The sequence below is a fragment of the Acomys minous genome (genome assembly GCF_964271855.1).
Source record: "Acomys minous genome assembly, chromosome: 5".
Classification (NCBI taxonomy): Eukaryota; Metazoa; Chordata; class Mammalia; order Rodentia; family Muridae; genus Acomys; species Acomys minous.
Genome location: NC_140494.1, coordinates 35763166 through 35907344, shown reverse-complemented (window position 1 = coordinate 35907344; position 144179 = coordinate 35763166). Strand labels below are relative to the sequence as shown.

Below are 144179 nucleotides of genomic sequence, written 5' to 3'. Positions count from 1 at the left end.
TGTTTGTTTTTGCCTAAGGGGGTTAGCTATAAGTTATTAAAAGTTTCAGTTAGGGATTTGTTTCTTATATCCTTCTTTCTCTCTTATCTTTCTATCCCATCTAACATTAGGGGAAAAGGAGGAAGGAGAGGGATATAGATTTATAGAATAAAAGGTAGATTATCGAATCTACTAGCCTCAAATATCTTACATTGATATTTTTAAGATTATTCTGATTGATGGAAATTTAAGACTATTTTATTCAACTTTTGCTTTATGTATTGTATGTTGTATGTTGATATAATTTTAAACTGTATATTGTGCGTTAGTAGAAACTTAAGATTAATTTGTTCTTTAATCCTAGCACTTGGGAGGCAGAGGCAGGCGGATTGCTGTGAGTTCAATGCCAGCCTAATCTACAAAGTGAGTCCAGGACAGTCAAGGCTACGCAGAAAGACCTTGTCTCAAAAAAAAAAAAAATCAATTTGTTCAATGTTTACTTAATATATTATTCATTGCAACTCATTTGAAAAGGTGATGTCTTATAAAAGCTAACTGATATAACTTGTTCAGGATGATAGGAGATAAAAGTTGGTTTTTAGTTACCTATAAATCTGACTAGGTACTAAATTACTTAATCACAGAACAGGTTTATTTAGTTTCTTGTATATGTCTTTAAAGGAATAGATTGATAACTGTAAGAATAGACAGAGAGATGGTCTTCAAACACTTCAGAGCTCCACAGAATATGGTTTTTAATGATAAAGGCCTTTTCTGACAGAGAGAGACATCCACTCCTGGCAACACTTCCAGTCTACATCAATGAAGATGAGGGCATCAAGAGACAAGGGTGGCAGAATAGCCACTGTTCTGAAGAACGGCTCTTATCTCTACTGCTGATGACAGACTGACTGTCAGCTATGATCAAGAGTCCAAGACAGCCAAGGCTAACACAGAGAGAGACCCTGTCTTGAAAAAACAAAACAAAACAACAACAACAACAACAACAACAACAACAACAACAGCAAAGAATGATGCAGAGAAACTGACTGCCCAGCTTTGCTGAGAATTGGTGGACCAGTCCATCAGGATTTCTGCTTCACAAGTAAATTTATTGGATGCTTTGGGACGGCAGGGCTGAAAAACCAAATGCCCGGCAGTGGAGAGAATGAGGTGACTGTCCAAAAGGTCAGCTCTCTCTATCCCATCTATGTATGGAAGTTGCTCACTTGCACTTCCTTTACGTTAGGTAGAATTTCCTTCTTGGGTCTCTGATGGGATTGAAGACTAGATAGACACAGTGTTACTATAAGCTTTAGCTTAAGAATTAGAAACACGTTTATAGATTGATAATTGCAATTTCTAATGAAGAGACTTTATAACACTTTAGAAAATAGGAAAGGACTATCTTTGAGAGCATAGTGGAATACTTTCTCCAAGGTAAACAAATACAAAAGGGCTGGGTTATATATTTGACACCTGATGATTCTGTATATATGTATATTTGTGTATATAGTACTTAATTATTTTTTAAAAGGAAAGGGAGATGTGTGGAAGGATGATGGGCTTTGCCTCAGGTGAAAGCAGTCTTGCCAGGCTTTGTCTAGATGAAAGTGGTCTGGGTGGGCTTTGCCTCAGGTGAAGGCTGCCTTAATGGGCTTTGCCCCTTGGAAACACCACAGACTCCCCACTGAGATGGACATTATGATGAATTGAGAGGAGCCATCATGGGTCTGTAATTAAGGAAAAGAACCAGAGACTCCAACTGGGCTATTGTGTTGCTAATTGACCATCTAGGGGAGGAGGGAACCAAAGGAGAGTTGAGAGACAAGGATGTGGTGGTGTGCATTGCTTAGAACCTGGAAAGAATCTGGGTACAGGTCTGGAGACACTAAGGAATTTGAACTGATTCCTGGCAGGTTTATTCTTGCTCTCTTTAACCTCCTTTCTCTCTTGCTTAAAGTAGTCAGATTGTAAGGAAGATACTTTTGATTAATAAATTCATAATAAACTTAATTGTTAAGGACAAGAGCCAACAAGAGGCAATCAACGAAGAAGCTTTGTGTCAGAACAATTGACAGGTTTTCTCACCAACTTCCAGATGACATGAACTTCTGAGCTGGGCTTTGCCAAAGAAAAGCAGTACTAGGCTGATGGAAAATAAAATCTAATGGGTGCAGCAGCATGGTCTGGAGCTACTATGCTAGTTGCTTGCTGCCCCGCGCCCGTCCCCCCCCCCCCATCCTTACTGCTCTACTAGCAAATGCTAACTTATACAAAGTGATGCTGTATAACCTTGCTCCAAATTATCCCTGATTGGCCAATAAAAATGCCTACACCTGGGTTGAAAAGAGAGGTAGCTGGCGCTAAGGGTCATGGCTTGGAAGACAGAGGATCATGGGAGAGAGAGGAATGGGAGATTAGGAAGAAGAAAGCAGAGTTGTTCTGGGGTAACACGAACTAGAAGCACGTGACCAGGAGGAGTGTGCTCTGAGGATCCGCCTAGAGAGAGGATCCACTGGAGAGAAGTAGTCTCAATTGGAACATGTGTAAGTATTTGTGGGATTTTGACTGGGATTAAAAAGGATAATTTAGGGAGTTAGTTTCTGCCCAGTTACAGTGTATAGGCATATTAAGAACCCAACAAGTATCTGTATCTTTTATTCATATAATGGCAGGTTAAATAATAACTGCTATAATAATTCAATGATTTAATAGTAAATATTAACATTCCTCTCAACAAATGGGCACTTCCTGTTCCCAGGTATGGCCAGGAGTGCTCCATGGGGATTAGCTCCCCACCTTCTCACAGCAGCTTTTTGAGGATAGGACAGTGGTCATGCTCACTTTATACAGTAGGTCCATGTTGTTCCTCATCTTTCCCCAACTCTGCTCTCTAAAGGGGTGGCTTCACAGGCTGTGCACTAGATGGAGTCCTCTCCTCTCCTCTGCTCTCCTTCATTCTCTCCCTCCCCTTTTCCTCTCCTCCCATCCCCTCTCTTCCCCTCCCTCCCCTCCACTCTCCTATTTCTCCCTTCCCTGCTCTCTCATCCTTTCTCTCCTCTCTTCCTCTCTCTACCCCCTCTTCCTCCTCATTCCTTTCCTTTCCCCCACTTCCTTCCTTCTCTCTTTATTATCTACTATCTCTCTATTTCCTCTCTGCCATCTATCTATTGATTAGTCTATCCATTATCTATCTGTCTTCTTATCATCTAACTATTCATCTACCTATCTATTATCTCTCTCAAGCATTTATTAGTAGTTATCTACTTATCTGTTATCTGTCTACTTATCACCTATCATTACTTATCTATCATATCTATCTGTCTATCTACCAACTTTATCATCTATCACTGCCATCTTCCTATCTTTTGTCTATTACCTGTGTATTCATTTGTTTATCTAGTGCTGACTCCTCAGAAAAGAAGATCATTTGCCGTCCAGGTAGAACATCCCTTGGGCTCCAGAAAGAGAATATCCACTGGGCAATGCCACAGGAAGTAAAGAAGTGAAGTAACCACCCATGCATTCTCTGTGGACCCTGTTCTTCAGACCTGGCTCATTAGCCTTGTGTTGCAGAGCATGCACCAGACAAGCACACAGCAGTGTTTACTCTGTTCCACAGGGTGAAAGGTCTGAGACATTTACAACCCGGATGGATATTTAGTGCTGATCTATAAATATCACACCACCCAGCACACCCATTTATCACTCATTGGACAATTGCTGAAACTTGTTGCTAGGCTCTTACAGTGCAGAGCCTGAGAAAGTCTACAAGATGTGGGCATCTGTGAAGAGCTCAAACAGATAAGAAGGACTCCCATGAGGGCACTTGCAGAAAAATGAAACTGATGCTAGCTTAGTGCTGAATACAAAAATCATGGGATCATATTGGAGAAACTGTCATGATGGATATGAACTTCATGTGTATTTTTTAAAGGGTAAAGTGTGTAGCATCCTTGAAAATGAGAGCATGAGGACAGATGGGGGATGGACTGTGAGTGTCCTAGGAGGTATGTGTGTGTGTGTTGTGTGTTCTGCACACGTGTGAATAAATACATAACACAAGGACCCATGGACTCAGAGGAGGCATGCTGTCTGGGAGACCTATGGAGATTGGAATGAAGACACATTTGAACAGCTGAGGTCTTTTCCAATAGAAAATTACCCACATGCCACTTGTATATTTTTATAGAGATAGGTATAGCAATGAACAGCTCCAGCCTGAACTTTTTAGGGCCAATTATAGGAAAGCAAAGATGAGAGGATTGGGAAGAGGGCAGGGCTCAGGTGTTTTGGCTGCGGGTAGGGTCTCAATGTCAGGTTCAGCCTTCAGTGTTTCCACATCTACTTTCCCTTGGGAGCCTTCAGAGTCAAATCCACAGCCTCGTTGAGTTCCTTAGATTTTTCCAGGTGGATCTCCACTCTACCTAGTACCGAGCTGCATGCCACCAGGGAGCTTTGCTCCAGGTGTTGCTGAAGAGTGTCGATGAACTTGTCAGGAGCAGAAATCATCACCATGGAGACTTTTGCTTTAGCAAAATGACCCTTCCAAACACCCCTACCTTTCCATGGCTGACTGTGATTTAGGGGTACAGAAAAGAGGCACTAACTAATGGTCTGTGATTTCTAACTGCCTTCTTCATCCTTGTGTAGGGGTTCTCTGATCATCCAGGGCTTTGGTTTACTCCATCCATCTAGACCAGGCACAGGAAATGGGAGAGAGAAATTTGGTGTCCCTCGACTACCGCTGAATTGGTATCTTATATCCTCTCTGTGGGGATTTAAGAAAAGGCTTTCTGCCGGGTGTGGTGGTGCACGCCTTTAATCCCAGCACTCGGGAGGCAGAGGCGGGCGGATCGATGAGAGTTCAAGGCCAGCCTGGTCTACAAAGTGAGTCCAGGACAGCCAAGGCTAACACAGAGAGACCGTGTCTCGAAAAACCAAAAAAAAAAAAAAAAAAAAAAGAAAAGGCTTTCCATGTCTCTATTACTGGGGGCACACCTGTGATATTTAGACTGATTGCCAATTTAGCAGCAGGCTATGGACTCACTTTGAAGACAAACCTGTGAGCATTTCTATGAAGGATTATCTTGATTATGTCAGTGAGATGGGAAGACCCAACCTAGACATGGAGGCCATCTTTCACTGGCCTAAGACCCAGGACCGAGCATGGTCATCTGTCTCTCTCTGCTTCTTGACTACGGATGCCATGTGACCAGGTGCTCAAACTCTTTGCTGCCTTCACTTCACCATCACGACAGACTGTACCCCTAAACTGTGAGCTGAATGAAATAAGCCCTTCCTAACTTAACTCTGTCAGACATTCTGTCACAGTGGGACATATGCCTAATATAACACGGGTTCTTTCTGGACACTGAATTTAACCAGTCATGCTGCTGTGTGCTTGGCTAAATTTTTGAAAAAACTTAGTTGTGGGATTGGGTCTCAAAGGCTGCCATGGGGTGTGTGCTTAGCACTGGTTCCATTATTTTTCCATCCTCATAAGCCTTCAAAGTCTTTGCTGAGCTAAGCAAGCTTATATAAAGAGATGATTCTTTATGTTAAAATAAAAGATGAGTGGAGCATGGTGGTGCACACCTTTAATCCCAGCACTCAGGGAGGCAGAGGCAGGCAGATTGCTATAAGTTCGAGGCCAGCCTGGTTTACAAAATGAGTCCAGGACAGCCAAGGCTACACAGAGAAACCCTGTCTTGAAAAACCAAATAAAATAAAATAAGATGGCCTGTGAACAAACATATTCTCACATAAAGTTGTGTATTAATAATTCCAATGTGTTCTAGGATGCACACATTCAAATACACACACACATACACACATGGTCATGCTCAGTTAAACATGAGTCTGTATATAGTGTGGGACCAAGTTAACATAAATAGCACACACATTTTTAATCATTATAAGAACTGGGAACATAGCTCTGGGATGAGCACTTGTTGACCATCTGCAGGGCCTGGGGTTCAATCACCAATACTGAAGGACAAAAGTTAATTTCAGTTAAGTTGAAACACACATATATAAAGCAAATATATATATATATATATATGTATATATATGTATATATATATTATATGATATGTAAACATTTCTAATACGTGATATTAAAATGAGTTCTTGAAGAGAAATAAAATTGACAATCATGGCATTTGCATGGAATGAATAAAGATCATATTGATTGAGATGAGACAGGGCCAGAAAGATAAACATCACATGTTCTCTCTCTTCACAAGATCCTAGGCTCAAATCTTAGATGTGAATAGATAGCTAGTGATATCTATAAAACCCAGAAAACTGAAGCGAAAGCAGGATAGGGACCTTGGAGACAATAAAAAGTTGAACAGCAGGGTACAAGTAATCAATTGGATCAGGGAAATGGGAAAGAGGAACTCCTTATGAAAGGGATAAGTGTTAATAGTGAAAGAGGGTGGAGGGCAAAATAAAAATAAGAATTCTGAAAAGACACCAGGGCTCATACTATTAACTATTTATCTAAAACCTTATAATACACCTAGTTCTGTATATAAGTATACATATAGAATTTTAATGAGCTTTCTTCATCTATGCTGACTGTGCTCCCTCCAAGAGCCAAAGGCCAACTAACGGACACCCCAACACTAGGCATGAGAAGCCCTCTTCTGAGTTGTTGGGCAGGGCTTTTCAAGAGATTCCCAAGCACACAGGCTATTGCTACCACCCTTGGCTGTGCCCCAGAGAAGAAAGCTAAGTCTCTATTGCTGAAGAAACAGCCCTGGGCTAACTGACCTGAGTGCCTCCTCCATGAGGCAGAGCTTTCATGGTACCAGAAGCTGCCATACAACTTCCAAAGGAAGCTATGATGCCTGTGAACCACAACATTACCAGTACATTAATATTAACTTTAAGTGTGCTCTATTGGCACGTACACCTTGGCAGTAACCTACAACTCTGTAATTGGCTTTTTTTTTTTGAGACAGGGTTTTTATGTGTAGCCTTGGCTGGCCTGGACTCACTTTGTAGACCAGCCTGGCCTCAAACTCACAGCGATCAACATGCCTCTGCCTCCCGAGTGCTGGTATTAAAGGCATGCACCACTATGCCCGGCTCTAAGACCCACTCAGTGAGAGAGAAGCTGTGCCTTGGTACTGGAAGTCTAGTTAGCTACTCAGTGCTAATGCAGTCAGGAATCTTGGAGAAGAATCTACAAACCAGTTTCCTAAACCAGCACGATCCTTAACTATACTCTAAATATTGTCCTTGTCCCCACAGGTAAGTGTAATCCTCAGCCATTACCAAGAAAACTTCTCTTTGCAACAGACAAGACCATTACAGAAAGCCACAACCAATCAAAATGCAGCATTGTGGAGTCCAGTCCCAGTGGACACATATACCAAAATTTCCCATAACTAAAGCTCAAGGAAAACCATTAAATAGGGTACTGAAATATTGAGGGAGCCAGACCTTCATGGAGTTTGCTGTAAGACTCTGTCTCCTAGTAGCATCAGAAAGCTACATCCATAAATTGCCACCACCATGACTACCCAAACGTGAGAGGGGAAAAAAAAAGACAACACCAATGGGCATGCCAAAGTGGGCAGGGAAAAGACCACTAGGCCTCAACCTTACACAAGAAACTGCAGGCAACCGAGGAAAGCTGGCAAGGAGAAGGATAACATTCTCCAGGGAACAGCAAGCTAATCGGCCAGCCGGTGCCAAGCAGGAAGCCCTGAAAACACAATACAAGTAATCTTTTACAGACATGACTTGTTACATTTAGGAATAATGCATATATATTATGTATGCAATAACAATTAAAGAAAAAAAAAGAGGCCACGAATTTGAAAGAAAACCTTCCTGAAGGTTCTGTTTTGAGGATGGAGGGTGTCAAGCCTAAGACAAAGTGAAAGTTAAGTCAGATAGACTATTTCAACTGCTCTGTACTTTCTCTGAGTTCCGTTTCCCTCTATATAAACCCTAACATGTTTCTTGTTTCATAACCATCTGTGATCAAAACACAAATTTATCTGCCTCTGATGCCAAATCAAAGCAATGATTACTGTTCAAACCAGAGGGGAAGTTTCTATGGAAAGTCCTCTTTATTCGCAGGGGCCTGTGATCCTTTTTTTTATATGGTTTGAGAATCTCTGATATTCCCTTTTGCATATTTAGAAGAAACCCCTTGACCACCATCTACCCTTCATTATTTTACTTTTTAAATTACCTGATTGATCAGTGTCCTAGACTTGGTCAGAGTGTGAACAGTCTAGTTGCGCAGTAGCTTCTAGAAAGGGTCTATTGTTCATACTGTTTGAGATCTGTCCACTGATTCCTGAGGGCACTGGGAGAGGAGCACCTACTTAACAGAGAGGGGCAGCTGCAAATAGGATGGTGTAATCCTCTGATAAATGCACAGATTTAATATACCGTGCTTGTATGCATTGTGACTAGTTTCTGAGATGCTACCTGAATGCATTTGAGATATTATTGATGCAGTGTGTGTGCCTATGCATGTGTGTGTGTGTGTGTGTGTGTATGTGTGTGTGTGTGTCTATCTTTTTTCTGTCCCATCAAAAGTAAGTTGGTGGAGGAACAGACAGGTTGGATGGGTGACATTCCCACTGTTGCATGCTAGGAGTTGGCTTTGCATCTTGGACCCTTAAGGCTTGGCAAGAGAAAACCCAGCTGAACCTCTCCAGGAATCAATGGTTGCTAATGAGAAGCTCTGGCCTCTGGGCACGTGTGGGTTGAATGAGTTTTTATTTCACATTTTCTTAATGTCCTGAAGATGTCAGTGACAGTTGTGAGAACCAGAGGCCAGGGGTGGTGGGTTTCAGAGAGGCCTGTGACATTCGTGGGGCAGGACTACAGTGCTGGTTGACACAGTCTGACAGTTGCAGGACTGAGGGAAGAGAACACTGAGCATGTACAGGGTGGGAGATCACCCTGGGAGAATGAGTCTAGAAGAGATCAGGATAGGCCACTCACACAGAGGACTCGGATACCGTGTAAGGAGGGGAGGCTGCAGCAGCAGAGGTGTGTAAGGAGGGGAGGCTGCAGCAGCAGAGGTGTGTAAGGAGAGGAGGCTGCTGCAGCAGAGGTGTGTAAGGAGGGGAGGCTGCAGCAGCAGAGGTGTGTAAGGAGAGGAGGCTGCTGCAGCAGAGGTGTGTAAGGAGGGGAGGCTGCAGCAGCAGAGGTGTGTAAGGAGGTCAGGCCCTGTAGCAGAGGTGTGTAAGGAGGTCAGGCCCTGTAGCAGAGGTGTGTAAGGAGGTCAGGCCCTGTAGCAGAGGTGTGTAAGGAGGTCAGGCCCTGTAGCAGAGGTGTGTAAGGAGGTCAGGCCCTGTAGCAGAGGTGTGTAAGGAGGTCAGGCTCTGTAGCAGAGGTGTGTAAGGAGGTCAGGCTCTGTAGCAGAGGTGTGTAAGGAGGTCAGGCTCTGTAGCAGAGGTGTGTAAGGAGGTCAGGCCCTGTAGCAGGGCCCATTTCCTGAACGGATGAGGAAAACTTAATTTTCTGACTTGTGGAACACATCCTAGAGAGCACAGGCCTGGTAAGCTGAGCAGTGGCTGTGGGGTGATTCCAGGGGAACCCAAAAAAGACAGATGAGTCCTTGTGAATGGTTGCATCTCCCTGCAGCCCAGGGAAATGCAGTGGAGACTGTGTTTAGTGATCCTGAGAAGCACAGCTACTGCATGTCACAATGGGGATGTGACAGTCACGTGACAGGCCACAGGAGGAGCAGCACTGGGAGTGCAAAATGCAAGAGAGGTGACTCTCAGCGAGACAAATGGAGCTTCGAGTGGAGCCTGTACTACCCACAGCTGCTAGGCTGATAACCTTGTGCTGACCGCTCAATTAAATCACACCATGCAATGTCCACCCCAGGACCCCAGGACATCTGCGCTGTGTAAAGAAAGAACACCGCAAAACCGACAAGGTCCCACAAACACACAACCATCCAATTCCTGTCAGCCTTAAGCACTGCTCCTCTCCTGGGTCAGAGGTCAGCCCCTTAGGGAACTGGGAGAGAATGAGATGAACTCTCTGAATTCTTTCTCACTCTCCTTGAACACTGAGGGTCATCTACTGCACAGAAGGAGTAAAGTCTTACAAGAAAGCAAGCATTCCTTATCACGACCTCTTTTTAGACAGCCATTTCTCAGACAAGAACCGAAAATGAAAAAAAAAAAAAAAACCCAAAAAACAAAAACCAAAACCAAAAACAGCACAGATAGCCCAGGCTCCATCAAACTTCACTTTTGCTGCCTAAAGGATGCTATCAAGAAAGCAGGAGGAAAAAAATCCCAGAAAAGAGGAAAATATTCATGCATTCAATACGGGAATCACAGCCACAATATAAAGAACAGTTATCATTCAAGAATGCAAACAGTTCCTCATAGACAATAAAGAAAATAAAACCTCTCCTTAGCATATATACGAGATGGTCAGTCTGCTACTCATTAGAGAAAAGCAAGCCAAAAGCAGGGTATGAGGGCTTTTGCCTTGTTTTATTGCATCTGCTTTGTCATGTTTGGTTGTTGTTTCTTGGAGGCCTGCTCTTCTCTGAAGGGAAATGGAGGCAGAGTGGATCTGGGGGAGAACAGAGAGGAGTAGAAACTGTGGTTGGTATGAAAGAGGAATCTATTTTCATAAATAATAAGAAAAAAACAATATAGGATATGTCTTTGCACATATGCACATATGAAGACAACAGCAGCCAAGAGGACCAGAGTGCTAAGATGAAAAAAAAAAAAAAAAGAAAGAAAGAAAGAAAGAAAAAAAAGAAAAGAAAAAGAAAAAGAGCCTTATATACTGCTGGCCCATATGAGAAACAGTGTAACTGCCTTGAGAGCTGAGTGTGCCTGCCAGAGTTAAACAGAGTGACCACAGGACCCACTGTGCTCCTAGTTACAAACCCCAAAGAAACAAAGACACATGCTCACCCAAACACTCACACACAACTGTTCATAGCAGCGGTGTTCCCAACAGCTAAAGCACCAGGACAACCCGTCTATGAATGAGTGGATAAACAAAGTGTCTGCTCTCATCAGCTGGGACAAGAAAAAGCTCACCCTACTCACTCCACAAGGGGAAGAGGTCATAGACAGTGGCCACATTCTGTAAGAGTCTACTCATGTGAAATGCTAATGTCGGCAAAACAGAAAGACCTGAGGCCAATTAGTGGTTGCCAGAGGCTGAGAATCTGAGTGCTATAGGATGGAGTTTCTTCGTGGGATGACGAAATTGTTCTGGAATTGGGTGATGAGGAGAACCATGGATATACCAAAACAGCTATGGAGGCACTTTACTGTGTTATGTCTTAATTTTAAAGAAATCAGAGAAGGAGAAAGCCTCAGGGCCATTTGTAAATAAGCTGGTGGGAGCTGCATTAAAGAAACACAGCCGTGGATCATCATCAGATAATTTGTTTTTATTTTAATTATTATTTTCTTTTTAGAATTTTGTGTATGATGTCTGTATTTACACTATTTTTACCCTTCCTATCCTATTTAGCTATGAAGCCTGAAAACCCAAGCAATGACCAACATGGCAAGATGTCCTCAAAGGAGCGATAGTGACATTGTGTCTTGTGGGTAGCCAACTGCCACCTAATTGGACTTACGGCTGGCTGAACAGGAAAGAATTAATTCATGCTTGGTACTGTAAAACTGCTATTGTAAACTCCCTGTGGCAGGTGAGATCAAGGATCCCAGGGGAGAACTTACTATGGCTACTGTCCCAAACAGTATGATTTCTAACTTCATCCGAAATAAATATCATTCTATCCTCATCAAAGAAGCTTCTTTTTTGCAGCAAACGGAGGCCACTGCAGAAAAACCACAAAACGAAGAGAAGATCTGACAGTGTAACGTCCAACCCTAACTGGAACATTTCAGTGACTGGATATGACTTTAGTCACACTTCTGCTGGTATCTTGGGTGCCTGTTACTGCAGGACTTACCTGTAGTTTAATGAAGAAACAGTCCAGTGAGGCAGGAGCTCACATGGGGGTGTAGAAGTGGAAGAGGTGGCCCAGGCTCAAGAGAGCTAACCAGCCCCAGCCTTAGCCCCAAGTGGGGGTTACTATTCCTGGTGGCTTGGTCCACATCAACGGTGGTGCACATCGGGAGAATGAGAAGACACCAAGAACTTTGATCCCTGAAGGCAACTGAGTATTCACATGGGAGGGTGTGGCACAGAAACTGTCAAGGAAACGGTTGTACTGTTGAGGCTCCGCAAGAAGCAGGGTTGCACACCTGGCCACAGAGGACCACACACAGAGGCACCACTGTGGCCAGGAGGCAGAAAGGAAGAGGAATAGAGGAGCCCTTGCTTTGTTTGTGTCGGAAAGGCAGGTGGGGTCGGGGTGGGGAGGTGGAAGAGGGGCATGTGGTTGGTTTGGGGACTCTAGGCCTTTCTAGTTGCTGACTGGACAGATACTGGCGTAGTGTTGGGGCTAAAGCAGGTGGCTCGCTCCCAGGGAGCCACTTACTCTCTCTAGGAATTAAACAGTGCTGGGAGAGGCAGACTCTGACATGTAGAAAGCAAGTATGTTTTTTTTTTTAATTTAAGTAATTTATTCAGATTACATTTCAATTGCTATCCCCTCACTTGTATCTTCCTGTTCCCCCTCCCTCCCTCTTTCATCCTATTCCCCTCCCCTATGTCTGTGACAGAAGAGAACCTTGTCCCCCACTATAAGATCACAGCCTATCAGGTCTCTTCCAGGTAGCCTGCTCACTCTTCCTCTGAGAGTCACCAGATCTCCAAGGGGAAATGGTCAAGTAGGGGGCACCAGAGTTCATGTCCTAGTCAGTCCCTGCTCTCCACACAGCTGTGGAGAATGTGCTGTCCATTGGCTAGATCTGGATAGGGGTTCTAGGTTTACTGCACTCTTTGCCCTTGGTTGGTACAGTAGTTTAAGCTGACCTGCCTGCGTCCAGATCTGCCAGCCTTAATGGTCTTCTCGTAGGTTTCTAGGAGCCTCTGGATCCTTCTATTTCCCTATTCTTCCTTACCTCTCACAATTTCTCCCTAACAGATGTCCCCTAGAGATGTTGAACATTCCTTTAGTGCTTGGTTCTATCACATGAACTGGGCATCAAGGGTGGGGTTGGTGTGGCCTGACCCCTTCCTCTGTGAAGACACTAGGAGGCACAGGCTATTAGCCTATCTTCTTTCTTTCCTTCCTTCCTTTTCTACCCTCCTTCCCTCCCTCCCTCCCTAATTTCCTCCTTCCCTCTTCATCCCTTTCCCCTTTCTTCTTTCTGTCTCTATCTGTGTCTCTTTGCCTCTGCCTCTCTCTCTCTCTCTCTCTCTCTCTCTCTCTCTCTCTCTCTCTCTCATTTTTCTGTGAGTGTTTTCCCACAAGTCTGTGTGCCACCTGGCATACAGTGCCTGAGGAAGTCACAAGAGAGCGTTGGATACCTAGAACTGGGGTTACAAATAATTCCTAGCCTTCTCAAGGATGCTGGGAATTAAACTACCATCCTTTAGAAGAACAATCAGTGTTCTTAACTACGGAACTGTCTCTCTATCCCCAACTCATCACTTCTTAATGTTGCTCAGTTTTTGTATAGCCAGTTTTTTCCCAAATAAATACCTCATCACATTCAGGGGGTGAACACATGGGTAGTGCTCAGGAATCAAAGGTCTCTTGTTTCTCTGAGCTTAGTCCTGGGCCATCCATTTCTAGTCTCTTAAGAACCCATGCAGGCTGCAGAGAGAAAGAGGACAAAGCTATAAGGATCCATCTGTGATTGATTTTCCATAAACTTAGAGATAAACCAATTATGAGGAGAAGTCAGGGAAGGTGGTCTGTAGCCTTGTGGGAATGTGCGGGGTCCCATGCCGTGTGAAAGTCAAGTAATTTTGAGATGAGTCATGTTAACAGGAAACAAATGCAAGGAGGACCCCAGCAATGGAGGTAGCTGGAGCAAGGCCTGGTGGGACAGAGCTCAGGGCGTGGGTGGGCAGGCTGGGAAAAATATGCTAATGTTTAGCCTCATCTGTCCCTAACTCCCTTGTTGCTAATTGTAGTCTTCTTGCTATCTCATCCCAGGGAATTCTGCTTGCGTGGGTTGGTACAGGAATTGCTGTTTCAGTTACATAGTTTTGAGATTCAGACCTATCTTCATCTTCCTCCTTCAGTTCTCTTCTGACCTCAGACCCTTCTAGGAGAGAGAAAAATGCCAAACCCTACTGATACAAATTAAAGAGGCCAATTGATAAATGCTTTGTAAATTTTGACTTTGTGAACAGTTTATGTCTTACCATGAAATACAGCAACCAACACCCAAAGGGCCCTGATTCAGGAAGGGCTTAATGGTGTTTTGTTTGTTTGTTTGTTTGTTTTGTGTGTGTTTTGTTTTCTGTTTTGTTTTTGTGATGAAAAGGAAATGTAATGGTGGGTTTGCTTGGGAGTTCTAGACTTGACTCTGCAAGTGACTACAGAAACACCCCTGGAGAAGCCCCAGAGGCATTTAAACTTGTTTCTTCCAGGCCTTGAGTCTGCATCTAAGAAGGAATGTGAAGGTTCCTTAGTGATGTGAATATTCCTGTGGTTACTGAGACCTGGTGACAGACAGCAGAGGTACAAGGCCAGTGTGGTGTAGGCCTTCCCAGCCACCACTGCACCTGGGCAGCTCTGACTTAGGGGTGGGATATGCTGCAGGCTGTCTGTCCTGAGGGTTTGCGTGCTAATGGGGCAGGCTCTCCTTGACTTATAAAAAAGGGGCAAAAATCACAGTGGGTCATTCATGACTCAAAGATTCATTCTCATAAAATCATGTATGTGGCTGACCCTCAAGTCCAAGCTAGGCTCTCATGAAAAAACCCCATTATGAATATTCATAGGTTTTTCAGTGAATGTGTTTTCAATTTTCCTTGAGCTTATATGTAAAAGTTTCACTGCGGTGTCATGTGATAAATCTGTTGCCCTTTTTGAGGGCCTGCCAAGCTGTTCTCCACAGGGGCTGCAGCATTTTGCATTCTTAATACTTGGCACTTAAAGACTATGTAATGAGCTTGTTGTTTTAGCTCTGCTGGCGGGTGTGAAGTGCTGGCTCACTGTGGTTCCCTAGTGGTTACTACATTTACCATCTCTTTATCTTCTTATTGACAACTGCAGATCTCTGGGAAAATGTTTTCGATTGTGTATGTGTGTGTGTGTGTGTGTGTGTGTGTGTGTGTGTGTGTGTGTGTTTTTAAAAAATTGACCTATTTGCATGTTTGTTCTTATCTTAAAAGCTTTTACACATTTCTAGATAGTAGATCTGGTCTTCCTTTTTGGGGGACATTACATTATATAGCTGCTTTTTGAGTTAGGATGTTGGTAGGCCACAGTAAGTACATGAAGTTGGAAACATCATTAAGCTAAGGGCATATTTCATGCATCTAGGCGCACGCACATCGTGGTCGTGTGAGGCTGGATCGTATGTATTCTGAACACTTACTTCAGCCCACGGATAGACCTGGTCCTTTACCATGAAACCTGTATTACGCACGTTATGATAAAGTGCGGCAAGAATCGTGTGATTCACGTAGTGCTTGGCTAGAAAGGAAACCAGAGCTCGTGTGTGGAGATAGATCTGCATCACTGTGAGGCTGAAAACATTTGCTGGGTCACTGTCAAGCAGATTCTTGAGGGACAAACAAACCACAGGGTTTGGCTCACTGTTCTGGGGGGCCTGAGAAGTTTGTGAATATGGACTCAAAGCTGCCAGGCTTGTGTTTACTCAGCCTCGGCACTGCCAGTCCCTAGCTGGTGATGGGTCCGAAGAGAGAAGAGAAGCTCATGGTGGAGAAAAGCTGCTTCCTGGCTTGCCTGGCTCCTCTTCAAGGGCACTCCTCTACTGTCGTGAATCCCTTCCAGGCAGTGAGGCCTACAAATGGTTCCACCATCTTCCAGAAGCGCCACATGCTGGTAATTGGGCTTCTGGGAAAATTCAACGAAAGTGGGGTCCAGAGTCCACTTCCCTCTCTCCCACCCTCCCTCCCTCCCTCCGTCCCTCCCTCCGTCCCTCCCTTCCTCCCTGACTCCCTCTTTCTCCTCTTCCTCCTCCTCATTCTTCATTGACTGAGCTATGTCCTCAGGCCTAAGTCCTGACTTTCTGCAGCTGGAAGAATGCAACTTCACAGAGACTCTGATTCTATAGAGATGCTGATTCAAAAACAATGTCTGAGTTGGTGACTTCTGAGAAAATGACCTTGTCATTCACTATTTAACAAGGGAGCTCCGTCACAAGCACGCAGATGAATCAGGAGTCTGTGCCACTGCCTTGGACCCTGGAAGAAGGGCCTTATGATGAGGGGTATTTACATCCTTCTCTGAGCTTCACAGAGCTCAGTGTTGGCAATGCATTCTGTCAAGGATGTCTTTATATGATGTCCCCTCACCAGTGACAATGATGACATTGAAAGCACACCAAGTTTTGAGTGCTTGCTTTCAACCCATTTGTGGAGACTGAGTCTGTTTGTTTTGCCTTGTTTTATTTTATTTTTTTAAACTAGATCTTTCTATGTAGCCCTGGTTGTGCTGGAATTAGCTATGCAGACCTGGCTGGCCTTGATGAAACTTCCAGAAACAAATGACTGTTCCAAGGATCTTAACCTCTATGTTACCACAAATCTCTAACAATATTTTAAACTTCATAAGCTATGTCCTCTTTTGTTTTTTCATTTAAGCTTACCCAGAGCTGATTGGGGTATTGGATATAGAACATTCATTCAAAGGCAAAAATGAAAGAAATAATAAAAGAATTCTTCCATTAGGTCAGAGGCAAAAGGAGATATACCAAGCTATAGGTGGCTCCAAGAGCAGAAGTGGAACTTTCTGTACACCCAGAGACTGAAGATCAAGGTGTCACCAGAGTTGGCCACAGGCAAGGATTCTCTTTCTGGCTTGTAGATGCAGATGCAACCTCTGTTCGTGTCCTCACATGACCTCTCCTCTGCTTGCAGGAGAGAGACTGAGGGGTACTCTCTCATGAGAACAGTGGTCCTATTGAATGGGGGTTCCACCTTCATGACATCATCAGACATCACCACACTCATTTAAAATCCTATCTCCAAAGGGAGCCAGCCTGGAGCTCAGGGTGCCATTGCGTGGACTTGGGGTACACACATAATTCCATGCATGGCGTGTATTGGGGGAAGAGATCTTAGGCTTCCCAGGGTTTTGGGAGCAAGAGTAACAAGGAGAGAAGTGTGGCAAGGCAGAGTGCGTTCCAGAACTCTCGCAGTCACTTAAAAGTGAGGGAGGAGAGTGAAACTGAGCAAACACTCACAACTTAGGGTAAAGAGGGGGGAGGGGCCTGGGTGCGTCCCAGCTACTGAAGAAACAGAACAGCGTGACCTCATCTGTATCGGTAGATGCGTGCTCCAGGGAGAATAGCTCTGTGAAGGCATAGAGTTTATCATGTAAGAATTGGCAGCTAATGGCACCTTTGGCACAGTTGTACAAGGAAATGAGCCTGAGGAAGTAATCCTTCTGGGTTTTGTAGTGACATATGTGGCATGCATTTCTTGGGCCTGAAAAGAAGGCGGTTGTGACGAGATGTACAAGCACCAGGCTGCCTGCCTATGGAGCAGAGCAGGCTCTCGCTCTCTCTATGCTCCTAGTCACAGAGCATGTGTTGCTGCTGGTGTATCCCTCACTTCAGATAAGTATTTATATCTGCAGACCCGCCACTGATCCTTTGTGGGCCTTAGTGCCCAGCCGAGGAGACAGCTTGGTCCAGCTGTCAAAAGCACAAGATCAGAAGAAAATCTTATGAGCCATCACTGGGAGCCATGGCTAACACTAGGTGGCTGCCCCGAGATGCTTCACTCAATGCACCCAGACCCTGAGGGAGATGAACGGCTTTCAGATCCAGTCAAGAAGCCTGTGTACATGGGCAAGGTTGCTTGAGGGGACAGACAGGAGGATCTTGACCTATGCGTCTCCCCTTTCCCACATAGCTGGGTAGCTCACACCTGACCTCTTGCTGCTCTGCCTGAGTTTGGACATAAGGATTTTAGCAGACATGATGAAAATTATCCCTGAAAAACCTCCTGAATTTCTTCATAGTTTGCTTCTAATTTAAAGCAACACTTTCCAACAAACTACCCGATGAGTGAGGCCCTGATTTCAAGGCTGCTTCATGACATTAAGAGTTGCTCAGAGGTAAAAAGCACTTGTCACTCTTCCAGAGGAACCAAGTTTGATGCCCAGCACCCACATGGCTATCCATAATCATCTCTTAACTCTAGTTCCAAAGGATCTGTGCCCTTTTCTGGTCTACACAAGTTTTGAGTACACATGGTACACAGACACACATGCTAGCAAAATACCTACCATAAAATATTTTTAAAAAGTTAACTCAACGATAGTTAGTAAAATAGAAAGGAAACGTCTTAGAATTTTTGAGATGCCACAGGGGTTGAATTTGTTTTTTTTTTTTTTTTCTTTTACAGACAGTAAAATAAACAGATATAATGCAATACCCTTGCTATACCATAGGTCCCAGGCTGGGCCTTGGCTGACATTGTGGGGGACCTTGTACAGAGGAGGTGTCATCAGTGGCCATTGTACTGCTTTTCAGTCCCTTTCAGTGCTCATGCATTAGACAGCCTGCACTGCCAATGGCCACACGGGCCACACTGCTGGACTCCTTCCCTGCCTCATGGACGTCACACACTGCTTTAGACAGTGGACCATGTGGTCAAGTGGCAGTGTGCCCATGAAGGGCAGAAGCACAGGGGAAGCTGACATGGTCAGTGACTTCTCAGTCTTTCAAGAGAGTGAGAGCCGCAAGAGGGCTGATGGAGCAGTATGTCCTTGCTGGAAGCTGAACAGGCCCATAAGGCCCTGTGCAGTCCACAGATGAAATAGCCAATCTAAAGGTTGTTAATCATGGTGGAAATGATCTCTCTTAATTGCAAGGGGATTCTATTTGATAATGAAATATGTGCTCACCCTCGGGTTAACCTAGGCACAAATACAAAACTCTCTTGCCTGGATATTAGCAAGTAGATCTAACTAAAAAGTTAAGTAAAAAGACCTTAAAGCTTTTGGTTGAAGGTAAGTAAAATCACTTGATAAGAAAATAATTGACTTCAAATATAGCCATATTACTGAAGTATTGTCTTTGTATAGTTGAACAAACACGTAGAGACAAAGTAGGGTTCTGAATTAATAAGCTGTGTCTTCAATCTCTCTTTTCAGTTTTCTCCCCCACATCTAAGTCACCAAGGAAACCTGAGTTTGGGTGTAGGGCAAATGCTTGCTGTCTCCTCTGACTCAGCTTGCCTGAAAGATGCTCCCACTTGGAGGGATGATGCTGGTTTTCTCGCTAGCAGACTACAGGGTTCGCCAGCCTCAGTCTCCTGAAGTAAATGAGAAATGGGTCTGGGGGCCTGACACACGTACAGTAAAGGAAGATGGCAAGAAGCTTGGAAAAAGGGCAACATGCCAGAGTTGAGGTACAAAGAACAGAGCCAAGAAAGACTAGGGGGGAGCCAGGATATGAAGTGTGCTTCCTGTTCTGCTACGGCCAAGGCAAGAGTGGGCTTGCTAGAAACAGACCCAAGGGGGCTTGGTGAGTCCTGTGAGACACAGAGGCATGAGTACCCACAGGATCTGAGACTTGGCTTTGCTGCTTTCCAGACAGGCTCAGAATTACAGAGATAAGCAACAATATGGATTCGGGGGTAGGGATGGGTGAGTTTCGCCACAGGAATTTAAGGGTGGGTAGGAGATTTTCTTTATCTTGAAGTTTCCTACAGCCTTTGGGTACTGGAGTTGTGGGGCTAGGCTGGGAGGAACTGTTTGTAGCAGGGAGCTTTGGCTGGATCTGGAAGGACAGACAGGCTGACAGGGAGGAGGGTGCTGCCTGCCCTGCTTTGTCTGGCTGAGGTTGGCTCCTCGCTTTGTCTCACCGCAGCTTTGTTTTGTCTGACTCCCTCACAGCCTGGAATTCCTGGGGTCTGTGTGTAGCCCAGATGGTTGTGGTTCCTGTTGCTGGGACATTCTGGGGTCACCCCACTGGGTTCCAAAGAGTAGCGGCTGGCGTGATTCCCAAGAGGCCAGTGAGGTCGGACAATGGCTGTTTGTGGTTCTGTCATAGCTTCCGACGGCCATTGACAAAAGAGCAGAGACAATCCCTAAGCCCCTGTGAGAAGGTGCAGTGAAGAGTCCTCTGAAGGAGAGATAAACATGTTTTTGCTTAGATCCTCAGTGAGCCTACAGCCCTCACTCACTACATACACCCTCATCAATCCCCAAGCTTGCTGAGGCTGAAAAGATGTCTCTCTCAGTTCTCTATTTCTCTGGCTTTGGCCATTTTGTCACCCGCTGAGAACAGGGTGGGACACAACACATCAGGATTCATCATAATCGCACGACCACAGCTTCATGGAGCTCAGAACCATACAATGATTCCAGGGCAGTATGAGCAGGCATAGGCAAGTGAGGATAGGCAGATCGAGCACCTCCATGACCCACTCGTACCCAGTGTTCAACATTTCACTTGGGATTGTGGGATGATAAGGGTGGAGAGGCGGGTCCCTGCCATTCCCTGGAATTGGCTTTGTTGTTGTACTTCTATGCTCTGTACTTAGAACCACTTTCTGGCCCGAAGCCGGAGACCACCTCAGAACACACAAGCTAAGAAAGGTTGAGAAATACCTTGTAACTTGGAAGAGCAGCTATCTCTGGACACTGGAGGACGAGTATAGTGAGGTTCAGGCGCAGCGGGCAGGTCCATCCCTTGCCTTTAAGGAGGTCCCTGGATCTCAGGAGACCAGTGTAGGGTAACAGTAGGTTTACCTCTTTTTAGAGTGTCAGCGGCCCTTGAGGATAGGTGATTAGAGCCTTACTGAGAAGGCCTGATGGAGAATGCCTGACACCAGAGCAGTGTGGGGACAGGAACGTCCACCGAGGGGATGGACCAGATAGGATGGAATGAGAATATGTGCTGTGGACGTGAGGGCAGAGGCTGTGCCTGCCACGGCTGTGCCTGCCATGGCTGCTGGACTCCTGCTTTCTAGTAATAACTAGTTTTGGAGCTTAAAGCCCGATGGCCTAGGAGCCACCTGGCTGCCTGTGCACTCAGCTCCTGCCTCCCACCCCCAAAACTGGAATGGCCCCTTGCAAGGAGAGCTGTAGGCTCACAGCTACTTAGCCACAGCATCACCTCTGTGCTCCACACTGGGCAAACAGCAAACACATCCCCAGCTGAACTGGACAGTTGCATCTCCAGTGCTGACTGGAGAGCACATAAAGGCACCAGTCACACCTGGCCCAGCCTGGGTGAGACCCCTTCTGTCCCCTTATAAAGAAGACCAGGATGTTTTACCAGTCCTCACTTTGGTGGACCTGGCTCAGCTCCCCCTACTCAATGTTTACCCTGAGAGCAGAGCCACAGGCAGATGGTGGCTGTTCCATTCACTCCCCAACATGCTCTTGAGTCTATCCTAATTTTCAGCACCAGGTGGGAGGCTGCCCTTCTCTTAACATGGTTGCTCTCTGGAGAGAAGCCAACACCTGTGTGTCTGGTCTTACCCAAGTAGAACCCAACTGTATTTGCTTATGCCAATTAGTGGCTGCATATTATCTCATTGTGGTACTGGGACCACATCTTGGTCATATATGGAGATAATAACAGGTTTGTAGAAGTCTGCTCTCTTGGCAGGGGCTTGGAGGGCTGCCTTAGAGGGTTGGTGAATAAACAGGGCTGTGAGGTTTGGAAAACTAGGCTTTGGAAGTTCCCCCAAATCCTATAGAATCCCATGACTCCTTTTTTTTGGGGGGGGGGGAGGAGGTCTGTGCTTTCAGGAAATACCACATAGTTTTCTTTCTTAATCTGTTTGTAAAATGGTTGTGGAGTCTTCCAATGTGGGTAGATATGAGCTGGCCTGTACTTGAGGCTGTGGTGCAAGCAAAGCAGATGACCCTGGTAAGTGGCCAGTTATGAGGTGCTGGCTTTCCCCACAGTGGATAAGTTGATGACCCCCTGTGGGAAGAGGTCTGCCTCAGCCACAGGAAGAGCAGTGGCTTCCCATGGGCCCCAGTTAAGGCTGGATACCTGTGAAACAGCAGGAGTGCTGTGGTGGCTATTGTGATGGGTTAATTTGGCCAGAGTATGTGATGGTCAAATAAATGCCAGATAATATGTTCTGTAATGAAATTGCATCCTACCTAGATGTGTTTAACATTCGAATTATTAGCCTTTAAAGGAGATCATGTTCCAGCATGTGAGTGGGCCTGAGCTGATCAGACTGAAAAGATAGAGATTATCCCCGAAGAGTTGGCCGATGCGGGGTTCCATTTATAGCGCATCATAAGCCAGGCATGGTGGCACATCCTGATGATCTCAGCACTTGAGGAGTGGAGGCAGGGGTACCAGGAGCTCATGGCCATTCTTGGCTCTGCCGGGCATTAAAGGCCAGCCAGAATGGAAGTCATAGCTGGGTTTTATGGGATTCACACTCAAAATGGCAACTGCAGGTTTCCACTTCAGAACTCAAGGTGCCCGAGCTCTGTAATCAGTGACCAGTCCCTTGAGTGACCTCTCTTCTCTCTAAACCTCCCAGGAGAGCCCCCAAAAGAACCAGTAGGCTGCATAAACGCTCCCACACAGCGCACAACCTCCATCACCTGCCCCTGCCCATCTCTCCTGCAGGTCTGCCCTCTCCTTCTCCACAACACAGGTGGAGAACTTTCTATTAGTTCAGTCGCAGCTTTTCCTTGACACTCTAAAACCCTCTTAGAATCTGCTTTCCTGCTATCTCCTGCCAGCCCTTCACCTCAGTAGTGAACTTGATGAAAAACCACGATGCGGTTCCAAAGCACATCATACAATATAAAATTTATTATAACACTTCAGCAATTATAAATATCCAGGTGCCCACTGGGAAGGCCCTAGGTGGGGAGACCAGACATAAGCACCAATAATGAAAGAGAGGGTATCGGAGTAGGTTGGAGTCTTACCATGGGCCTTTCATTTGAAGGTCGCTGGCATTGATCTCAGCTCAGAAGTAATCAAACTCATGAAGTGTGTTTTTAAAACCACTTAGCACAAAAACCACAGCCTAAGGCTCAACACTTAACAGCACCTCAGCCACTCGACTGACATCTATTCCTGGGGACCTTGACTTCCCAGGGGCACTTGAATTTTTGTGTGGCCTGTACTTCTGATCCCTCATTTAAAACAGAGCAACACTGAGGCACGGGTTGAGATAGGAACTCACTGTAAATAACTGAGGAAGAAAACAGAGTGTCCTAGCTGCTCCTCCAGTCCAAAGGCTGGAAGTACAGGAAGCACCTTAGCAGGGATTTTCCATTCCCAAGTATGTAAAAGTCCTAAGTCAGAGGCCCTCTGCAGGGACCTATTCCAGGAGCCACTGGAGCAGGCGGGAGTTACAACACACCTGCCCCTCAGTGTCCACAACCTTTCATGAAGGCAAAGGGGCCTCTGAGGTAGCAGGGAGGCTGATGTGTTGGGCGGGGCAGGGGGTGGATCGCGCTGAACGTTCTTCCTGATTTAGAAATATAACCAGCATTTGCTAACTTAGCTCTCCCTGTCTTTAAAATTGGATCTGGCCGAATGAAAACATGGGGGAAAGCTGCTCCCTGTGCACTACAGCACTGGCTCTCCCATTTACATGCAGAGGGCCAGCCAGCAGGATCCTGCTTCCCCCACCCACCTGGGGAACAGAACATGTCTTTGTGGGTTCATGTATATGTTTCCATACTCAGAAACACATGGACGCACTCTAGGTCAGAGGACCAGCAGTCCTTCTTCCTTGGCATCTTCCTTGGATGCACCCCAGTGCACACTGCACTGCATCTGGGCTAGCCTCTCTCTGCCACATGGGCATCATCTTCTTGCTGCCAGGACTGGTCCCAGCTCACAGGTTGGTCTTGGAGCAGGTGTTGCAACACTGCTTGCTGTAGAACCTGTGACCACACATGCCGTGCTGAGGGACCAGGTAGCACCAGTGGAAGAGATCTTTGCAGAAAGTGTCTGGAAACAAGCACACTGCACGTTAGCCTGGGACTCCTCTGAGCAGGACTGTACCTGACCAGCTACCTCTGTTGCACAAAGCAATGTGAATTCATTATTGCCAAAGAAGAGCTTCCTTCTAGAACAGTTATGGCTTGATGTGAAGCATCTCCTATAGACAGTTTTGTTTGTATTGTTGGTTCCCAGTTGGTGGTGGCGTTCTGGAAGGTTATGGAACCTTTAGGAGGATGAGTTTCACTATAAAAAGTGTGCCATAAGGGAGGGTCTTGAGGTTTTAGAGCCTGACCCTCACTTTCTTTCCTTTCTCTGCTTTCTGGGTATGAATACAATGTGACCGGCTACATCTCACTCCTGCCACCAACTACCATGCCTATCCCTGCCACCAGGGCCATATTCCCTGGTAACTATAAGCCAAAGGAAGAAAAAAAAACACCCCAACTTCTGAAGGTGTTTCCTATTGGGTATTTGGTCACAGCAAAGAGACTGAGGTGTAAAAGGGATCCGCAGGACAGTTGTTTTCATAAAACCCTTTCTACAAAACTGGTCTTCTTGTGCTAAACACACTGATCTAACTCCTTGTCCACTCTGGAGGTATAAAACATGGACACTGACTGAATGCTAACAGCCTAGTTCTTAGGGTGAGCCCAGTCACTGGCTTTAGACCACTCCCAGACAATGTGGTATAAAGAAGGAAAGGCTATTATAGACACAAGGCCCCAACTCTAGGGTGTTCCAGCCAGCACCCCTGTCTCCCAAGGTCTTCTAAGGAACCTCTCCCAAAGTTTGACATCACCATCTGAGATGCGCAGGCCCAGTTGAGGGGCTCTGGCACCCACCTCTCTTCTCTGCAATTGGGCAGAAATGAGTGTTGCAGGCCGAGGAGGTCTCCGGTTTCTCATGCAGGAAGCAATCCGGGGCTGGCTGTCCCCTCAGCAGGCACTGCACAGTCCTCCTCTGCACACCTCCCCCACAGCTGGCTGTGCACTGCAATGGCAAAGCACAACAGTCACAGGCTGCCAGGATCTCGGCACAGGTCACCTACTGGCATCCACCCTTCTTGAGTCAGGGTGCTCTCAGGTGGGGATGTGATGCTGCAGCCTAAACTATGGGATTCTGAGATTGCCATGTTAGGGCAACAACATACGTGCTACAGGCATTGCTGTACTGAATAAAAACAGGCATCTGTGTCTTGGTCTAGGAGTTCCTCGAATCATAGACAGTGTTAAAGGGGAAATAGAGTCAGATCCTATATCTAGGGAAGTTATCACAGGCGGCTCTTACATAGAAACATCAAGGAAGCTTTCCCCACATTATGTTGGTTTCTGTTTAAGGTGTTTGAGGGCATGAGATTGTAAATTGATCCTGAGACCAATGCCAGGGACTTTTCTCACCTGTGTGGGGCTTTGTCTTGAATCAGGCCTTATCATGCCCATGTGACAAAGCCCTATACATTGTCCTTTTGCTTGCCTTCTACTTCTACTCTTAGGGTAGCCATATTCATGATTAACTGCAGATATGAGCCTGTTTCTAGAATGTTCTTGGATGAGTCACTGGGGGTCTGATGGTCGTAGGAAACTAGTGCATGCAGGAGGATATCAGGCTGCTTTCTTGTGGTCTGAAGGAACACAGGTCTTTAGCGACAACATGGCACCTTCACCAAGCAGCCTGGGGAGCCACATGGGTGTTAAATCCAGACCCTTCAGGGCAGAAGGCTCAAGACTCCTATTGGCAGGGCCAGCAGGCTAGCCAGGAAGCTTTTCAGTTAGGGCATCAGACCTCAGCACTGTAGAGAGAGGTAGCACAGGGAGAACGGAGGGTGAGCTAAGCAGATCACTGCTCACTAGCTGTCCAGGAGCACATGCCACAACAACTGCATAGGAACCACCTGACACCAGCTGTGGGCAAAAATGTCAGGGCAAACAGCTAGACCCACGGAGGAGCTCTAGAGGACCCATGGAGATCGATCCACCCAAGAAAGAAAACAGTGCAAGTCTAGACTGAATTATATAAGCTGTCTTTAAGCAAGGCTGGCAGCTCAAGTATGTTAGGAATGTGAGCAATTAAAGGGACCCCTGGAAGAAGATGAGGTCAGTCCTCAGTTGGGATGTTCTGGTGTGCGGCAGACGAGCTGGACAGTTGCTACAACTTGCGGGAATCCTTCTGTGAGAACTCGGGAAGTGCGTGACTCATGTTCTTCATCCACACTTGCGAGGCAACACATGGAGGGACCAGAGCATCAGGCAGCAGCAGCCAGCTCTCCCTTGCCCATAGCAGGCTGCCAACCAGATGCTGGACTTGTCCCCACTTCCTGCCACTATCAGAGCATTCAGGATGATCTCAGATTCACTGGGACCAGGGACTAGTGTCACATCAAACAAATTGCCTTCCCTTCTCCAGCAAGGAGGGAAGTTGGGCACACAGAGGGCTGGGAATCTCAGCTGAAAGAAATGCTTTTTTTTTTTTTCTCCATTTTTCCCTCTTTGGGTAAAGCATGGCCCTGAAGCCCACAGCTGCAACATTTCCTAGAGTTGTACTCCTTTACTTAAAGATCAGTGTTAGTGAAAGTCACTCACAGTTCAGTTTCAACTCGTAACCGTGGCAACCAGAACAAATAACACTGTAGGCAGATGCATGTCTTATTTCTGAATTGCCACCAGGGTCAGGTGGGTCAGCAGATGTTTCCCACTGTGTGTCATATTTCTGACTTGCTGCAAAAGCTCAATTCAGCCCTTTCTTTGTTCTTTGCTCTGTGCATGTCAGGCACCCCCTTCAACCACCCCCCCCCATCGGCCACTGAGGGCTCTTGGGGCGTGGCCAAACAGGACCAAGCCTGCAATCAAGCCATTTCTATTCACCTGCCTCTCCTCCTTCAAGCTGAACCTTCAAGTAGAGCAGAGGACTCAGGGTGACAGTCAGATGTGCCAAACTTTATAACACATTTCCATAGCATCTTCTACAAGGCTCACCCTTGAAAACTGTGCAACTGAGCTACCAAAATAAAGCCTATAAAAATCTCCTAATGCTTTACACAAGTTTATGATTCTGAGTTGGGCTGCATTCCCAGCTGTCCTCTGCTGGCTGGGGGCCACAGATTGGATGTACTTTGCAGTTTCAAAATCATCCATGTTTGGTTTGATGTGTTTGGCCATTGATTGATTCCTTTAATTAACATGTGAATCATTCATCATTGCCGGTACCAGGCAATGTTCTAGAAACTCAATGCTCAGTGATGAACACAAGTGACTCAGCACTTGGCCTTGAGTACTTGACAAAGCCACTGGTCAGAGTGTGGTCCTCAGTCTGGCAGTGACAGTAACAGGGAGAGGTTGGGCCCTCAGCAGTGCCAACTCTGGCACCTTCACCTCCCAGTCTCTCCACCCCTCCCTGTTTCAGGCTTGGCACCATCCCTGGTGATTCAGAAGCCCTGGTTTAGAGAGTTTGAGAGAGAAGAATTCATGAAAAACTGAAAATATGTTCATGTAAGAAACAGCCTCTCAACTTCCCAATAATAGGCAAAATGAAAAAAGATAACTCTGCTCAAAACTTTGGAAATGTTCTGAATTGATAAAGATTGTAATATACAAAGAGATGAAAAGAAAAATGAAGTTAAAATGTGTATTTTCTTCCTTTAAGAAGGGGAAAATATGGAAAAATTTAAATCAATTATTCAAACATGGTGGCTTCAAACTTAGTTGTGCATTTAGAATTTTTTTTTATCACATCAGGGGCCAGAAAAAGTCAGGGAGGGAGCAGGAGCCACGAGGCTCAGAGTGATGTTTTCTGTGGGCAAGTCAATGGCAGCAACTTCGGGAGAAAGAATGTTCAATTGAGAGTCTGGAGCCTCAAAGCTTTGCTATCTTCCTGCAGTTTCCCAGGACTTAGCCTGTTGCTTGGTCATCTTGACCTCTGCTTGCTCAGTTGACTCTCTGTGCAGCCACCTGCTGTAGACACCTGCCGTAGACACCTGCCACAGACACCTGCCTAAACCTCCTGGGTTGTAGTCTCGGGCTGGATTTGTAGCACCCAGATTAGAATTGCATGAAGAACTCAGACAACAGACCACTGCCCAAGAACTCCTGTAAAGACTTTGCCCAGTTCTGAAGGTCAGATGTGACAAGGAGCCACCACCTTGTCCAGGGTCCATCAGGTGGGGTCGGCCCTCTTGCACTTCTAGGCTGGAGTGATCTTCTCCAGGCTGAGCACATTTCCTTCCTCAAGAAGAAGACCACCACACCAAGTCCATGCTCTCTGGGAGACTGTGGATGTTGTTGCCTCCACTCCTACCCAGAACAGCTAACCCTCTCCATTCCTGCCTCTCAGACTTCAGAATGCTTCTGGGTCAGAAGCTATCTGCACATTGAAGAGACCAGCAGCTCACATACAGAGGTGCTCCATGCTGGATGAATGGCAAAAAAGATCACTCTCCCTTTTCAGTGCTGAACCGGAACAGGCACATTTCAACTAACAGTGCCTGCTATGGGCACTTTCAAATGTGATGGGAGCAAAGCCACCTCTTTGTAACATTGGTCTTTCTGGAGTATGGTAGTTGCTTCTGGGTTCCATTGAACTCATAGGGCTATGGAGACCATGGGCTTCGTGCAGGGCCCAGCCCGGCCTTCAAACACAGAGAGCAATAGATACAGAAGCACATGCCAGCTCCTGGGAACCAAGGTTCCCATCCTGTTATCCACCTTCTCTAGAGCTTCTATTGAGAGGCACCATTAAGTCCTCCCCTGAATTTAGAGGACTCCAAATGTAGAGCTTTCCCAAGGGTCAAGGAGACTCCAGCCCCTTGCTGTATAGAATTAGATTTCATAGACCCCTTACCCACAATAACTTCTAATGTAATTATGGGTAGGCCTGTGAAGTTTTGCAAATTTCAAACATGAACTACCGTGCCTTTAGGAGATGTAAATTGCAGATTGTCCATCAGTGGCTCTAAGCTAGTTTTTTTTCCCCATGCCCTACTTAAGGCATTGGGAGATGAGAGCTGGTGAGTGATTGCGTTGTGTGTACAGGGCAGCATCCAGCCCGAATCATTGCAGGTCTGTCGGTACTCTGTTATGCTCCACATCCTTTCTCTCTGTGTAGTTGTCACAGCATTTCAGTCATAGTTGTCACCTTGGAAGCCAACAGTGTCATCTGTGACACAGATGCTGGCCCCTCGTAGTCAATGGCCTTCCCAAATAATCTGTACTACCCTGATGAATCGGCCCTGCTCTACAAAGCTTTGACACCCTCATCTCTGATATGTGAGGTGAGGAGAGTTTAACAGGTGATCGCACTTAAGCAATTCCCAGCCTCCACAGCATGGGAACCATGTCGTTAGTACACATGACTAAAATGATTTAGGTTAAACGTATACCATGGTGCACCATGAAACAAGAGAATAAACAAAAACCATTCGAGTCTGACCCCAGATAGCAAATCGCCACAATGTCCTTTAACTGGGACAAGAATAACCCACCTGTAGTGGAAGGCCAGCCAGTCATGGACCATCTATTACTACAACCTGAAAAAGTTCCACAGTTTATGGGCAGGGTCAAGGCTGCAAATGCTTATGGCAAACATACACCATGAGTTATTTCTTGCTCCTTAAAGGGTACGGTATTGCATCAACAAATGAATCACAGTGGACATAAACTGTAGCCAGTGGATACAAATGACTCATTAGACAGATTGGGCATTTCAGGGCCACCAAAGCTATTGAAGAGCTACACTGAGTTTTAGGTTTGGATCTTAAGAAAGCATTGATAAACCTTTACACACTCCAAGAAAAGAGACCTGGCCTGGAGAGTTCCTCACTGCTGGGCTGGAGCACCTCGGTTGACCAACTCCACTAGTCACGTGGGTCACATGACCATAAGCCCTGTCTAGTACTTTGACCTGGCACCTATTCCTCCAAACAGTTATTTCCTATCCAGCACAAACTATGAAGACTGACACTTCTATGCTTGTAGTGAGTGGTGACTTTGCCTGGCTCTTAAATCCTTACGTGAAAATAGTTTCTAGCCTTGGAACAAGAAATGTGGTTGCCAGAATGAGGAGTTCCCTGTAGCCACTGGGGAGGATTAAATGTGAAATACCCTGCACAGGGTCAGGTGTCTCAACATTTGGTCTTCAGCAGGTGAGGCTGTTTGTGGATGTTGTGGAAGTTTTAGGAGGTGAGGCCTAGCTAGCGGGAGCGGATCATGGAGGTGGGACTTGAGCTGTGTGCCTCTCTCTGGCTGTTTGAGCAGAGTGGCATAAAAGAATCATCCTGAGCAGATGGGGACCTGAGAGGTGGTTGGAGCGACAAAAGTCACACTCAAGCTTCAATAGCTCTTGGCTCTAAGTTCACCCAACCTGGAAGCACCAAGACTAGGCAGTGAGAGCTCAGGAGGCAGGACATAGATGAATGATGGCCATTCAGAACTCAGGGCCTGAGAAACAGAAGCCCACAGGATGAAACTGCCCAGAAGTCAAGCAGAAACAAGACAAGGAAGGAAGGCAAGCCAAAGACATCACAGCAGGGGTGACGTAATGGGTAAGGAGGTGGCGGATATGTGTGTGTACACAAAACCCCTAGTGTAGTGGTTCTCAACCTTCCTAATGCTGGTGACGCTTTAATACAGTTCTTCATGTTGTGGTGACCCCCAACTATAAAATTATTTTCATAACTGTCATTTTGCTACTGCTATGAATTGTAATGTAAATATTTGTGTTTTCCAATGGTTTTAGGTGTCTTCTGTGTACCGGTCATCCAACTCCCAAAGGGATTGTGACCCACAGATTGTGCACCACTGCTCTGGAGGGACCCTGCAGACCCTTAGCCCAGCCTGCTATTCCAAGGGCTCAGGCACCACCCGAAATCCCCATGTCCTTCTCACAGCCACTCGGCTGGCTGTAAACTAAGCACTGCTGATTTTTATGGAACTCATACTTTTTCCATTCACACCCATCTCTGGGGACCTCTGCCCAGGTTTTACCAACAGTATTACATTTCCTTATGGTTGTCAGCACAAACATTTGCAATGACATACAGGGGGCCTAGTAAGGTTCAGCAACATGTGGAGCCCATCCACAGCATGCCACACCCACCCTCAAGGGGCCACCCACACGCAGGAGAGCAAGGCCTGAGAGGCTCCATGGACTTCAGAGGACACACCCAACAGGGAGCTGCCTCTCCCGTATGAGCCAGCCATGTGCATCAGCATCTCACCTGAGACCAGGGTGAGGCAAACCAGCTGCCTCTCGGGGGACTTGCAACAGCGTACGGAGGGTGCTTGGGACAGGGAAACAGGCCACAGGCACGTTCCAGTTCTAGGGCAGGCTTCGGCAGATGCAAGCACTTCTTGGAGGCCAGCTCTCGGTATTTTCCAGAGATGTACTTCTCAGCACATCTGAGAACTCTCTGCTGAGTCCCTCTCTCGCACGTTGCAGAGCACTGTGAAGAAGTGAGGCAGGGAGGGGGAGAAGATGGACGTTTGAGTGGAATCAGTACCCAAAGTGTCTCCCTTTGAGTTTTAACACTTATACGAATATGGACAGTTCACAGCTTGGGCCTTGGCGTTTGAAAAGGCATCGTAATATCCAACATTAAGAGTATCTGAGGTTGGGCGCTATGGCACAGGGACTCATGGCGCTTGTGAGGCTGAAAGCAGGAGGAGGGCAAAGTTAAGACCCTACCTCAAAACAAACTATAAACAACGGAGCCCAGAAGCATAGCATTATGGGCAATTAATAGGGACAGTGCTGACAGAAACAGCATGAGGGGTGATCCTGAGGACACTTACACTAAGAAATGGTAGTGCTGTCCTGTCACTGATAAATTAGAGAACTCTTATGAACAAGGATACATAGTGAATCACAGCTCCCTATCACCCCCATGCCTCCTCTGCAGCTGTAGTCTGGGTCCCTAGAGTATTCCAGGGTTCAGGAACCTTCTTTAGAAACCTGTGTGGTTCACGGAAAGGAAGCAAGCAGGCTGTGCTAGGAGGGGGGAATAGCCTTTGCTCCCTGTGGGATACATGGCAAGACTGAGTGGTCCTTCTGCCCAGCTCCTACATGGGCAGAGGTGTGTGGGGAAATGTCACACCTTAGGCCCTTCCCTGGGAAGTGTGAGCAGGAACAAACAGCTAGTGGCTTTCTTTCCCTTTGGGCCTGGGGAACAGTGTTTTGTTTTATTTTTTCTTTCTTTTTTTGGGGGGGGGGTTGGGTTCAAGAGAGGGTTTCTCTGTGTAATAGCCCTGACTGTCCTGGACTCAGAACAATACTTTTTTTTTTTTAATACTGTACATAGACAGTACATCCTTGGCTGGTGTGGAAGATTTCTGAGGCCCCTTTGGGCTCACTTAGGCCAAAGCTGGTAAGGAAATTTTTACACTCGAAGCTCAGGCTTCTATGGATAGTCTCCCTGTGAGGTGTCTGAATATTTCCAGTCAGCATGAAGGAGGACTTGTTCTTCATTCCCACTCATGCTGTGGTTGGCTACACTCGAGCAAACTAAGGCGTTTCTACAAACATAAGCTGGCTGCCCATCGAGACCATGTGGAGAAATGGGTTCGGTGCTTTCTGAGTTAGCACATCTTCCTGAGCTGCACAGGGCTTGGTAAGGGCTACTGATCGTCCTCAGTTACTGGCGCCATTGTGAAGACGGATTGGACATTGAGGGAGGTCATCATGAATGCCAGTGAGGCAGGCGATCTGGGAATCAGAGAAGAGACTGGCTCAAGGTGGGGGAAACTGAACTTGGATGCTATGAGAAGATGTAATGATGGTAGAGGAGGCAGAAGCAAGGCAGCTTGGGGGAAGAGAGGTTGACCCCGTTCTGAGGGAATCTGGTGAGCATACCTGGGACCAGGCAGATACCAGCCACTGTAGCTTCTTGTGCTTGTAGCATCTCTTGAGCAGGCAGACTTCATGGGTCCTGGGCTTGGGTTCTGAAGTGCAGGCAGTGTCGTGCAGCAGCCGGGCTCTGGCAGAGGGGTCGGTGCTCTTGCAGGCCACCGTTCTCTTCCTCCATCCCTTCCCACAGGTCCGTGAGCACTGCAAGTGAGCAGAAACTCTCAGCAAAGGTAGGAAAATGGTCAGACTTGGCTGGATGCCCCAGGACTCAGAGTGGGCACTCCACAGTGTGGAGTCCAGCCGCCACCCCATCTCAGCCCGACACCTGGTTACCTCTGCCCAGGGCCCAGTGCTCCAAGCTGGTGGGCAGCTTTGAGAGTTGCAGGCTTGGTGGCCGGGGGGCGAAGGCTGTGGACACAGTCTGGCTGAGATGCGCTCATCACGGTAGTGTGCCCTCCGCGTGCACTGCACAGGCCTGCTCTGAGTGCCCCCACCGCATGTCCGGCTACACGTACTCCAGTTTCCCACAGACCAGCTGGTAGGGGACACAGAAGCCCATAGTGAGGGGAAGGATAGTGTCCTGGTTCAAAGACAATAGATGCATATGTGTGGTGACAGAGGCCCATGGTTTTCCAGTGACACCTTACATAAATGTAGTGTTTTCCAGCCACAGTTTTCATAGAGAGGCCATTTCTGCCCATATTACTGGTACTGGGTATGTCTCTCAACCTTTAAGGCAGATCTGGTTTCTCTGTACTTGCAAATAACCCACCTTAGAACAGACCTCTGATCAGCCTTTAATTTTTTTTTTTTTTACGTAAAAATAGAAAATGTCAATCCTATACCAAATACAAGACCTTTGTGCTTACACACACTCAGCTTCAACAGCCCTCAGTTAACACCTGCCCTTAACTTGTGTAACATTCGGATTCGAACTTCAGATACAGCTATTTCAAGATGACCTTTGTGTGTAAATTTCAGACAGTTATTTCTACATTCAGTCCTGAAAGATTCAAATTCTTTGTGTTAAAAAAAAAAAACACGACCACAATACCACTGTGATATCTAATGCACCGTGGTATTTCACATGTGTCTGTATCTCTCTCTTTCTTATTCCTCAGCAGCTGGATAATTCAGACTTGATTCAATTTCTCCTGCAGTCACTCCGGCCGTGTCATATCCTTGTGATAATGTGAGGAGTGACACACTTCAGCGTCATTTCAGTTTCTTCAGTGTTTTCTTCCAAAGCTACACTGTGGATTCTCTCTCTAGTTTTAGAAGCATAGTTGTTGATAGGTGTGCTGGCTGGAAATGGGAGGTGAGTCCTAGGGCAGCCCAGTGGTGCCCTGCAAGGTGTGTAGAGGGCTTTGCGGCCATGATGCTCAGTCAGGACATGGGGACCATGAGGACACACATTGCAGTGGGTTCTTTTGCCCATTAAGCCATCTCCTTGGTCTAGTTTTGAACTCCTTTGCCAGTCCTAAGGCTAAGGCAGTAAGTCTGAAAGGAGAGGAAGCTGGAAAAGAAAGGACAGCATCTCCCCTGAGCTGCTGATGGCTACACGGAGGTCCACGGTGCCTTCAAACTCAGCTGCATCAGGCTGTGCAGACTCAGTTTCATCTGGAAAAACCTTATGCTGTTTTATTCCCGAGAAGATCCCATTACACTTTAAAGCAAATTGTAAAAGGCCTGTAATGTAAATTTTGAGACACATAAAGAGCAAATACAGAAGGGCTCCAGGAACTGGTCCCACGTCAACTGTGGGAACACTTTACCTCAGGGTATCAGCAAGAGGAGTGCTTTTTATTACATGCTAAACAAGTAAATGGCACATCCCTCTGGCGAGGGACTGTTGTCTGCTGCCGTTGTGTGACTGTGACAGCTCTGCGTTTCAGTCCTCTTGGCTGCACTTTGGCCACCTATGTGCGCTTTCATGCTGCTCTTCTGTTTTCCCGTTTCTTACGTTTGCTCTCAGCCGTGCAGCCTTATAAATGGTAATCGGTGTCCACGCTGGGACTGTGAGAGACATCTTGGCTCCTCACAGGCTTCCCACACCTCCTCCCGTCTTCTCCGTCTTAAGCCGTTCCCACTGCGTTGATCCCTTCTCTGCCCTTCTCCCTGAACTGCAGGTCACTGAGCAAAGCCTATTGAACAGAGATCGTGCAGACTGTGTCTGCAAGTGCCAAGAGTCTGTTTTGCTTCATGGGGAGATCTCAGGAGAAGCGCCTTCACTGCAGCGTAGGGAAGAGTTGCAGTACTCTCTGATTCTCTGCTGCCTGAGCGAGGGTTCCTGAACAGAAGCTGACCAGGGACCACAGCAGCCCCTGCTTTGTCTAACCCACCTGTGTTTACCAGTGGAAATAGCCAGTCAGGGCCCCCAGGTAGGATACAGTGTATTGGTGTATGTGGCTTCCACCAGGAGGGCTCTCTCAAAGGGCTACACCTGTGGACCTCACCTCCACTGTGAGCAGTGGAGAGAGATGCTGTTTTATTTCAGACTGTAAGTTATGTTTCCTAGGATCATTCATTTCACATTGTCTGTACTGGCCAACAGCTACTAAGGTTTGGATCTGGAATGTTCCTTAAAGTTTGGGGTGTTGGAGATTTGGTACCAGCCCTTGGTGCTATTATGATATGCAGGAAATACTAAGAGGTGTTGGGGGGACAGTGACAGGAAATTAGGTCACTGAGGAATGTCCTTTAAAGAGATGCTGGGACTCCATCTGGTCTGGTCTCTCTTCTGCTTCTAGGCTACTGTGAGGTAACTGCTTTCTCACCTTTGCCTTCCTATTATGATGCCATGTTTCCCTACAAACCCGTGCAACACAATAACCAGCTATGGAAACTTCCAGAACCGTGAGCTAAAACTAACCATTCCTCCTTTTTAGTTCATTCATTGTCATTGTTACAGTAACAGCAGCAACTGACACACCAGCTACTAGATGTTTCCCAGGTAAATACCTCCTGTGTTCATCTCTCCCATGCGGCTTCTGCCTGGTCTCTATCAGCTTTGTTAGAGCTTCAAGGTCTGGCACGCTGTCTGTCCTATGTTTTCCAGATTAACCCTCAGTGGGTGCTTTTGGGTGCAATAAGCGTGGGGAATCCAGTCACAATACCCCTGTAGGAAGCTGTGAGGAGAGTCAGGTGCACATACCTAAGCCTCATCTGACAGATGGGAACACAGAGAGCCATAACAGCCTGGAGGCTCTGGCCTTAGCATCTACCACCAGGAGAGTCTTTTCCATACCTGCAGATGTGTCTTTAGCCTGCCTTTCACAGACAGTAGCATTGTCAGCACACTCAGGTTCCTTATGACTAAACCGTCTTCTACACATCTGTAAGTGAGCCCTGAAGAGCTCTGTGATGCCTCCCTCCCAACCAGGGCACGTGCACACTCAGCATGTAGCAGCCACGTGCTGCCAGATGCTTCTGGAGAGAATGAGTGCTAGTAAAGCTCCGAGCCACAGGAGTCCCATCGTCACATATGGAAGTCACGTGAGATCCTTCCCCTTTCGAAAGGAGATGTTTTAAATATAACAGTTCACATAGGGACTTTGAAGAAGCTGCCCTTTCCATAGGGGGAAAATAAGAAAATAATTCAGAGCATAAGTAAGCTATACACAGCCTTGGGTCAGGGGACAGAAGAGAGGAGGAGGAAGAGGAGGCGACATGTGGCTGAGGCCCTGCAGATCTTTCTTATCAGGAGATGGAAACTTAGGATCAGTCTCTGCCAAAGAGCATTCTCCCACAGTCTCTGGATGCCAGCTTCAAAGCAAGTCCCAGCTCTGCAGGAGCCTGTGTTGTAGTCAGAGGTGAGATGTGGAGCCTGGCAGTCATAGGCTTGGTAGACTGTCACAGTCTTCAAGGACTGATCTCTCGAACAATGCACCTAGACTCTCCACGTCCTTCTAACATGCAGCCAGCATGGGAGGTACAGAAATTGGGGTACAGCCCAGGCAGTGCACTGTCTCCTCCCTACTCATTAATGGTGGTTTACAGAGAAGACAAACACACACTGACCAGAAGGAGGTCAGGACCTTCTTTTGCCTCCTGTGATGCATCTGTCTAGGAGTTTGTGCAGTATCTAGCTCTGTATTCTATGTCAGATCAGAAAGTCTTTCTCTGACAACTGCTGGAAAGGGGCAAGTCCTGGAAGCCAGGCCCTCTCCAGCACCTTGAGGATTTCCACTTAGCCTCAAAAACTTGGCCCACTTCTTTTTCCTTTGTAGAGCAGAAGGACAGATTAATAGTGAGGCAGACCAGAGTTGTTTTCATGTCTAGATACGGGATTTCTCTGCTGAAACGGGCAGAGCCAGACAACCAAAGCTTACCCCAAAGGAGTCAAAGTGGCATTAATTTTATAAACTGCAAGGAACCAAAGGCGTGTAAAGGTTTACTTATCAGAAGCCAAAATGTTATTCTGACCAGATTTTCTTCTCTTACTGTCCTATCATTGCCATTATCATACAAGCAATCAGTCAGGACCACAGAGCTTCATTTACACAAGTAAAGACGAGGACTAGAGAATTCTGGGAGGCACACAGACAGCAAGGTGACCTCTGTGTTCTGAAGGGTCTCAGCTTGTCCCAGTTTCCACAGAAGCTGTCCAGCTGAAAGCTTTCTCCCTGCTGGACACTGGGCTGTGGCAGTAGACTTCTCAGGACGCCGCTTAGAAGGACTGAATAGTTCCTGAATGAAGGTGGACTCGTGACCCCTGGGGAATGTACCCTTCATGCAGGGTCCACCAGGCACAGCAAGAGAAAGGTGTGGATTTGAGCCTGGTAGGGCAACAAAAGTGACTCCTGTTTACCAGTGTTGTCTCTGAGAAAGTACAGTCTAAGACGTGAGGTGGCTAGTGACTGAGTGAGATGAGACCGGGGCAGGTTCTGTCCCCACTCGGCACTGAGGCCCACACTTGCCCTTTTTTTTTTTTTTTTCTGTTGGAAATAACTAGAGCTCTCCATGGCCAAATTTCAAAAGCTCCTTTTGGCTTCCCACAGAGGAGAAAGCTACCCCTTGGGTACTTGGGTCTGCAAGGTCCTTTGCTTAGGGTCTCTTCCAGGAACATTGCCACCCATGTGCCTTGGTGGCAGGCTGCAAGCTACCTGGGAAATTAGGGGAAACCATCTCCAACAGTTTATCCCTCCAAGCTTCCCAGATGATTCATTCACCTTAGGAAGTAGGGAATTCTTATGCTCACAGAGGGCAAAGGTATGGATTTTCTTTTCACTCTGTTCTTGGACAAGGCAGGCTGAGGCACTCAGGATACTCCCAGCTGCGGCCTGGCCCCGGTTACCCAGACTGTATTTACCCTCCCCTGCCACCAAAGCACCCAGGCCCTGGCAGGCTCCCACTGTACCCTCTCTCGTCCCTCTCTTCCGTCCTGGAAGTCCCATGTGCCTGCTGCATTCTTCCTGAGCCATCAGCCGTATGGCCTGGGTGGTCTCCACCCTGCCCATGAGCTCACTTTGGATTCACTGGAGGCTGATGTACGCTCACACCGAGCAGAGACAGCCACCCCTTGGGACTCTTCTTGACCTCCTGAGGGAACTCTCTGTCCTTGCCCACCACTGAAGTAACACCTTGGAGATGCCAAGTTTGCCTTTGGATGTCCGCAGCCGTTTGCTGCCACTGGTGTCTTTTGGGTTCCACCCACACCACTGCGTCAGCCTTTAAAACCTGCTTAGGCCAGCTGATCTTGTCACTGGAACTGTGTAATGTAATTAGGTCTGGCGTAGCTTCGTGAAACATGGGCATGAAAAAAAAGAGGCTTGTTACTAAGAAAATGTATCTTGGGGATGACTCAGTAAAGACCTGTTGTTATGTGGGACCGCTGCAAATTAAGTGTGGCTGAGGAAAAAGTAAAATACAGAGAAAATACAAATAATCTGAAGTGATTTTGCATTGAGATAAGTAGGAGGAGTTCATCCTCCTCTCAGAAGCTCAAACTGAAACCCAGGTGCTCTGAGCTTGTGGGTGGGTGGATCCCTATTGGTCAAAAGGGGTTGGAGAATCAGCAAATGACAGACAGTTATGGATCGCGAGAGAAAATAATTTTGGGGCCATCTGGGTATCTTGTAAATTTGGCAGTTTTTAAAATCAGTGGGTACATAGGCCTTATGTTGATGACCCGCAGCTCACCTTGCAAGCCCCCCCACCCCACCACTCTTGCAAGACTCTGCACTGGAGCTGGCTCCTGGCCACCTTCTTCTAAACCACAGCCACCATCCCACTCCCCAGAAAAGCTCCTCTTCCCAGCTGTGGGGATTCACACCATTTAATGGCTTCACTTTGTTTAGCTGAGTGTGTGCTGTTCCCTTGAGAAGCAGAGGGGTTTGTACCACATCACCTATAGCCATAACCCTCCCCATACATGCAGATTTGGTAGCATTCGAGTCAGGGGTTCCTCTGACGAGGCAGTACTTCCCTGCTGCGCATCTTCCTTTTACCACAAACATGAGAGCACAACGGCGTCACCCCCTCCATCACAGGGTTTTTTGACATTCTACCCTGTTGCTTCTTGGATGTTTATACCTAGGTAAATATGCACACAGGATTTCTCCAGGCCTCTGAGTATGTTTCAAGTGTTCTGTATCTATTGACTCTGTGCTGCGGGAGCCTGGAGCACAGCTGCTCAGTCCCTGAGGCTTGGGATCATGCCCAGTGGGGAGACTTCAAGGACTTAAGCCAGCAGGCTCCAGTTAAGGTCCTTCTCAAGTTCCATGTGAGTGTTCTGGTGACAAGGAACCACAAATTGCCTTAAATACAATAAGTTTTCAGAGAGAAAACAAAGAAACAGATCGACCATGCTTTTTCTCAGACTCAGCGCCCAGCCTTCTGACGTACTGTGTGAAGTCAGCCCATGTTCTCCCTGAGTCTCTTCAGTACCAGCCCTCTAGATGAAGGATGCAGAAGGTCATACGTACATCCCCATCACAGCAATAGTCCATGGTACCTTCAGGGAGATTCGCTTGCTAAGAAAAACTGAGCATTTCCTTGCTTTCTATAAAACTGAGAGCTGTCTGTCAGGGCCGGACGGTGGGGTGTGGAGATGAGCACGGGGAAGCAAAGGCAGAGGCGGGGGCAGTAGACCCAGCAATAGTCACTGTGGCTGCTACACAGCGACAGTAGTATTGACTTTTACCATTTCTCAGGATCCCTTTGTCTTATCTTTAAAGCCTTCAAGCAACTGCCAAGTGGGGAGCTGAGCGTGGCATGCTGGCAGATTCTGGGGAAGTTCATTCTGGTCAGCTAGACAGTGTGTGGTCAGAGATCCTTAAGAATATCTGTTCTTAAAAGTCAGAAGTGTCATTTTTTAAAGAAAGCTTAGATAATTCCATTTTCCCTCAGGAAGCAGGTCTCCCTGTGGCACTGTGAAAAGACTGATAGTCAAGGAAAGAAACCCATAGGACAGGTAGGACAATAATGACATAATTTCTGGGCTCCCGTCCCTGGAAATCACCTCTTCAGACATCTTCTCTTGTCTCAGGACAGCTACAGATTAATAACTTCCTTTTCTCTTACTCTTAGGTACCCTCTGGCTGGATTCTTCACCATCAGTCAGGTCCTGAACACTAGTAGGTATCAGAGGGCAGAATCCCTTGCCAATATCATTAGAAGATGTAATTAGATAACGTTTTAGGTATTATCTCTAGCTAACCGTGGTGCTTTGAGTGAGACTTGCCCCTACAGGCTCATCTATCTGAATGCTTTGTCACCAGACACTAAGCATCTAATAGACAGGAGTGCTATTTGAGAAGGAGGTATGGCCTTGTTGGAGGAAGTGTGCTACTGGGGTGGGGTGATGGGAGGCAGGCTTTGAGGGTTCAAAAGCCCAAGCTAGGTCCAGCTGCTCTCTCTACTTGCACCTGCTGATGCAGCTGTCGAACTCTCAGCTACTTCTCCAGCACCATGTTGGCCTGCACGCCGCCATGCTACCTGCCATGGTGACAATGGACTACATCTTTGAAACTGTAAGCCAGCTGCACATAAATGACTTCTTTTATAAGAGTTTGCTGTGGTCCTGCTGTCTCTTCGCAGCTATAGGAGAGTGACCAAGACACTGACTAAATACTTAATTTATAGTTTCTATATCATTCTTTGGAAGTATCCCCCTCATGAAGTGTTTTAATCTTGACATTAACAAGTTTTTAAGTAATCCACGCTGCAAATGTCACACCATCTACTGTCCTTCAGTCACTCTTGTAGAAGTCTAGGGAATGAGGAGGGCTGCAGGCTGTGGGTCTCCTTAAAAAAATGGATTGTGTTGTAATTTGTGTAATCACCAGTCAGTATTGAAAATGTAGTCAATCGTGTTAACTTTATATGCACAAGCATCTGAAATTACTGTGTATGCCTGATATCCTTCTACTAAGTTGGGGCAAAGAAAATCCATGTTTAAGGACCACAGTTTCTGGCTCAGCACTAGTCTAGGTTTCAGTGACTCGGACAGTGACAGTAGCCAGTCAGAGGAACACTTAGTGAGAATTCATTCCAAAGGATTGTATGCAGGATTTAAAAACAATGTATAGGTTATTTGTGCATGCACACACACATACACACACACTCAAATGTTCTCAAACACCTGCAAATAATCTGTGCTGGTAACTCAAGTGTTAAAAATCTATCTATTTTATTGATCTTCATTATCATAGCAATGATAGCTAGTGGCTAATGAAGTGTATAATGCAGGGATATAATAATCTGTAGAATTTTAACCTGTACAACATATCTATGGTGTAGGTAAAAGTATTGTGCCCAATTACGAGGCAGTGAAACCGAGGCTCAAATGTACCCACGATATGCAGGAGCAGGTGACAGAGTCAGGGCCAGGCATAGTCTGGGAACGTCCCCTGCTCGCCGGATGGCCAAGAGAGTTCTCTGCAGAGACACACCATTTATGTGGCCACAATGGGCACCAAGAGGAAGTGGCACCCTCCAGTGCAGCCCCTCACTAGCATCCTTCACCCAGGTAGGGCTTGGGGCATGGCTTCAGATATGAGTAAGGCTGTTGCTGATGGACGTAATGAATTCGGAGCAGATGGCTGACAAGTGGAAGTCACATTGATAACTTCATAAAGAAAGCACAGCTCTCACCCTTTCTTAAAATGAAAAATGATGGCAAGGATTGTGGAAATGACTTGAATGAAACAAACAGTACAGATTCTTTTTTTTTTCTTTCCAGTCAAGCCAACAGCTGATAAACTCAGCTCACCAACAGAAGAAAACCAGACAAGAAGAAGAACAAGATAGATGCAGTGTAAGGGTGACAACAATATAGAGCATAGTGGATGGATAAAGACACCAGGCATGTTATGTGTTAGGGGCAGAGAAGGAGAGCGCTGAGTTTAGATGGGACCAGTACAAACAGCGCAAATTGACTTCCCGATGCTTCATGCAGTCATGTGGCCTTGTTCTCACTCTGAGATACTGCTTTACTCAGTGATAGGAGGTTTTGTTTGAAAAGTGAGCTTTTGACATAAAAGACAACCTGAGCAATGTTGTTTTAAAATATATAGATGCTTCCTGGAAGCAACGAAGATTATGTATGATTTCCTGGAAATGTCACAAGTTAAATATGGGTTGCATAAATAGATACTGATGGGAAGACAAAGGATGAGAAAATGCTAAGATTCAGTCATCTTTTAAAAATGTTCTGGCCATGTAATAAAGGTCACGAGCAATCCTTTTCTTCTAGACTCCCACATCATAAGGGAAGATGCTTGAAAAGCACTGTTTATTTATAGATGTTTCAATAATTAAATGTTTCAACAAATCAAAATGTATCTTGGATTCTTATTAAACGTTAATATAAATTACAAAGCAATTCATCAGGGAGGATACGGGAGGAGCTGGGCGGGTGAAATGGGGGATGAGTGCTATCATATTTCATTATATACATGTATAAAATTCTCAAAAAAGTTTATAAAAATAAAAATATTCTGAATATGACTTGGGCTTTAAGATGTAGCAGGAAATGTGAGGTACAAGAAAACACTCAACAGGTGGAAGACACAATAAACAGATAGATACAAAATGACCTTACTAGTAGCCACAGCTCACACAAGTAGATTAAGTTTCGTATAAGAAGATGTCCCTCAGGGTCTCATATCAAAATCCACTGGGTGAATATGCACAGGTACTTAAAAATGAAGAGAGTTGGGGTGCAGAATCCTGAACAGAGGCAGAGGACGTGAAGGTGACGTCATAGTATTTATTCCATTTAAAACTGCAAGCAGAAAGCAGCCATGGTCCCTACTGAACGAGAGGACAACCCGCAGTGAACCACAACCCGACAAGCATGGGACAATTTAAAGTTGACTACGAAGTACATTTATGAGGACGCATTGGGAAATGGTTGATCATTGTGTGAGGTTTTGATGTACAGGACAGACAGAAATGAGGGCCAAAATGGATTTAAATAAACACCCTAGGAGTTCCACCCAATGGTTATATAAACAGCTTTCCTGCAGAATCAAGCACAGGGTCCTAAAGCCTTCCGTTACCCAGCTACTAAAGAGCCCCTACCCCAATGTTATAATTTTAAGTCTTTTTTTGATTCCAGTATAAGAATGCTTGGAAGAGAGCAACCCCCATCTGGGAACCGCAATAAACTTGGGAGTGCAGAGACAACTTTAAATAATATCAAGATTGTTGAATCAAGGGACGGCACCAATAGTGCCTGACACCCGACAGTGTGTGCTGTCCTCCCCGAAGTCCCAACTCTGATTAGAGCTTCTAGCTGCACATGCAATGATCATGTGAAAATGGACGCAGGTGGTGGCACAACCGGCTTTTCTGGGTGTCATCTATGTATGTTGCATGTAGGTGTCTGTCCTCTATGTGCCCACCTATTATTTATTACCTATCTACTTGTACCCATCTGTATATCTAGAAATATTTTGTCTATTCATTGATTACTTATCTAAAAATCCAAGCGTCTAAGGTCTACCATACATCTTTCATCTATCATCTATCTAGGCATATCTCGATTCATTTATTGATCACCATATGTAAGTAGATCTTTTTATATATTTACTCACTTCTATCAGTTTTTTACATTCTTATAAAATATTTGAAGCATGAGCCATAGGTTAGACTGACAGGTAATGGCTGGGTACAAGGGTCAGTGAAAACTTTGGAGTCAATCACACTGAGACTTAGAGAGAATAATAATACAAATATTATGAAAGGTTTATATATGGTTTAACCTGAAGAATTTCTGACATTTCCTGAAAAACAGAAATAGTTTTAAGTCTCCAAGACATTGTTCTGTCTTTGTTCACACACACACACACCCACACACACACCCACACACACGTGCACACACATGCACACACACACACACACACATGCATGCAAACACACACAAATGGTTATACACCTGACTTACATCATATAATAGCAGTGTTGATAGGTTCAAAGTAAGGATATTGTTGGCTGCTAGGGTGTATGGGGCAAACCTCTGTTTCTTCTCAACTTTTATGAGTCTAAAACTGCCAGGAAAGTTCATTAAATAAACATATAAAATTACAAACATAACATAGTAAGATAAACAGAAGCAAACAAAACCCTCAGAGTACCAAATAGGGAAGGAACACCCCCCCCCCAGGGAGGATTTCTAGGTGTGAAATGTTACATTCACACCCCAAAACTTTACTCCACCCTCTCTGCTCCACCCTGGTCTCTCAGGTCAGTATTCCAGCAGTTTAGCATGCAAGCCTGGCTCCAGCTATTTCTGCTGGCCCATGTTTCAGCCTGCCTTCCATCAGTGCTGTATTCAAACCTGCCTCTCTACTCAGTCCTGTCAACTTTACAGTGCTGATGTGGAGCAGCATTGCTCGCCTGGGGGCGGGGGAGGGGGGCAGGAGGGCATTGTGCCTCTTGCTGTGGTGCCATACCCCTGCCCGACTGTACATCTTATGTAGGGGGTACTATGACCTGAACCAGCAGCTCTAGGCCTTAGCTACACAGCTGAATGAAGACTAGTGACGGCAGGGATGTGTGGGCACTTGATTTCTCTGACTAAACAGGATGAGTTAGATGCTTTCTCCATGGCACACTGATGGGGAACGAATCGCCTGTCATCTGCGGCTGCCTCAGGATAGTGGTTACCCAGGTGGCTGTGTTTCCCCTGAGGCAGAACAGTACCTATGTACATACAGAAGGCCTCCTCCCAGCCCTCTGTAATATGTAAAGGCCACCATAGCAAACCTGAGCATATCTATGGTCCAGCACACTGTGCTTGGGCATACTTATTTCTCACAAGAGAAAAACAGCTTTTGAAGAGGGCCGCAGACAAACATCCTCCTTCACCCATGTTTACCAATGTGGTCTTACATGAGAAACCCTGAACATGAACACCCTGTGGGACGGCTTCTGGACTTAAGGACACCAGACATGCAAAACCAAACCAATGCAAAACAACAACATGGAGACATCCTACCATCATTTGTAAGTATTCCTGAAATCAACGATAGAATACCTGGGGGTTCTGGGAAGGACCAGCTATGTCATGTCATTCGTAGGAACTAGAGATAAGTAAAAGTAGTGGACCCCCTGTTGGAAGTCACCCAGCTCATATCAACAATAGCAGAGGAGAAGATTTATGGAGCCCTGTCTCAGGCAGGCTGCTCTGTGTGTCTCAGGCTCAGGCAGACATCCATGGTGAACTGAGAGGTCAGATACTTGAATGAGTAAATGACCTGCAGCTGGTTGGCATCATATAAGCCAGACTGTCTTGCAGGCGCCATCTTCACGGTCATCTCCTTGCCTTGGTAACTTATACACTACTGGGTGGCTAGTCTTTGTAAGGCTCATGTGTATAGGAGATGAGAGGAAGAAAACAAGGAAATGCCTTCCTCTCTTGCTCTTTAGAGAAGGCAACTAATAGGAGGAGCCTGCTCACTCTTGCATTTTGTTTTTGCTGTGCGCAGTCCAAGTTTACTCACCTGACCTATGTACCTCAGTTGGAAACAGAGCAGTTTTATGGAGTTTGTAAGAGGTTGTTAGGGTGCAGCAAATACAATACAGGCCATTGAATATCAAGAACAGATGTGACCTCATTTGTAGATACCATGAAAGAGTTGAAGCTTGTCTGTTTTAAGTATCAGAATATATATATATATATATATATATATATATATATATATATATATATATATATATATATATATATAACACATCACAGAGAGAGAGAGAGAGAGAGAGAGAGAGAGAGAGAGAGAGAGAGAGAGAGAGAAAGAAAGAGAGAGAAAACTCAGAGAGACTTCACACCATCTGGAAGGCATTTTTACCTATCTACAGTTCACCTTCCAGGAAGGTGTGCTATCTGTACTTGTGCTAAGAAAACTACAGTTCAGATAAATGACACTTGAGCTTCTTCATTTAGATAATCTGGTGAGCAGAACAGAAACAAATCATATGACTTATGCTTGCTGTTTGAAAGCAAGTGATAACGTGGTCCCGTGCTGTGATGGTCAGCACTCTAGCCTTGGGAAGCATGCGATACATGTGCCTGGCTTCTGCTAAGATGGAGCATGAGTAGGGGATGTGCATCAGGGATGTGCGCTGCCTGACTCCGCAAGGCCAGGAACAAGGGTAGAACCATGAATGAAAGGAGGCAACATTAGCTGCCTCTTTCTTTCCAGGCCGTGAAACTTGGCTGGTGTCCTTTACTAAGCCACAGTGCTTAAACTGGCTGCAGCGTGCACACATCTAGCGAGACAGTCAGGAGAATGATAGAATCTCACTCTGGAATCCTACTCCCTACTCTTGGCAGAGACTCTGGGGCATCCCGTCTGACTGAGTTCACCATGAGCCCTGGTCCTAGGCTCTAGATGCTGACCCAGAGGCCAGAGCTCTTTAGCACCAGAACCTGTCTCCTTTGTCACCTAAGTTACAATGTTAGTGCTTAAGGCATGTTCAAAGTCACAGTCTATGTCCTTAGTGACTCTCCTTCATGCTTATCATGAAGCCTCAGGTCTCATGTCCTGCACTTAGAGTCATCAAGAGGCCTGGCAAAGCGACACAGCACTACACAGGGAGGTAAAGAGGTCACAAACACACCTTCCACTGGCAGAAAAGTACTCATGGGCTCACTGCCTGATACCCAGCAATAAAAGTTACCAGCATCCTGGTGTACTAGTGATGTTTCTATTCCTGTGGTAAAAACCTCATGTCTGGGAGTAATTTAAGTGGGGAAGAGTTTCTGTTAGCATGCGGTTCCCTGCTAGAATCATGGCATGGCAACAGGAAGAGGAAGCTGGCCAATCCCATCTTTACCCCAACACAGGAAGTAAATAAAGAATAGGAAGTTGGATGAGGCTATAAGTTCTCAAAATCACCCACAGTGACATATATCCTCCAGCTAAGTTGTACCTCTTAAAGGTTCTAGGACCTTCTCAATGGTGAGCCAAGTGTTCAAATACACGGTCTTGTGAGGGACGTGGCACATTCAAACTCAACGTACCTGGATAAGAGGAATATGGCATTTTTTTTTTACATTTCAGAGAAAAAACAATATTTTAAGGAAAATCTGTTCTTCCCAATATAGTTGCAGAAAGGCAGTGACTAGACAAACAGATTGTAATGATTAGTGTGTTGTACTTGTTCAGTTTTCTGCTTTGTCCTTGATTATTCTGCTGATAGAATCACTATTTAACTGATGAAAATGTTTCCCTATCTACAAAGAAAATGACAAAACTCCATGGCTTAGTGACTGTCTCATCTAGGTTTAACTTGGGTTGTCTAAAGCCCCACCTTACACTCTGAGGCAGGCTCCTCTTTGACCTGGGTGATAGCCAATCAGTGAAGGCAGGTGGAGCAGTCCTGGCTCCAGGCTGTGCCTTTGCCAGTGTCCTGCCACCTGCTGCCCTGTAGTCTTCAGACATCCCTGCCCCTGTAGCAGCTGCCTGTAGCTGGACTCCCTTGTTTCTCAGCTGACTAAAGACCTATGGATTCCCACTTGCGGCCAGGCCTCCTGCAGCTTGTTGGGATGAAGAGCAAACACGGAAATGACTTCATGAGTGTCTTCCGTCTCCTGAAGAGCTGCCTAGCCAGGAATGCATGGTTTAAGGTTAGAAGTGAGAGTTTTGCATGGTCTCAGAATGCATTCTCTCATGGGGGTATGCCAAGCATTCTAAAACCCAAGCTGCTTAGTAAGGAGCTTGATGAGAAGGCATCGCCATCATCAGGAAGCTGGGGACCGCACAGTCTAGTGTCTTCTGAGTGCTTATGGGTACCTTAGCCCACCCAGACCCTAGACTGACCCTTTGGTCAATGAACTATGAGTTTTTGTTCATTAGACACTGGTCCTTGGCAGAATTTTTCATTGACCGAGTGATATCAGAATGAGTGACATATATTATACTGGCCACAGGAAAATGCAGTCATGTCTTTGACTATGAATCCCTCCTATGGGTGGAGTGCCAGGAGGGCACATCACATTCAAGACTTTCGTCCCTCCTGAACTCTGGCCAGGCTCCTCTGAACTCTTTTTCTGACAAGCCTTGACTCCAGGTTGAGGACAAGGATCTCCAATGATTGCCCTGAGCAAAGCAAGGCTGCTGAGGACAGGTCTCCAGGAGAGTAGGAGCCTGAGGTCTGTGAGATCAGTCATTACAGGGGCTTCAGAAGGCTGCACTTCGTCCCGCACCGAGTGCTTTCCTGTGTACTGGCCCCACCTGTCCTCCACACACCCACCTGCTCTGGCCAGGTGGCAGCTGAGCTCAGCTCGTGTTGGGTTCTACTCCTTCCTGCATTAGTGACCACTAATTAAAACACCTCTTCTGACTTCAGTTAGCATCCCACATCACATGCCGTACCTCTTATCCCTCTGTCCCTCAGGTAGCAGCCTCCTTCACTTTTGGAATCTGCAGCGGCCTTTTTCTACTTCCTGTGCTGGCCATCAGGTTAACTTCTTGAACATCCTGCTCTTGACATGACTGCACTTAGAGACCAGCACAGGCCGGCCCAGAGATCTTTCTGTCTGACTGAGTTCAGCCCATAAGACATGAAGATCAGAGGTGGCGCATAGCTGTCTTTTACCAGTCTGCTGGGCTCCATCGGCAAGTTGTAAAACCGGACCCAGTCAAGAGCATTGTGCCCAGTTTCCATGGTCTCCAAGGCCATCTTTTCACTCTAGGACACACCCTAGGGGGACATCAAAGGGCCCTTGGTGACATCGAGGAAGCATGGCTGAGGTGGGGTTGGTGGCCTAGAAAGATGGTAGGTCCTCATCGTCTCTGGGGATGTTTCTTTGGAAAGGATATCATTTTCCAGAGAAGGGCCTAACTTTGACAGAGGCGACTCCAAGCTTTTTAAATGTTATATGTGTCTCTATTGCTATGTTGAGAGAACCTGGTCACACTTGGGGCTCCAAAGAGAGCAGAGAGCCAGCATCTCCACTTTCCTGTCCTCAGTTATCTTGGAGACACAGAGATAGTCATGTGTGTTAGCAGAGTGTTTCTTTCCACCAGGGATCCATTTGGCATGCTCTGTGGATCTTTATATAAAGATATTTTTGGATTGCCTTTGTTAAGTGTCTGAGCTCCCTTTGCTCTTTGAAGGGGTTCATTGAAGATCTTCATCTTAAGTGATTTTCACCATCTATTGTGACCTGTCTCCCATAAAGACAAAAGACACCGAAGCCTCTGTATCAGGTCTTACACGACCAGCAGCTCTTGTCTCTCTGAAAACTACACCTACTCCCACATCTCATAGAACAAAGAGGCGCAGCACTGAGGGCAGGAAAGAGATGACAGACAACCCAGCTCAATTGTGCACATGATTGCGACAGTAAGTTCCAAATGTCTTACAAGCCGGACAGGCCTCAGGGGTGGCTCTTCCACTACCTCCCTTCACTAAGTACAGAGCAAATGGTAGTGACCGAAGCCACAGGCTTTGGGAGAATCCATCACCGTCACCATAGCATATGCTTGTTCATACATGTACACGCTCATAAAACAACAGGACATTATTGGAAGAACCCCCTCTAATAGGGGAAAGAACGTCCGGGTTATTTCTTACCCAAAAGACTTTTTTCCTGGTTTCCCATTCAGGCAGCCCTCCTTCCATTTGCCTCTTTGCTGCAGTGAACCAGGAACTGGCAAGTCTCATTTTCCAGACTTGAACGATCTGTGACCCCTGAGCCTTCCTACCTGGGAGGACATGCGGAGACCTTGCAGGGCACCAGCCCTGTGACAGGCCGAGTCTTGGGATTGCAGAAGGATGCATTCACTTGAACCCTGAGGTCTCTGTAGCATCTCTCCTTTGAGTTCATCTTGCCTGTGGAAAGGGAGGGTGTGATGAAGACTTGCAGCCATGCCAAGAGATAGAAACGCAGAGTAGCTATCAAAACACTTAAACATCATTTGGAGAGCCCGAACCATGCTTGCATGTGTTTGTGTTAATGTCCAATGTTTCAGAATTTAAATATTTCTCTCTCTATTCAACATCTTTAAATTCAACATGTTTGGGGCTGAAGATATAGCTGAATGGTAGGATGCTTTCCTCACAGCATGAGAACTGGGTTCAATCCCAGTTTACTGTAATAAACAATCTAACAGGTTGTTTTTTAAACAACCAATGCTGTTATTTATTTGATGAAATGAAGTCATTTTGCAAAAAATCTAATTTCTCCCAACATATTTTTAATTAATTTTTAAAAATTATGTATATGAATACTATGTTTATATCAATTCACCCCTTTTCTTTCTACTCTAATGCCCCCTCTCACTCCCTTTCAAATTCATGACCTCAGTTTCTTTAATTATATATATATGTATGTATATATGTATATATATATATCAACCTATGTAGTTGATTTAAATAAATACTAATATCAATTATGTTGGTCTCATGTTTCTGTTCATAAACTGACAAGAGGAACCAATAATAAATAAATCGGCAAGAAACAAAAGCAAAATGATGAGCAGTGTATCACCTGAGAACCCATAGCTGAATGTTGCGAGGCCATCCTCTCACAGTATGGCTCAGGGACTAGAGCAAGGGGTCGCTACTGAGGTCAGTGTGGTACTCAGCCTTCATTATGCAGCCTGTCTGAGGCTTTGTGAGTGCCCTGTAACATGTTAATGTTTCAGCTAACTACATTTCCCCACAGAACGTATACCAGCTCTCAGAAATAGCCAAACAGGAGACAGAATCAGAATGGTAGTTGCCAGGGCAGAAAGCACGGAAGACAGGGGCTTTATGTTTAATGAACACAGAGATGTGGGGGGAGGGGACCAAAATGTCCTGGTGATGCAAGGGTGATGTTGTACAGCAACGTAAATGAACTTAATCAAGCAGTACCCTCAAAAGTGGTTAAAACAGTGAATTTCATGTGTTTTATATATATGATATATCATATAATACATGCAATATATAACACATAACACATACAAGCATATATATATATATATGCTCTTAGAAGATATATACTTTGAAAGATGATAATTAAATTTTTCAACAAAAAAAGAGAAAGAATACATTAGAGTCAGTGTAAGATGAACACAAACATGTTGAACAGATGAACACTTTGTCTGAAAGGCTGATGAAGGAGTCCATGAGGACCATTGGCAGCCCCCTCTATGGGACTAAGTCCGACATGAGGACCATCGGGAGCCCCCACCATGGGACTGAGTCCAACATGAGGACCATCAGGAGCCCCCTCCACAGGACTGAGTCCGACATGAGGACCATCAGGAGCCCCCTCCACAGGACTGAGTCCGATATGAGGACCATCAGGAGCCCCCTCCACAGGACTGAGTCCAACATGAGGACCATCAGGAGCCCCCACCACGGGACTGAGTCCTACTTGTCAGCATATACCCTTCTCACGCTTATCTGTCAACCCTGGTAGGACTCAGCTTGACATCTTATCATGTCCCTCTCAACCCCAACCCTGCTTTCTGGTCATAGGTTGTCATAACTTTTCACAAGAAAATGGACCAGATAGTGTCCAGGAAGCAAAGCATTCCAGCAACTCCTAACCCTCCCTTTCACTGGAGCTGAGCGTTTTCAAAGAAATGAAAGTTTCTAAGTACACGTGAGAACCAAGTTGTCAATGCTGCTCTGTCTGGAGCAGTGAGGCTATCAGCAGAAATGTCACTTGTCTTAGGGTCAGTTTCCTCAGGAAGCTAGAGACTAGGTCCACTGCAAGCCTGTGGTCTGAGGCCCAGCCCTTACCCTGTGACACTTCTGGAGGGGTGTCCTTCACCTGTGGCCATTGCCATTTGTGAAATTATTCAGTATTGGGCTGAGTTCATTACATATAAAATTTAACTTAAGTCTATCCTCTTTGGAGTTCCCCAAGAATTTGAAACTACTTTATTTTATTGACTTCTGAGGAGGGTGGTTTATTTTAAAATTCAACTTTGATAAATACCATAAAAAGCTCTGTAAAGGAAAATAATACTTATGTGAAAATATTGAATCTTGAACACTAATCATGAAAAAGTAAGATGTCATCATTCACACTGCTTTGGGGGGGATTGAACATTGGATCTAATTGTTATCCACTTAACAACACACACACACACACACACACACACACACACACACACACACACACACACGCATTCTGGCAAGTTTGTAGCTCCATGCTCTTTTCTAGGAGTCACAGAATGTGACTGATTAGCTTCCAAGGGTCTGCCACCCCATGTGATCCAGATGGAGAAAAGCCACATGGCATGACTCTGGGGTGATATAAGCTACCTGTAAACAGAGTGTGTACAACAATACAGTCCAGATGACCAAACATCAGATCCACAGATGAACCAAGTCTGCTGTTAGAGACAGAGGGGAGTAAAAGAAGAACCTGAGACCCTCCAGTGGTCACAGAGACCCACTCAGTTGCCACATAGTGAGAGTGCTGTAACAGGTGTGGACAACACCTATGGGCCTCACACTGAGACGCACTGTGAAGGGAAAGTCCACTTAGACTGGGTGTGGGGTGAGTGAAAGGGTTGTGTGAACAGCCATGTCACAGTTTGCATACTAAAAGGCAAAGCGCTCATGATCAAGGCCTGGCCGGGTTGTGTCCTTACACGGCTCTGTTGGGCATTGGTGGCAATCATTATTCTACACGTGAATGTCCTTTCCAAAAACAGCTGGATGTACCACGCCCCTGATCTGTGGCGTCCTCTCGCAATCCAGCCTGTCCTCCTGATGTCCTCAATCAGAATGCTATCCTCCACTGCTCTGACTCTGCCCTTACCTGTTAGATGGCTTTCCACTCCTCCAAATCAGAGCAGGGCATCCCTTCTCAGAGCCCTGTAGCCTAAGTGAGCCCTGTGTTCCCTGGACAGGCTAGGCCCACCCCACATTGTCCAAAGCAGTGTGCATATTGGCTTTGGCTGAGATAGTATTGTTGGATTTCATCAGTGGGAGCCTGAGCAGAAGCCCTTGAGCGAAGGAGAGGGACGCGGCTCACATCCCTGTGCCACAGTGAACACTTGCTTGGTCGTCGCCTGCTTATATGAGTTGCTTGATTTCATATCACCAAAGGCTTCTAGAATTTTCTGTTTCGAGGATCTTGGAGAATGAGGGTGACTCAGAGATATACGGGAGACTATCTGTGGCCACTCTTTTTGTTTTATAAGTGTTAGATCACCTGTATAAAACACCTTTTTTGTTTAACTATCTAGAATGATTTCTCACTTCCTGGCTAACCTGTTGCCAATATACTTATTTAATATTGTAAGAAATGAGCCAAAATATGTAAAACCAAAATGAGAAATGTTTCAAATATGTGATAATCAAATATAATCTTCTAAATTATTCAGTTTAAACAGGTAAAGATAAAATTGAAATCCTATAGAAAAAAATGTGGTTAGTAAAAAAAAAAAAAAACTAACTTCAAAGGGGGTAAGTAAAATGATATAATTACTATCAAAATTAAAAGTATGTTAAGATATAATTATAAAAAGCATGATTCAATTATAAATTCTACTGAAAATTGAGATGTATGCAATACAAAAGTTATTTAAATTGCTTTAGAATATAAAAAAAGTTTTCAGCATGGAAATAATAAATTTTGTACATTTTCCCACATGAAAGAAAACTATAGCTGGGTAATAATGAAAAGCCCTGATGTAGAAAATACTTCTGAGTTTGGGGCTGGGAGTGTCCAACAGCACATTGAGAAGGTCTGTCCCCAGATAACAATCCGTAGCAAGAATGTAAGAATGGTTGACTATCTGTAAACACTGCAAGCATACTTCACCACAGAATGAATCAAATAAATAAACCTGAACTTAACCACAAATGTCATAAATTCATTTTTTTTAAATGAAAGCAGATGTTTATACTTTACTTAAGCCCCAAACAGTACTATGGGAAACACTAGAAATAATTTTGAGGTTATGAATAAGAAACCCTTTAATGATTACCACTAAAAGTATCTTGGGGATGTTGGTTTAGACAGTTAAGCAAAAGGCTACACACAACATGTGAACAGAAACATGGGAAGCACATGTGGTATGATTGCATGCCTAAGACATTCTGGAGAATGGCTATAAAGATGTATCTGGTAACTGGATGCTCTCGGGTGTGCGTATGTGACTTGAGTCAGTGAGGATTCAGATAGAGAAAAGTGAACCATCAGAAATTTGTGGGTAATCAGAAACAGCCAAGCCTTAATTTGCTATCTAGGACATTGATGCTCCATAATAAGATGCTATGGAATTTTTGTGATGTGCAGTCCAAGCGGAGGGTCCAGTAGGGACCATCAAAGGGGTGTGTTGGATGCAGAGACACAGGAAGAAGCTCTAAGATCCCTCCTGGGTAGGGATGATGAGTATGTGAGGACAAGCTATGGTCCTTAGGGAGGGTGTAGAGAAAGAGGTCCAGTTCATTAGCAGCTTTATATTGTGGGGCTAGGGACATCTCACAAGGCCTGAGAAGAATGCGTGGTGAGCAATTGAGTGCCATGGGATCAAGAAAGATGCTGAGAAGGTCTTCACCTCGGTGAGGTTATGACTGAAAATTCTCAGAGATGAAGCTGGCAGCAAGAAACCGTGAGGAGGTCTGCAAGATGAACAGAGGGCCCTGGTTGAGCACAGGAGTAGGATTTGCATGGAAAGAGTCATAAAAGGCAAAACAGAAGGAATGGGAAGAAGAAAGGAGTTCATCTTAAGATCAAGCTTAGGGCCAAGAATAACAGAAGATAACATTGCTAGAGAAGGATTATTATGGTGGGAGGGACCTGGACAAAGGCCTTCCGCCTGTGGAGTTACACTTGCAGGGGGAGAGTCACGCTCCTAGGACAAGGAGCAAGAAAGACTTGAGGCTGGTGGGAACTGGTCGCACATCCTTCCCTGTGCAGGGCAAAAGCTGTCCATCATATGTAAAGATGCTGCAGGTGGCAGGCGAGTGCAATAGGGAGCAAGCTGCAGCTAGCTGTTTTCCATGAGGGTCTCCCCCTGTTTGCATTGTTGTGCTGTTAAAATGTTGACTTCATTTGAGGGACACTTAGGCTGTTTCCATGTTCTGGCTATTATGAATAAGGCTGCTATGAACTCCTGGAGGGGGAGACCTGGTGGCACTCAGAGGAAGGACAGCAGGTTACCAAGAAGAGACTTGATACCCTATGAACATATACAGGGGGAGGTAATCCCCCTCAGGAACAGTCATAGGGGAGGGGAATAAAGGGAAAATGGGAGGGAGGGAAGAATGGGAGGATACAAGGGATGGGATAACCATTGAGATGTAACAAGAATAAATTAATAAAGGAGAAAAAATAAAAAAATGTTGACTTCAGCCTATAAATATCAGCAGGACTGGGAATTTTGTTAGGAGAAATTATTTTCCTATACAAGATTCCTATGATTAAGGTCATATGTGTGAGTGGGGCTGATCACGGCTGCTGGTCCCCAGTTGCAAGTCTACAGAGCATCTTCCAAAGTGCTGCTATGGCTTCCTTCTCAGTGCCCCTGGGAAGAGCTGTTCTGATGGTCATTCTTAGTTTCTGCACTCAGGGAACTCATTGCTTTTCTTCTTTCTTTCTTTCTTTCTTTCTTTCTTTCTTTCTTTCTTTCTTTCTTTCCCTTTTTAAAAAAATCAGTTTCTTTCAGGGTAATAGTTTCTTTGTGATGGCTCCTAAACACTAGAGATGACAGAGACATCTGAATGTATATGAAGTGTCCTGGGGAGACAGCATGCATGGAGTGAAGTCTCACTACAGGATCACAATGGAGAGTGTCCCAGCTTCGCCAGGGGCTGCTGTCTTCTTTGCTAAATAATTTCAACACGTACATCTTGCCCCTCCTGGAAGTGCACTCTCTTCCTGCTGCCACTAAGCAGGGACAGCTTGAGGACTGTGGACAGGCAGAAGAGGGCAGAAGCTCAACACGTCATACAGTCTGCTGGCCTATGGGCTATGAAGCCTTTCTAGCTCCCCATGTATCTGCTCTAGGCTCTCTTCTGCTATAAGAGTTCAGCATCAGACAGTCCACATCATGAAGTACTGGCTAGGGACTGCGAGGAGAGCCACATAGTAAGATCTTAAGGACAGTGTCTTCCTAGACCTAGTAAATGATTAGGTTCTCACCTTTGCAGCTATACTCCTGCATCTCAGGCCATCAGAGTCCAGGATGAGGATCCTCCAGGGATATCTGCTCACCTTTGCACTGGTGCTGAAAACATCACTAGCATCCCTCCTCCCTGTGAGTTTCTGTGCTTCCAGTGTATCCTATTCCATGCTGTCCATCCTCAGGAGCTCCTCATGCGTGTAACCCCCACAGAAGGACCCTTACAGCAGCTTAGTATAATCTCTTCACAATGGTCCCTCCCCAACCACTATAGTGGAATTAATTTCCTACTCTGTTCATTGCATTAACATGAGGCCTTGGGAACTTAAATTAAATTCTTGCATGAGTTTGGGGGAATAAATCCATAATGAGGAGATGTGTAGACAGCATTGACATAGACACTGACGGTCCACCTTCTTGGGTTCCAAATGTACAAACATGAAGTCTTACATGTATGAGCACACATCCTGCTAGGAGTTAGAGAAGAGTTGGCCAGTGTCCCACCAGGATAAAGCCAGTGTCCTGGGCCCAGGACCCAGAGCAGAACTTGACCCCAGTACCGTGATGGAGAAGCTGTGGGAGGAAGGATGGCTGCTCCTTGGTAGGGGGGACACTATGTTTCACCTCCACCTCTAAGGATACTTGAAAAAAACCTGTGTGGGATGGATCTAAGTTCGGGTCTGCTGAAGAAACTGTCTTCCCTCCGCAGAACTCACACCACTTTTCTTTATTTTTCACTTATTTTCCTGTAGGAGGTAGGAAGATAGAATTGAGGACAGGAACTCATTTTGAGTTTGTCAGTGTCTTGGCCAAGGAAACAGATATTTGTAGTGGATGAGCTCAGAAGTGACTGAAATCCAGAATAACTTCCAGGTAATCTCTGTCACCTCCTGAAGTTCAAAAGAGGGAAGTTACCCTGAGCTTCTAAACACTACAGCACACAAAGCAAAGGTGAGAGGGTGTAATTAGAATCAGGTCACATCCAGAAGCTGTGGAGGCAATTACAGCAGTAAAACTCCAGAACACAGCCGATCTCCAGGCACTGTCTCTGTAATACTGTTCTGTAGGACACATGCTTGTGATGTCACACTGGGCTCTCTGAGCTGCAGCCTTGAGGTCTCTGTGAGCTCTCATGAGTCATTGCATAGAACAGGGTTACAATATTCTGTCATCGCACGTGGACACTGGGAAAATCACCCTCCATGCTGGGTATATTTTTGTGGTTCAAACATGTATAAAATCAGGGCTACAGGGATGGATCATTGGTTAACAGTGTATACTGCTCTTGCTGAGGATCTGAGTTCGTATTCAGCACCCATGTTAAATAGCTCACAATCATTGCTATTCACCCCAAAAAGGCATCAATGTAACTGCATATCTTCAGGATACAACTCTCTCTTTTGGCTTCCTCAGGTACCATGCACACGCACACACACGCGCACACACACACACACACACACACACACACACACACACACACACATTCTCTTAAAAATCTTTTTAATAGTTATGATTAAAGGCATCGTTTTCATAGACTCAGAGCCCAACACTGGGCCTCATATATTTAAGAAACAGTGGGTTCATAGAAACACCCACTTTCTTCATGGAGATGTCCTAGTATATTGCACTGCTATTAGCTACTCACTAAAAAGTCACTAATCTGTTTTTACGAAAATCAAGGAGCATGTTGAGATTTCAGCCCAGGCAGAAGGGGAACTAATCCATAGTCTCTTGGGTCTTTTGCATGTACTTGGGTAGCTTTAAGAAGTTTTGTTCTCAGATCTTAATTTCAGCATTTGCTGAGGGACGAAATTTTTGAATAAGTGAATGAATGATTTGAAGCAATAAGGGCAAGGTTGCTAATGACTTCTCTTCAATTGTACAAAGCTAATTCCTAAAGTAATTAAAGCATAAGCCCCAGAAATATTATAGAGGAAGAGAGTGTTAAGGAAACACACACAAGGTTTATAACGTCAGAGTTAAAGCTGCTGGGGAAACTTGAGTCAGGAATTAGGTGAATGTTTTCATCTTAAAGAAAAGCCTCTCCCTCAGAAATGCCCACTGCATATCAGAGAGCTTGGACCGCTGCCGTGAGCCTGGTTTTGTAAGCATTTCAACATGGACCGGCACTTACAGGTAGTTGATGGAGACGCATGAGCCCAACTGAATCATAGAAGAGACATTTGAAAATTACATTTTATAAAAATTTGCAGAAAAGCTGATGACTTTGTGAGGTTAGCATCAGACAAGTGAGCTCAGCAACAGATTTAAGTCTCCATGACAGGAACAGACACCATGAGATCAGCTGGCCACAAGACTCCTGGCTCCTACCGTCACATCTCAGGGGCTGGACGAGTGTTGGTTCAGGGCCTCATAGAGCAGGAAAAGTGAACTAAAGTATGACTATGTCATAAATAAAGAACATCCATGAAGGAGTAAACAAAGTAGCCAGAAAGAAAGGTGAAGGCAGTGGCTGCTCATGGCCACCAGGACATCATTTGTCAGGACCATTACAGAAGATAAAATGGCTGTTGGTAAACCCAGAAGGAGAATCCCTCCTCCTGATGCCAGGTGGCACTTACTGAACCAAGAGATGAAGCTATTTCCAAGTGTTCGCTCACAGTTCACCACTACCTATATGTAGATAGCTACGAAGATGATGCTTGGATGTTAAAAACCCAGCATATTGAAAAGTCTATACAAGCCATGATCTTGAAAGGATAAAGTTCATGAATATAAAAATTTCCTCCAGGCAATGAACTGTGCAGAGCCATTGAGGAAGGAGGACACCATTCAACAGCTACTCTCAGACTCAGGAGTTTATCGTTCTTGAAGAGCTGGGGATACGAAAACGACAATGATGTTGGTTTCTCGTGCTCTAATCCTGATTGCATATCAGGCAAATAGACTATGTTCAAGCAACATCTATCAGCAATCTTATCTGGCTTTCACGATTTAGAAAGTTCCAACAGCATGGATGTATTAAACAATTTTACAGACTTAGGGTAAGTAAAGATTCCATTCTGAAGGCTATATGGTATCACACTACATCCTTGGTCATAGGACTTAGAGAAACCAACCCAGAACTGGGCTGGAAGTTGTCTCCTGGTTGGATGGTTCTCAGAGTTCTAGAAGCTTCTCTGTAGGATACTTGGAGTGGGACTGTCATCAACAGTCTTACTCAGAATGGACCCCATGTACAGAAATGCTGAGCAACCAGGAAAGAAGAACTAGTATAATAGTGGCAGTTCAGTGTTGGAAGTAACCAATCACTTTTTAATTAGATTTCTCTGACTTAGAAGAGCCACGGTTACTGGTGTGAGACTGTGCCTCTCAAACACTCATGATGGAAGATGGGATGACTCATAGGCCTATAGTTAATGTTTGACGAGAGAGGGAGGCCCTTTTCCTTAGTACTGTATTTATTGGTAAGGGGCTTGTGTCCTGTAAATAACCCCAATGACATTCACTGAGTTACATAAAATGACATGAATTTATAAGAGGAGGCTTCTTAGGGGAGACGAAAGGGATTGGCTAGCGTGAAAGGCCCAAAATAGGGGACAATGTGTGAGACTATGATAGAAATACATTAGATGCATGCAAAAAGATGTATGCAACTGGATTTCATTGACTTTTGAAATTCTGAAGGTTCAGAATGGAGAGGCAATACATTTTACTAAACTATTTCATCAGGATGACCCACTCAGAATTAATGGATGATTAAGTGTGGGAGAGTAAACATCCTAGCTTTAAAATAAATTACTTTAATTAACAATTAGTAAATAAGTATGGGGATTGTCCATTTCTGCTTCCAACATAGATTTAATAAAGGAAGTGCGAATATGAGAATTAATACTTAATGGGCACCAGCTCCATCACCTGCTGGTGAAGCATACATTTATTAACGTGTTGACAAAATATTAGAAAAGGAAGATGGTGGAAGAATGCATTGTGTTTGCTGGATACAAGCCTCTTGTGGACCAGGAATGTACATCAACTCTCTAAAGTGTATCCTGGGCCAGTGAGATAGGTCATAGAGTAAAGACACTTGCTGTCAGGCCTAAAGACTCACATTTTCTCTCCGAGACCTACATGGTGGAAAGAGAGAACTGACTTCAATAAATTGTCTTCTGATCTCCACATGTATACCACGATGACATGTATACATGAATACCATCACTGCACATAATCACACATAAGTAAATATAACTTTTAAAAAGTTATATTCCCATTCCACTCTGTTGGAGTGGGAAACACGTGCAGATGGTACTCAGTGGATGAGTTCAAGCTAAGTTACTTGGTAGGTGATCTTGTGTCATTTCCCAAACTACTGGTTGCTATAGAAAGATGCAGCAATAACAAGATCTCTGAGATGCTGAGGATGACTGGCATTTATCGCCACAGAATCCTCAATGTTACAGATATGAAGGCAGTTCAGTGTTTCCATCTGATTCCAGATTCTTTCTCTGAACCCCAGTTGGTGTTTGCTTCAAGATACTGTATCTGAGACCATGGTAAGTATACATAAATGGCAATGATATGGGACTTTAATCTTGACTGTCATGTGCATAGGGTGCTTCTGGGAGATGCTGAAAGGGAAAGAGTTGAAACAGATGGAGAGAAAGACAGAGACTGTTTGATGGTTAGTTTTAATTGTCTAGTTGGCTGGCCCGGGTAGAGTCTCATTAAAGGCTTTTCTATGTTGGGTTGGCCTGTGGGAATGTCAGGGGAGGCTGTCTGAATTAAGTTAACTAATACCTTGAATGTCATTGTGGGTGACGCCATTCCCTAGGCATGCATGGTCTCGGACTATGTAAGAAAGGAGAGCAGAAGCAAACTCTCAGATCATGACTGTGGATATAATGTGACCAGACACTCCCAGCTCCAGCAGTGATGGACCAGAACCTGGAGCTGTGCTCTAAAGCAAGCCTCCTTTCCCCTGAGGCACCGTTTGCTGTCGTCTTTTGTCACAGTGATAGAAGCAAAACAGGAACAGGCTGTGATTTTGCATCAACCCAACCAGAGGTGTCTCTAGTATAATCTGTGCTGTGGGCTGAGATTTTTAAATGGTGTCCATTCCTCATCATGTGCACATGGCCAGAGGCTAAATGTGCCTTCAGAACACTCAATCTAAGAGTCAAACACAAACCTACTTTCAGAAGCCCACGGAACTTTACTTGAACTACAAAGAAAATCCAAACAAGTTTTTTAAAAAGGAAGTAATTTCTTGGATCTCACTCTCTTAAACTTCTGTGATATTAAGATAGTGAATCTATTATCTATCATATTTTTTCTGCCATGATGCATTTTATCATGATCATTGCAATTTTTTATAACATTTCATGACATTCTTGGTGGATTTGAGTATATGGGTTGATGACAAATTATTTTATAGTTGATTTCATGAACGAGATTAAAAATCTTGCTCTCTACCACTACACTGTCCCTGTATTGTTCTGTTTCTCATCACCTGTGGCTTGATGTTATTCAGTATCTACCCTCAGGGGCAGCATGGGAAGTGACCTACCCCCTCCACAGGACACAGAGCACTCAGAGTGCACGATGGCCCATGAGTAGCTGGGCTGGGCAGCTAGCGTCTTCTCAGCACCTGACCTTGGCAAGGAGAATTCCCAGGCCACACCAGGATTCCTGCCCTGAAATAAAAGCTGCGAAAGAAGAAAGAGAAAACACACAGTGAATTACAGTAAAATTATGACTACCTGATAACCAGTTTGCTTTAAACTATAAAATGTAACACCTTACAAAACTAATTATGATGATAAGACACTCTCTATTTTCTAAAATGTCCATCAGATACATGCAACACAATTTTTCTTCTAAAAACCAGAAATAACACATACACAAATTAGTGAGTAAAGAAACACAATAAAATGTATGGAGAGCTAAAGGCTTTGCAATACAAGTGCCAACTGAAGCAAGAAATGGCCACAGGCAGCCATCACAGAGGATAGTTAAAGGAGCTTTAGACATAGACAAGGAAGAAAGATAGAACCCATCACAAACATACAGGGAAGAATAGCACTATAACAGGGGATAACAGAGAAGGAAAACACTACAATGTCCCACACAGTAGGTCATCAAAAGCCTAATATGAATAAAGAAGAAAGAAAAGGAAAAAATGAACCCCCGAAAAATTATAGGACTCAATAAATCCCTCTCAACAGTAAATCTTTAGCTGTCCAGTTGAAAGATGCAGAGCAGCTGGTTGAAGCAATCAGTGAGAACCAGCTGCTGCTTCTAAGAAACATGTGCTGCTGGCAAAGATGCTGGCAAAGATGCACTCAAGTGAAGCTGTGGGAGTGAAGCCAGAAATAAGCAGGGACAGCCATTTTCTCTGATAAACTAGCACCAAGCCAAGGTTAGAAGAGATACAAAATGTCACTACATATTAATGAAGAAAACAGTAAATCATGATGGTATAGGGACCATATATACACGGGCATCAAACACTCCCAAGCCCAACTTCATACAACAAGCATAAACAGACATAGAGCACTGACTGGTCCAGCCACAGTCACAGTGGGTGACCTCAACACCACATTTTCCACAAGTGTGGAAACATTGACAAATAGAACATTCAGACCAAAAGGAGCAATGATGAAAATTCAGGTGTATACATGCATAGATCATAGGGACTTAACAGATACCTACAGAACATATCATCCAAGAGACAGAATAAATCAGCAGCCAATGGAAATTATCATAAGACTATTGAGAAATCAATAGTTTTTCTCCAAATAGTGAGCATGTCAAGAAAGAAGTCAAGAAAATAGTTTCATTTATAATACCTTTAAAAGAATTCCTGGGAATAAAGTTAAATAGGTGGCTGACAGACCTAAATGCTGACAACTTTAGACTGTCTTATAAAAAAAAAAAGTAAAAGAAAGTTAGAATGTATGAAGACCTACCTGATAGTTCAGCAGAATTGATACTGTGAGAAAGGCTAAAGCATCCTGTATGGCCAATGCAATCCACACAGAAAGCGCAATACTGAGGGCCTTACAATGCCTAGTTTCAGCTTATACTACAGAGCCACACTAACAAGAACAGCCTAGTACTGGTCAAAACTGACATAGTGACCAATAAAATAAGATAAAGAATGAAATAAACTCTTTCAGATAGAGTGTCCTGACTTTCAACCAAGTTTCAAAAACATACACTGGCAAGAAGACAGTGCCTTCCATGTTGGTAGGGCAACTGCATCTCCATGTGCAGAACCATTAAACTAGACTAGCAGCTCTCATCTTATAAAAATATGTATCAATACAGAGTGGATCAATGGCTTTAACTCTAAGATCAGGTTCTCAGAAATTGCTAGAGGAAAGCATAAACTATATTTATGATATAGTTGTAGGGAAACACTTCAAAAAAAAGTCTCCACAGGTCAAGAAATAGCAAAGGCTGGTGGATAGAATTACACAATATTTTTTTAAAAAAACATATCAGCTAAAATAAAAACAAAACAAAATAGGACAAAACAAACAATAATTATTATTGTTATTATTATTATTTTAGATGTTTGTTCTGTAATGAGAGAGAAAGATTGGGTACTGAATTGGGTGGGTGGGGAGGTGGGAAGATCTTGGAGGAGTTGAGGGAGGGAAAAACCATAATCAGAATATATTGTAGGAAAAAATCAATAAAAAAGAATAGTACAGCAAAAGAAAACTATCAAAGTGAGGAGACAAAGGGAAGCTATGGGAGTGAAGCCAGAAACAAGCACCAGATTAATTCCTAATATGTATAAAGAAGAACTTAAAAAAAAAAACTAATTACACAAACTCAGACAATCCAATCAATAGATAAGCAAATGAACTGAACAATGACCAAAACCAAAATATACAGGTGACCAACAAAATGTTAGAAGTGTCCAGCATCTGTAGCCTTCAAGGAAATGCAAGTTGAAACTTGGAGAAGTTTCAGAATGGCTACGATCAAGAAGACACATGGCAGTTGACTATTAGTAACTGTCGAGGCTGTGGAGAAAGAGGAGCCCTGATAGACTCCTGTTGGGAAGGGGAGCAATGCAGATACTGTAGACAGCAGTGTGAAGTTCCTTCAAAGAATGAACACTAGGACAACACACGCCCCAGCACTCCTCAGTGTATACAAAAGGATTCTAAGTCAGTAGACCGCTGAGATGCGTGCACACCCATGACTATTGTAGGATGCCCATAGTGACCAAGATATAAATCAGCCTAGGTGTCCATCCACAGGCGAGTGGCTAAGTATTATGGGGTGCATATACTCAACTAGGCTTTATTTAGCCATAAAGAAAAATGAACTCATGCTATTCAGGGAAAAATGGATGGGACTGGAGGTCACAATAAAAGCAAATAGGCCCATCTCAGGAAGGTAAATATTCATGCTTTATCTCCTATCTGGGATGTATATATACATGCACACACATATATCACATGAAAATAGGCAAGGGATGATATAGTGACCAAATAAATATAATAAGATGGAAGAGGCAAATCAAGACACAGGAATTAGTAGAAAGACAAAATCCCACTTTTATATGTGATTTCTACCTATTATCTATCTGTCTATCATCTATCATCTACCTATATCTATCTATCTATCTATCTATCTATCTATCTATCTATCTATCTATCTATCTATCATTACAATCTTACCTATATATAAAAATCTGTATTTCATCTATGTAACTATCATCTTTATAGCTGTGATCTATTATCTTTATATTAATTATCTATCTACCCATCTATATCTTCCTATTTGTCTATCATCTTTCTCTTTCTCTCCATCCGTGACCTTAAATCAGAAGGGGGACTGTGTGGCTTGAGTATAGCATGAGGGGAGGAGAGACGAGAGAGGGCGATGAAGGAGTGAATACAAAGCACAAGGACACACGTGCCCAGAAATGTCATAACAAAACCTATAAATTTGTGTGCTAGCTAAAATATTAATTAAAACGAAACAGCTATCACCCATAAAATCTACTGATAAAGATTCGGGTAAACACATATGCAATGCTCATAAGCCAAGCAAGGGAAGGCAATAGCAACAAGTCTACTGCCCCCTTGAGCCTGTTGGATGGATTGCTCCTGTTTCTGATATCTACAATTCTGCATCCACCAAGACCGCAACAGTAAGCCTACAAAAGCTCTCGTTCACCAGATATAGTCCCAGAACCAACAGCTGGTTTCTACCTCCACAATCAGCGTCTCGTTGGTTGGTCCAGTGGAGGTTAAGCTCTCAGGCTCCTTGTAGGACCGTCTGTAGTTGAAGGTGGTACCTGAAAACTTGTATCGTCCAGGCCAGTCCACACTCCAGTGTCCGTTCAAGTAATATCTCTTGAGAGAATTGCGCACAGAGATGTAGGAGGTGGATGTATTTGTTTCGTAGATGCGGATGCTCCGAGCTCCAGAAGGAATGGTTACCACATGGTAGTACTCTGGAAGAGGAGTGCGCTGTTTACTTTCAGTTAGCCTCTCCATAGCTGGACGTGCACGTCCATGCTTACAACGGGCAGATCTGCTGCGAGCTCTGCTATAGACAGTTGTAGGTGTCCTTTCCCTTCAGTTGGGGGAGGGGCCTTGCGATCTGCACTCTTCCTGTGGACTGCTTTCATTCAAAGAGCCTTTTATCCATTTCCAGACAGAACCAGAAGCTCCGGACCAACAGCTCCTGCAACCTTTTTATACAGTTCCTCAAGTTCTGACAACCTCCAACCATAAATCTATTTTTATTATTACTTCATAACTATGATTTTCCTATTGTTATGAATCATCATGTAAATGCCTGTGTTTTCCAATGCTCATAGGTAACCCCTGTGAAAGGGTCATTAGACCCCCAGACTAACAATCGATGTTCCAGAAGCAAAGGAAAAGCCACTGTGAAATACTTCAGCCCTCTAAGCACCCGCTGTTGGTTCTCTTATCACCTCCCAACAAAAGCTCTGACTTCTTCCTTGCTCAGATGTACACAGCTCAGAGGTACTCACGGTTGGTATGGTGGTGCTTACTGTAAAGCCCCCTTTGCATCGTGCAGTCTGTGTTATTCCCCTTGCACACCCCACAGGAGTCCTCAACTGCGTCTGATCCAAGGACATTGTCACAGCCAACCTTCTGGAGGCGCCACAAGGTCATGTATCATTCATGAAAGAAAAGACAATACAAGCAACAACATCACCAACCTCATGACAAATACTTCCTCCCACTCCAGATGAACAAATTTTCAACATGGGATAGTTAACAAATAAGTGTTGGATACGCAGGATGTGCACAGCATGGGTGGTCGTGATTTCCTTTTCTTTTCCTGTGATGTGCTTCCTGCCTGCTGTAGTATTCCTCCTGAGTTCTAGCTTGAGCCCCAAGTTAGAGATCTTGACTATGTTTGGGCGAACTTTAGATCAATACTGACTTGGGAAGATGGCTGTCAGTGTGTTCACACAAGGCTCTGCTAAGCTGGGCTTATAACCAGAAGCTACCGACACTGCAAAGAATGTCTCCCCATCAGTGGCTTATAGAGGATGGAGCTACGCAAAGCCGTAGAATGTAAGGAGCTTAAAACTGCTTCCATGATGCTTGCTGATTTTATATTTCTGATCAAGGTATGTGAAAGAATAAGATCCAATCAGAAACAAAGCAATTGTGGTCTCTTGTTGGAAATCCTCAGGGCCAGATGTATTTTATAATGCTTTTGTGTGGAAATATAGGAAGGTCAAGTGCATGAAGTCTGCTGTCATGTATGGGCCCTCCGCTGGGCTTGAGGCCATCCTCTGTAGATGACTCATTAATATTTATACTGTAAATCTCTACATGAGGAAGAGAGGAAGGGAGGAAGAAAGCCCGAGAAAAGTTATACATGAGTGCAGGGAAAATTTGCCACCAAACAAATTTGTTTCCCAAATTTCACATAGGTTTTTGGATCAGTTTTCCAGACTTGGGTGAGTTGTTTGGCTCCTCCTGCCCTGCTGCATCTGAGGTCTGCACTACCCCTCATGTGGAGATCATTATAATAGCTGAAAAGTGACCCCACAGGCTGTCCATAGCACTGCCCTGTTGTTCCCAATCACAATTTCTAATCTACATGGCAGTGGTCACCCCAGATGAGTTCTTTTTCATGTCTTCATCCACTTGGCACCCCCAAGAGAGCTCAGCCACCTTGAGTACCCCACTATCTTCCTGAAGCTGTCATGATCTGCTCTCAGCATCCTTGTGCCAACGCACCCTATCAGATGGAGCTCAGGTATGGATGCTCCCGCCTCCTAGGTACCCACAGATGCTCCAGACCCCTTGCTCATGCTCTGTACACACCTCCATCACAAAGCAGTGACATCACCATGAGCTCTTCTGGCTTCCTCCCCCTGGGCTGGGACTTGGAGGGAAAGGGCTTCTCTCATATGTCTGGTTTTTCCTAGCCCTTACAGGATACCTGGCACAAGGCAGACTGTCTGGAGACATTTGTTGAATGAATAAGCAATCGTTATTACCTCACATATCCCATCTATACAAACATTACGGCTATCCTCCGAGCATGGAGTCCCATCTTTCACTTTATTTGACAAAGAAAAGAAGAAATCAAATCCTTCTGCGATACAGTAGAGTTTGCATAAGTCCTGATCTTAAAAAGAAATACACACACAAACACAAATAAGAAAGACACTTAAGCTCGGTTATTTTTGTTCTGAGGTTCAGATAGACTTTTCTAAGTCCCGCATAATAACATCTCAAAGACATTTTGGTTTCATCTGTAAGACAGAGCCTCACCATGTAACCTTGGCTGAACTGGAATGTCGTAGTAAGATTAGGCTGACCTTGAACTCCTAGAGATCTACCTGCCCCTGCCTCCCAAGTGCAGGATTAAATGTATGTGCCACCATTCTGGACCTTGCAAAAAATGTTTAATGTTCGTCTTTGGTAAAACCCTTCAAATTATCATCATTGCTGTTGTTGTTGTTGTTGTTGTTGTTGTTGTTGTTGTTAATGCTCAACTGTTACTGTTTTTCTGGTGTCCCTCGCCTAACATTCCTTATATATAGTTGTTGGTGCTCAGTAGGCATTCAGTAAGCATTTGTTGAGTGGACAAAAACATTTATAACCTACTATATAAAGACTGTGTCACAGGCATGTAAAATCATCAGCAGTGTTTCCTAACACTATGCAAATTCTCATGAATAAGGCATAATAAATATTAAACTTTGTCTTTAATTTGGTATAATAAATGTTAAATGAAAATTCCAAGGTACAATGTGTTCTATAGGAATACTGGGGCACAAGGACCCCAGGGAGTAGAACTCCTTCACGCTTTCAGGCCTCACAGTTCATATCGCCAACTGAAGCTTCTGTAGGGACCTTCTGTCTTCTCTCTGGGTAAAACTGGGACAGTTGACTGTGGAAAGCCTCACTGACTTGGGAGTTTCCTCAGGGAACTTGCTCACAGGTTCTTAAGCTCTAATTCAAGATGGGAGAATTAGCTGAGGGTTAAAAAAAATAAAATTTGCATGTGCAAATATGATGATTTGCCACAGACTAGCAAAGTCTGGGTAGCACACACATCTCACTATGACACCACAGGTCAGTCCCGTATCTCATATCCCATAGACTGGTTTTCTTCTGGCCCAGTGCTATGTTTATTGTGGGCTTTAGTTTTACAATATATGCATAAGAACTACACAAAATCTGTTTTCTATGAGAGTGCTTGCAATGCCCTACAGAGGGTTTAGTAATTTCAGAAACCCACCTCTATGAGCATATGTGCTGAAACGGTGGGAAATTGTCCAGACAGAATTCTCAGTTTCAAATAACGAGATAATCATATGTCCATTAAATACTCTGAATCGTGTCTCTTGAACTACCAACAGTTTTATAATTTTAGTTACTACATCATAACATCAGGCTTACTTCTCTCCCACTGGTAAGTATAAATCTAACTCACTCCATGAATAAATTTTTTATTGTGTAGTAATAGATTAAGACTTTATCGCTATAGCATACCTGAAAAAGTATTCATTTTCTGCAAAGCATACTACAATTTTCTTTTAGCTTTTAATATTTGAGTATGTGGTAGGTGATATATTTATGGTACTACTAGCAACAACTACTATCATTATTAATTTTTAATAATTACATTCAAAACATCTATCCTGTGGACTTCTGATTATATGTCAAGTGTAGGTAAGAGGCCATGACAGTGGGGCAGGTCAGAGCAAACTAGTCCCCCAAAAGAAGCATGTTATAAAGGATTCCTAGGTCTACCATATCTGCCAATATGAACATGACAGTACTAGATATTTGATGTATTAAAAACGTGTAACAAGGTGTGGGCACCCTATAAAGTGAGAGTGAATACTTACCTTCCACCTGGGTGTAAGGCTTCCACTTGTAGAGCCACCCTCGGAAACGCTTGCTGTTGTACTCGGCACACTGGGTGGCACGGAAGTCCATACTGTCCAGAGGGCATTTCTGACTGTTGCAAAGCTTCAGAGTGCGTGTGGAGCCCTGGCAGAACTTCCCTCCGTGAGATGGTCTGGAATGCACATTGCAGTCAGAAATCAGCTCTTCCTGGACATTATTTTCACTGGGGTGGCCCCCTTAGAGTGGGTAGTGAAGGGAGGCATCTTCCTGAGTCCATCCTGAGTGCTATGGTCCTGATGCTGGAGGACAAGGTGGAGTTCAAGATTCAGGCATGGGTGCACTTGTCCTCCAGCATCCTCTGGAGTAGGCAGGAAAGCAAGCTTCTCTTCCCATCCTACACAGGGGGCTGGGGCATTGCTGCTGAGAAAGAGGGTGGCCTTCCAAGATGCCCCAGTTAGAGAAAGACACTGAGGCAGGAAACCTTCATTGCATTTGTTCTACTGCCAGATTCACTGCAACAAGGCCAGGACATTAGGTCTGTGGGTCAAGTCTGAGCATCACTGACACCCCATGAACCTAAAAGGGCGCACTAAGAGGACAGTGGGGCAAATGTTGATTTGGGCCAACAGAGTAACATGATTTATTTATGAAACAAAAGCAAGAAAAGAGCCCCTTACTTCCTCAGGTGGGTAATGGTCTTTCTAAGTCTAATCCCCACAATTACACTGCCTGTTGTAAAAGTGAATATATTTGGTGGAAAAAGCAATACCTTTTTTGCATAAAAGAATTGTTTTTATCAGAGTCATTCAGACTTCATTTCCTTAAAAAGAATAAATTAGTCCAATGAATCTCATCTTACCATTTCAAGCCATAGAGATAAAAGCCAGTCCTGCTGGCTCAGTTATATTTTGCTGGGAGTCAGGAAGTGGTAAGCATCATAAACCACATGAAAGAGAGAGGATTGCTTAGGGAACAGGGCAAATTCCCTTCCTAGTGTTCTCTCCAGTGTTGTGTCAGGCATGGTGTTGGTATTAGCAAGCTCAGTTGCTGTGGGAAGGCTCATTCCGAAGGGAGCAGGTCGTGTACATACCTGGGATTGGTACAGAGACGGTCTCTGTGAGATACTCCTCCCCCACAGGTCCTGGAGCAGGGGGACCAGGGGGACCAATCTGACCAATGGCCATGGGTGGGTTTGGGGCCTTCATCACCGTACTTCACACACTGTCCTCCCCGACACCACTAAACATTTTAAACATAAATTAAAAGTGAGTTTCATGAGTCCCGCATAGTGAGTTCATTTCATTACATTTGTAACACGGGGGCAGGGGTGTGGATCTTGTAAAATATGCAAACGTTAGATTCTCTATACTCAATGGCATCTACTAAAGACACAATTAGTGTTTAGTGTTTCTTTTTTTAAATTTATCTTTCCAACCCAGCATCACCTGAGGAGTCCATGAGACATGAAATGCATGCATTGATCACTGCAGAACCCTGAGCTCCCAGAGCAGGCTGACATAACTGAAACACGTACATGAACATCTGGTCTGATTGCTCATCTCGAAAGCCACGACCTCTGACTTCTAAAAACAAAGTTCTTTTCTCAGATTGCATTTTGAAGACAGTATCTAGTGGATGCGCCCAGCTGGGGGAGGCCTGGGACTCAGCGCCTTGTCATTTATGGTAAGCACCTGGATTTTACTTCAAAACACCTGGGCTCAGGGAGGCCAGCTTGTCCATTTAGGGCAGGTTAGATGTCACCCAGCTTTCTGCAGAGATGAGGCAATTGCTCAGGAATTCTGCCTCCTCACATGAGGTTCAGAGGCACTACCTGCTTTTCTTCTGTAAAAGAATCATTCGCTGAGCTCAGTTCCCACTGAACTCTCTGACATAGACAATGCACTTTTTAATCCTGTATTCTGCGACTCTCTGTAGTATTGTATTATGAAATTGAGTTCAAGAAATACAGTGATCTAGGATATCTATTGAGAGGAGGGAAAATAAATGCCTTCCCTGGTTGCTGTCTGCATTAAATAAACGGAGCCTGGTTTATCGACAGTATGTCCAGGCAATGCGACTGTCTCTAGGATTTGAGTCAACAGCTTTGTCCTGAGAGAAAGAAATGCTACTTGTGAAAAAGGGAAATGACACCATTTCAATGGCCTATTACTGGTGCATGGGGTAAGACACGTCTGATCAACTACTGACATTCGAGCACTGTTGACCCATGGGAATTGTTTCAGTAAATAGTGAGGAACTAGCAGGGTCCATGTAAGATGAAGCAAGAAATTGAGAGATGGGGACGAGGACTCAAAATAGACAGGGAGGAGGGAGGTCAGTACAGAAGGACAGGGAGGAAAGAGGCACAGATAGTACCCAGACTGTTTGATAAAGCCTCAAGGATTTGTGTTAGTTTACATTTATCTAAAATTATACAGAATACAAATGAGTATGTGCATTTACACGTGTGTGTATGTGTGTGTGTGTGTGTGTGTGTGTGTGTGTGTGTGTGTAGTGTAAAGGAAATTATGCCACTAAGGCTGAAAGTGCGCCCCATAAAAAGCAGGGACTAACAAACACCTCGGGATTAGGCACTAGGAACCTCCTTTAAAATGCTTGGCCAGAGCGTTCCAAGTGAAGCTCAAAACAACACGAAATGTGGCAGCTGCCATCGACTGACTCTCAGATGTTGGAAGTGAGCCCCTGTTGCTAGAGACACTATACACCTAGGGTACGGGATGATTTGGGCTGGATCTGACCTGAAACCAGCACTAGAAACCTAGACCTGCCTGGGGCTTTGAGGTCATGGGTCTTGGAAGAGAATCAATGACCACCCCTGCTTTGCTAGATCAGCGTAACTCCTAACTTCATTCTACGCCCTATCTTCACATCTGTAGATAGCTACAGTCATCAAAGAAGTCTCTTGTTACAGTAAATGGAGGCCAACACAGAAAACCACAACAATACACAACACAGAAATCAATTGAGTCTGGGGCCCAGCCCTAATGAACACATACATCTACATCACAGCTCTTGGCATCTATGGCTCAGGGGTCATCTCAGAAGAGGGAGCAGAAAGAGTGTAAGAGCCCGAAAGTCCGCTGTTAAACAGTCTCTTTTAGAAATGGCTGCCCAAGCAGTATCTGAACAATGACTATATCAATATATAGGAGAACTTGGGAGGGAAACAATCTCACAGGGTCCGACCACTAGACAAGGAACTACAGACTGCTGTCAATGGCCGGGGGAGGGAGAGCTAGACCCTCCCAGGCAGGAGCCTCCCTAATTGGTTGTCTAATATATATGCACAAGCATATGAATACAACCTGCTGAGTCCATTCTTACTGTTGTGTGTATATTACTTCAGGCCAGTGAGGGTTGAGTGTTTAGTCTTTCCCTTCATGGCATACGTCCAGACATCACCTACTGCCTGGCTGCTCAGTCTACCAAGTCTCCGTAGCTTATTAATAGCACCATAGAGGAGTCACAGTGCCTTAGCAAGGATGCAGATGTGCACATCACATGTGCATGAGAAATACTGGTTTTCAAATGCCAGCATAAGAGGAGGAGGGGTGTGTGGGCTGCAAGACTGAGGTCAAAGATGGGGATTCTGCTGGACGCAGCATCTTACCATGTCCTGCCCACACAGGGTGCCCTCTGCGGCTGGCATGAATTTAGTCTCACATTTCCTTCCAATCCGATGGCACCACAAGGCCTTACAGATGTCCTAAAGGAGGAGACGCCATCACTGTTATAAATGTTCTGCACATCTCTGATAAGGTCCCAAACCTATCAGCAAGTGGAAGGCAACGTGCCCTCAGCCACAGGGAGGAAAAGTCAAGAAGACACCAAAAGCCTGAACCCTGGCCTCAGCTCCTCTGGATTCCATCTAGAAAACTTTACTGTTTGTACTTATTCAATCATTAAGTATGCAAATAATATGTTCAAAACCAAAAGGTAAAAATAGGCTTAATCTTGGCATGAAAACTCATAAAAATGTAATTTTAAAAAATCTAAATATAATTTTATCATGTATTCTTTGCCAACTCTATTTTGATTAACTTCCTCACATATAAAATTTTTAATTTTTCCTTATTAATTCCTTTACAATTAGAGTCAGACTCATTTTCTATTAGTCAGGCTGTCCTTGAACTCCCAGTATCAAATGATCCTTCTAACTCAGTGTCCCAAGCCTCTGAGGCGATAGGTCCTTATTACCTCCAATACCTATTCTTCAATAATTGAATTAACAATGATCAAGACATTGTGGCTTATCAATCCATCTAATCACCTGTGTCTGCATCTATCCCACCCATTGATCCATCCATTTAGGAGTCAAGGAGGGACAGAATTCTAACTATACTTGTAGCTGCTTGCAGAGTTTCTGGCTACACAAAACAGCAGCTGGTAGTGGAAACAGAACAAGAGGAGAAATGGTAAGGGGAAGGAGTATCAGTATTGCAGGAGGTCTTTATTAAACTGGTGCAACAGATGGCAACATGGAGGACTGAAGGCATAGCAACGTCATCAGACAAAGATGAGTTACTCCTTGAGCAGTAAATATGCTCAGAACTGATGTCTGTGGCTTGTATAATCTATCAATACCTTGTTTGGGATGCTGATACGGCAATGCATATGCTGTAAAAACTTGGCGTTAAAGTGATTTAATTTCACTCCATGTAAGCATTTCATCAACAATAAACAAACATCCTACAATTAGATTGATAATGCTTATATTTCATAAGCATTAGGATATCATTGACGACGTGGTCCAAAGTCACAAAGTAGAGACCAGAAGCGCAGTCTGGAAAGTCTAATCTTTCAACAAAAACTATAGCTTTATATGGATTTTTCCCCTTAACAAATACAAGAGTAACATAGGAAAAAAATTTTTTAGGTATTTCCCACGGAAGAGAATGCTGACTGAGCTTACATGTTTGTGCTGGAAAGGAGAGAGGCAGGGCATGATAGTACTTCTGAAGCGTTGAGGGCTTTCTAGAAGACTACATATATATTTTCTATTTTATTCTTGATTTCATTATAAACTAGAATAAAAGAAACCTCAAAACTAGTGACTTTCATTGATTTATGAATAGTTTTCCTTGTGGTTTTGAGTAGAGCAAATTCCTAAATCCGGACGTTCCCTGTCTAGCTGGAGTGTGTATGGTGTTCTGTGAAGGATTTACGTGGGAAATCACCAAAGAAACACCCCTAGGGCTGCAGAGGGATCACCTTTTGTGAGGAACTGCTCTATAAATTCTTTATTTGGGAAATTTAATAGTCAGGAACCCCATAATGCACTGCTGCCTTCCAGGAGACGATGCTCATGTTGGATGGAGGCAGGGAACATCATTTTCTTAATACTATCTGAAAAATGCAGAGTATTAATTTGCCAACTTAAACCAACTAAAAGTTATTACTGTGCTCCCACATGATAAATCAGAAAGAAAGATCTGACCTAACAAGTCAAGTCAACTCTCAAATGAAAGCTGATACCCACAGCAGTATCTACCATCGTCCGCTCCGCCAGGAACAGCATGTGTTTCCTGTTACACTGGGCCAGTCCCAGCATATAGAATTTGACATTTGGTAGGTACCCAATAAATGTGGAATATATCACTGTCAGTTACACTAAATAAAACAGTTTTATGAATCATGGTGCAGTGAGCGTGTGACAGCAACCACTTGCCTTTCTAAAGTCCAGCATACAGAGCTTGGCTTTCTCTCCAAATTGCCACTTGCACTGTGTGTTTGCATCGTATAACTGTCCTGGCAGCTTCTCAGGGTATTTGTACTCTTTCACAGGCTTCGGCTGATCAGCAAGACATATCGCTTGGGCAGTGCTGAAGAAAACAGGATGAGTTACCAAGGGATACACAATCAATTAGGCATCCTTTCTCATGCAATCCGATGACAGATTTTGTTTAGGGAGAAACTCATTTTCCCTTGAGGTTCAGCGCAATATCTTTCTCGGTTATATTTAAATACAGAAGCCTCATTTTCTGAAATTATTTATGAGATCCTTTACCTATCTAAGACAAATTGCTCTTCATTAGAAATCTCAAGCTTATCGTCAAGGAAAATGAAAACGAGTAATTGCAACCAGATGTTTAATGTGATGGGCTTCTCCCACAGAAGTGTTCATAAACGTTCTTGCCAGAATCAGTTGGACTATGGAAATGGCTGTGAAAATCAAACCATAATTAAACTATCCCAAATATGACAACTCTCTTCCTTCCCTTCCTTTCTTTTCTTTTCCCCCTCTTTTCTTCCTTCCCTCCCTCCCTCCTCTCCTTTTTACCTTCACATCTCCTCTTCCCTCCCTCCACTTCTGCTCAGGCTGAGGGGTACCTGCACAGCATCTACAGCTTTCTCTTCAAGGACTGAATATCCAGTAGAAATTACGTGCACTAGTGATTTCTGGGTAGACTTCCAAGTCCAGAAGGGATTAAATCCTGCTAAGTCTCACTGGTACACCCCCAGGGTCCAGTCAACAACTCCTCTGTCCACAAACACAGCATCTCTAAGGGGCTGTGGATGTGATGTATCCCCACAAACGACTCGAGAGTTGAAGTCTGATCCCCAACTAGTGGGCCTATCACGAAGTGATTGGCTTCTGAGGCCATTGACTTCATCAATGGATTAAAGCGCTGCTGAGCTTCCTCCTGAACAGGATATCACAAGGTCAGGTTGTAGCTGAAGGAGGTCATAGCTCATCACTCCAACCCTTCATCTTTCTCTGTTTGCTTTCTGGCCATTGACAAGGGAACAGTCTCTTTCAACATACACCACACCATGATAATTTGCTTCATGCTCAAAACCAGCAACTCATAACTGAAATATCTGTAACCCTGAGCTCAGAACACCTTTCCTTCCTTCAAAGTATCTCTCTCAGGTGATAGCACAGCAACACATTTCAATTAATAGCATTCCATGCTATAAAGGCATATACCTGATATGTTTTTGGTGTAATTTGTTTATTTGCAGTGAATGTTTTATGCTTGTAAGTAGCAGACACATCATTGCTATAAGTTAGAGCCTATATCTCTCTAAACATCTTGCTAACCCCAAATGTTATAATTATGGCAGAGTGAATCCTGCAAACTTTCAGTGTTACCTAAACTGAGTAGGAGATCTTTGGCTGTCATCTGCATAGTGTTTCTTTCAAACCCCACATCTTGTAGCTGACTGGTTTGGATCGAAAGCAGATCATAGACCCACAGGTTCACTGTTGTAAGGTAAAGTACAGTGGCTCTCATCAATCTCTTCAGAAGGTGGGCATAAAACCAATCTGGGATCACCACTACCCAGAAACAAACCCAGAGAAAGCTATTAGAAAAAAATTACAGTCCAAGCTCTGTCATGAAGATAGTTACAAAAGTCTATAACCGAACACATAAGATAAATTATAGAATACGACCAAGTGATCTTAGTCCTAGGTTCAAAACTCCAGTATCTATCACAGCCTTGTTGGCTCAGTCCTGGTTTAGCATTCAAAAGTCAGTCACCAGGGGTGAGAAGGTCATGCTGGAGAGAAGGTTCCGTCTTTAAGAGCATTGTCTGCTTTTCTACAGGTCCTGGGTTAAATTTCTGGCATCCACATTGTGGCTCCCAACTGTCTATAATTCCAGTTCCAAGGGATCTAACATCCTCTTTTGGCCTCTGTGTGTATTGGGTACTCATATGGTACACATATTCTCATGTGGGCAAATCACCCATACACATAAAATAAAATAGCAATTAAAAATTTTTTAAGTCAATTGGCATAATCTACTTTGTCAATATCACCTGACCTTATCAATTACTGCAAGGAAAATGTAGTAAAATCTAAAACCCATTCCTTAACAACTAGGAGAAAAAGAAAATCCCTTCAATTTGATAAAGATTATCTTCAAAAGCTAAAGTCACAACCAATCTGGTAAAAGATGAAACTTTCCCACTGAGACCAGAATGGAGTAAATTACTTCCTCATTGACCATTTACAGTGCTGTTCTAGATGTCCTAGTAAGTCAACAGCAAGAACGTAAGAAGAGACTCTGCAGATATGGGGACAGGAAATGAACGAGACTGCCTGTATGTGCACACGGCATGGATGTCTATGAAGAACATTTGCAAGCACCAAGAAAACTTCCTGGAAATAGTAAGTGAGTTTAGGAATGCTCAACGTGAAAGGCTAATACACAAAGTTGATTCTTTTATATGAGCCAGCAAGGAGAGTAGATTCACCAGAAGTTCCAAGGATAGTGTCATTTACACTGACAGTTCAAAATGGAACAGGAGTGTAAATCTAGACAGCTATGTATACTAGCTTTAACTTGATATGTACTAAGCTTTGATGAACAAAATCAGAGAAGTGAGTGAATGCGGAAACAGTCAATGTCCTTAGAGAGCCAGGAGAGCCAATGACGGCAAGATGGTGCCAGTTCTTCTTGACTCATTCTGTAGCTTTAGTGTAATTATGACAAAAATCCAAACAAGTTAGCTCATGGATATGAAAATTGACTCTCAAATTTATATGAAAAAGAAAGGGATCAGCAATAATTTAGCAAATTTTAAGGATAACAACAAAGTTGAAGGGGATACCTCCCAATCTAAACTCCATGTGGAAACTCACTATAATCCTAAAAAGTGACAAAAGAAGATTATTTATTCAATCAATGGGGCAAAGTCGTTGAGACAGAGAGAGTCCCATATAGATGTACTCAACAAACGAAACTTGAGTAACCAGATATCCACATACAAATTATATATATTCTTATAAAATTATATATTTATTTCTTAACACATCTGATTTCAAGGCTTGCTATAAATTTATGATAGTTAAATTCCTCTCATTTTCACAAAAGTTCAGGTTTTAGATAAAATAGTTCAATTTTTTTTTATTACTGGTGTATTTTGTATGTTTACATAACAAAAATAAATGAACTAATTCAATATCTACTCAACTAGGATGATTCTCTCATATATGTATCTCATGATTGTTTTCACAGCAAATTAAAATACATGAAAAACTAACCCTAGAACCTCTGTGTTTGGAGACTGGCCATTGCTGGGGAGATACTGTCTGGAGAAGAGTGAGGGTCTATATCAAGCCTCTATAGCCTGACCAGAGAGCATTTATAGGCCAAGACCACCATAGGAAGCCAGAGTTATATCTTTACTGCCTGTCTGCCTATCTGCCTGCCTGTGTGCTATATGTGACAGAAATAATGTTATAAAGACAATGGCTAAGGCCAGAGATAGTGTAGGGATGTTTCAGTAATCCTTCACTGTGCTAATGACTGAACCATATAATATGAAGAGCTTGGTATTATTCACCTTAGCCATAGCACCTTATTCCACATGAGAAAGTGGAGGCTCTCAGAAAACTCAGTCTACTAACACAGATGCCTCCAAGAGCTGAGTTTAGAAAAATGTTGCTCTGCCTACAAATTCTTTTCCCTATATTTTCCTTTCCCTACATGGGGGCCCTGCTCTCTAGTCTCATACCCTCGTCATGAGCAGAGGCCATGCTGGCATCCCTCAAGCATCCCAGTGGCGGTCTCAGTGAGAATCCCGTTTTCACACCCACAGAATGGCACCAAGCATGGCAGGGGAATCCATGCCTTCTCTCACCTGCAGCTCATGGAGGTGGTCCCTCTGCCATGTGTGGTACACTGGACTCACAGATTCACACTGGTGAGAGGGCAGACACAGGCGCTGCTCCACAGGACACGATTCCAAATGGAGAAATGTAATAAACTGAAGACGAGTCCTTGTTGTTGTGACAAGCAACATGACAGCCTACAGTTTCCCTGTGCCGCTGACTCCTGGTTGCTGATGTGAGTAACTGACTGGCTGGCTGGGATCTCCCTGCATCATGGACCTCACTGAATTAGACACAAGTTAACTGAATAGCCTTGTGTGTGTTAGTGGGAAATGGCGCATGACTCCAAACAAATACCTGCCTTCCTCGACTCCACTGGGTATGGAGAAGAGCTGCACTGACCACCCCAGGCCCACCAGACTCCGTCTCTATCACGTGCTTTTCCACTCCTGGTGGAGGACAGTGGCAGCATCTTACTCGCGGCAGAGACTGGGTCCCAGGGGTTACCTAATTGGTGGATGATACAACATTGTTTTCACTATTCAAATTTAGTAAGCTGGCAACCATGCCAGGCAGGCAGGCAACCTCGGGTTCCTTATGTGTGAAATTCGAGGTTTCACACAAGAGAGACTGTCCAATTTAAAATTGTTTTCAATTTAAATGCTCCTTTGTGTATTTTAAAAAGTGATGGTGTAAAATATTATGTATAAATGTATAAGTACAAAACCTATAGAAATTAGTAAAGTTCCTAAAGATAGCTTCATTTAAAAAAATGGTTTTATTGTTTACCATAAAACCAAGCCAGCACACTTTTGCATCTATTTTTCCTCATTAAGTATTGGTGAACAAAACTGGATTTTAATTCCAGAATCCTAATAATAATTTTGAGAACCCCATTCTTATTTGAAGATTGCAGCCCACTTCTGATGTCCTCAAATTATTTTTCTGTGCCTGGGCAATGGTTTTCTTTCCATGAATCTTAATACCTTCTTTGAGGCTCTTTGATGATGTAAATTCCTACTACATTATCCAAAATTTCATCCCCTAAGTTTACAAGTTGTCAGGTCATAATTTAAATTGTAAAAATGTTGATATGTTTGTCTCATAGAGATTGAGATGAAAGAGAGCTTTGTAAAATTTAGAATAAGAATCAAGAAAATTATGGAAACACTTTTGAATAAAGAAACTCCAAATCTCCCCTGTTAGTACAAATCAGAGCAGAGACACTTTAAAGGGCAAACTCTTTTTTTTATTACTAAAAGTTTCACCCACACTGGAAAAAAATGAAAAGCTTCAAGAAAGAGCTAAAGACACCTCAACCCACTGCCAATGTATTGGGGGATTCATAGAGAACTCCCGGTAGAGGAAATAAGGACAGGAGAGTCCAGATGAGAGCCAGCCATGAGTCAGTTACTTTTGCACTTAGCCTTGCTCAAACCAGCCTCTGAGTAAAGTGGCAGCAGCTAGCATGAGTGTTATAATTGGTCAAAGTCTGAGAGTAAATGGCTGTGGGTACTCATCTCTAAGTGGGATATCAGCATCACCCCTCCAAGTCCTAAGGAACACTGAAGACCAGGGTGCAGGAAGAATGTAAGAGCCAGGGGGTCCAGCGTGTGGGAGGGAAGTGAGTTACTATGAAAGGCTGATGTCCTTTAGAAATGACATGGCTACTGCATCCATGAATTCACAGAAACTCTGCTTCTCTGTGCAAGGCAAGCCTGGGACCAGCTGACTTCCCAGCATGGAGACCTGTAGCCACTTAAAGGTCACCGCAGGATGGCAGAGTAATTTTCTTCAGTCCTGTAGCCACTATTAATTACCCATTCTCCAAAAGAAAAAGAAAAAAAAAAAACCTCACCCTTGCAAATAGAAGCCACTCCAATTAAACTAGTGGGTCACAAAATTAAACCCACAAGAAAATAAACCAGAAAACGACAACAGAAAGGGATATGGAGGGCTGAGGGGAATTGCTTAGTTGGAAAAGTGCCAGATGCCAAAGCACAGGGATCTGAATTCAGATCCCAGAATCCCTCATATAAAGCCAGGTAAGCAACAGGTGCCTGCAACCTCAGCTTCATAGGCTGTGGGGAGCCTGGGACCACAGAGGCTGACAGACTCCACAAACTCATTGGCAACCCAACATAGTCAAACCTGAGCTTCAGGTTCAGGGTGAAATAGTGTCTCAAAAAAATAAAGGTGGGAGGCAACTGAAGAAAAAAGGTTGATGTCAACCTTGGGTTTTGAGACCCATGTGTATCCCCACAAACCCCACACCTATACAGACACACACACATACAGAGAGAGAGAGAGAGAGAGAGAGAGAGAGAGAGAGAGAGAGAGAGACAGAGAGAGACAGAGAGAGAGACAGAGAGAGAGACAGAGAGAGAGACAGAGAGAGACAGAGACAGAGACACAGAGACAGAGACAGAGAGACAGAGAGAGACAGAGAGACAGAGACAGATGGAGATAGAGAGAGACAGATAGACAGAGACAGACAGACAGAGACAGACAGAGACAGAGAGACAGAGACAGACAGAGACAGAGAGAGACAGATGGAGGATGGAGACAGGAACAGAAAGAAAAATAGAGACTTATTGGGAAGAAGGGATGGTTTGGGAGGGAATAAGAGGGGATAATGGGAGTATAAATGACCAAAATACACAAATACATTTCATATACATGCATGAAATTGTCAAAGAATGAATAAAATTTTGAAATAAAAACACAAAATAAAAATTTAAACAATCAAGACTGTTGATGGAAAAAAGGGAAGGTCATTGAAAGCTCAGAGTGGTCACAAAGCCAGCTGAAAGGATCCATACCTTAAAAACTTGTGCAGGTACTGACGGCTGCAGGAGGACCAGGAGAAGACACCATTGCGTCCTGCTAGTGTTGGGGACATTATGTTGCCCTCAGACTTTTTGCACATATTCCCTTCTCCATCATGGACCATGCCAAAGCTAAGGAAGAGAGAGAATGGCTATATCAAATTACCGATTGGGTCATAGTATCTAATATATACTGTGAGGGGAGTCACCTGTGTGAAGACTACCCCTCTTCAAAAACAAAATCATATCAGCCAAATTGTGGAGGGTATCTGTGCCCTCATGGAAAATTTTGGGAGAAGGAGGGACCCATCACAAAGCTTCAACAGGGAACATATCAAATCCCAGAGAGCTCACATATGTGACCAGGACTGCCAGGAGTTTCAGAGGTGTTTGTGAGAAAAAAGAGGCACATGTGTATATGTGTAGGGCTTACCACGTGGGATCTGATTGATATCGGGGATCTTTCCCTGGAGTATACCAAACCTCCTGCTTACAGCAGCCATGAATTGCCAGAAACTCCTCATCTGGGGGTGGTCCTCCATCCCTGTTGCAATGTCAACTGGTGTCATTGTCCTAGTCTTGCTTAGGTGACCATATTGTTGACATTTCATATTTGTAACTCGCAATTAACATTAAAGGGACTCAATATTTTGTATTTATACGTACAGCTGTATATATACATTTGTGTATATTTGTAACAACAATTATTGACGAAGTAATGAATTTGAGAGGAAGTGGGTTATATACAAGAGAAGTTGGAGGGGAAATTATGTAAATACAGTTACTCAGTTATGAAATTCTAATAAAATAAAAATTTGAATGAGAAAAGGAAACATAGAAGTAAGGTTTCCATCCAGAAGTTCTTGACTCAGATGAAAAGATTCAGATATTTGAGGTTTCAAATAAGCTCCCCTAGTGATGTGGATGATTAAGTCAACCTTAGAACTACTGAGAAGACACAGGTTCTCACTAAGGAGGTGATATCCATCTCCACAACCATGCTGAGCTTCTCCTTGGCACCAGCTCCTCACAGCTGGAGGGTGTGGAAGATACCCTGACTCCCTGACCCAAATACCTATCTCTCTGAAAAGAGTGAACAAGTTCACAAGCACTGGTGGAAAGTGTTTAAGTCTGTACTCATTCAGACTGAGTGGAAACCAGAACAGTTTGAGGTTTCTACCCTGACCTCCTATATGGACACATTTCAAGCTACAGTTGCTATGAAAGAGGGTACTAAAGATGCCCAATGTACCTGTCTCTGGCCAACATCAGTTCTTTAGGAGAGTTGTGACAAACCTAGGAGGACCAGTGACTCAAAATAGCCACCTTCTACCAAAGCTCTGCATCTTTCACAGTCCCAGAGTTTTGCCTGCAGAAGGACTCACCACCATTTTCAGCCTACAAACTTACATCAGTAGAAAGCCTGGTCACTTTGAAGAGCCACATGGCCCTGAAAACTTCTATAAGTGTAAGCATATTCATTATTGGAGAACCACTTACTACTGGTCACTGCTATTGGATACTCTGTCCTTATATTGATTTCCCAAGAACAGGTATTGAATAGGTGAGACCCAGGGGAAAGAGGAAAGGCTCATGAGAGGAATGAGAAATGGGCAAGATGGTTACTTGATTGGGGGGATCACTATCCAGACTCCCATGATAAGTAGATGGAAGACACCAAGGACAGGAAGACTCTCAGTGGGGTGGGGTGGGCCCTACAGGGAATAAAACAATGCACCTGTGTACAGAGATCACAAACATGTACTTAGGTATTTGCTTAGAGGCACATGATAATATAAGTTTTTTTAAAAAGGTATTTGTAAACACCATTACAGGTATGGTATTAAACATGTGACTTATAATTGCTACCTTCCTGTACTCTATCCCAAATGAAGACAAAACAAAGGCCTGGAGGGGGGAACCCTTTATGCAGAGTGAAACCAAGAGTTCAGACAGTCAGATGCCAAGGCCCATAGGATCTACACAAGGCTCTAGCTAGAGTGTGATTGGAGGGTGTATCCAAGGAGATCTTGCAGGCAAATATTGTCAGATTTCTGCAAAATTCCTGGTCAGTACCAAGGGTGATGTGGATGTGGTCATTTTAACCTCCACCCATTCTCTGAAGTTCTATTAAAGGCAATTAATCAAGGCCAAGGCAGCCACATGGCAGAGGAAATGTGTCATGGCTGTGAGAAGGATTTGGGATGAAGTCCCAGAAGGGAGGCAGCTCTGGGGAGAGAGCATTGACAACCGAATGCCAAAGCACGCTGTCTTGGCTGGCCCTTGACCTGCAGCTCTCAGTGGTGAATGCTACAGCCCCGCACATGACCTAGATAATTTTACTACCATTCCAGCCTACGTCCTACGGAATTCAAATAACAATGAATGCCTGGTGTCTGGAGATTTCTTGGTTTTCATTTTTTATCAAAGGTATTTTCAACTATCAAATTTCAACTTCTGCTAGTATTGAAAACATCATAGAAATACACCACACATTTTAGCTACCCAAAGCATTCCCTGGGATACTTTTGGCATTCAAGTAGGCTGTGAGGTAGGAGCAAGCATGCAATGGAGTGCTCACCCACTCCATGTCATCTGGGGGGCTACAAAATCTGTGCCCTACTATATAGCATGAGTTACCTTCCCAATCAGCACATCATGCACAAATGTGATGAATGTGTCTGCCACATAAAAATGCTACAGGGGCCACATATGATATTAATGTCTAAGTCACGGGTGAAAATGTAGACATATCTTGGTAACCTGCTGTCCTTCCTCTGAGTGCCACCAAGTCTCCCCCTCCAGTGGACATGGTCAAATGTGAGGCACCAGAGTACGTGAGAAAGTCAGACCCCACTCTCCACTCAACTGTGGAGAATGTTCTGCCCATTGGCTAGATCTGGGTAGGGGGTTAAAGTTTACGGCCTGTATTGTCCTTGGCTGGTGCCTTAGTTTGAGCGGGACCCCTGGGCCCTAATCTGCCTATCAATACCCCATGAGCATATACAGGGGGAGGTAATCCCCCTCAGGAACAGTCATAGGGGAGGGGAATAAGGGGAAAATGGGAGGGAGGGAAGAATGGGAGGATACAAGGGATGGAATAACCATTGAGATGTAACAAGAATAAATTAATAATAATTAAAAAAAGAAAAAAAATGTAGGCAAACCTCAAAGATAACTTTGGTATTTGTCACAGAGAAGTATAATCCAAATATGCAAGCTGGATAAAACTTCCTTTCCCATACATCATGGTACTCTATTTAAAATGGTTATCACCCCATAGGCTGTCATAAGTAGTATTTGTCCCTTCGTCCTTAATAGTGTATTTCTAAAGGATCTACCCATGCTCTCACAAAGCTGCCTGTGAACACAACAGTCCATAGCAGCATCTTCATTTTTGTTTGTTGACTAAAGGGCAATCTTCCAGGGACTGTGACTCAGACAAAAGGTACTAACCTGGAGGTCACTTCGCTAAGTGAAGTAAGGCAAGAGAAGGAAAAGAGTATGCGTTTTATCTTGTGCTTGGAGTCTAGATTTAAATATGTGTACACACACATATACATACTTATGTACATAAATACACACATACACACATTCATATGAAGTAGAAGTGTAAAGTGGACTATAAGGGTGGAGAAAGAGTTATGAAGAGATGAAGAAAAAGACAGGACAGTGGGAGAAGAAAGAGAAAATGGTGTGTGCTCTTTCTCATATGGGGAATATGAATGTATATACATGTATACATACACACAAAAATATATGACAAGGAATCAGAAAGGAGCTACAGGGAGGAAGAGGACACCCATCAAGATGGGGTGTAGAGAAAGTCAGTGTAAAGTACAAATAAAAACAGGGTACTATGATATACCTGTAAGAAAATATCATAACAAATCCTATCATTTTATACAACAACTAAATAATTACAACATAAAGAAAACAAAAATTACAAACCTAACTTCTGATGAACTGGTTTTTAAAAAGTACACTCAGACCTCAGTGCCTTTCATAGCTTCCGGTGTTCTGAGTCACCCTGTCACTATCCTATCAGGAAGTACCTATTCATCGCTAACCGATCGCCAGGGTGAAGGACAGGAGCAAGCCTTAATGAATGGTGCAGGATGTTGGCATAGTATGGCTAAGGAGGTGAGATGCCCTTGGATGTGGCAATGGAGCAATGCCATCCAGATGCTGAGTCTCCTTGGGGAGATGAAGGTGATTGTAGGTAGGACCAAGATGCTCACATAGACTTCCTCACCAGGAGACAGGGGCAGACATGGAGACCACAGTTAGGAGACTTCAAACAGGTTGCTGGAGTGAACAAGAGTGATAGAGGCGGGGAAGGTGCTTACTTAACATCTTGGCTCAATCACACATGAGCTGTCTGGTACTGGGCAAACTGTTGAACTCACCAAGGTTCAGTTTATTCCTGTGTAATCTGAGATACTTGATACCCTATGAGCATATACAGGGGGAGGAGGTTCCCCTCAGTCACAGTCATAGGGGAGAGGAGTAGGAAAAAAGCAGGGAGGGAGAAATGGGAGGATCCAAGGGATTGGATAACAATTGAGATGTAATATGAATAAATTAATAAAATATTAAAAAAGAAAACCTTCTATAACACAGAACATACGTTGTGCTCCTGACACATCACCCGTTCCCATACTAACAGTGGAGGTGTATAGTGTGTGTGTGTGTGTGTGTGTGTGTGTGTGTGTGTGTGTGTGTGGTATGTGTATGTGTGTGTGTGTGCATGTATGGAGTGTGTGTATATGTGTGTATGTGTGTGTGGTGTGTGTGTATGGGTGATTGTAGTGTGTGTGTATGTGTGTGTGTAGTGTATGTGTATGTGTGTATGGTGTGTGTGTATGTGTATGTGTGGTGTGTGTGTATGTGTGTGTAGTATGTGTATGTGTGTGTGGTATGTGTGTGTGGTGTGTGTATGTGGTGTGTGTGTGTGTGTGTTGTGTTGGGATGGTGGGTAGACTTCAAACACAAGAAGGTCTTAAGAGGTGACACAGAATAGCCAACATGACTACTGGATCTTCTTCTCAGAGGGCAGTGACAATCACTAGGCCAATCGCTAGGTGAGCTGATGGTTGAAGAGCTGGCTTTCTCCAGTGTTCTCTAAATGAGTGACTGAGTCAGGTGGGATTGAAGACTTAGAATTTAATTTAGGAAGAATCAAGCTGAGTTTCAGTTAAACTTGCCACCTGCAGCAGTGGCCAGTACTGCCAATGCCTGTATCTCTCTGCTGATCAAGCTCTAGTAGGCTGAATTCTCAGTGACTTAAGGGTTTCTTGGCCTGATTGTTTAATTAAATTCAGGTATGGTTGAGAGGACAGCAAAAGCCTAGTGTCATTATAATAATGAAAGTTTTTAACTCTGGCCGACTATTAAAAATACAATCATGTCTTAACTGGAAAGCCTTATGGAGTGTAGGTGTAATTTTCTAGGCAATAAAATAATCAATCAGTACCTATGATAATGAAAGGATTTGTAATGGGATGTAAGCTTTGTCCTCAGGTCAACAGTTCATATAGAGCCAAAGCCTGCAGGACTTCTGTGGGATGGGATTGAAAAAGGTACACACACTTGCACCTGTGAGATGTGTGTGTGTGTGTGTGTGTGTGTGTGTGTGTGTGTGTGTGTGTGTGTGTGTACATGAGCTCATGTGAGCACACCTGTGCGCACATGATTCTGAGAGCAGGTCTATTGAATTCATTTTCCAAAAGAAGAGGGAAAAGCTAGCTTTGTCAAAACACAAATCACAGATGCTGCCTTTGGTTTTCTCCTGCCAGAAAAATCAAACTGCATGAAAGATAATTAGCAGAAAAGGAAGGATTCTGAGTTGCGCATTTTCTAAGAAAAATTTCAAGTACTGTCTCAACAAGGGAAGAAATAACTTCTATGGTGTCAGTTGACTTGTAGGTCTCAAGGTCCTCAGAGGATGTCCAGAACGGTTGGTTTGGGAGGAAATGGGGCATTTAAAAATGTTTCAGTAAACCATGCCCCAAGGTAAATCAGCTGGCAAGATTAGGAGCATAGATTTTTTTGTAGGAACAACAGTTTCTATAAGCTAGCCTAAGTATAAATAAAAGATTCTTCTACATGAATAAAGACCACCACCAGTGACTCACTTATCATGTTTGCTTTCCTTGCCCCATCGTGTGTGTGTGTGTGTGTGTGTGTGTGTGTGTGCGCGCGCGTGCGTGCACACATGATGTGAGTATGGAAGTCAGAACAATATGCAGGAGCTAGTTCTCTCATTCTAACATGTGTGTCTGGGATCAAACTCAGGTAGTCAGGCTTGGTACAAGCATCTTATGCACTGAACCATCTCACTGGCCCAACACCGTCCTCATGGATTGCTGCTTTCTTAGGGCCCTGTTAACCCACCCTGAGTCACCCAGCTCACAGCACACCCTGTTGTTCCTCATTTCATTTCATAAGCAATAGCTCAAGAGTCACCACCAGGACACGGGAAGTCAACCAAATCCTCACAGGGCGAACTTCTCAGTGGCCACGCTCCCATTGGAAAATAAGATGAACCCACAGAATCAAAACAGAAATGCAGAGATGACCCAGTCAGGAGATGACTCCCTTCCCAAGGAAACAGACTCACTTGTGTCCAGACTCGTGGGCAATGGTGAAGGCCAATCCCAGCCCTGAGTCTTCGTTGACTGTGCAGCTGCGGTACTTGCTGCACATCCCGCTTATGGGTGCAAACCCTGTGGGACACAGAGGTAAAGAAAACAGACAGTAGTGTTGATTTCTAATCAGTGATTGTGTTTGGTAAAGTTTGGTTCTCATCTTCGTTTGGGGAAATGTGAGATGGGCTCCTCTTGGACATCCATGTAAACAGGCTGCATTGGTGTGGGAGAAGGGGGAGGGTATCCTACTTATTCTCAGTGGCCCATGGACTCTGCCTTGTGATAAACAGGCTTAGTTTCTATGCGGTGCTCACGGAAAAGACTGAAACTGGCACAAAATAGAAGAGAGGATTAAATTCAGACAAGGATTTTTTTTTTATCTTTTCCTAGGGAATATCTGTCCACTAAAACCTCGAGGGGAAAGGCAGTGGAGGATGCATATGTTGCGACGCCCTCATGGTCACACGCCAAGCTCAGTGACTCAGATTTGCCATGAGAATCCCTTGCCATTTGTCATTCATGATTTAATACTGCAGAAAGACAAAAAAGCAAAGAAGGAAAAAGCTCATGGGAGACATGAAGAGAAAGCACACTGGGCTTCTGAGGCTTCCCCTGGGCCATCACACAGGGCATGCTGGTGTCCCCAAGTGAGGAACTGTGACAGCATCCACCACAAACACTTATCTACCCAGAATCCTTACTGGGTTCTCAGTGCCTGCAGTTCAGTTATCCCTGGGACCTGGTAATGGAGGTACGTGGTGCCTGACACACAGAAAACTTCCAGACCTCTAGTAGGAAAGAAGCAGAGTGTTCAAGCTGCCCAGACACAGTGAGCCACGCTGACTCGGGTGGGTAAATACATGTCCTTCAAGGCCCACTGAGGGCCAGCCTTATAACGCCTTGCCAGGAAACAGAGATAACCTCTGCTACACGGGGTCCTACTCATAAGCTTCTATAATAAAAACTTGACCCTTCTGAACTTAGGGAAGAACTAGAGTAAGAAAACGATTGCTCAATGGAACCCCAGTTAGTAACACACTTTTCAGCCATTAAAAAAAAAAAAGTCAAAGTGTCTCCCTCTGTGGACATTTAAAACATGGCTGGACTGCTGATGGTCAGATCATGACAGAGAAATATGGAAACTGACAGTAGAGTATTACCATGGTATCACCACCAAGGTCAACAAATCCACTACTCATGGCACAGCATGAGATAGCTTGGACCTCCTGGTCCCATATGCAGTGGAAGAAGATATGGGAAAAGGCAGTTCTTCTCTGGGGAGGGGTGGGAACTCTGGATTGTGAGAGATGTGCTTTTTCTCGTTGATAGATACAAGGAGACTACTTGTTATGGTGATGGTAACTACGCCACCCTCCAAAGTGACCCCCCCCCACATCCCTACATCTTTCCATATCATACCGGAAAATCTTACCTAGTGTGTCACAGGGTTCATTCTTCCAGGAACATATGTCCAGACCAGTCAGTAAGATGGCGTGGTCATGACGAGTTCCATCTTTCCCAATCAATCCAGACTGCCACTGGCAGAAGCTGCTCAAAGTGTGGTCCGCATGGTGACTAATCGCCAGCCCTGGCTAGGCAAGAGAGGCCAAGACACCCACAGAAATGTAGAGAACGCATGCTCAAACCATGCTCAACACAGCAGGCTCTTCTCAATGGAGATTCAAAACACACAGATGCACCCAGAAGGCACATGGTAAGAGTTGCATATGATGCATCATCATCCCGAAGACTCTATTATACAAATCTCAATGGATTCCGAGAACTCCCTAAATGTGCTTCTCTGTCACAATTGATGGGAACGAATCTGATTGACTCCTGGATTCAATGACTAGGAAAGATAGCATCTGAGCATGACTCTTTTTCATAGAAACATCTTTAAGCAATACTATGCAAAATTGTAGTTTGAATATAACCTTCTGTGTGTGGCTTCTACAGTGCACACAGGGGAATCCACCTCACAAGCAAAGTGAACAACAGTATTTCCACCTCTGCTGAAACAGTGTTAAGCAAGTAACCTTTCCACACTGAAGTGACCTGTTTACAGAAAGAGGTCAATTTCTAAGGCGTTGTTTTATAAAAATAAACTTTAAGGAAACAATATGGAATAACACTAACCTTATCCATATATATTGAGTGCTCACAGTGCACCAGTGAGCTGTGGCCATGAAGTCTACAGCTGTAAGGGATGAAGGATGTAGGGCCAGAAGCACCATTGACAGCAGGTACATCAAGGTATTGAACCACTTGTAGGTTTGCTACAGTGTCCTAGAGGTCCTCAGAGAGTATCAATTTACTTGTCCCTATCTCAGAATGCTAATGTGTTAAAACCTTCAAGCTTTAGCTAGGGAAGAAGCTACCCCTTAGCCACCAAAGACATTTTCCCCTTAAGTGTTCCTTTTGTTTTCTCAGAGTCACACGCATCTAAGCTACCTGCTACACCTAAGCGCAGAAGCACGCCTGCGTTCCTTGGCTGGAGACTTCCAGGAAACTGTTGTTAATTAAAGTTAACACAGGTGTACGATCAAACGATAACCTTGCTTAGTCTTTGCAGCTTGGATGACTTCCAACGTGAAAACGTTTTAATACAGGGAATAATTAACCTGTCACCTGAGAAGCCTGGCTAGTTCAGTGAAACCTCCCAGCTGCACACTCACGGGACAGACAATGGGGCTAGACAGGCCAGACAGCACCCCCCTACCCTCCCACCCCCCCCACCCCCTCACCCCCCTACCCCCCCACCCCCCGCTGCCTCCCACCTGCATGGACAAGGGATGTCCCACAGCTGCTATGAATCATCTTCAATTCCATTGAAAACATTTTTTTTAGTTTATAAAGAAGAACACTGTGGCTACTAGGAGACGCTGAAGACATCACCAAGGTTAGGAGCAGATGCTGGCTGTCTAGCGCAGGCCCTGAGCCACATGCCTTTGCTGAATCAGTAACCAGCTTAGGAGAAATGGCCATGAGAGTCATTTTTAATGATGACTTCTATATTGCTGAAGCTGTGAGGCGCTCCTTGGGGTGCACAGTGTGTGGCCGTGTGGGGTGACAGAAGGTCACCATGTGAGGAAAGGGCCTCCTCTCACCCGTAGCCACCCAGACAGCATTAACTGAGATTGCCATCCAGTAAGGAAAATGTGTCCTGTCTTCCAGGATCTCCAAGAAAAACTAAGCACCTACACCTGAGCACTGTGGGGATTTGGGGAAGCAGGAGATGGCAGAGTAAAACAACACAGCACTGCACAATATGATACAGTTCACCATCCATGCCAGCTCTGGTGGCTGAAGACACATACTATCAGTGTGTTTCCTTCCCACAGTCTCATGACAAATACATCCTCTGTTCTGTTTTCAAATGAGTTCACACACACAGACACATACACATGTGCACACACGATACATATTCTGCACTCACAACCTCTCACCACACTCACACCTACACATGCACACACTCATGTGCACACCATTACATATACACAATGCATTCACACATTCGTGCACACACACATACTCACGCACGCAATACATACACCGCACACACAACCTCTGACCACACTCACACCTACAGACACCACACTCATATACAAGCACACTCTATATACACACAATGAGCACACACACACAAACACACACACACACTCACACACGCCATATCCACACATGTGCCCTATTAGGAAGAACTGAAAAGAAATGAGTCATTTTAAACACAAAATACGAATCCCTTCTTTTCCCAGGCAAAAGAGAAATAAAGAATATACAGAGCAATTGTATTGATGGGGGGGGGGGAGGGGCAAAACTGCTGCTTCCGAAGTTGCAATACCTGTTCATCTTCTAGCAGGATGAGCCCTACGATGGCGATATTGATGTTTCCTCCAATTGTTCCATCCTTGAATAAAGCAGACACCTGAAACAGAAAGTCTGCGTTAGCTCTAGGTGTATCGTAGCCTAGCCACAGCCCAACTTCCTGCCTGTAAGAGCAAACCCTAGCTGTTCAGTGCCTGAGCTGGGTATAATGCCTGTACCCTTCTCAGATACCATAGGTATGTGGAATCCTTACTGTGGGAACCTAGTAGTCAGAAGCTAAAGTTTGAGGAGGAAGAGGAAGTGGTGCACCTGTTGCCTATCATGAAGAAGAGACAGCTTGTTAAAATGTCCCCTCCTCCTCATAATCGTAATCATCATTGTCCTTGTCGTCGTCATCACTGCAACAGTCTCGATATGCAGACTAGCTGGCCTTTCTGCCACACTCGCTGGTCTCAGGTTTCCTCCTGTGTACCAGGATTACAGACACGGCCACTGTGTCTTACTATAAGGATTGTTTCAGTTATAGTGGTGAGAACATATGCCAAATGCCCCACAAGGACTTCCAGAACCACACGGGAGACACTTAGGACAAAACCAAGAGGACACAACAGAGAGAAAGGAACCAGAGGCAAGAGGAGAGGAGAGTGTGAACATTAGGAGTGATGGCACACAACAACGCCCTAGAGTAGCATTTGGGGTTGGGAGCAGAGTCAGTGTGGCGATCATGGAGGCTGCAGAAAGCCCTTTGCTGCCAAGGTAAAGAAATATTGGAACACCTCTATGGAGTGCAGGCAAGTGGCAGCTGCCACAGATCAGGGATGCAGGAGCCTGAGACTATCTACAGAGTGCAGCAGCAGAGCCAGGTGCTCTGAGAGGAGAGAGCCATGTGGCTACTCTGTGAGGAGAGAGATACACTATGAGTTTCTGTGTAGGGAGAGAGAAAATTTGGGGTTACTGTGGGGAATGAGGCATATGTAGGGTGCGCTAGGGGAGACACAGATCCATGTAGGGTACTTTGTTCACAGAAGTCAAAATGTACATTTAAGACACTGCCGTTAACTCCTTTACTGACACATGGGCACCTCAGTTCTCCTCTCTGTGATGGGGCTTTATGTCACAGGTGACAGGTGCAGAGCCCCTCTCATGGTTGGCTCCTCAATAATTGCCACAGGTGTTCTTTAAGACAAAGACACATTTCATCGGCGAAGATACTCCAAAATAAGAGCTTTTCAGCTTCTGCAGATAAATTAATTTATAGTCAACACCTGGACATTAACACTCCTAAAAAGGTGGGCACCTTATCCCCACCTAAAATTGCATGTTAATCTGATAAAGATTTGCTGCCTAAAAATTGTCAGGGTCCTGGTGCGAGTTCTAGTGCGTGAAGACATCAGTGAATCCTAAATGCCTCAGAAACAAGCCAAGTCCCAATGGTGATCAAACTACTTTCCCCATGTTTCATTCTCCAAAGTTCTGAAAATTTATTTTTTGATTAGTAAAATGAGAGCTCCTTTTACTAAGACACAGCTATACAAGTAAGAAATGAAACATACATTGCCATAGACAAGGAGACACACATACAAATATACACACACAATCAGACAAGCGCGCACACACACATGAACACACACACATATACAATGTACACAAGGACACACACATACACACACACACACACATATATATAATGTACACAAGGACACACACACACATATATATAATGTACACAAGGACACACACACACCAGCCCTACCATGTTGAGTACAGTGAGGACGTAGGTGGTAATGTTTTCGTGACCGTGGCTTTGCATCATCTTCCTGTCAACCACCACCAGTGTCTCCACATTCAGTTCTTCATTTCTGTGGGACTTCAGGAGGGAGCGCTTGTGTCTGGAGCTAGGCTTGTACTCATCAGGCAAGGTGTAAAGGTCATCCTTGGGAGGCTGGGGCACGTCTATGAGGGAACGAGTAGAGAGCAAGCTAAAGCAAATACATGAAACCACAGGCACAGCTGATCTTACAGAAATGTCTGAAAAAAAAAAAAAAAAGAATGTTTATGCCGAGCAAGAACAGCCTGGGCTACGTAACGAAACCAAAACACAACAATAGAATTCTCATACTGGAACCCAGAAGTGCCAATTCTTTGCCATAGAAGACATGTTAAAGTCATCTTCAAAATTGAAATTATGTTCATACAGTCCAGGTGTCTTGGAAACCATTTCCAGAGCTGACTTCTTGTTGTTTTGTTCTGATTTAAAATGAGAGGTGAAGCCTAGCATCTAAACTGAATGTGCCCTAGGATCAAGGACACAGGGACTAGCAGAGCAGGCCTCCTCCACAGTGTTACTGACAGAGAAGCAAAGAGCACCAAACAGTACAGCCATCAGCACTGGCTTGCATGCCTTTCTCAGTGATACTTGTGTCTAGACATAGCTAGTTTTCCAATACTTTCCCTGTCAATCATACATCATTGGTGGGAGGCACACCCACTGGGTGTTGAATATTCAAACAAATGTCACGTATACTTAGCAGACTTAATTACAGAGCAAGCCACACTCTGCCCTTGCAGAGTGGGTTCTTCTAAAATGCTTTTGGTAACTATAAAAGTTAACACTCTATCAGAAACAATTAACTCTAGAAGCTGGCCAAGAAACCAAAGAATCGTTTCCTGGAGAAGCATACTTCAATCCCCATCCTGGTGACATGAACTTTCTAACTCTGCAAGCTTACCTATGGAACCTGCTGTGAGCCTACACACTCTGCTCGATCGATTGCTCCTCACAGCCAATGCGCTTTAACTCTTTTCATCTATTGGTTAGTGGGGGGTACAGATTGAATATCCCAGATTAAAAACTCTGAATCCAGAAGTAATCTAATCTCCAAAACCATCTGAGTTTAAACATGAAGCACTAGTAGAGCTCTCACCCCATGTCCTTGTCAGAAGGCAAGCTGAAACCCACAAGCACTAAGAATATTCTCTGGAATTAGCCCCCGGGTACTTGTTAAGGTGTGCAGGCAATAATGAATTCTGTGTTCAGTTTGGAACTCCACCCCCAAGTTAGTTCATTATGTGTTCACACAAATATGCTACAACAATGCAAAATATGATGAAATATGTAAAGTTTCTCGTTCCAAATACCTCATTTGAGGGAAACTCAATCTAATCAAGCCTAGTCAATCTCAAACCTGAACAAGCTAAGGCTGACTGAGCCTGATTACCATTGTTAAGTTGCAGGTGAATGGCCGCCCTTGTAGGAGCTTGTCCTGGGTCACTCACTCAGCCTTGGTATGAGCTGCTGTACAGTATGCTGTGGGACCACAGAGACAGAGGGAGTAAACACAGACAGCTCCTGCTTCTTCCCAGGACAGTGTTTTATTGAAGAACTTCAGGTATGTGTGATGTGGTCCTAGATCCTTTGGTCTTAACCCCAACTAGTGGGGAAATATGTACAAGACAAAGGCAGGATACACAGAGGGCAGGGCAACCACACACCCAGTGCTGGCCATGAGGGCAGAAGGTCCACAAGGCTGTGTGTCAGTGGCCAGAGCTCTCAGAAGCCCTCAGAACAAACACTATGAGAGCCTCAGGTTAGTGCTTTCCCAGTGGCCTAGGAGCCTGTGAGTTCAGCTAACCACACATGAGCTGATGCTCAAAGCTGAGATAACTAAGTTCCCTTCATCAACCATAGCTCCAGTTTCAGCATCCACTTAGCGAATTATCTTTCTTGTCACTTGTTTCCAGACTGAGCCTCAGGGGGTGCAAAGAACACGCTCACAGTTGTTTGAAAGCAGGTGTTCTTATGAAGGCAGTCTTTTTAGGAGTGAGATTCCCCTGAGAAGACCAGAACCCACCCCACAAGAAGCCAGGCAAGCCAAAAGACACATCGTACTGTGTTTGATTGGTTCTGAGATTTGCAGGTCCACCTGAATACAGCTCTTCACAAGATAAAATGAGTGCAGGCACTGCACAGGCTCGCTCCTCAGCCGCACTTGTGCCTTCACCGAGCACCAGCAATTTCATCATCCTCTTTATTCACCAAGATCCACAGAGTGCCTGCCAGGTTCTCACTTCTGCTTCAGAGGGGCAGAAAAAGTCGCTATCAGAGCCTGGGAAGGCTGCGACTGGAGGCCTAGCTTCCTATGTGCTCCCTGGGAAGGGCCAGTCAAGTGATGTCTGAGCATTCAGGCAAAGAGAGGGCTCCAGAGAGCTGTGGTTTCCTGGGTCCTGAGAGCAACATGACATGCAGTGCAAACAGCCCTCACTAAGGGATCAGGAGGGCAAGAGGCTCATAAATGCTTGCTGACAAATTGCAGGTGAGTGTTGTCCTGCTCTTACCTCTTTGATGTGGTGGTGTAAAGCTCCAACTATGCATATAAATAAGTTACCTCAGCAGGAAAAGTATGTGAGCTTTAATATGCCTAAACCTCGAGGATAGAGTTACTGGGGGAGGGGTACCAGGGCTTTTATTTCAGTTTTTCAGATGTCTGGCGGGTTCTGTACTTCTGAGCAGTGTGTCATACAATCTGCTCAAAGAAGAGCTTCTTAGACTCATCTGCCACATCCATCCACCACCCATGACAGATATGATACCACTAGAGTCACCCCGATGGCAACAGTGACAGTCACAGTACATTTCGCCTTGTGAGAAGTCATGCTTTTGATAAGGTGAAAGTGCCCCCACTATCTAACACAAATTGTCCAAATCATTAAATACACAAAAGCGCGCTTACATACATTTCTTGCGTCTTCCACAGAAATGCTGCTTCTGTGGGAGGCCAAGATGGAAGTTGTCACGGTGCAGGTGAGATCCTGCCAGATCTCGCTTCCTGGCGACCATCAGGACTTCGTTTTCTCTGACAGCCTGGGGTTCTGTGGATCTCTTGTACAGTACGTGGGAGGGAGAGCCGCCCTGTGCAGACATGTTCACTTTGTTTGTTAGGTGTGGCGGCAGGGGCTTTAAGAAGTAGTCAGCATCCTTTGTCCTTATCATGCCTAACTGGAGAGAAGGAGGGGAAAGAGAAAACACAATGATAAGTTAAAAATAGAAACGAGACTAGCTCTCCACACTGGATTTGTTGTCCTTCTTCCTCCAATATGGCTGCCCTGCCAGTGAAACCTTGTGTAGTAAGAAGGGCTCAATCGCCTAGTCCTATGAGGAAGAGCAGGAAGGTCCCTGCCGTAGGACCTGAACTCTCCTCATCTGCATCTTGCTGGGGGCATGGGATATTTCTGTAGCCTGACGTAGAGATGACACGGGAGAGGGGCCTTCCAACACAGCAAAGGCAGGGAGTATAAGATGCAAGCCACAGTTACTTGAGTCCAGAGAAAACATGGGCATGGGGTTAGATATTGATACTGGCAGGTAGTCTCAGCAGAGAGAGGAAATTAAAATCCTACTAATTTCCAGAAGTCTATTCAAATGAACTTCAAAAATTTAATAACATGTAATACATTCTCAAGAATATGTAAAGAGAATTAATACTGAACAAAACCCTAAAGACTTCATTTAGAGAATAGGAAGGTGTCACAGGAAAGAGGAGAGAAGTGATTTTATGAAAACAGGAAAATGCCTGTATAGCATAATTGAATAAGAAAAATAGCCTTTAAATATGTTGAGGAGACAATGTTGAGAGACTGTATTCTTTTTTTTTAAGTTTAATTAATTTATTCAGATTAGAACTCAATTGTTATCCCATCACTTGTATCCTCCTGTTCCTTCCTTCCCACCACTCCACCCTATTCCCCTCCCCTAGGTCCATGACCAAGGGGGATCTCCTCCCCCACTTTATGGTCACAGGCTATCAAGTCTCATCTTGGTAGCCTGCCTATTCTTTCTTTGTGTGCCATTAGGGCTCCCCACCAAGGAAAGATCGTCAAATATGGGGCACCAGAGTTCATGTCAGAGTTAGTCCCTGCTCTCCACATAACTCTGGAGAATGTCCTGTTCATTGGCTAGGTCAGAGTAGGGGTTCGATGTTTTCTACTTGTATTGTCCTTGGTTAGTGCAATAGTTTAAGCAGACCCTCCTTGGCCCTGATCCACCCATTACGATGCTCTTTTTGTAGGTTTCTAAGATCCTCTGGATCCTTCTATTTCCCCATCTCCTACATTGAGAGGCTGTATTCTTAACCTCTTAAAGTGGCAAACACTTCAAGCTTGGTAGCACGGCTATTGGTGAGAATGAGGACAAACAGTTGAAAGAAGAGACCCGGACCACACTCAGGAGGCATGCTCCGTGCTATCTAACATGTCAGGATTTTATACACTCCAGTACACCCTAGGATTTAAGCCTTGACAGTCCCTGCCAAATATTTCTTGTAAGTGTGTTTTCCTTTGGCAATCATAGCATGCTAGAAAGATAATTCACCGCAATCAAGCAAGGTACCCCAGAGATGGAAGGGCGGTTCAATATACACCAGTTAACAACGTTGTGCCAGGATAACAAAGGCCAGGACCATATGATGACTGTGCAGATATGGGAAAGGAACTGGGTAAGAGTCAATTTCTTTTCATGATAAAATCACCAAACAAGTAGGGCATGAAAAAAATGAACCTTGACAGCGTAAAGGCCATATTCAAACACAGACCTAGCATCCTGATTCTAAGTGGAGAAATGATTTTTTTTAAAGTGTGTGCATTATGACCTGCAGAGGGGCACAAACACCATTTCTCCACTTTTATTCAATAAATCATTGACCATCTTAGCCAGGGTCATCAAGCAAGAGAAGGAAATAAAGGTTATTTAAGTAGGAAAGGAGAAAGTTACCGTGCTGCACGTATAGATCAGAGTGGCTTTGGTTTTTCCCCTCTGCCTAATTGTCCTCATTATCAAAAAGCTACACAGAGAAAATCCTCAGAGTCCGTTAAAACAATATTAGGATGAACCAATTCAGGAAAGTTGCAAGGTGTAAAATCAACACAGGAAAAAAAAATCTGTAGCACTGGGGAAATGGTCGGAGAAACCTGGCAAGCAGTTGGTTATGGCAGGTGTGGAAAGGAAGGCAGAAGTAGGTTCAGCCAGAATCTTAAAAGCTCCTCACACGGAGAATTGCCACATGCTGGTGGGAGAGCGGAAGAGGACACATTGAAAAGTATCATTACGGCTTGTGACTGCCGGAGAATATTCAAAACTCCTTCTCTCTTGCCCTTTTACACAGGGACTCTGTGTTGTTATTATGTGGCTGTCACTCAAGCGCATTTTGAGTATCCGGTGCAGCTGGATGAAGTGGGTACATGGCTAAGATTGTCTGTGATTTCAGGAGCCTGTGCCTCATTCTCACGGCAAGGTTTGGGGTAGACTCTCTCACGCTGATGCCCACCAAATGAAGACCCGTTGCCTCCAGGCTGTCCACGTGAGCTTGAGGATTTAAGCAGGCTGGGTTGATAAGCATAGAGAAATCTTTTCTAGATATTTAGGGGGAAAGGCCAATTTGAGCTGTAGGGAAATAGTGATTTGGGGTGGGAGGTGGAATGGAAAGCCCAGGCTTCCCACACAAGGGAAGTTAAGCATTAGCCATAGAGCTCACCTGCTGGAGAAGCAGCAAGGACAAAGGAAAACTTGATTAAATTATCAGCGAAGCCATCAGGACCATGTGGGGTCGGCCTCCCGGGGCCCGGATTCCATCCAGGTGTGAGAAGTGGGAACGCTTGCCATGTCTAATCTGAATGCGGCAGAGCAAGGGCACACCACTCCCCATGAGCAATGACTGCGTCTTCTGGAACTTCCAGCTGAAGGAGACCTCTACAGTGTGGGAACAGCTGCGTTTGGAATTCCACTGCAGCCCTCGCCAGGCAGGTTTTGTTCTTTTGGCGTTTCAGTGGACCCTGAAGCAGCATAAGCAACCAGGAAGGTGCTTAGCTTCATGTGCTACTCAGGTTGTTTTCTCACATTATTGAAGGTAATCGGTTTGCATAAATATTAGAATTAAAAAAGAAATTATAGTCTGTTTTCATAAGCTTTCTTGTTTGTGAGCAATCCCTTGCTTTCTAAACCACCCCTTAGAGAAAGAAAGCCTCAGATCCTTATGATCCAGCACAGATGTTCCTCTGTGTCTCCACAGAGCCCAAGGAGGATCTAAGGCAGACTCTCATTTGCTGTGTGACCCTGGATAGTTTGTTTAGCCTTTCTTTAGTTTTTTTTTTATTATTATTATTATCATCTATTAGTTTGAAAATAGTAGTAGTGTATTCAAAGCACAGCTGTAGCAAAGAATCAGGAAAAGATGGCTGGATCAGCAAGGCAAAGAACAAAACGTGTTGCTCTTCACCCCCGATGACCTCAGATTCTCTTCTGGTGACTCGGGCTTCCTAAAGACTTTTCCAGGCCCCCAGAAGCTCTGGTTCTTGTGGCACCTAACACCACAATCATCCTCCACATGCCTTTGTTCTGGGCTTCTTCTAGGTGCCCGTGTGGGCCTTTGTGTTCTGCGATGGCTGTTTAGATTGATGTCACCCTTCGCTTCCCAGGTTCAAGCTGGTCTCAGGGGCTTAGGCTCACGGGTTTCACGCTCAGGTAATGAGGTCCTGAGACAGCAGGGGGGAATTTGTGGATTTTTACTTACCAAGTACTCAAGCATCACATTTGTTTAATTAATAACTTAATTGGTTATTATATTTTATATCTAAATAAGTTTCAATTTCACTAAACATCTAGAACACAGTAACTGATGAAAATGATATTTTGGTAACTACTGAAAAATCAGTGGATGATGAAATATTTTTTAAAAGATTTGTTTATTTATTATTATGTATACAGTGCTCTGTCTGCATGTACATCAGGCCAGATCACATTATAGATGGTTGTGAGCCACCATGTGGTTGCTGGGACTTGAACTCAGGATGTCTGGAAGAGCACCCAGTGTGCTTAACCTCTGAGCCATCCCTCCAGCCCCGATGAAATATTTTAAAAATTCACTCTACTGCCTTGTTTGCCTGCCAGCGTATTCAAGAAGATGGGTAAATCATGAAAACTGAATGCTTTCTCCCTATCAAAATGTTTCTTTACTGGGCCAAAAGATTAATTTGGGGACTCATAAAGCGTGTAGCGCACGCCTGCCTACACCTCCTCCAAGTGATGCCAGAGGGTGGATTGTTCATCAGGCTTCAGCAGACCTTGGTACCTCCCAGGTTTGCATACCTCCCAGGGTCCACACCTCGCAGCTGGCCAGTCCTGTCAGTCATTGTCGCTGGAAACTTAGTGGGTCTCCTGCTGTCCCCATGAGGAAGGGAAGGACACAGGCATGTTAATCTTGAAGCCTGCTGCTTCTCAGCAATGTGAGCAGACTACCAGTGTGTCAAAGCAGAACGCCTGCTTTCCCATATATGCTAGTCACAACTGAAAGTTGGTTTTTATGACCTGTGCATGTGCCGACTACATTCATAGCTATTGATACGTAAGGAATCCATGTAAGCAACACCAACCAAACATATACGGAGATGGTATGGAAGTGGTTGTGTGTCTCACCCCTGAGCCACCTCTCCTGCAGTGTGATAGAGTTCCACTGATCAGCCACTACATTCATCTCAGGTGACACCACATGCTCTTTCCAAAGAGCTGTCCATCCATATGGACAGTGAGGAAAGGGTTGTGTTCAGCAGACAATAGGGGTGTAACTCCCAAATGACCCCACTTGAACATGCCCTCTGTTCTCTTTTGAGAGCGTGATCTGAGGCACAACTCGCTTCTCACTCCAAGAGTCCTTAGCGGTACTTCAGAAATGGCACAAAATCCTCCACATCCAACAAGCGTTTATCAAAGTTCAGTTGCTCACTGTTTCCTCATAACTTCAGGATCAAAATGAACCTGGCCCAAGACCAGCACATCACTTGCCACATCTGCTCCAAACCACAGTCAGTTTTGTTCCAAGATGACATATGACGGTTTGAAAACAAAAATTCAGCCAAAGTCATTGCAAAAGCTAACTAAGCCAAAACGCTTGCCCTCTCCCCAAGGCATGTTGGGTTGGATTCTTTTACTCTTACCGTCACACCTGGCTAAGGCTGGACTTCTCAGTGCTGCTGCCTCACAATGGGACCTGCTCACAGGGCCACTGCCATCCTAAACCCAAACCTAGCCTCAGTTTCTTTGATTTAGTCAGGTCTCTACTTGGTTCCTGGACACTTTCCAATTGCTTGCCTGTCAACCTGAAACACTAATATTTTGACACTTGACACCTTGACAAGGTTTTTTGTTTAAGTTTAATCTCATTAGTGATGGCATTATTCATGTCGCCAGAATGCAAAGAAGAGGACTCAACCCCAGGTCTCTCACACACTTGAGTGTGTGTTTCTCACACACCAGATCACACCTCCGATGCTGGAGCATTGACTTCTGGGGCATGGAAAGAAGAAAGGGAAAGAAAAACCATAGGAAGAGAAGCCTTGATTGCAGGGAGTCATCTGCTGGCAGATGGCAGCACTCACAGAGGCTCCTTCCAAGGAGACCTCCAAAGAGCCTTCCTCCAAAAGCATGGCTCTAACAACTGTGTTTGACTTGTTGAACTCTGGGTGATTTCTCCCATGCTGCACAGATGTGCTGATCTCAGATCTGAGATACTCAGGAATTGGGGTTGTTTTATGGCATCTGGAACCCTGGAGTGAGCAGAACTGTCATTTCTTTGCACAACTGAAGAACACACTATGATTGTCTTGCTGTGCTAGATCACCATCTATGTGAGTTTATTCCAGAACCTTCTAGAATCTACACAGTCCTTGGATACTCTGAAGCATTGTTCTATTTGTCTTAGTTCCATCCATTTGACTGCAAATTTCATAATTTCCTTGTTTTTTATAGCAGAGTACTATTTCATTGTGTAAATGTATCACATTTTCTTTATCCATTCCTCAGTTGAGGGCCATCTAGGTTGTTCCTAGTTTCTGGCTATTACAAATAAAGCTGCAACGAGCAACCAATGACTGGCCCAACCTGAGACCCACTCCACTGGAGAGAGCTAACCCCTGACACTATTAATAATACTCTACTGTGCATGCACACAGGAGCCTAGCACAACTGTCATCTGAGAGGACCCACCAACAGTGGATCAAAACAAATGCTGAGACTCATAGCCAAACACTGTGCGGTGCTCAGAGAGTCTTGTGGAAGAGTGTGGGAGGAAAGATCGCAGGACCTGGAGGAGACGAGAAGTCCACAAGAAGACCAACAGAGTCAACTAACCGAGGACCATGAGGGCTCACAGAGACTGACCCACCAACTGAAGACGTGCATGGACTGGACCTAGGTCCCCTACACATACATATGTAACTGATGGGCAGCTTGGTCTTCATGTGGGTCCCCTGGCAAGTGGAGAGAGGGCTCTCTGAGATGGAATCTGTTGCCTGCTTTTTGGATCACTTTCCCCTAGCTGTGCTGCCTTGTGTGGCCTCAGTGAAAGAGGGTACACTTAGTCCTGATATGACTTGATGTGCTAGGTGAGTTGGTATGATGTGGCAGGGGGCTCTCCTTTTCTGAGGAGAAGGAGAGGGGAGGCAAGGAGAAGAAGGTGGGAGGGTGTGAACAAGAGGAGAAGAGGGGAGCTTCAATAGGGATGTACAATGAATAAATCAATAAATTTAATTAAAAAATCATTAGTTTCCCAGTAAAAGTGTTCAAATAGGAGTCATGCAAATGGAATAAGAACGGTACATGTTTAGGCATCACGTTTGAGAGTGACTCTGCACTAGGAGAAAGGCAGCTCCCCTGATGAGAATGAAACCACTGACCATAAACCACGGCCAGCAGGCCCTCACTGACCATCCTCCTTCTAATATGGTAAAGTCAGCCTACAGAAGGGTCAGGGTCATATGTAAGCTCCTGCAAACAACAGCAATGTGAGCATGGTGGAGGCTTTGGAGTGGAGCAAAAAGAGTGGGATGTTAAGGCAGCTCCCCACACTGATGCCAGTCCCTGAGCAGATGAGGGACAATGCCTTACACCAGCTCAGCCAGAGCAAATGAGAGTATGGCTGCATTCTGCGGAGTTGATGGCCGCTATTCACTGCAAGAGTCCATGCCAGCCCTGATGTTGCATTAGCCAATGAGGAAAGGGGCTCAGCGAGCAACATGGTGTTATTTGCAGTGTCTGAATGCTATCATTAATAAAAATCAAGTATTTTTTTAATTTAATTTTTTTGTTTTGAGGAATTCATATGTGATGCATCTACATCAGTCCGATCTCCCTCCAATCAATTCCACCTCCCTGGTCCCTACTCTCCCTCCACAATTATGACCTTTTCTTATATAATTATTATTGTTACATGTACACATAAACAGACACATATGCATGCATGAGTCTATTTATCATTGGTCAGATGCATATGTGCAGGGCTGACCACTTAGAGTTATAAACTATAACTCAAGAGTTTTTAAAAACACAGTGAATGACCACCAAAAACCAGAAAGGGGTGATGTAAAAGAAATTTAGAATAAATGAATCAGGAAATAGTAAAAAAAAAATCAATATGACTACAGAACAGAAGATGTTCAACACCTAAGATCTGGGTTTTATGCTGAAATGGGAACCACTCAGGGTATTTAATGAGCAAAAACATGAAAAAAAAAGCCTAGAGAACTGATACCATATTAAGATATGGCCGAGTATTTCAGTGGCAGGTCCCACACTCTCAGACATTAAATGCACCATTGCCTACATTCTGAATTAATCTGCTGTACTTGGCAATTTTATGCTCTCTCTCTCTGACCTACCTACTGCTAGCATTTAGTCCACTACACAAAACATTCTACCTGCACTGTCACATAGATTTGGCAATTAATCATCACGCGTAGCTATGCAAACAAATCTAATGGAAAATGAAAATAAATAAATTCAGTTCTGTGGCTGCTCAGTAGACACAATGGGCATCCAGGGTCAACTTTAATGAAAGTGAAGCTTCACGTCACGCCTCCGTCCTCATATGTAGGCACCATATCAGTCAGCATGTGTTCCCATTGTGATGTCAGGCTCCCCTGGGCAATGTCAGCATGCTGCTGTTGATGGGCAGCTTTCAAGACACTGCCTGAGATTTTCTTACAACCTCTCCCTGTGGTGGAGAGTATATGATGTACAGCAATGAACAGTTTTTGCTTCAATTGTCTTGAGGCAAGTGCTTCACCACTGAGCTATAGTCAGCACTGGGACAATCTTTGCAGCCACATACTGTCCCAGTTAAAACCTTTGGAGGATGCTGCCCTAGACTGATTACACAGTAAGACTGCTCTGGATTGATACAAAGCTTAGAACTTACAGCAATAGACAGACATGTTTAAATGAGCAACTACTCGAGGCACTGGAACGCATTGCTGCTATCCAACATAATGACAATTTGTGACAGATTTCTTTCTAAAGTTGTCTGGCACTTAGGCATCAGCTCAGTTCCAAACAGTGGAAGAGATCCAGTCCTTTTAATCCAGACTTCATGTGTATATCTGTTCACCCCATTCTGCAGTGGGTCAGTTAACAGCAGAGGCATCCCAGGTATCCCACGGAGTGATCCAGACACTTTCCCAAACAGACTGACGTCCCCGTTGCCCCAGAGCTTAAGTTACAACCTGGGTTACAGGCCTGATGACACAGGAAGAGGCACAGCAACATCTTGTTTAGTGTTTGCCGAGTTGCAGGCAGAGTTGCCGTCTAAGCAGCTTTATTTTTACAGAATAAACAGCTCAGGCGAAGCCAGGGTATCTGCATGCGGGGAAAGGCCTAAGTAGAGTCGCCAGTCAGGCTTCCTGGAGGAGGTGGTGTTTCCACAAAGCCTGGGATGTGGTGACAACAGAGGGGCTTGGGACCAGAAGAAGGGATCAGCCACTGTTAACGCTCCATGGCTGCATGTCCGCAGCGCATGCTCTTTGTGTGCCTTGTACTACAACGCATGGGGCACATTCTCCACCCAGTCCTCAAGACAGTCGAAGATCTCTCTGTACAACAGGGAAGAGTCCCTCCAGCTCATCACAGAAGGAGCAGGTCAGTGATTAGAGGTGGAGTCTAGAGTCCAAGCCAGCTCTCACCTCAAGGACGTCCGCATGCCCTGGCTACCACCTTTCCCAGCCACTTACATTTTTTCCCTCTAGATTTTCTACAAGAAGAAGCACGGACAGGTCCCTCCACAACGATAGCCTCGACACCATGGAGGGCACAACACGCAGGCAAGGCTGCATCCTGAGTCTGGCTCAATTCCTTGCAGGCTCCCATTTGCCCCCACCCACCCATCATGTCATGTCAGCCGTCATTCCGTTGCAGGACCACACAGGTTCTTTGCTCTCAAGGCTTCTATCTCACTTCCCACTCTTCCTGGCACACAGCTCCTCGGGTATCCACTTGTCTGGATCTTTCTCTTCCTTCAGTCTGCACGGCCCGGAGTAGAAGCTGGCCTGCTGCTAGGTGGCTCTTAGTGATAGAACAGCCATTGGGCCAAGGCCTTGTTCCCAACACTGTAGCTTGCAGTGGGCGTGACTCCTGTACTTCCTGTACTTTTACCCAGGGTTTGAGCTTCGCGTGTGTGTTTGTGTGCCACCCGTGTGTAATCAGAACATATGCTTGTGTTGAGAGACTCGATTTCTATTTTTGGAAAGAGGATAAATCTGTAGCTGCTTTATTGTGTCACTGTGTGCTTTCAATATGCCTACTTCAAAGGTGGGTAGAAAAATTAGAGTTAGCTGTCACGATCACAGGACAGATTTTGAAGAAAGAGGTACTGCCTGGAAACTGCGAAAGAGATGGACACAGCTTGCACAGGACTCAGTGCAGTAGGCAAATGATCAAAAGCCAAAGGGCAGTGTGGCAAGTCACAGAAGAGGACAGTGATTGCCAGGGACATCTATTTATAGGTACATTCTGGAAGGAGTTGGCCACAGAGGCAAGGGGACTCTTGAAAAAGCCAGAAGAGTACATGTGTTTTCGGGTAGAAGCCTCATGCCCTGAGGTTATTGACACTTGGCCTTGCAGGATGGTTCTGAATTCATGCGTGTTTCCCCCGGACACTGCACCACCCCTGTGTGACAGCTGGGCTCCTGTCCCTCTACTTAAGGAGAGGCTGGGGACGTCTGTGATGAGATCATGCCACTGACACTTAGCTCATGAGTCAGCTGGTTTTTTTTTTTTTAAATTTCCATGTCAACTCAGTCCCCAGGGCAGCATTTCCTTCCTCCCCAGCATGCTATGTACAGCTTTTACAGCAGAGCTCCCTGAGCTCCAGGGTGGGTGTACTGTGCATCTACGGATATCAGAGAACCATCTTCTTTCATTGATTACTGATAACGCAATTCCTTCTGTCCCATGTTGTCATCTGGAGCCTGTGGAGCAGATGCACAGTGGTGCTTAGCAGCTCCTGCTATGAAGAAATGGAAACTGAATGTCTATCTACTGGAGAATGAACAGACAAGGCCTGACACACTCATATAATAGTAGATGCCCTTCAACAACAGAATGAACTGAAGAGCTGAGAAACGCTGCCCTGAGGATGAGTCCAGATACACTGTGCTGAGAGAGGTGTCAGAGCAACAGTCCACAGCCAGGCAGATATCTAAAGTGGACAGTGGCCGGGAGAGTAGTGAAATGTCTAAAGTGTCTAAAGTGGATGTGGGAAGAGTGGGATATCCAAAGTGGCCTGTGGACCTGGGAAACAGGCTGTTTGGTTGCCAGGCTTGAGTTGAAACAGGGCTTAAATACCAAGGGCAACAACAATGGCTAAAATCATATTATGAGGACCAGAGAAGTGGATCAGCAGTTGAAAAGTACTTGCTGCTCTTTCAGGGGACCTGAGTGCAGGTCGTAGCGTTTGTGTCAATTGTACAGCTACCTGTAACTCCAGCTCCAAGGGAGTTGGCACTCCCTCTGGCCCCAGGAGCTACCCACACACATATGGTATACAATCACACAGAGAGACAGCCTCACAGGCATAAACCTTTAAAATCAGATTATAGAGGATGTTTTGCATGGCAATGTAAACTACTCAAATGTTAGCTAGTCACGCACTTGAAGTGGTCTTAGTACATCAACTATAACTCAAACAAGCATTTAGAAAATAAGGAAACCTGAGCCTCTAGGAGTATGACTGGGAAATTGGGGCTCCACAGCTCTGGGATCCTATGCTGACTACTTTGTCTATGTCAGTTGCCTCTTGGGAGTGCAGGGGAGCTAAAATGAAGTCATCTTGAGAAGCATCCTAGGAAGACACATAAGTTAGCCAGCAAAACACACAGCTCTAAATGCTGACGGAGGGTACCAGCGTCTGCAAAAAGACAGCGGCAAAAGCAAGGAGGGGGTGAGGACTCAGCCAGCCCCAGGAGTTAGGAAGGCATGGCCTCAAGTAGCTTCCCTTGATGCCAAATAGGCAGAGAAATCTGTCTGTCATGCTTTTGAGCACCAGCACTCTAGAAGGCAGCTGGGATTTGAAAGCATATGGTTTTCCTGACATTGCCCCTAGTGGAAGGTGGTGAGACAGCCCCTGAGTTCCCTGCTCTAGGTACAGGACAGGAGTTAGATGTGCCTTCATCAAAAAAAAAAAAAAAAAAAAAAAGAAAGAAAAAGAAAAAGAAAAAGAAAAAAAAAGGTGAGGTTAAAAAAAAAAAAGCCTGTTACTCTCTCCACATACACCCTTGGCCCAAACCATTTTATTGATGGAATCTGACACACTTCCCCTTCTCCGGATGATCTGAATCAGCTGGTTTGGGCCATGCTATAAAGGCATGAACCCTCCCTGAGATGCATAGGTCTGGCACCAAGTCAGCCATGAGCCTTGCACATTGTATGTGCCTGTGCTCTGTGTCCTCTGTGTTTTTCCACATCTGTGGATGGAGAGTTGGGCAGATGTTACCACTGTAGGTAAGTGTGGTTTTCTAAGTCATCTATGAAATACTATCTGGTTTTATATAGAGCAATATAGTGGGCATTTCCTAATTTATTTTCAAGCAAGTTATCCCTAGACACATACAGTCCCTGACGCAAAGCTCGTTGAGGAATTTCAACATGCAAGCTGACCACTGTCTCTGGCCTTCCACTTATGAGCTGAACCTGTGGTCTTCCGAGGCCATTTGCTAAGAGCATGAAGACTGTCATCTGTTCTAGCACCGTTTTACCCTACTTCTGCTACACATGTAAAAACCTAGGCAGTTGCTTTAAACATCTGTTACTATGGAGACCAAATTGCCCCATTCATAAATTCCAGACTCAGTTATGCATATGGCTGCATATGCTCTTGGTCACGTCAACATCCCAGGAGGATTATAAATGTTAGGACAGACAGTATTTTCAGACTGTTAAACTCCAATTGTATGATCTTCATACAAGTTGATGTGGCCACTGATACTCAAGAAGATGTGAAATGCATACAAAAATGGGCTTTTAAACAGCAACTCCCTAAAAAAAAAAGCAGTTGTCAAGAATTTATGGTGCAATTAACATCTTGTGTTTCTCCTGGAAACACTGATGTCACAGTAGCTCAATTATCCCACAAAAACCTGGACTATTCCTCATCTCTGGGGGTGTTGTTTATTGCTAAAGTGCCTGGACAGACCTGTTGTTTCTAGAAGAACAAAAGTAAAATACAAAAAAACAAACAAACAAAAAACCAAAAAAAACCAAAAAACAAAAAAACAAAAAACAAAACAACAACAACAAAAAACAAGCAAAGGAAAAGGTGAAAACTGAGGTTAGTAAATGAAGACCCAGTCTAAGTTGGCTGCTGCCGTCACTCACCACTGTCTCACTAAGCTACTGTTAGGCTGTCTCTGTCTCGCTAAGCTACTGTTATGCTGTCTTTGGGAGCCTCTACTTCCAGTGAGCAGAGGGTATTGTTGCCCTTGTGGACTCAGAGGAGCCCCAAAGACACGACAATGTTTTCTTCCTCCCATCTCATGGCCAGAAAAACAGTCTCGGAGAATATAATCATGTATGTTGCCCAGAATGCTAAACGCACTGTTTATGATAACCAGTACTATAATTGACTTATTATACATTTATATTGATAATAGAACGTCTTTATTAGCTGTAGTGGTTGCAGCTGTTTCAACCACAATACCCTAAAGGTAGCTGAGCATAATCTATGCCCTCTCTCCTATAATCTTCTCACACAGTAACTTCTGATGGCTTTGGTGACCATCTTTTAAGAATCAGGACCTGCAGAGAAGTCAAAAGAAGGCTCCATGCAGCCTTCTCATACTTGCCAATTCTTTATATGTTTTTGGCTCAAAGGATATTTTGGCTCCTTTGAATAGACACTTTGCAAATTATTAATTAGGAGGCAGATACAGCACCTTGGGGAAATGGAGGGTGGAATGCCAACACACTTTATAGACATCAACATCTCTTGAGGTCTGAAGGAGGGCTCTGAGTAGTATAGGTCCCCTCTCCTGCAGTCCACTTCCATCACGCAGGAGCTCTGAGCCCAGCCCTGAAATGAATGCCTGATACCTGTCGTTATTCCTTCAGGAAAGCAAGCTCCTTTTAAGCCTTATATTTAAATATTGTGGTCAGCATGTACATAAGACCTTAAAACAGTGAACACTCCATAGAGGAGAGTGCTGTTCCTGCCCGGACATCAAGCTTCCTGTTCCCAGGTGGCTCTGGAGTCATTCGCCAAAACAAAGTCTCTGAAAGGACAGCCTTGTGAAGTCATTCCATATGAGTGTGTGAGAGTGTGTGAGAGTGGGTGTGCGTGGGCATGGTATGAATGTGTGTGTGTGTGTGTGTGTGTATGAGTGAGTGGGTGTGCACATGCATGTGTGTACGAGTGTGCACATGTTTGTGCACAGAGTGAGAATGTGTATGTGAGTGTGTGATGGCGTACATTGTGTGAGTGTCCAGGTTGGAGTATGTGAGTATGCTGCAAATGGAGCACTTTTCTCATGTCTATTGCTAGCCCGGCCACACTGTAAGAACTACTGCCTGGGCCACAGCTGTGCACAGGTCCAGACAGCTGTGAAGCACCAGAAGTTAAGAGCTGACTGTGCCTGTGATTTAAGCTCCTGGGCTTCTGTATTGCTTGTTGATGTAATGCATTACATTACTTTATCTGTGCTTCTCTCCTTTCTCTTCTCTTCCCTCTTCTCCCCACCACTAAATAAAGTTGGGTCAAGAGTGTGACTACTAGAGATGTGACTGCCACAGATGCCTTCCAAATTCTTTCAAGGAACAGATTTACTGAGGGAGGTTGGACCGCACATACACACCATGTAATTAAGGCATGGACTGTATATATGTAAATTCTTTGGTTGATAACACCTTTTGTTACCCAGACAATCATTGAGACTCAAAAGATATTGATGGGAAACATCCCTGAGAGGAGGGACATTCGCTGGGTGGAAAATTCCTCACATTCCAGAGCCCTAAGGCCATGGGGTTGGAATTTGACTCTTGCTGCTAGAAGTCAGCTTTTGGCAGGTAATGAGCTTGGTTCCTTTATATAAGATGGTGTGATGCTTATTACTCATTGTCAGCCTGACTCGGGTCCTAACCAACTACTAGAAGTAACACTAAGCACAGAAGAGAATCACATGAGGAGGGAACACCCATCCTCTATGGCCTGCAGCTCCTGACTGAATAAAAAGTATTAGGGAGAAAGGCAGCTAAAGAGCAGCAGTGCCTGGTCCCTGCTTCCCCGACCAACTGTGGCTACAATGTGACCAGCTGGATCTTTAGCCACATCTCTTAACACAAGAATAAAGTACCAATTACACTAACAACTCCACAGCCTCACCGAGTGTGTTTGTGTGTGTGTGTGTGTGTGTGTGTGTGTGTGTGTGTGTGTGTGTCTGCACATGTGCCGTATTCATGTTAGCTAAGTCATGGCCATGCTGTCCCATCATGGCAGAGCCTGATATGGCCATACCTTCAATATGTCAGATGGAGGGGTGAAACCAGAGAGAGTGGAAGTGGTTGCAGACTGACAACAAAACCAAGATCAAACAAACAGAAAAGGAAATCGAATCCATTTTGCAGTGGTTGCCATGAAAGTGAAATGTAACGTGTGAATAATCGCCAAATGAGAGGTTTAAGTTGCAAAATACACTGTTAAAGTAACGCTATCCACTCCCATCACGGTTGGGCATGGATTTTGGAAAGGATGCATGTCTTACTGTTGCTGTCATTTACAGTGTTATCGCTTTGCACATAGTGTAAGATACACATTTGTGAGAGCTGCTTCTGGATATCATTTGAAAGGTGTGCATGCTGCTAAGGCTTTTTGACATTTAAATTGCAGTCTGGGAGATTAGTGATTTGCTCATGCTTAAAAACTAAAGTGTTTGCATTCTCTCAGAACCTGTGATTCCCAAATGCATGTTGCAGCACAGGGCATGCATGGCTCTTAGGTTCCCACGTGAGGTCTAAGCCGAATTCTCCAGCTCCCAGCCTCCACTGAACACAGGACTCAGTCAGAGGCACTGCTGGAGGTTTCTCAACTCTTTACCTTTCATTTTTTACACTTTTTAGTCAACAGTAGGGGTATGATCCCTAACTTAAGTAAATGCCAACCTTTGCATAATTCCAGTCATACCCATTGGAAACTGCAGCTCTGTTGAGTCCTGGGTCAACGTTGCTGTTATTTCTGGAACAGTAGAGTTGGGATGGTTTAGAAAACAAATGCACTTGCCATCCTAAAACTGTCAGAATAATGCTCTTCTTGTAGGTTTCTAGGACCCTCTGGATCCTTCTATTTCCCCATTCTCCCATGTTTCTCTTGCCTAAAGTCCCAGTAGGATGTCCTCCCCTCTGTCCCACTTTCCTGGTAAGTGAAGACTCATGGGACATGCTCTTTGGGCTAGTGTCCAGATATAAGTGAGTATATACTATTTGACGTTTTCTGCTTCTGGGTTAACTCACTCATTATGATCATTTCTAGTTTAATCCATTTGTCCACAAATTTCAGAAATTCTTTTTTTTTTTAATAGCTGAGTGGTATTCCATAGTGTAAATGTACCACAGTTTCTTTATCCTTTCTTCTACTGAGGGACACATAGGCTGTTTCCAGGTTCTGGCTATTATGAATAAAGCTGCTATGAACATGGTAGAGCATATGCCCCTGTTGTGTGCTGGAGCATCTTCTGGGTATATTCCAAGGAGTGGAATAGCTGGGTCTTGAGAAAGCCTTATTCACAGTTTTCTGAGATAGCGCCAGATAGCTTTCCAAAGTGGTTGTACTAGTTTGCATTCCCACCAGCAATGAAGGAGTGTTCCTCTCTCTCCACATCCTCGGCAGAATGTGGATGGGTGGATCTGGGCCCAGGGGTTCTGTTCAAACTATGGCACAGAGAAGGGATACATGTGCAGTAAATATCGAACCCCTACCCAGATCTAGCCAATAGACAGGACATTCTCCACAGTTGAGTGGAGAGTGGGGTCTGACTTTCACACGAACTCTGGTGCCCCATATTTGACTACATCCCCTGGATGGTGAGGCCTGGTGGCACTCAGAGGAAGGATAGCAGGCTACCAAGAAGAGACTTGATACCCTATGAGCATATACAGGAGCCTAAGGCAGGAGGGAGGAATGGGAGGATACAAGGGATGGGATTACTATTAAGATATAAAATGAATGAATTAATTTTTTAAAAATATAAAAAAGTTAAAAAATAAAACTGTCAGAAACCTCGAGCTACTTGTGCTCCTTCCAGGAAGAGGATGCCTGAGTCCTCGGGCCATTCCTGACTGCTGCAAGGACAGGTGGGAAAGCCATTGCTGACAGTAGATCCAAACCACTTTCAGTTGGTAAGCATGCAAGCCATGCTGTGTCTCTCAGAAACATTAGAGATGCAGACAAGGCGGGGGTGGGGTGGGGGGTGGGCACAGAATTGGTTAAGTTATAGTACTGCCCTTCAGAAACAGATAATCACTGTGACGCTGCACATGGCATGCGTACCACCCTTTATAATCAGGCATTTACTATTTATTTTCTTGAGTCTTCCATAAGTATACATTTCAACTAGAAATCAAGCCAGGCTATAAAATATGCAAGCTTCTCTTTTGGCTTATTATTTCACAATCCATCTCTCTTTATTTTATTGCCCAGTGATGACCTGCAGAGAGAATAGCCATAACTCCCCAAGCTTCAGTTACATAATCTCTGCAAATAAAACAAGGTTATAGCTCTTTTGGCTGTTGTACTGGGAATAAAGAGTCAGATGTTAGCTGTTCTGGGCACTTTATTCATTTACGACTCCTTGTTAGGCACAAAGTGATCTCCCAGGTGTGGGAGATCTTTCTTTCAAAAGTGTGGGCATAAATAGCAGTCCTAAAAGTGTGGGAACAATGTCTTACATTAGAGAAGGATTGAACAAAGGGTCTGTATTTATACTTCTAATTCAATCATGGTTATGGAGGAAATAAAATATTTTGGAGTCACGTTTGCATTCCGTCATGGGACTTCACCTGAACGTCAGCATGACAAGGTGTGAGGCTTTTCTTAGCCTTCTCTGTGCCGTATCCTTTACTTATGGGCAGAGAAAGGCTGAGGAGAATAGGATCACACAGTTCCTCTGCACCATGTCCTATGCTAGGGACTTTGATGTAGCCTCACTCAGCCCTCATGTACCCCCCCCCCCCCCGAGGTCCCCACTAACCACAAATAAGGGAGTCTGGAGCTCAGTGCAAAGCAGGCATCAGATTGTATAAAAACATGTCACACACACACACACACACACACACACACACACACACACACATGATGTTCTTTTCCTTTCTCCTCTACTGTTCTGTCACTCAGCATCCCCATCAGTCTCTTCTCTGACTGTGCATTGATCGATTAGCTGTTCCCCGAGGTAAGCCCCACACGCCCTGGAGGGGTGTGCCCTATAAGGCATATCCACACTCAGTCAACTGTTGTGTTAACTTCTTAGTCATGTCACCTTGGAAGTCTCAATGAGGGGCTGTCAAGATCAGCATGGGCTGTGGCACACCTTTTGGGTACAGTCTAAGTTATGTTGATTGACATGGGAATGCCCAATCTAAAGTGGGTAGCACCATTCCCTATGTTTGCGTTGTAAACTGTATAGAAACTTTGCTGTGGCCTCACTCAGCCCTGATGTGCCCCCAGAGGTCCCCACTAACCATGACTTATGGTGTCAGAAACACTGTGGGAAGCAGCCGGGATTTCTCTGCCCTTGTGATCACTTCTTTCAGCTTAATTTCACACTCTCCTAGACTGTACCCTGGAGCTGTGCCCTAAAACAGACTGTGTGATCCTCTCAGAGTCTTTTATCCTGCACATTGTTTGAAAAGCATTTCCAACAGGGCTCACTTCCCTGACTGAAGGAAATAAAACATTAATATGCCCTTTACCTTATACCAAAGAGCCTCCCTCTGTCCCAGGAAGCCAGTACAGAAGCTACGTCACCTGCAGCTTTCAGAGAGGACTACAGCTTTCACCGTAGGAAGGCCCATTCTCAGAATACTAACACGTGAGACTCACGCATTCCTGCCATGTGCCTGTTGATTAATGATGCACGTGTGACAGCCATTGATGCGTCTCTGTACTGCTATGGAGGGCACAAAGACAGAACTGGGCAGGTTCTGTGGAGTCCCCGAAAGGGTTTTGGTGTTGGTGGTGATGGTGGTTTTTTGAGGCAGGGTTTTCCTCTGTAGCCTTAGCTGTCCTGGAGTCACTTTGTAGACCAGGCTGGCCTCGAACTCACAGAGATCCACTTGCCTCAGCCTCTCTGAGTGTTGGGATTACATGTGTGCACCACCTTGCCGGGTCCTAAGGCATTTTTAATCCATGTCTATGCCAGCCAAAGACCAAGGGAAGGGTTGTGATTTTCAAACTATCTAAGCGAAGCTTTCTGGCAATCCTTTCATCACACACATGAAGCTGAAAACCAGTCAGTGCAGAGAATGTTCAGTTGTGAGACAAATTGGCTTATTTGTTGTCGTTAGGACTCGATGTTATCATTTCTCTATTACGTCTCTTCATTGTTGATTGATAATAGAAACCCAACATTAATTTCTTTACAATTATTTTTTGTTTGTTTAGGATTGTTGTTATTGTTGTTGTTGATTTGAGGCAGGGTTTCTCTGTGTAGACCAGGTTGTCCTCTAATCCACAGATTTCTGCCTGCCTGTGGCTCCTTAAGTGGAGAAAGGGCTTAGCCACTAAAGCGCTAGGCTCACAAGCAAATTAGAATGATTTAAGGGAAAACAGCTATCTTTTTATTTAGTTTCCTATAATTCTTTCACGTTAATTTTTTTTTGGAATTATCACCAATTTGCTAGTGACTTAAATGCTTTGATTTATTTGATTTGATGCCTTTTAAAACATGTGATATTCTTCCATGAAGATTTTAAAGAAATGAATTTCCCCAAAAAAGAACAAAACAAAATAACATCCAGCAACAAAACTTAGGACTGCAGTAAGTGCCAAGGGACAATTCTACTAGCCTGCAATATATATATATATATATATATATATATATATATATATATATATATATATATATTAAAAAGCACCTCAGACTGACTTCAGAGCAATGGTGGCTGGTGGTTCAGTGTTCATATCTGAGGTGTGGATGGTTAAGAACTGTCTACCGTGAGGAAGCACAGTCCTCTGCTGATGTATAAACTCACTTTGATTCAGACCACGGCCTCAGGTCGAGGATAATGACTCCCCAGTTGCTCCTTCAGGAATGATTTAGAGCTGCCAAACTCACAGATGGGAAACACACACATGCACTTGTACATACAAGTCCCCGAGCACCAGTTTATCCCCGCGTATGTCATTAGATACAGCCTGAAAGCCTCTTGGGAAAAATTAGATTGCTTTTCATTTCACACACAGAGCGTAACCAGGGTGGTAAGAGAGGGCAAGCACAGACAGCCTGGGGAGAAACACCTGTGCACACCAGGACTCTGCAGCTCTCTTCCACCTACAGACCGAACCCCCCCCCCCCCCGAGACAGGCGTGCCTTCCCCTGGGTGCAAGGAGGGTGAGCAGCTTGTGGGGTTTTCTTCAGCCCCCACAAGCCTGTGGTTGGGTCTATTATTCTTGTTAAGCTACAGAATTTTCGATTCGGCATTAAACCAATTTGTTCACTTGATGAACGCTTATTGCACATTTGCACTTGGCAAGATTAAAATAGACATAAAGGAAGAAAATGCAGACAGACAACCCTTTACATCCTCACAATGAGGAGCTTGTCTCCACTCTCTTCTTTTACACGTGTGTGTGTGTGTGTGTGTGTGTGTGTGTGTGTGTGTGTGAGTGTTTGTGTGTGTGTGTTGCCAAGAGTGTACTCTTGATGTCCCACTGCACTTTGCCCCCCCCCTTCTTTTTTTATATTAATTAATTTTGTATTCACTTTTGCTCCTGCTTCTTAGTCACCTCTGCCAGGTCCACACAAAGAGGCCAAGAAGATTGGATCCAGGAAGGCTGACTTCCAGACTCTTCCTCTCTATTCCTGTGCATTCCCAGTCTTCCCCCTCACTTCTTGCCTTCTTCCAGGGACTTCCTCATCTCTGCCTGGGAGCGGCAGTTGGCTCTGGCAAGTGAAGGACACCAAAACCTCCACGGGGTAACCAACCATGAGGGAAGCCTGTCATTCGGGATCACAGTTTTCCTGAAGTAGCTGACGTACTTTGCTACCTCTTAATTCTAACAACAGCTAGCCGGCTCCTTATACTCAGAGCTTGGAGGCCAGTTTCTGAATTTTAATACTGCAGGAGCCCTGTTGCTTCCCTCAGCCTTCACTGCTTCTTGCCCTTCAGTGCCCACTTCAGAGTCTCTTAAACTCTCAGTTCTCTCGTGGCTTCTTAAGGCGCTACATTAATTTTTTTCCTAATATTTTATGGAGTTTCTGTCTCCACAATGGACTGTTCTCCGTATACTTAATGCATGACGATAAATGGAAAACAAAACCAGGCATAGGAAGTGTGTGGAGCTGTGGGTAGAGTGAGGGTGGTTGTGATGATGCTTTGTGTGTGTCTCAGGCAACTTTGGATGGGTAGGAAAGGGAATCCCCACCCCCACCACACCAGTGAAGGTTAAGAAAGTAAGGTTGTATGAGCGAAACATGGTTGGCTCCTGTGCTCAGAGCCTACAGCCAGGGGCATCTAAAGAGGTTCTTTTTCCTTTGACACTGCTTTGGGCTAGGATTTGCTCACACATCTACTCCCTCATAGTAGGTTGATGCATCCTTATTCCAAACAGTCCCACAAACAAACCCTCCCTCCCTCTGAGTCAACAATTAAAGCCACCATGCTCATTTCATCTCAGGTGGTCCTCTGGGCTGGTTTCAGAGAGATCTTGTTCATGAAGACTCTTCTGGCTCCACTGGGATTGTAAGCACCGTGGCCCCATGACATTATAGAAATCATTACTATAAGGCTGACCACAATAGGAAAGCATGTGATTGCTACCCTTGGTGGTACCAGGGGAGTGACTGCCTCATCCCAGAAGGACATTAAAACCTCCACAGGGTAACCATGAGGGAAACCTGCCATTCTATCCTCCCCGCCTGCCACCTGGTGTATGGTCCAGGCCTAGGCTCCAGTTGCTTTCCTGTCTAGGTCTCTGCAAGAAGTTCATCATTTAAGGTCTTTTCATTGTTTGTCTTTTCACAAAAATGTAACATCACACAGAGGATTACAATGAATGGAGCCTTGTGCGAAAATTTTCAACAACTTCATTCTAGACTGTATCAACTCTACCCTGGCTTGGAGTGCTGGCAAAGTGTACCTCCACTTAAGATCTCAAAAAGTGAGGCAAGAATAATAAAACATATATTTTATAGTTAAGCCTATCTAATTATGTAATTATTATTTGCATTCCATGTTAAGCCTCTAGGAAAATCTATATTCTGTTAAAACACAAAAGGTTACCTCATGAAGCATGGCTTTGATCTACTTCTAGTGATGATGCATTTATTTCAATTTAAGGGTGCAATAGTGGCATACATATGCTGGTGGTAACCAACATCTCTTTTGTTGAACTTAAGGTCCCCTCAACAAGAAGGAAACCATGCCTGGTACTGGAAACCCTGCTAGTTGGGGAAGTCATGGTTAATAGAGAATAACCTACAACCACTAAATTACAAAACCAACACAATCCTTAAGAACAATCTATAAATACTTGTCAATATAAACCAAGAAAATATACCTTTGAAACAAGTGGAGACCAAAACAGAAAACCACAATCAATCAAAATCCAGAGTTGTGGAACTTAATTCCAATGGCTACATCTACAAAATACTCAGGCAAATAAATCTCAGGGAACACTGTAGAAGTAACAGAAAGAGTATAAAAGCCAAAGAGTCGGGGAGTTTGCTCTAAGATTATGTTTTCTAGTAATATCTGAAGCTATACTCATAAAGTTTGATTGATGTGACTGCCCAAACGTGAACAAGGATGATGTCAATGGTTACCCCAAAGTGGATGGGAAAAGCCCATGAGACCTTAACTCTACAAAAAGAACAACAGGCAACTAAGGAAAGCTGGAAGTGGGAGAGATGGTCTTCCCCAGGGATGACCACACCAACTGGTTGTCCAGTCCAGTTGTCCACGAAAACATACAAGTAACATTTCATAAATTGTACAGGTTATAGTTAGGATTATATATGCTTACAATTAGTGAAAAAAGCGGCTATGAATTTGAAGGAGAGCAAGGAAGTTATACAGGAGGGTTTAGAGGGTAGAAGGGAGGGGTAGGGAGACAGGTAATTTAATTATAATCTCAAAACAAACAAAAAGTCAAACAAATAAACAATTTTTCACATTGTCTCTATTCCTATGTAACCAGTAGAGGTTTCTGAAACCACCCTGTATGTTCCTACCACTCTCTTACAAATTTCCTCATCATAACCAACTTTGAGTAGAGGCCACACCTCCCAAGGTGTAGGAAGCATCTGCAGATGCTGTTGCCAGGCAATGCTTCAGTGCTTGTAGCATCTCTGTTGTCTGTTTTCAATCCCAGTTCCTTCCTTTCTACTCCTGCTTTCTCATTTTCCTGGCCCAGGAACATTTTTCCATCAGTTGAAAGTTTGGCAGAATGTCAGCATTTTCTAGGATTTATTGGCTGCTTTAGAAAAAATCTCTCAATGGCTGGAGTTTCCAGGGAATTCCTGGAGTTTGTGGCTGGAAATACAACCGAGCACAATTCAAACCAGTTCCCCAAGTAATTCTCCAGCCATGTGAGGGGACTGATCATTGTGATATTTCTCTTTCTTTGAAATATTTGTGAAAGCAAGAGAATAATTTAATTTTTAGGAGAAACGATGCTTATTTTACACAACAGTGTCAGAACAAAAATAATGCTTTATACTAAAGGAACTAAATTTTATGCAAATATTATGCCATGTGGAATTAAGAAATTCTATTAACTTTTAGGTAAAAGGCTAAAACAAATACAGGACGAGCTTGAAATTCTTTAGGAGAAACCTATTCTTGTCATATTCAATAATGCAGATTTCTAAACAAACTCATTTGGAAGTATTGACTATTAGAGCTTCTAAAGGAATTGTATTAAAACTTCCAGTGGCCAATCAGACCACTCTAACTACTTAATGACAGAGTCATTGGCCAATCAGAGCACTTTAACTACAGACTTCAAAGGGAATTCAGCATGAATTGAAGAGAGAAATCAGATGAAATGGATTATAAAACTAATTTTGTCTTTATATGTACCACCTAAAAAGTAGGAAGTATTCTCTCTCTCTCTCTCTCTCTCTCTCTCTCTCTCTCTCTCTCTCTCTCTCTCTCCTCCCTCCCTCTCTCCTTTCCTCTCTCTGATGGTGGTTCTCAGGGTTGAGTCCAGATGTGCTATATGCCTGGCACATATTATGGAGCTGTACTACTTCCCGGACCTAATATTTCAGTTTAGAAGTTGAAAAAAACAATTCATTATAAGAAAAATGACTTTAGTTAGTAAATAACATTTTGAGGTTACAAAGATGAGATCACAAATAATTTTGAACAAGCCAGGACCTCTAACATGGTCATGAACTTGTGGCTATGAAGGTCACAGGCCTTAGAGGAGAACCGAAAGCTATTTTTTGTGCTAAGTATTCATAAACCAGCTCCCAGTGTCTTACTGTTATGCGCACATATTAGTGCATTTATCAGCCCTCCTTGGAGAAGGGTGTTTTTACAGCAGATGTTGATGAATGCAGAGGCTCACTTCTGGTCAGAGAGCAAATGGTAAGAGGCTGCAGAGTGCTCAGCCTTGAGGGGATCCGCACCCAGGTCATCCATCCCAATCCCAGGGAGTGTCACAGAAGAGGGGGCTGAATACTGTAAGACCCACATGCAGTGAAGGACTGGTGAATCTGTGCTTTCTGGACACAACAGGGTAGGGTAGGGTAGTTACACACATGGATACTCAGAAGCCAAGCACCAGAGCCCAGGGAAGGGGGGCAAACTGTGTTAAGGTTCTGGGGGATTGATGTGTCTGCGTTTGGTTAGAGTTATGGTGTTCACGGCTGAATTCTGGTTGCACAAAGCACACTGCATTGCACATTTTAAAGTGGGAAGATTCTGAGCTACATGCATTCTCGGGAGAGCTTTTGAACCCAGCAGGTAGTATTTATCTCTGATGTAGAAGGTTCTATGGACATACACATTCTCTATGCTAATATTACTCTTACTGCCACACTTCCATTATTACCCCTTGTCAAGGAAGTCTAGTTACTGAACACTTCAAAATGTTTCTTATGCTGTAAAAGTACCAGAAGATGCCCACCGAGTGCTGCACCTCAGTGCATTTATGGTAGGTGATGACAGCAGACATGTGATCTCAATTTGATAGAAGATGCAGCATAACAGATACATCTTTTTAGAAAGTATGTTTATTTAGCAAAATGTACTTCTAATCAAAATACTTGGAGGCAGTACCAAGATATTTTGAAATAATTTTAGCACCTTGGGATCTTATCCAGGCCAATATTTTTACATTAAATATGTAAAAATCAGTCTCCTGAGGCTCCCAGGTGGTGCTATTATAAGGCTCCGATGTTTAGTATTGTCAGCAGCCACTCCACACACATATTGCTTGCTGTGTTTCTATTTCTGTTCATAACAACCCAACTCCACATCGGACTGGAGCTTGGACATGGCTTTTGGACATTCCCCTCTCCATACCAAGATGAGCTGAGGCACCCTCTTTCCAGTTCTCCTCATGCCCACACTCCTTGTTTTCTCACCTGTGGGGGACTTACCTGTCCCCTTGTCCTTCCCATCAGACAGCAAGCATCTCCTGGTGAGTGTGCAAGCTGCAGAATTACCATGGTAGGGGTCATTCATTATTGAAAATATCTAGACTGCTTTTTGGTTGCTGTGGTAAAACACCATGACTAATGTCAACTTGGTGGGAAAGAGTTTCATCTCAGCTTCCATGTTCAGGATGTAGCCAATCTCCAAGCAGAGAAAAAGACAAAAATGTTGCTTATAGACTTGCTCTGTAGTGCATGTTCGGTTCTCTCCTACCCAGCCTAGGGGTGGTGCCACCCATAGTGGGCTGCCCCCACCACATTAACCACCAATCGAGACAGTCTCCCACAGACATTGCCACGAGCCAACCCAATGGAGGCAGTTTATTCTACTGATGTTTTCTTGTCCCAGGTGACTCCAGCAACTGTCAAGCTGAAAATAAAAACTAACCAGGCCAGGTCCCATTGCTCCAGTAGTAACTTATAAAGAACTGTTTGCCTTAGTTTTTTTTTTTAACCTTTTTCTGGTGAATATTTGTTTATTACCAAAAGGACAATACCATCAATTAACTTCCACAGTGATCCTCTTCCCCTAGAGGGCGGTTAGGAGAATGTTTCCACAGTCAAAATTTAAGAATGGAGGCAGAAGGGGGCAGTGGATCTATACACACAGACACACACAGACAGAGAGAGAGAGAGAGAGAGAGAGAGAGAGAGAGAGAGAGAGAGAGAGGGGCACATACACAGAGAGACTTGCGCAGATACACACACACATGCATACATACACAATGCACAAAAAAAGACAAACACACACACACACAAACACACACACACACACACACGCACAGATACACCAGACATGCACACACACATTTGAAATTGATTGTGTTTTCTTACAGCCGTATACCATTTTCTCTAGTTGGATGGTAAACACACTTAAGCAGTATGTTTTTGAATGAAAAGTAATATTTTCATCCTATGGGTTAAGCAGGGGGCATACAGCATTTCCTACAAGACAAGATATTGTCTCCAGTATATCCACCAGGCTCAGCCAAAGTGTGGGTAATAGTGAAATCAGTGGCTATGGCCTATGCACACTAGATATAAATCCTTTAAATCATGAAGCGCTTAAGCTGCTTTCCAGACACGGCCCCCAGACACCATTCGAGGACAATTTAGAGCTCTCTCTACAAGATTGGATATGTGCAGGAATCCGATCATCCATACAAAGGCCTTTGGCTATCACAAGCTCAGCATTTCCCCAGTAGAACCTGACATGCCTGCATAAAACCACAGAGACAATCCATGTTTGTACAAAGGAGTCAAAAACCTGACCTCATCATTTGAGTAATAACTGCTTCTCCTCTCTCTTACCCCACAAAATCCCCTGTCACAGGCCTGCCTGAGAGGCCAACTGGAGCTTATAGCCCCCTCTCCCTGCTGACTGACAGTGCAGTGCAGCCCATCTCTGTATCACTGTGGGTGCACATCACCGTGCCTTGGCTCCATAGCAAGGACAAGGCAAAAACTTCTTGCTTCCTGCCAGTGGGAGAAACCTTGTGCGAATCTCAGCTCCAGTCTTCAGCACTTCCCAAGAAAAAACATTTGCCTGGCAGCAGGGAGCCCCCAGGTCCCATCCTCGGTATAAACAACAAATACAACTAGGGAATTCATCTGAGAGCTGACGTGTACCATTGACTTCATTCGAATACGAGAGTCAATCAGACAATGGATATGAAAGGAGCTGTCATTCACTGTGCATAGACTTGTAAGATAGTATGGCCACAATCAGAAGCGCAGAACAGACTTATCAGCTTGTCTTAGTTAGGGTTTCTATTGCTGTGACAAAACAAAAACAAAGAACAAAAAAACCAAAACAACAACAACAACAAAAGCCTGACCAAAAACAAGTTGTAAAGGAAAGGGTTTCTTTGGCTTATGCTTCTAGGTAACAGTCACCACGGAAGGAAGTCAGGACAGGAACTCAAACATGGCAGGGACCTGGGGGCAGGACCTGAAGTGGTAGCCAAGGACAGTGCTGCTTACTGGCTTCCTCTGTGTGGCTTACCCAGCCTGTTTTCTTACAGAACCCAGGACTACCAGCCCAGGGATGGCACCACCCACTATGGACTGGATCCTCCCCCATCAATCACTAATTAAGAAAATGCCCTATGGCCGTATCTTATAGAGGTATTTTCTAAATTGAAGTTCCATCCAGAAGCTGTCGTAAAACACAGCTTCTTTGGGACCAGCTCAATGTTTGTACAGTCTGAAGATGGAGGGCATGCACGATTTTGTTTAAAATGCTTTTAAATTGTCTTAATTAGACCCAAAACATCTAATTCTTTCTCTAGGAGAGGAAGAAAAGCTGAACTCTGTGCATTTAGAAGGTCAAGGGTGATGCATGGTCCCTTCTCTTGGTCCCAATATCAGCACCCATTATTTATTGCCCAAAGGCAGCCTTCTGGTCAACCCTTTCTCATTCTGTATCTCCCATCAGAGCACATTTACAACTCTTGTTGTTAAAGGGTTCAAAGTGAATCCAAACTCTCCAACTACTGGCAGCTGCCAGGGAGAGCCCTGCTGGCCCCCGGTCATCAGTGGGAGTTCATGTCCACAGCTCACTATAAGCACCTTCCCCATTCTCTGTGGACCAACCCACAGTGACTTACAGACACTTTCCTTTTCTGGATTACTTCTTTTGGAAACAAAGCCGAGGCTGTCCTACTTTTGTGGATGTGTATATTACCTGAGATGTTTGGGTCTTTAACCACAGAGGATTTATTTATTTTTTGGCAATGTGGAATTAATCACCCATGTGCCCTCATGCTCAACAAGAATGCCAAGTAGCCACCACCCTAGCTTAGACAGCTGCTGGTGTCCACTCTCTAAGCCAAAGTCTCTTACAAATAGAAGCGAGCATGACATCAGCTCCTATCAAGTTCTGCCAAAGATAGAATATTAATATTTTAAAACACTTGCATGTGCACAGGTACTGTAAGGAGCTGGTTACGAGCATGTGAACACAGCCTTTCAGCATTTACCCCTCCCACACACATACACAGAAGATGCAGGGGCTGAAATCTCCCTTTCCAAAGGGAAATTCAGAATAAGGCTAACTAGCAGCCTTTTCTAGAGATGCAATCAGTGGCCAAATATTTTCTGGTAAGTTTTTAACATCAATGTTTTTACTATAAACACACACACATATATACATACACAGACATCCAATCCCTTAAGTTCCACTTTACTCATTCATCTCTAAAATCATTTTTGACCTTCCCCCCCCCTAAAATATGAGTATTTTAAGAAAAGTGAAAGGTAATCCATGAAGCTTTCTTTCTGGGAAGCCTCAGAAGTTACTTTAGTTATGGTTAGCATTGGTAGTCAACTCAGCAGGGTTAAGACTTGCCATGGAAACACATGCTCCTGTGTCAGACCACTTAGATTAGCTTAACTGAGGTGGGACAACTCATTCTAAATTTAGATGGCACCATCCAATGGGAAGGAGGCCTGTAGTATACAAAAAGGAGAGAGCAAGCTGACTACCAGGATTCATCTCCCTCTACTTCCTGATCGTAGATGCAGCGTCATCAGCTACCTCCCACCTCCCACCATTACTTCCCTTCTGTGATGGACTGTCCTGAAAATGGCGAGACAAAATAAACTTTCTTTTCTAAAGTGAAGGTGTCTTGTCACAGCAACAAGAAAAATGACTAAGATACAAAATCCCAGCTTTTTATTAATCCACCTTTTCTTTATTCCAGATTTCCTGAGGCTGGGAGGATTATCTGGTTAGATACTCAGAGATCAGAAAGCATCTAGATAGCTTCCTAGTCTAACAAGACGGGCAAGGCCTCAGAATGTCCTGGTTTGTAAGCAGACGGCAGCCATTGTCAAGATGGCAGACACAAGAGTCTAATTGTTGTAGAAATTAACACTGTGACTGGTTCAAAACAATGACATTTCTTTTTCAGTTTCCGCTAGGGAACTCCACAAAAAATTAACAACAAAAGGGTGGGTGTAGACACCATTGTATCGACCCAAGAAACCCCAGCTGCTGTCACAGATCACAGAAATGTCTACCACTGTAACAGAACAAGCGGACGTGTTATCCAGGAACACGGTTTGGCTTCCCCGCTCCTGACATGGGCATTTCCCTCCCCGTCACAGCTTGAGCTGTTTGAACTCACCAAGCCTTGGCAGGTAGAAAGGGCCACCGAGGAATTGCCCTGGGACCTTAAGGAGCCTTGATAAAAGCAGAATTCCTCTGGTGGAAATGGTTGCACAGACTTGGTGCCTCCCTTCCCCAGAGTTTGCACCATGAATCCAGGAGCCACCAGGTTGTTGGCAGCTCGCAGGTCCAGGTGGAGGTCATGCCTGGGGCCCTTCAGCCGCAGATGCAGGGCATCGCCTCCAGGCTGGGCCACAGCAGCTCTCCTCCGACGTCGTCGCTCGTGGTGCATGATGTCGTGGGATACATAGTCCCCCCTGTGGTCCACCTCGTAGGCAGACACCAGGTCATAGTCTGAAATTGAGAGAAGAGAGGCGGCTGAGGAATTGTCAGAGTTCTGGAAAGACACTCAGGGGGACTACACATGGCAGCTGCTCCATCAGTCAACCGAGAACAACACTGGAAGAGGAGTTCTCTTTGATGTGGTACTTGTTCGTCCTTTTATGAGTAGTAGAATTTGCTGTGTCAGTAATAAAGAGATTTTTTGGGGGGGTGCTCCCAACAATTCCTCCATTAGCTCTGCTGTTTATCCCTCCACGTGAACTTGAGATGAGTGGATGTTGGAACCCTCCTTCCCTCTCTCTCTGGGTGGGAATGAAAAGGTGGCCTTACACTTTATGAAAATAGTGAAGCATCCCCTTCTTCATACACTTTATGACTTGCATAACATCCTTCACTGGACTGACAAGAAAGTTTGGCTTCAAAGGCCGTAATTAAAATAACAAAAACAAAAAAAAAATCAATCATTGTGGGTCCTCTTGCTGTTTCATTTAATTCTGAAGCCTTTGAACATACAGGAGGAAAGGCAGACTACAGACACACCCCAGGACTCACAGGTCACTATACAGAGACAGCCACATTGCTACACCCCTAAAGCACAGTGGGCCTTCCTGTTGCTCTGGTCTCCCTTGCATCCAGCTGGGCTCTCGGGGCATCACTGGTAGCACCACATTCCTGGGTCCACTTACCACTCTACTCTGTGGTCTGAGGAGCATTCAACTCAGCCAATTTATAAAAAGTAGAAGAACCCACCAAGACTCTGTCAGACCTAAAACCGCAGAATCTTCTAGTACTACATCCACAGCCACCACCCCCTGCAGAAGGTGGTGAGAGGGTTTCTGAGCTCCATCATGGGCTGATATATATTGAGATGGCTTCTGCCACTCTGAGAAATCACCTTTTTATTTTTTAAGATGATAACCATGTCTTTCCCCATTCATTACCACCATTTACAAAACCTTCTCTGTGTCAAGAATCCAGGGACGTCTGTTTCTATGAGGAAATATCTGGGCTTCCCTATCAAGGTCACAGCTGGCTGCTCAGCTGTGTTATCAGTTGAGACCTGTGGCCAAGGTAGCTTTGTTGAGGCCAAGGTTTTTTTTTTTAATTGCTTTAGTTTGAGATTAGTTAGCTTGGTTTGTGTCTTTGAAATATTTAATTAAGCATGGAGTGTATGTGTCCAATTGCTTTTGAGTTGGCTGGTTTTTGTGCCTGTATTTTTTTTTCTAATCACTAAACACACATAGCATGCCAGTGTGGTGTCAGAGGTGTCTTTGTTAAGCACACCACTCCAAGCATGGGATATAGCAGGATCTAACCTGATGATGCAGCAAGGCATCCTCCAGACTGGAGATGCAGCGCCTTTGGCATTCCTACTGATTCTGATATTCTAAACGCATCTTTCTGTTTCCTCCCTGTGTCATCGACAGACTCTCAGGAGGTAGCTCCAGATGCTCGGTGCTCAGGGCTCCTTCTCTCACCCACTCCTAAGACTCACGTGTGAAAGCATTATTTGGTTGTAGGTGAGAAATATCCAGGTAACTATCCCCAGTTTATTTCGAGCGGGCATAGGGATTACTCCGCGTGATGCTATTCTGTCCTGCCAAGCAATAGACAGGTAGAACAGAAAAAGCATGGACGGAAGCCAGTGACACGCCACTAAAGGCTTCTGGTTGGGTTTTGGAGAGGTAAGGAAGTTTGGAGATTAGAAGCACGGTGCCCTGCTGGCATTCTCCTGCTGGCAAGCCAAAGTGAGGACAGGACGACAGCAAGTCTATGATACCTGCCACATATCAGAGGGTGAGCCAGGGTTTCTGCCCCTGCAACTCTCTCTCCTTCAGGCCCAACACTTTGGCGTGTCTCTCTCCAGTCCCCAGCCTAACTCACAGCTCTAGCCCTACTACGCAAGTGGGAGCATGTGGCTTGGTGGGCTGCAGACTCTGGCAAGTGACTCAGCATGCTATAAGAACACTGAATGCTTTCCACAGTGGACAAGCTATGGAATCAGCCTAGGTGTTGGTCATTGGGTGCACAGATATGGAAAATGGTAGACAACACGCACGCGCGCGCACACACACACACACAAGAAGGGGTAAATAGCCAAGTCGTTTGCTTGCAGGATGATGTGTGCATGTGACATAGATCATTATAGTAAGTAAAATAAGAGTCATAAAAACAAACATACCATCTTTTCTCTTATAGAGACCATTAAACAACCAGTGTGACACTAAGAAGCAGAGAGAAGACATTCAGGGGACCCTACTATAAACAGGGTTCAGTTACTCCAGCATCAAGGGGTTTTAAATGCTCGAGGCTTTAAGTTGTGAGCTTTGGGCATTTTGATATTTAATAATTGTTTTTAATACAATTCATTTCAATGTACCTACTCAATTCTCTAGAAAGGTCTGTACCAGCTCTCAGCAGAAGCTATGTGCCAGACTGTGACAGAGTGCCTTGCTGTGGCCAGGACCTGCCTCCCAGGCAGCTTAGTGGTCACAGCAAGACTGCTCTCCTCAAAGAAAGTGTCCTGATCGCTGTGGAGATGATCTTTGTTGATACGAAAGGGGAAAGGAAAATGCTGTTTCTGCATCCAGAGTGGCTGATAGACCCTGAATATTGACATCATAGCCCCTTAGGAGCCAAGTGTCACTCCTGCCAAGGCTGAGAAGCCTTGATTTTATCAAGAAAGTCAATTCCTTGCAAATGCATGTGAAAGGGTCAGAGCTGGAGACTTCAGAGAGTGAGCTCAGAAGGCAAGCATCCTACCACACTTGCTGGACCAGCGAAGTCAAAGTGTAACTGCAGTAAACCAAAAGCTATAGGCTATCTTAATGCTTAATGTTTAAGGTCATCACTCCCAAAACCAATGACTTGTTATTTAAAAAGAAACAAGATTTCTGCAATTTGATAATCCTTTAAGTAAGACCTTTCCCATGTAGATGTTTCAAATGAGAAAACGTTCATATAGAGTTCCCTGACTCAGAACCCCCAGTGGCTTGACTACAAGAAGGTTTTTGTTTTTGTTTTTGTTTTTGTTTTTTTTTTTATGTACAACTCAAGTCTGGGAAGGCTCCTGTTTGGAAATGATGCCAAGAAGTTCAGGGACACCAGTGTGTGTGTGTGTGCCTGGTCATCAGGGACCACCTCAGGTCATCAGGGACTGCCCCGGGTCATCAGAGGCCATGCCTGGTCATCAGGGACCACCCCAGGTCATCAGGGACCACCTAGTAGTATAGAGGCTAGCAAAGACCAGCTCAGGAGGGCTGATCTGGGATATACAACCCTCCCTTCTGTTCACACTGGCTGTTTGAAATGGCCGTGGTAGAAACATTCACAACAAAGGAATCAGTACAGGTCACAGGTCAAAGCTCTGGCCCCACCACAAGCCCCAAACACTTATGAGCACAGTCTGGGTCCCTCTGTCTCAGGATAAATATGTCTGAATATAAGAATATAAATCATTGTAAACCTGGAATATACAGACACAAGTATGTATCCTTTATGGATAGTTATATAAAGTGCTTTTTAAAAAATGATGTGTGTGAGTGTGTGTATGTGTGAGTGTGTGTAGCATGTGTGAATGTGTATGTGTGTGTATGTGTGAATGAATATATATGTGTGAGTGTGTGTGTGAGTGTGTGTGTGTGTGAGTGTGTGTAGCATGTGTGAATGTATATGTGTGTGTATGTGTGAATGAATATATATGTGTGAGTGTGTGTGTGAGTGTGTGTGTGTGTGAGTGTGTGTAGCATGTGTGAATGTGTATGTGTGTATGTGTGAACGTATATATATATATGTGTGAGTGTGTGTGTGAATGTGTGTGTGTGAGTGTGTGTGTGTGAGTGTGTGTAGCATGTGTGAATGTGTATGTGTGTGTATGTGTGAATGAATATATATGTGTGAGTGTGTGTGTGAGTGTGTGTGAGTGTGTGTGTGTGAGTGTGTGTAGCATGTGTGAATGAATATATATGTGTGAGTATGTGTGTGAATGTGTATGTGTGTGTATGTGTGAACGTGTATATATATGTGTGAGTGTGTGTGTGAGTGTGTGTGTGTGTGCAGATGCCATAAAAGAACTGATAGATTCCCTGGAGCTGAAGTTACAGGAAGCTACTAGCCGCACAGGTGCTGGGACCCAAGCTCAGGCCCTCTGAGAAGGCAGTAGCACTCTCAACATCTGAGTCTTCTCTCTAGCCCCCTAGCTAAAAGTCTAAAGAGCTTCTGAACTTTGCTTTGAGATCAGAAAGCCCAAGGTTTTTTTTTTTTAAACTAAAATTCTGTGCTACGCTTTTGGAGGGAAACATGGACAAAATGGAAGAAAACTATTGAGGAATCAAAAATAAAAAGCAATAGAGTTATGAAAAAGTAAATTGATGCATTTGTGTTTGATAACCAAATTTATCTCTCAATTTAGTATTTTATCGTTGCCTCAAGATGTATGGCAGGCTCTCTTTCTCACTGCATAATTACTTCACACATGCAGCAAGATAGCAAGACCTCACATTACAGGCCTCACATTAGGCCAAACTTACAGCTCAAAAGAGTTAATTTAAAAAAAAAAATCAGCTTGTATTGTGTAGACTGAGTGATCTGCCGTATGCAGACCTGAAGGTCACAGAGTGCTCTGGGCCTAGTTGCTCTACCCTTGCCTCAGCTGTGTGACTGCTGTCCACTCTCTCACTTTGTGTTTTGATAAGCAAGTGATGACAGCACCAGGACAGAGTGGGAAAGCATCATGTCTCCACAAAGTTAGCACCACTGTGGCAATAACTCACACCCTTGGGTGCAAGCTCTGATCAGGCGGGTAAGTGTCCGCCATGCAAACTCTGCCCTTGGGATCAGGAACTGAGATGCGAAGCGCTGAGCCGCCCGGGGCCTCAGGCATTAAGCTAGTCTTCTCTTCCTGAATAATGAACAATGTTCTGTCTATAACGTTATCATCTTGGGTAACACTTCATTAGTGCAATAAACATGTCTTGAGTGGGATGGCTTCATTGCTCAGCCTGCTCAATGCTGAGCCTGACAACCAGAGTGTGATCCCTGGACAAGCTGTCCTGTGACCTCCGCAGCTCCCTGCACCCTACACACAATAAAGAAATGTCGAGGAGAATGGCAAAGTAGAAGGATCCAGAGGGTCCTAGAAACCTACAAGTAGAACAGTATGATAGGCAGATTTGGGCCCAGGGGTCCCGCTTAAACTAAGGCACCAGCCAAGGACAATACAGGCAGTAAACCTTAAACCCCTACCCAGATCTAGCCAATGGACAGAACATTGTCCACAGCTGAGTGGAGAGTGGGGTATGACTTTCACATGAACTCTGGTGCCTCATATTTGACCATGTCCCCTGGAGACCTGGTGGCATTCAGAGGAAGGATAGCAGGCTACCAAGAAGAGACTTGATAACCTATAAGCATATAAAGGGGGAGGAAATCCCCTTCAGGAACAGTCATAGGGGAGGGGAATAAGGGGAAAATGGGAGGGAGGGAAGAATAGGAGGATACAAGGGATGGGATAACCATTGAGATGTAACAAGAATAAATTAATAAAAAATTTTGAAAAACTGAAAGAAAAAAATCACATGATAATCTCATTAGATGGTGCCTCATATTTGACCATGTCCCCTGAATGGGGAGACCTGGTGGCACTCAGAGGAAGGATAGCAGGGTACCAAGAAGAGACTTGATACCCTATGAGCTTATACAGGGGGAGGAAGTCCCCCTTAATCACAGTCATAGGGGAGGGGAATAAGGGGAAAACGGGAGGGAGGGAGGAATGGGAGGATACAAAGGATGAGATAACCATTGAGATGTAATAAGAATAAATTAATAAAATATATTTTAAAAAGAAAAAAAAAAGAAATGCCGAGAATCCCTATGGGATTTTCGTGATTTTTTTACACTGAAAGTATAGCAAAATCCAAATTTAGAGCATTAACACCCCCTGTGGGCCATGCTGCTGCGGAATGCAAAGAGGAACAGAAGCAAGGTGGAGACAGACAGGGTGACAGAAAGGTGGCCTTCCAGCGAGTCAAAGGTCCCTTGCAGTGTCTAACACTGTACAGTTGGTGTCTGGCGCCCTCCAGTGGCGCTCAAGAGTTCTAGGTCGAAACTCGTCTATCCCTAACTATCCTTGTCTTCAGAAGGAGGAACTCACTTCATGTTGAAGAAAGCAATAATGAGGAATTCTGAAGCGTCACCCGCTGAGAATATTAAACCTGGCTCGCCTCTGGTCGCCAATCCTGCTAACACTCTCCAGCTGGCTCATCCCAGGAAGAGACGCGGTAAGTAAAGCCTGCCTGCCTTTGCTGCGGACCCAGCCCAGACTACAGCCTCTTACAGACCAAGTGCGTTAGCCTGCCTCCTCAGTCACCAGGCGTCATTGCTAGGGCACCTCACAAGGAAAAGCCACTAGTGAACCACAGAGGCGGTGGCTATACCTAGCAAAAGATTCAGACTCAAGCCCATATCCAAGAAGGCCCAGGTCACAACACTAACGTGTTAGTGATACTAAGGAGGTTGCCTCCTGTTTCCTCTTATGAAGATCAAAGCTATGAAAGAAAGAAAGGGGGAAGATGCTGGAGTGCGACAATGCAGCCTATGATAGGTTTGGTGTATACATTAATGATGCGTTAGTGTGTAGAGTGATCTAGAGTCTTCCTAAGTTCAGACCCTTTCTCCAATGCAACGCTGGCAAGCCACTACCGTTTTACTAGGAAAACAATACAGACATTGGTGGGAAGTCATTCGTAAGCATGAATTCCCTCACAATGTAAAGAAAAAGCAAGATCGCATCTTCATTCAAAGCTCTTGGCGTTCCGAACTCCAGGGGGCTGGCACAGCAGTGGCAGGATGTTGACAGCCGGCCGCTTACCTGTGAGGATCCAAGAGCCCCCCACCTCTCGGACTTACCTCCGGTTTCCAACCAGCCTGAGGATGGCAAAGGATGCAGCGCTCCTGGGCTCTCGGACGCTGCAGCTGCGGATCCCAGGGCGCACGCAGGTGTCTGCTAGAAAAAGTGAGAACCATTTAGTGAAAATGCCAGGACTCCTGAGCTCTCCTTGCAGAATGTACTTCTCGCTTTCAGAGACTCTTGCCGGCCCTAGCGGGACTCACCTGACTACTGACCTGCGCCAGCAGCAGCACCCAGAGCGCTGTGCAACCACGGGGCTCCATCGCCCCTACTGCCCCGAGGGCTCTCAGGACTCGGCTCAGCGGTCTAGGCTGGGTCTCAGGATAGTCCCGGTGCAAGGGGTGTGCTGGAGTACAGAAGATCAACCGGGCAGAAGCCAAGGGTTCCAGGCAGCGACTCCACCATGCACACCAAAGTTATCACTGCAGCTTCGCTTTGCTCCCGGGGGTAGAGTGGCAGTGGCAGAGCACCCGCCCCAACCGTGGGACAGCAGGAAGGAGGGCAGGGGAAGAGAGGGCAGGGCCAGGGCGAGGGAGGGCAAAGGAGAGGAGAGGGGAGGGGAGAGGGGAGGGAGTAAAGCAGGGAGGAGGGGTACCAGGAGGAGGAGGAGGAGGAGGAGGGGTCGGAAGGAGTGGCAGGGAGGAGAGATCAAGCAACAAGAGAGCCATGGTAAGGACTGGGCATCCTTCACATCCACGACACAGCAGGAGGGTGTTTTGTGCACCTGCGTGCCAGCTTAGGGTAGAGACAAGGCCAGAATGGAGTAGTATCGAGCTATTAGAGCTATTATCACTCGTTCATCCTTGTGAATAACTGTCTTGGTGTAGGACTCCAAAGAGCTATGCTACCGCTGCAGCACGGTGGGACTTCTCACCTAAAGGCAAGATTGAGGGGCATAGATAGATAGGAGCAGGGCATTTGTCGTCCTCATGTTCTGCCCTGGCTGCAGCCCCTCTGGAGCCTGCTGTCCCTTCTGGTGGGGGATGTACAGGGAGGAGTGGATCTTGTAAATTAATGTGAGTACTTAGCTGTCCTGGGGCATGTGAAATAAAGGGGTGAATGGAGGCCTGGTGGGGTAGGGAGGGGCACAGCAGGCGACTGAGGAAGCTCGGTTTCCCACATCTCTAGTTTCCTATTGGGCCGCAATGGCTGGTTTCAGGTTCTCCCGAGCCTTTGGCTGGCCTGTTGTGGGAGCTGGTGTCAGATCTCAGGGTTCCAAAGGCATCCTCTTAGGAAGTCTAGGGGACCTAACCTGGACCAGACCAACACCATGCAAGTGAATGTTGTCCCTCCAGCCTGTATTCTGGTCCATCCAGTGCTGTGTATGCTTTCGAGTACGAACCTCTTTCATGGCCATCAATGACTGAGAGAGCCTGTTGCAATATGGGTTACAAGTACACATAGCACCGAGTGCACACGTAGATGCTTGTACACATATGGCTGCCAGTGACTGCCCTCCACTTAAGCTGCTGCTGGCCTTAAGTCCCAGGCTTCCACACAGCTGTGATTCTAGGGGCCTCCATTTGCAGCTGGGCTGACCTTGCCTGGTCTGCAAGGCTGAGAGGAGGATGACACAGGCAGTACTGGCTGTGGTTTGCAGGGTGCTCATCCCAGCCTACACTGAGCCAAAAGGCCCTAGAGTGGCCTTTATAGCCCCAAAGCATCATACATCTCAGAAAGGGCAGGCCAGGGTTGAGTGGACAGATATATCTGTGTATGCATAGCCAGGCCTCCAGCCCTCTCTCCTGCTCCTCTCCTTTCCTGCCTTAGTTTCTCTCTTTCTCTCTCTCTCCCTCCCTTTCTCTCTCTCTCTCTCTCTCTCTCTCTCTCTCTCTCTCTCTCTCTCTCTCTCTCCCTCTCTCTCTCTCAAAATATCTTCAAAGAGTACAGTTTTGTGGTTTTATTATTTCTATGCACATATTATGTTCTTCTTTCAAAGCCCCCCCATTATCTTCTCTTATTTATCCCCTCTCTTTTTCACCAGATCTCTCTTGTTCCCATTGTTCCAGTCTCTTTCCCCCCTTTCTCGTGTGTGTGTGTGTGTGTGTGTGTGTGTGTGTGTGTGTGTATGTGTACTTCCTGAATGACCATGGAGGTTAATTACTGAAGCAAGGGCAATGTGTCAGTGGCTATGTCATGGAAGAGTCTGACTCCCTCACTCCTGCAACCTTTTACTCTCTGTTGTGGCTATGGGAGCAGAGGGGCTGACAAGGCTTGTCTGTGGTGGAACTTGGATGGGATCAGTCTTACAAGGTTTCATGCAAGCCGCCGCTGATGCTATAGTTCACAATGCCAATCTGCCAGGCAAGAGTTACCCTGTGGTACAATAGTGGCACAGCTGCTATGGGATAACCAAGTGCTTTCTTGTTGGGTTTTAGGCCCATATCATGGGAAAAAAAATCATATCTGATACCATAAACCTGGTCAAAGCTCATAGCTGGGGATGTTAGAGGCCCTAGGGATGGATTTAAAGCTGCTGAGTGGACACACTGTCAAACTGACTGCTAAAGTTTTATGCTTATACCCACTGTCTTAGTTAAGTTTTCTGTTGCTGTGATAAAATACCACCATCAAGTCAACTTGGAGAGTAAAGGGTTCATTTCAGCTTACAGCTTGTGTTCCATCATCCAGGGACGGCAGGGCAAGGATCTGGAGGTAGGAATGGGCGGAGAAGGCACAGAGGATTGAATTGCTCTCCATGGCTTGCCCAGCCTGCCTTCTTACAGCAAGCAGGACTGCCAGCCCAGGTGTGCCACTGCCTACAAAGCTGGTCCTTCTCACACTAATTATCAATCAAGAAAATGTAGCACAGGCTTGCCCAGAGGCCAGTCTGGTAGGGGCATTTTCCCAGTTGAAGTTCCCCTTCCCAGGTGACTCCAGTTTGTATCAAGTTGAGATAAAAAAAAACTCAACCAGCACAACCATAAAACAGTGTTGCTCTCAGCCTTAGTCACAGAAAGGACATTTTTACTTTTATGCCAAGGTCTGAATTTGAGACTGGCCTGTCACTACTCTCCGACTCCTCCTTTCTGAGTTCAAAGCTCAGAGTACATGCTCCCACCCGTGGACACGGACAGACCAAGGTGGGCAGTGCCTGAAATTCTCCAAAATGCCCCCCCTCCCAGAAAGAGAAGGAGTTCTGAGTAAAGCCTCATGTGTTTGGTAAGTGGTGGTTTCTAACTTTCGCCAATCCTGGTCAGGGTGACATGAATGGAGCCAGAGTGTCCTGTTGAGATTCCAGGGGCTTTTTTTCACAAGTTCCATCCCTCACAAAAAGAATAAATGGCTGACATTTAACATTCACTCTTAGAATGCAACCTAGCACAGTCTTAATGAGACTCTTTCTATGGGGAAATGAGAGGCCATGCTTTTTACAAGGACAGACTTTTTCCATTTCCCTCGCCTGTGCAGGGATCCTGCCTTCATCCTAGAGCCCTGCCCTGGGACAGCACATACCCTGACTGAGACCGAGAAGAGCAGAAGGTCATAAGTCCAGTGTGGTTCCCCCCAACACACACCAGTCTCAGGAGAAGCCACATGGAAGGCTGGAGAAGAAATAAAACAGCAGAATACAGGTCCGCCTTGAAAGGGGTGGGTGGAATTGAATGGCCACATTTCATGGGGTTTGACCCTACAGTGTGGATGTTAGGTCTTCCAAATGTATAGAGAGAAGACAGAATTCAAATCAGAATATGAATTGCTGTAATATAAAAGCATCCCTACCCTAAAGGACTGGGGATACATGTTGCAAGGGCCCAGACAGTCTTCCCTTTGCAGCTTCCTGAGAAGCAGCACTTTACACGCCGTGTTCCCTTTGTTTAGCAGCAGGTCAGCCTGCTACAGCCTGGGCAGAGTTGGCCTTGCCACCTGGTTTTGTGAATACAGGCGTTTTGGAACTTGGCCCGTTAGTTTACAGATCATCTATGACTGCAGTTAACTCCAGTGGTCTGTGCAGCCCAGGCAGCCTGCTGTTGGTTCTTTGTGAAAGGACTATGCAGATGCATCACTTCTTCTCATTGTCTGCCTTCCGAGGGCAGGGGCTGGGTAAGAAGTGCTTGTGATGGACAGGTAGGTGGTGTGCCTCCACGGTAGACACTTGCCTAGCATGAGGGAGGCCACAAGCTTCATTCTTAACAGTACAGGAAAAGGAAGTCATTCAAGGCAGTGACAAAGAGAAAATAGAAATTGCTTAGCCAAACATCTGGGATAAAGAAGCTGCAGAGTGCTGAGCCTTTTTTCCCATGCCTGGAGAAGCAGAGCCATTTTTTTTTTTCACCAGAAAGCAGCACTGTAGGTAAGGAGTTTGGGCAAGAGTTTCATTCCTCCTCACTTTGAGATGTCACAGCTCACAGATAAGAGAAGAAAGAAAAATTGAACGCAAGAAGGGCAGACAACACTGGGGTTTGAGTTCACAGCTGCACTAACTAAATGTGGAGAAGCTGACCTCTGATGACAATAACAGCTTTGCACGGTGGTATACTGCCTTCCTGTGATTATGCTATCAAGAATAGTAAAACATACTGTTCAATCTATAAATGTTTACATTAAAAGTGTATGAGTTCTGGTTTTATGAGCAATGGTACAGTAGGCGGCACAACCCAGCAGTGCTGACAGAGGCCTCCACTCAGGGCACAGTGGGATTCATGATTTCACTGCACAAGGCAATTTCTAGTTAGAGCATGAAGTAGAGTTAGAGTTTATTAAAAAGTTTTTTTTTTAACACATAGATGTAAGTGGTGGAAGAACAAGACATGCGCAGAATCATGTTGCAGATGAGGGCCACACTCCATTGTTTTTGTAATTGTGGCATTTACGGGCTTGCTGGCTTCTGAAGTTATTACCTTTAAAGGCCTACTAGGAGTTACATAAATTCACAGGGTGGTTGGTCCCTGTGAGCATCGGGCAGTATAGAATTACAGCTGACGAGATAAAATGCTCTGTCCCAAGGGTGTATTCAATGTAGCATTTTGTTTGTAAGATTCTTGAAAAACATCTGGGAAAGGAGTAAGGTTACCCTCAAGGTCATATATCCTCAGGCAGTAAGTGTGATTCACCGCTATTTTAACATTCTTGTTTGGAAATATCTTTATATGAAAGGAGCACTGTGCGTGTTGACTGCGTTCGCCACAAACACTAACTCTACAGCCACTGTGGAATCCTAGCTGGTGAGAGGCCGCATTCTTTCTCTTCCTTGTATCCTCCGTATTTCCCCTTTCTACCCGATCTTAGTTTTTCATCCTGAATTGAAAAACCCACCTCCACACATGAAACCCCACGCCAGCGTTCCATGTGCCCCTGAAGCAATGGCCCTGTTCCCCTTCCAGCAATGTGGACTCTATGACAGCTGCCCCTCAGGCACCCTGAGAGTAAAATCCCAGCCTTGTTCTCCCAAGCCAAGACATGTGGTCCATGGAAGCAGGGCGTTTAGCTGACTGGCTTTATTCCACTGGACCCAGAGGTGACATAACTGGGGGGTCTTGGCTGTCAATCAGCTGCTGCCACACAGGAAGCCATCAGAAGGTGAAAGAGGTATAGTGGGAGCAGTGGGAGGACCACTGGCTTGCTCTCTTGCATTTCACTTGGGCCGGGGGCCCTGGTCCTACTCAGAGGCCGGCATGGGAGTGTTGTCAGGGTGATGCCTGGAAGCCGCTGCATGAGAAACAGGACAGGTCTCCATCTGAGATGGCCAGACTGCCACTCGGCTATGTGTTTCTGACAAAAGTATTTCCCACAAGCTGTCCTGATGCAGGGGAATGTACCCAGTGGCTTTCCAGTGGAGCCTCAAGGCCATGTGAAGACAAGGATAGAGGAAAGTGGCCCTGTTCACCTGCAAGCTGCCATGAGTTGTTAAAAGCCTCATCCACACACAGGTTTATATCGGTGCTACTTTCTCTGTATGTATTCATATTTGTTCCTTTATGATCCAGCAACTTAAAGGGGGGGGGGAGACTGATTTGGGTTCACAGTTCTGAGAATCACAGTCCCTCAGAGTGAGAAGTAAAGCAGAGCCCCTTCATATGTGGTGACAGCAACATAGGAAGTAACTTGTTTGTGTGGTCTGGACCAGGGAGCAAAAAAGAAAGGCTGGGGCAACTGTGACCTCCAAAGGCCTTCTCCAGGACCCTGCTTCTGCCATTTAGGATCTATCCCCTAAAGGAGCCACCAGTTAGTGCTCAAAGCACAAGCTTGCAGGGACAGGTCAGATTCAAACCGCAGGGCCGTGCCACCCACTCAGTGACCTAAGACGTGGACTGGCCTTCAGTGAGTGTTTTCTGCATTTGACCAGGGACAATCAGGCTGAGGATAGACAGGCAGCCATGCTCTACTAGAGCTACAGTAACTCCATTAGAGTCAGCCTTCCTGTTTACCTCCAGGCATCTTCTCCAGGGATAGCTGGCGAGGACCTCCATTTCCTCTGTAAGAGTCTATAAGGAGTTAAAATCATCTACATCTTCCGTCCTTCCCTCCCTCCCTCTATCCATCCATCCCTCTCTCTCTCTGCTCTCCTCCTTCCCCTCTCTCTTTTTCCTTCCTTCCTTCCACTCTCGTCCATCCCTTCCTTCCTCCATCTCTCCCTACACCCTCTCTCTCTTTCTCCACTTCTACCTCCTCTTTATTTTATTCTCTGATGAGATGGGGCCTGATAGCTTGTAGCCCAAGCTATCTCAAATTTCATTACATCTCTTCTGCAGTCTCCCCAGTGCTGGGATTTCAGGCATGCACCACTAGGCTGAGAGTCTTCCTTTTTCTTGAAGCCATTTTAAAATGGATATTTCCTAGAAGGAGATTTCTTTTTTGAAGCTTAACCATCTTTATTTTTTTATCAATTGTTTTGAGCCAGGGTCTCACTCTGTAGCGCAGGCTGGCCTGTGTGTTATCATGTAGTTCCGGGCTGGCCTCAAACTCACACAGCGGTTCTACCTTAGCCTTCTAATTTCTAGGAGTACTATTTATAAATACTGATGTACTGATGAGTGCATGATGGAAAACCCTTCCTCAGTGAGCATATAAATGAATGGGAGGGCACACACAGTTATCCTCCATACACTGGTAAGTGCATATTGTGAGAGTAAACACTGCATATTGGAAGGTTTATTCCCACCATGACCACCAACAATGTGACTCGTAATAAAGACTCCAGAGCTTGGTTCTTTCCTTGCAGGGATGCGGTTGTTGCCCCGGCACTTCCTCTGGGGAGGGACACCTGGATGTCAGCATGGCTTCATTGCTTTGTCTACTAGCCATGTTGCTGGTCCCATGGGACCCTCAGAGGGCTCTCTAGCAGCTTCAAGCTTGTGCCTTGCAGGACGGGTCTGTCTGGCTGAGTGTCTTGCCCAGAACATCGTGAGCTCACACTCTACACTCAGATCCTGCCCCTCCTACTTGGGAGCCATTGTTACACATATGCACGTTTGCTGGTGGTGAGACATAACACTAAGTGAGGGACAGTGAGCAAGAAAGTGATAGCGCAGGCACCAATGAAACCGTGAAATCACCAGGGGCAGTGACTGAAATAGTCATAATGCATGTGTACGTATGTGTGTTTTTTGTTCCAAGACCTACAATGTTGCAACAGGTCATAGAGTTCATGGTCAATAATCTCCACTGGGTGCATGGACGCAGCTTATGGGTCAGTATCTAATGAGCTTATGCCTCTGTCCAGACAGCCTGGCTAGTATACTCCTTAGGGGCCTGGAAGATACGAAGTAAGCAATGCTCTTCTGTGTGTGCACTAAGATTTGCTGAGATCAGGTAATGCAAAGGAAGCAGATGTCTCTTTACTGCATACATCTCCAACAGCAGTTGGGTAACGCTTGTGTTCCCAATGGCCTGCTAGACTCTGTGAGTGTCCTATACTCTGACATTCTGCAAGCCAAAGCCACAATATGTCATTTGTAAAACTGCACTCACAACATTTCTCCAATGTGCCTTCTCTTCCTCTGTACAGAAATGACAAACGAATCCATGCTTCTCAACAGAAGGGCTGTGGTAGCTGGGTCAGCTGAAGAGTGACCCAAGCTTCCTAGGAGTCTAGACTATGTATAGCTTGCATATGTAGTCCTGAGTCCTCAAAACCATGTTGGCATGCAGGGACAGAGTGGACTCAGCAGGCAACTCCAGCTCTATCCCCGAGCTGCCTCCACCAAGGCCTCAGATACTGTGTAGTAAATGACTCAAGCATGGGTCCTGGCTTTGGGTATCTCTGGATTATAGTGTCTACACATCAAAACTGCTGGGCATGGTGATAGCTCATGCAGTTATTCATGAGCTCTTGCCTATAAATATGTGTTTTCCAGGAATACAGTAACAAATCAGGACACACTCTTTTCCCTCACAGTTCCAGGAGCCAGACACTGTAAAAGTGTCATGGCACTGAAATGAAAGTGTCCCCAGGGGTTCCAGAAAAATCCTGTTTGTTGCCTTTCATAGTGCCCAGAGGCCATCACTATCCCTTGGTTAGGGCCAGATCCTTCTGCCTCACTGATGAACATCTGTGATTGTATGCTGTATCCATACAGATAACCAAATATGTGGTCTCTCTCCCAAGACATTATTTCAGTATGTCTTCCAAGAAAATTAATTGCAGTTTGTGGGTTTTGGGAGCAGGGATCAATTCCCTGAACCCCATTATTCAATTATTCAACTTATTACAAGTAGAGTGTGTTAATTGTGTGTATGTTATGAGATGTCTTTTAGGAGCTCTGGCTGAGAAAAAAAAACTGTATACTTCCAAAGCCTCCAAGTGTGAATGTGAATGAATCCTTGCTGGTGCTGGCTACTGGATTAGATGCATGCCTGAGAGGCCAGCCCTGACCTGTAGCCATGCCACACAACCTGCTGAGCTCCATGAACCTGCAAGCTCTCTGGTGCATTGGGTGTAAGATCCACCCCTACCCTCCAGCCGGGGTTAGAAAGACAGAATTGTGAGTCAGCTTTGTTCCTCACAAAGCCTGGTAGGAACCAATAAGGAGTCATGAGTCCTTACTCACATCTACGTCAAAAAGACTGACATTTCTTCTTCACACAGACACATCTCTGTGGTCATAGATTGCACTAGAAGATAGCAGTGGACCTGCCAGAGGGCAGCATCACCACTGAGAAACAAAGAGTGTGTGCTATGCTGCAGAAAGTCAACTTTGGGAACTGGAGTCCACAAGCTGCTCCCATGGGTCGATAAAGAGTCAAGGGGTTGCACTCCCAGGAAGAAGTATGAGGGACAGTGATCTGGGTGCCTTGTGGGTGGGAAGATGTCTGCTACAGAGAAAGTGTCTCGCTCTCAGTCAGGAGCACCAAGGGAGAGATTAAGAAGTATAGAAAGGAAGTGGCTTATGAGGGCACTGAACCCTAAGCCTAGGCTACTGCTCCTGAGGAAACCTCTCGGCAGCCCTGCAGTGGGCTGGGGTGATCATAGTGGCCCTGCAGTCATTTGAAACCACTTGTCATGTATGACTATCCGAAGACGACACTCCTGCTGGTGCCACCTGGCACCCACGGGCTGGAACAGATGTCTTTGTGTCTATGTTTTGCAACAGAATGTGTGTGTGTGTGTGTGAGAGAGAGAGAGAGAGAGAGAGAGAGAGAGAGAGAGAGAGAGAGAGAGAGAGAGAGAGAGAGAGAGAAGTATGAGAAGAAAGGAGAAAGGAAGGGAAGAGAAGAGAAAGAAGAGAAGAGACTCAGGCTGTCTAAATTCACAGCAACTCTCTTACCTCTTCAACCTCTCAAATACTGGGATTACAGATGTGAGGTCACCACATTCAGCTGAAGATCAATTTCTGAGAAAGATTATCTTCCTCAAAAGTACAGAAAACTGAGCTGCCACTGGCTAGGAGCAGTATTCACTCGTCTCAGCCTAAGCCTTGGAGAAGGGAACATCTATCTAGGCTCATGCACAAAGATTTCCAGTTGCCTGGCAGGGACTGGGACCTGCCCTGGGATGGAGGGAGAAGCCAGGGTGAATTACTACACCTTGAAGTCCGTGCTATCAGAAGTACCTAAGGAGCCCAGGGAAGTCACAGGGAAGAGGGCAGCTGCTGGGTACACCAGGAACTCCCGGCCAGGCTACCCCAACAGC

General features: G+C 44.8%; 1 protein-coding gene across 4 annotated transcripts; it reads right to left on the bottom strand.

Annotated features, from left to right (window-relative positions):
• Nucleotides 1-22793: 22793 nt before the first annotated feature.
• ADAMTS16 (ADAM metallopeptidase with thrombospondin type 1 motif 16) lies at nucleotides 22794-134594 on the bottom strand. Of its 4 annotated transcripts, none has more exons than XM_084783689.1 (23): nucleotides 134311-134594; nucleotides 134107-134203; nucleotides 126878-127212; nucleotides 97305-97566; nucleotides 94324-94523; nucleotides 92587-92670; nucleotides 90178-90337; nucleotides 88718-88823; nucleotides 82090-82227; nucleotides 75371-75524; nucleotides 73313-73408; nucleotides 70772-70920; nucleotides 69681-69853; nucleotides 67818-67948; nucleotides 66327-66450; nucleotides 65533-65777; nucleotides 61863-62001; nucleotides 49964-50090; nucleotides 33138-33339; nucleotides 32811-33005; nucleotides 31180-31404; nucleotides 24815-24962; nucleotides 22794-23978 (listed from the first exon to the last, which is right to left on the bottom strand). In XM_084783689.1, exons 1-23 carry the CDS (start codon nucleotides 134368-134370, stop codon nucleotides 23863-23865), a joined length of 3666 nt encoding a protein of 1221 aa, XP_084639815.1. In that variant the 5' UTR covers nucleotides 134371-134594; the 3' UTR covers nucleotides 22794-23862. The 4 variants fall into 4 exon arrangements, with proteins under 4 accessions (XP_084639815.1, XP_084639816.1, XP_084639817.1 ...); XM_084783690.1 differs by having other exon boundaries at nucleotides 134107-134200; XM_084783691.1 differs by having other exon boundaries at nucleotides 134323-134594.
• Nucleotides 134595-144179: the final 9585 nt, after the last annotated feature.

Coding starts and splice junctions, on each gene's coding strand:
- ADAMTS16 (XM_084783689.1), bottom strand. CDS start 134,370: ATGGAGCCCCGTGGTTGCACAGCGCTCTGGGTGCTGCTGCTGGCGCAG. Junction 24,963..31,179: donor TTGCCTCACCCTGGTCTCAG/GTGAGATGCTGA, acceptor TTGCCATTGCAG/TGCACAGCCAGCTGTGGGGG. Junction 23,979..24,814: donor CCCAATTGCAGAGAAGAGAG/GTGGGTGCCAGA, acceptor GCTTGTTTCCAG/ACACTTTCTGCAAAGATCTC.